The sequence below is a fragment of the Danio rerio genome, chromosome 15 (genome assembly GCF_049306965.1).
Source record: "Danio rerio strain Tuebingen ecotype United States chromosome 15, GRCz12tu, whole genome shotgun sequence".
Classification (NCBI taxonomy): domain Eukaryota; kingdom Metazoa; phylum Chordata; class Actinopteri; order Cypriniformes; family Danionidae; genus Danio; species Danio rerio.
The window spans coordinates 32220250-32361582 of NC_133190.1; the positions used below are offsets into that span (position 1 = coordinate 32220250).

General features: G+C 34.3%; 1 protein-coding gene, 2 long non-coding RNA genes and 3 other non-coding genes across 14 annotated transcripts; 4 read left to right on the forward strand and 2 right to left on the reverse strand.

Annotated features, from left to right (window-relative positions):
- Positions 1–12542: 12542 nt before the first annotated feature.
- On the forward strand, positions 12543–93920 carry zgc:153372. Of its 9 annotated transcripts, XR_012390579.1 has the most exons (14): positions 12543–12852; positions 15091–15221; positions 15283–15433; positions 15751–15887; positions 15967–16036; positions 16145–16226; positions 16796–16927; positions 17054–17196; positions 17276–17398; positions 17953–18031; positions 21400–21458; positions 24808–25170; positions 93484–93524; positions 93624–93920. XR_012390579.1 is itself a non-coding variant. In XM_073923283.1 (12 exons), exons 1-10 carry the CDS (start codon positions 12742–12744, stop codon positions 18028–18030), a joined length of 1158 nt encoding a protein of 385 aa, XP_073779384.1. In that variant the 5' UTR covers positions 12543–12741; the 3' UTR covers position 18031; positions 93484–93524; positions 93624–93920.
- LOC108179323 (uncharacterized) lies at positions 58682–60303 on the reverse strand. Its single transcript, XR_001795895.4, has 2 exons — positions 60088–60303; positions 58682–59746 (listed from the first exon to the last, which is right to left on the reverse strand). It is a non-coding gene; the product is annotated as an uncharacterized lncRNA (long non-coding RNA).
- Positions 79788–79871, forward strand: dre-mir-99-1 (microRNA 99-1). The gene has a single exon (NR_030050.1). It is a non-coding gene; the product is annotated as a microRNA 99-1 (primary transcript).
- Positions 80028–80134, forward strand: mirlet7c-1 (microRNA let7c-1). Its single transcript, NR_029983.1, has one exon. It is a non-coding gene; the product is annotated as a microRNA let7c-1 (primary transcript).
- On the forward strand, positions 85172–85256 carry mir125c (microRNA 125c). Its single transcript, NR_030070.1, has one exon. It is a non-coding gene; the product is annotated as a microRNA 125c (primary transcript).
- LOC141377864 (uncharacterized) lies at positions 92839–105218 on the reverse strand. Its single transcript, XR_012390909.1, has 3 exons — positions 105090–105218; positions 95124–96307; positions 92839–94417 (listed from the first exon to the last, which is right to left on the reverse strand). It is a non-coding gene; the product is annotated as an uncharacterized lncRNA (long non-coding RNA).
- Between the last annotated feature and the right edge of the window lie 36115 nt (positions 105219–141333).

Here is a 141333-nt window from a genome sequence, read left to right on the forward strand (position 1 = left end):
AATAAAAGTTGCACATTTACATGACGACGTTCTCAAAATAATTTGTTTACACTTCTATGAAAATGTGCAAAATACATATGCTAGGCCAGTATTTGGCAATGTCAGCTTATTTGTAAACAGTCCCTTTAGGCGATGGCTATGTGCTGTTGGTGCATCGCTGGTATGTAGATGTGTCTCCTGTGTTTGTTGTCATGTGAAGTAAATCCACACTTTGCTGATGAAGCATTAGCAAACACTTGAACAAATGCTCTGCTATTGTTTGTTTGTTAATGCTTAAATCTACATTATCTATCTAAAAGTATTGTCACCTATACAAGTTTTAGGAGCAACGAATAACTTGTTTTCTAGTTGATCATTTGCTATCAGAAGGGGCTTATTTGAAAGGCAAAGGCCTCTAGATTGCGTTTATTTTACCAAAATAAAATATGATCATGCCTTGATTTTTAATTATTTAATTAGGGCAGTAAGGTCTGACTTTGCTTAGACAAAAGTCTTGTCACCTAACAGAAATAATGTACAGTATAGAATATAAAAACATGGTGCAGTGGGAAAATATTTAATATTGTGTATGACTCCCATGAGCTTGGACAACTGCATCCATACATCTCTGCAATGACTCAAATAACTTATTAATAAAGTCATCTGGAATGGCAAAGAAAGCGTTCTTGCAGGACTTCGAGAGATCATCAAGGTACTTTGGATTCATCTTCAACGCATACCTGTTAACCCTCCCGTTTTTCCCGGGATTCTCCTGTATTTTACAGTCCTAGCCCTCTATCACCCCGTAATGTTTTTTTCCCGTATTTCTCCCATATTTTCAGTCTTTCTCTGAAGAGTGGCTATAAACATTAAAGAGCTGATCCTCCCTATGCGCAACCCATACCACCAAACCACCAGGGGCCGCCTCTTGCTTTTAAATGCGAGCCTGTTCTGTGCTTTTGTTTTATTTAGGCATAAAAACACTTTAAAATGAATATAAAAATGGCGGGATTCACTTTCCTTTTCATTACAGGTGCTGTTGGCCCTCTATGCAATCCTTAAAAATGTAGCAGTGCATGACTGTCAGATGCCGATATAATAAGGATATCCCTTTTTATGGAGGGTATGCCGTATTTTTATATCCTAATGTTGACAGGTATGCTTCAATGCCTCCTCCTTCATCTAACTCCAGACATCCTCAATAATGTTCATGTCTGGTAACTGGGCTAGCCAATCCTGGAACACCTTGACCTTCTTTGCTTTCAGAAACTTTGATGTGGAGGCTGAAGTAAGAGGAGCGCTATCCTGCTGAAGAATTTGCCCTCTCCTGTGGTTTGTATTGTAATGGGCAGCACAAATGTCTTGATACCTCATGCTGTTGATGTTGCCGTCGACTCTGCCGATCTCTCGCACACCCCTAAATTGAATGTAACCCAAACCATGATTTTTCCTTTACCAAATTTGAGAATGAGAATCTATGAGAATCTTGGGTCCATGTGGGTTCCAATCATAGACTGTAAAATATATGGACGTAGTATCCTTGACGTCACCCATAGGTTTCTGAAGAGCGCAAAAGAAGCCACAAGTAGGCGCGGCCAACCGTCGCCATTTTGGTCACGCGTCATCACACCCACGGCGGGATACCAAACAAGGGCAAAGAGGCGGAGAGTGAGCGGAGCTACAGACACCTGCTAGCATTTAGCTTGGACCTGGTTCAGACACACTTTACTTTGGGAGAAACGCTTAATACTTTATCACTTGTGACTCGTTTGTATTCTGACCACTTGTGCTTGGTTGTACACTATATCAATAAAGTGTTTAGACTTTTAAAAACACTGCTGTAATACATTGAGCCACTAAACATTGTTCTTATGACGTTTTTCAACAGGAGGAAAACGCGAATTACTGCCAAACACTTCAGATATAGTCTGTGTTAGTTACTGTAAGACTATTGATAAAATCCAGCATAACACTGTATGACAACGCTTCAGATGACTGATCTAGAGCCTACAGCTAATCAATCTGACAGATTCTGGAGTGCATTACAGCTCTAAATATAAATATAAACGATAAATGATCTTAAATAAAACAAATACATGTACAGAGATGGTATATAAGTATATAACTTTACTCACATGGGAAACAGAGGCCACGTGAATGGTTTGTGAGCACAGTTAAGTGCACTCAGCATGCCATGCCATCTAATAATTGTAGGAAACAAGTCCAAAAGGCAGTTGACTGTGTAAAGCCACATAAAACAACACAGAAATACGATAAATATGCCGAGTTCAGTGGCTAATCTGCAGAGGTGACGTGACGGCGACCAGCGAGACCTAACTGTCACTTAAGTGGCCACTCCCTTAATTATGCAAACTTAATATAACTTAATATAAAGGAAACGGATGAGTTATAAAAAAATTCACCCCCCTCACAGTTGTCATGAAGGGTAATATTACCTGTATTAACCAAAATCTTTTTTTGTACCAGGCTGTAAACACCCTTTTTTCTGCTGTAAAGTTGGCCATTCTAACAGTGGGCTCAATTGAAATTTGCTCTGTTTTGGAGCCAGGAGCGGCCAGGACTAGCGGAATTTCGGATGAATTGCAGTTTTAGTTACTTCCGTATTGGCTTCCTGAGGGAGAGCGGGAGGTTGCCGCTTGGTTCCAATAGGTCTTCTGCAGTATTTGTGATGATTGGTATGCAGTTCAACAGATGATTTTATTATTAAGAAAAATCTATCTTCTTTTCCAAACGATCAACTAGAACTCAAGTTATTATTTGTTGCTCTTACAACTGGGATCAACAACAGGACTTTTGTACGGGTATTGTGCACATGCATAATGTCACCTTTTTTCCAAGACTCGTTTTTGGGTGTTAACATCGACACAGTAATAGTAGCGTTTTAAAAACGTATACTTTGTTGTCGTGTAAACGCACGTAAAAAATGCATTAAAAATGGAAGGTTTTTGCTCAAAATGTTGTTGTGTAAATGGCTGCTTAAACTTTGTTGTCTGAAATTGTAAGTTGGATTTTGAAAAACTAAAAAATCCACACTCCAGAGATAGTCAAAAATGCATTTGAGCAGATTGTTTGGTAGTTTAGATGTTCATGTGGTCATATGCAATGCCATATATTTTGTCTCTTTTTACATTTAAACAGCCACAAAAGATACCAGCCTACTGACCTAATTCTTGAACATTACATTTACATTTACATTTTACATTTAGTCATTTAGCAGACGCTTTTATCCAAAGCGACTTACAAATGAGGACAAGGAAGCAATTTACACAACCAAGAGCAACAATGAATAAGTGCTATAGGCAAGTTTCAGGTCTGTAAAGTCTAAGAAGGGAAGTATTAGTAGTATTAGTATATTTTTTTTTTTACGAGATGTGTTGTAGAAGCACACTTGCAAAATGGTAATTACATATTGCCTTACAGAAGTAGCTTTGTGTCTGTAAGAGCAAAACATCAAAACTGCCCCTCTTTATATTTGTTCTCATTCACATCGAAAATGGTCAAGCTTACATTGCATTATTACATTGAAAGATCACAAAAAAAGCTCATACATACCCCTGACCATAGACCGTCCACTCAAACAAATAAGGATAGTGAGCCTATTTAAAGTATGAGGTATACAGAAATGTGTCTCTCTCATCTATTTATGATCCAATCAACCAAATTGCATCTATATGGATAGAATTTCTTTCTTCCGTTGAACACAAAAGAAGATATTCTGAAGATTGTTGGGAGACATCCAAGCAGGCAGTAGAAACAAAGAAAAAAATACAATGAAAGTCAATAGCTATGATGCCATCTACCTATTTTTATGCATGTTTTGAAATATTTTTATCTGATTAAAAAAAGCTTAAATTAGGATAGAAACACATCCACTGAAATTCTAGCAGACTATAGTTCTTGATTTTGTTCTAACAGATCATGTCTAACAAAAAGGCGTGTGATGGGACATTAATGTACAAACCAGCTGGCATTTAAATGTGTCTTTTTAATGTCTGTTTAATATGGGACTTATTTGAAAAACTTTTTATGCTTAATTATTCAATTGATAATTTGATCCATCATTTTATTTTTAAGTGGTGCTCCTGGTCCTCCATAATATGTAAAATATATTTCGAAATACAGCAAAATTGACATATTCATGTCAACCATTGCAATGACATATGCACTTGCCGATAAAGGTTTTGTTTGTTTTAGCCTGCATATTACATGATTACCTTCTCAGAGAGCAGACCATCATTGAATTATCATTGAATCAACAGTGGAAAGTTTTCATCCGGTTTGCATCCTCAAATAATTCCTTTTCAGTGATAGAAACAGTTTCCAGAACTAAGAAGAAGTGATGAACTTAATTAATGAGTGTTAACATTTTTTATGAAAAGCTACTGCTTTTAGGGTGTCATGGTAGAGCAGTGGGTATCAGCTATTGCCTCACAGCAAGAAGGTTGCTGGTTCAAGCCCTGGCTGGGTCAGCTGGCAATTCTGTGTGGAGTTTGCACATTCTCCTCATGTTTATGTGGGTTTCCTCCAGGTGCTCCGATTTCCCCCACAATCCAAAGACATGCGCTATAGGTGAATTGAATAAGCTAAATTGACCGTAGTGTATGTATGTGTGTGAATGCAAGTGTGTATGAGTGTTTCCCAGTGTTGGGCTGCGGCTGGAAGGGCATCTGCTGTGTAAACCATATGCTGTATAAGTTGGCGGTTCATTCCGCTGTGGTGAACCCTGATTAATAAAGGGACTAAGCCAAAAATAAAATGAATGAACAACTGCTTTTAACAAGCAGAATCACTGAAGGAACTCAAAGCCACAGCTGATTTCAGTCTTAGCTTTAGATGAAATAAAACATTCAATCTATCTCAGCGAAACATCCTTAAACATTAAACAACATAACTTTCTAAGCTACTTCAGACTATCTTCTTTTGTGTTCAGCAGAAGAAAGAAACTTAAACAAAGTGGACAGTGGGTAATTGACGACAGAATTTTTATTTTGGTGTGAACTGTCCCTTTAACACCATCTGTAAACAGGGCCAAAAAAGCTTTTGGAGTATCAGGGTATGCAAACAGAATCATCTACAGTGCTTTGAATGTTAAGAAGTGCAATAAATGGCATCGTTTTGCTTGTAAAGGAAGGGATGATAAACCTCGGAACAACTGGAAAGTGCTGTCGGGAGGCTCGGTAAAGCAGCGGCGCCACTGATTAACTGGAGGACACTCTTCACATTCCTGCTGAGTTTCTTTTACAGATCCTCTCCCTCGTAATTGGACAAGAGCTTGCGTGCATTTTTGATGGATCAAAGAAAGTTGCACAGTTGGCATGAATCCGCTGATGTGGAACAATACATAAAAAGTGCGCTCTGCTTGAATGACGAGGGCTAATGTCTCTTGTGCTTAAGCAGGACGATTCTAAATCATACCTGTAATTTATGGCCCTCTGAAATCCTCACGTGGAAGTATATGACTTCTTGGCTTCTTTACAGCCCACACATGCCCTCCTGTTCCCAAAGTGTCCACTTTAGCAGGCCCTGTAACCTAAAGCACAGGATTTCACAGTATGTGTCTACAGGCGCCTCCATCTTAACTATTTCTTCAAATTTAGCAATGAAAAATATCTAATTTCCTCATCGAGTCTTTTATTATGTGACTTATTTTGTATTTCATGATGGGTGTGTGTGTGTGTGTGTGTGTGTGTGTGTGTGTGTGTGTGTGTGTGTGTGTGTGTGTGTGTGTGTGTGTGTGTGTGTGTGTGTGTGTGTGTGAGTGTGTGTGTGTGTGTGTGTGTGAATGAGATCATGCATATTCCATGTTTGATCAAGCAGAGAAGTCATAAAAGAGATTTCATGTGACCCAGTTATGCCTATGAAATACATATATATGACATAAATATATATATTTCCTATTAGATATGCCAGATTATAGAATGAGAGCGATAGTGAGTGCTGTCAAAATGTAGATGTAAGAAACTTTAATCTTAAGAATCTTTTTTTAGATGTATTGCAGATTCTCTAATAAATTGAAAGCATTTAGCTGAACTTTCTTCCTTTTTTTTTTTTTTGTTCATACACATTTTTACAACTAAAATTCCATGATTTTTTCCCCCAGACTTTCAAGTAAATTTTCAGGACCTAATGTTTCATGCAGTCTACATATGTATGGTAAAAGCAAAAAACTACACGTTGAAAATTGATTACAGCAATATGGTAAAATATGCAGCAATCTATATATTCATTCATTGATTTTCTTGTGGGCTTAGTCCCTTTATTAATCTGGAGTCGCCACAGCTGAATAAACCACCAACTTATCCAGCACATTTTTACGCAGCGAATCCCCTTTCAGCCGCAATCCATCTCTGGGAAACATCCACACACACTCATTTACACAGAAATCGGAGCACACGGAGGAAACCCACGCGAACGAAGGGAGAACATGCAAACTCCACACAGAAACGCAGACTAAGCCGAGGCTCAAACCAGCGACCTAGCGACCACTGCGTCGCCGCAATCTATTTAGTTTCAATTTATATCTATGTAAAACTGATTTAGATCAGGGGTTCCCAAACTTTTCAGCCCACAACCCCCAAAATAACATTGTCAGTGACTCGCGACCCCCATTTTTCAAGGTGGTTATACTGTATACAAACGTTGCACACACAACTGTAGACATATATAAACATGAGCATATTAACAACACAAAAATCCATAAGTCTATTAACCATATCAAGTTTTTATTGTCATTTATTAATTGAATTACATTTAAATATAAAAATTTAAGGCTGATGGCTGATTTTTATTTGCATGTTGTATGTTGTTGTTGTTGTTTCTTTAACGTAACTATTAGCTATCTTCTGTGGGTTATAAATAAAATATGGTAATTCAAATAGTTTAATAAAACCCCTACTTTGAGAACCACTGATTTAGATAATGCTTACACTGCACTAATAATGTGAGAGTATGTGATTGGCCAAGGAAAGAAGAGAAGTAAATAACCTATATTCAAGTATACAGATCTGTTGTCCATGACTTTTCCAAAACTTTGTGTGTTTTTCTGTTTTTCCAAAACTTTTCCAGGCCTGGAAAATGCCATGTCAAAATTCCATGACTTTTCCAGGTTTTCCATGACCGTATGAACACTGTGTCTAATACAAAATACTGTAATATATGTGAAAAACAGTGTTGGGCATATTCCTTTAAAAGAGTAATTAATTATAGTTACAAGTTACGTCTCAAAAATAGTAACTGAGTTACATAATTATAAAAGTAACTAATTACCAAGGAAAGTAACTTTTGCGTTATTTAAAAAAATGAATCTATTTGTCAAATGACAATAAAATAAATATAAAACATAGTACACTAATCTACACTATTTTTGTTGGGCAATGAGAGAGACAACGGCAGCATGTCCTCAACTATATACAGTATATCTATATTATTTTGTTTATTTTGTCTGAGTAATAACAGTTTGAGGAGAAAAGTTACTTTTTATTTGCTTTGATGTCGTGGCTTTGTCTCCTCCTTTGGTAGCAGAGCTCACATTATCTCCTGCGTAGCCACTAATTTTGCTGCGGCACGTAATGACGTGAGATGCTTTATTAGATCAGAATTGCTGGTCAGTGACGCAGTGAGTCTCTTTTTTTCCTGAACATAAACACCATAAACATTCTTGCCTTTCACCTCAACAATGGAAAGGTAGTGCTTATATTTCCAGTTTGCAAACTCTACCTTTGAACTGATTTGCCATCGTTCTGACTCCTAGTTGTTGGTTGCTAGATCAATTGAGATGTAGCTCTGCATGTCTATATTATTATACATATCTTTAATGTTATTCTAACAAAAAAACAACATAAAATTAAAATGATTTTGAAAATGTAAACATTAGCAGAAATACCTATCCAAGCTTTGTTAAATAAATAATCTCATTTTCATTTAGTGTCACCTAGAATAATAAAGTAATGTAAGTAATAATCTATTTGAAGATACGGTACATCATAGTTCATAATCATTTTCTTTATTTTTACACACATTAAAACTTTTATTTATTTAATAACATATTAATATTATTAAATTTACTTTATAATTTTTTTTAACTTGTCAAAGAAATACTTCTCATTTACTGTAACTTAAAATTATTATTTAGTTTAAAAGCTAGACTTGACCTAAAAAGAAATTTAATACAAACAAAAAATACTTAATATTATTATATACATATAGTTTGCTCTAACCGTCTTTCGAATGAGATGTTAAACTGAAGTCCTGACTTTCTGTGGTCGTAAAAATTCTAGAATGTTCTTCAAAAAAGAGTAAGGGTTTAACCCCGGCATCCTGGCCAAATTTGCCCACTGGCCTCTGGGCGACACGGTGGCGCAGTGGGTAGCAATGTCGCTTACAGCAAGAAGGTCGCTGGTCCCTAGCCTCAGCTGGGTCAGTTGGCATTTCAGAGTGGAGTTTGCATGTTCTCCCAATGTTGGCGTGGGTGTTTCCCAGGACTGGGTTGTGGCTGGAAGGGTATCCGAAGTGTAAAACCCTGTCATTGGCGACCCCTGATTAATAAAGGGCCTAAGCTAAAAAGAAAATGAAATGAGTTTCGTTAAAATAATCATTATAAGTTATTTATCATTTTCATATATTAAGAACTCTACAAATATTTTATACAAATGTAAAGCCCTCTTCCTATTTTATGGGAAGGGCCCTGAATTCTTATTAATTAGATCACTCTAAATTGTATTTTAACCCCGAAAAGAAACAAATGTATACAATCAAAAGAAATAAAGGAAGCTTTTTGTTTTCCTTTTTTTTAAATCTCAAATAAACCTCAAAATCAAGTTCATTTAGTAAATAGAAATAATTTTATAAATACATTTTTTTTAATAAAATAATGCTATCTACCTATTTATTGTAAAATAGATATAAGTATGTATTTGATGTATGTTTTTATTTTATATGTTGCATTTTTATCTTTCTTCAAACAAGTTTTTTTTACAGTAACTGAACTTGATAGAACATATATGTTTGGTCTGATCTAAAGTTTTGTTTATGTTCAGGTCATGGCCACCACATTTTTACGACCCATCTGACCCTCCACGGTGATTCAACACAGCAGGATCTGATGTTCTCCGGTATACATTGTTCTTGTAGTTAAAGGGGAAATAACTAACCTTGAATGTGTCGCAACGGCTTGCATTAACTAGACGGTCCGAGTGGTTCAAAAGGTTAAAAGAGACCTCGCGGCCCATCCGTGTATGTGCGTAAGACACACAAAAAAGTAGAACAGTAGGGTTTTGTTTGCGAAGGAAAAGGCCGACTGTGTGACACTGAACACATTCCCCTCCTCTGACTTCCACTTTATTTGATCTTCCAAAGATTACCCTTTCCTTCAACTTCTCATAACCTTTAGTCTGGCACTGAACCCTTCCCAGCATAGATGTTTGTCAGGCTTGAACTGACAATAACCTCTTGCTTGCCTTGACTACAGAAAAAGGAACAGAAATTAAACAAATAAGTCTGGGACTATGAGCGAGGTCAAGTTTTGGAGCTTGACAACTCTTGGTTTGTCAGAGAACACAGAGGGGGGTGGAAATGAACACTGGCTTTGATGTCTCGGTCTGCGGTACAGTGGTCATGGACTTACAATACAGTACAAAGGGTCACAGATTAAACACAAAAAAAGAGGAGAGAGAGCTTTGATAAACAGTCAGGTTAAAAAGAGGTTGTGCGTGTGAAACAGTCCCTTTAAAAGGCCTGGAATAATTGGAATTTATGAATAATGTTTTGTGTTTCGTAGTATTATTTCATAGTAATGTTATTTAGTAGTGCTCAGCATAATTAAGTACACCCCATTTGAAAATGAATGTTTTGATCCATTTCTCAGTGAATATGGGCAATGTATTTAGGTGCAACAGATTTATTAAACAGCTATATTTATTAAAATAATATTTAGTCAACCAAACATATTTAGAAATAGAAAGATAATAGAATTAAATTCAAGCAAAACATTGCAAAAAAGGGCAACACAGTGGCGCAGTAGGTAGTGCTGTCGCCTCACAGCAAGAAGGTTGCTGGTTTGAGCCTTGGCTGGGTCTGTTGGCGTTTCTGTGTGGAGTTTGCATGTTCTCCCTATGTTCGCCTATTCCTCCGGGTGCTCCAGTTTCCCCCACAGTCCAAAGACATGTGGTACAGGTGAATTGGGTACGTTAGATTGTCTAGTGTATGAGTGTGTATGGGTTTCCCAGTCATGGGTTGCAGCTGGAAGGGCATCCGCTGCGTAAAACATATTCTGGATAAGTTGGCGTTTCATTCCACTGTGGCGACCCCAGATTAATAAAGGGACTAAGCCGAAAAGAAAATGGATGAATGGTTTTTGGATCATTATAGTCAGTTATTTTGTTAAATAAGCTCCAGATTTGGCTTCAGTACTGACTAATTTAATGTGCACAAAACCTAATACTGTATAGCTTTCTATTAAAAATATTAATTTAAAAGATAGATTTGTGAGGGGTGTTCTTATATATGCTGAGCACTGTGTGTGTGTGTGTGTGTGTGTGTGTGTGTGTGTGTGTGTGTGTGTGTGTGTGTGTGTGTGTGTGTGTGTGTGTGTGTGTGTGTGTGTGTGTGTGTGTGTGTGTATGTCTTGTTTTTAGACATTCCAACACAACGACTTACAAATTTGGTCCAACAAACCTTCACACCACAATCGACAACAAAACATTCAATATACAGACAATCTATACAGAATTATAGTGATCATAGATTAATACAATGAAAAAAGAATAATAAAAATAATAAAATAAATACAACAATAATAATAAATAAATAAAAATAATAAATAAAATAATAATCTTCTCTTTTTATCTAAATGAGTCTGATCCTTTTCAACTTTAGAATTTATGTTTTTTTAAACAATCCATGAAAGTTTGCCAGATTTGATAGAATTTGCCTTCTTTCTTTTTCAGGAAAAATCTGATTTTCTCTAATTCCAAATATTTCATTAAATCCCTTGATTTTAATGTTTAGATTAGATTAAATGTAGGAACAACTTAATGTTTTTAGTTAAATAATATTAACCTTCTTGCTAACAGACAGACAAATGGAACTGTTTTTTGTTCTGTACTTCTGTACTTTAGAAATCAGTGATGCCTAGAACTGTGATCTGGATCTATCGGCTTTTGACCTATTTTTGAAAATGTCAGAAAAATATTTTCCCTGTAAGATGCTTATTTTGGGCAGCTCCAAAACATATTGCCAGTAATGCCGGTTCGAGCCCACACCGATTACATGCAGGGTACACTTCTACTGTATATCTGAGTAAATATCGCAATGTATATTAATCATTTAAACCTGGTTTTGTTTAAAATTTTCAGTTTTCTTTTTTTTCATTTTCATTCATCATGAATCATTGGGTTGTGTTTTGTAATTTTTATGAGCTTTTTAGTCTTAAAAATATGTTTATATATTTGTATTTAATTCGATTTTTAAAATTTGATTTGCATTTTATTTGTAATTTTTTTTTGTTTTATTACAAACTAAATGATATATATAATTTTTAATGTCTATTTTTATATTATTATTGTGAGTAAAGTTTTTGTAATTTGATTGTGATTTTCGAGATAGATAACAACCCTTAAAATGGTTGAGATATATAACATAAAAATAAGTACAAAATAAGAAAAAAGTTTAAAATATTTGTTATTAGGCCTACTTTTGTATGAAAAAATGGGAAATATAGGTATTTTTATTATTATGATTATTAGAAACACTTTTTATTAACATAATTATAATGTATTATTATTAATCATTTTAAAAGCATAAAGTTTATAAAACAATTACAACTAATTAAAACTTAATTAAACAACTTAATTAAAACTTTTGTTTTATTATTATTTTTAAAGACGAGGCACTATTAAAGCCTAAACCAGCCATCATTGAAATGAATCACAGGCTCATCTCTCTCCTACAGCAAATGTCTTGTCTTTGATAACAAAGGCCTTTCAGACTCGTCCCACAGATATTTGCTTACAAGGGGGTGAAACCAGACATACTTGGACCAGCCTTCAATCAAAGTACAAGCTGTTGTTTGGTGAGAGACTCAGGACTCGGAGGGCAGAGGAAGGTCACAGCTGACTGACTCTGCTTAATGTCAAGCAGGACACTGTGGAACGACTTTTCCAGTCCCATGAACACACACACACATACACGCACACACACCGCAGAAGAATAACAATGTGTGTATTCATCACAGCATGTCAGGCCTCTTTTTCACACCACTATCTTTTAAACTGTGCCAAAATATCAAACTACCACATATACAGAAATACAGATGCTTGATTTGGATATTATATTTCACACATCATCAACTTGTTTTGAGTATGATTAAATATTCCACATCTGATCTAGAAGACACTAAAATGGAGCTCTTGATGTATTCACATACCTATTTCTATTAGTTTATAAACATAACTAGTGAATATACCACTAGTTATGGATGATCATTGCTGAAAGCCGTGGATCATAGACTGTTAGAAAATATATATGGACGCGTGGCGGCCTCTGGTGGTTGAGTGGATAGAAGTAAGCTGTCGTTGATTATACGCAGCAGGAATAATAATTCAGCAAGAACTTTGCCCCAAGAACGTTGCAAACGATGTAAAGTTAACTCGTGTTACTGTATTCAAAACATACTAAACCACTAGAATTTGCGTTAAATTTCACTAACAGCTCGAACCTCGTGGGCGTTGACAAAACTACAACTTCATGGTTTGTTTTGTATTGATGAAGTACGCTAGCGCATTTCTCCGGTCTCTGGCTGTTCAGCGTAAAGAACAAACCCTAAAAATGTCTTCTGCTGTTCACGAGAATGTGAAGGTAAGCTGCTAAAACGTGTTGTTACCCTTTAATATTGCTAAACATGGGACGCGACCAACGACATGACAACATATTTTCGGTGCAACTTCATCAGTTACAGCTGTGTTTGTAGCCTACTTTTGACTTTAAGAGATCTGCATAGAGGTGTTGGTGTGTTTTGTGCAGAGTTTTGCCCGTTTAAAAAGTTTATAGTGTTTTGTCGTGAAGGTGTAAATCACTTGACCACAGCAGTTTTACTATAGTTTATTTGAAAAAATTTTTATTGGTAGACCATTTCACCTGGGGTCCTATTCTTGGGTCAGTAATAAGATTGAATACTGTCAGTAACAAAAATTAAAGTGAAAAAAATTATTTAATAATTACAGCATTAAATGTGCTGTATGGAAGTTTTTGACTCATTTAAAGCATAATACCATAATATGTTTGCAGATATTTAAGAAACGTGCCAAGTGAACATATTTTAACACACTTTATCAGATTATACTTTATCTGAAAAAACAATGCCGAGGTCAGATATTCTGCTTTGAAACTGTCTTTGTTTTGGTAATTTTAACCTGCCCAATGTCAGTTTGTAGCAGACTCTGAAATAAGATGCAGATTCAGAGTTCCACCTGCAGTGGCGCCCCAGAAAATTTTCTTAGGGGTTGCCAAAAGCAGCTGTATCAAATGTTGGGGTGGCACAAAAAAAAAAAAAAAAAAAGAATTCTGTGCATACCTTTTAACATTGGGATGTGAAAATAAGGGAAATGCCCACCATAAATAGGGATTCCCCCAAACCCCCCACCTGCGCTTATATATACACACTTACTATACAGACACTAATAATATCATTTGGCCATACTTGTTTTTAAGCCACAATATTATTAATACAGGTTCTTCAATTAATCTACCTTAAGGTAAATATTAAATTGCCCTTGCTGTGCATTAAAGGTGTGTGCGTGCTGTCAATGACGATAAGGAAGGGGGAGGATCAGTGAATCAGCAACATCAGTGGCACCAGACAGTTAACAAAAATTTAGTAGCTGCTATTTATTTATTTATTCATTGAAATATTATATAACAATATGGCCGCCGATATTGTGCATCTCTAGTTAGAACAAAAACTTCTTTTAATATGGAAAATATTTCTTCTACCGGTTGCCATTCCTTTTATTTAGAACACGGTTTAAATCACTTGCTCCAGTCCTCAATCTGGCAACCTGCTCTTGCGTTTGTTTTGACTCCGGAGTGCAATACCTAGTTCAACCATTGGGTGTCAAACTTTCACTGTACCTTTAAGAACACCTCATTTTCATTCTTGTTAAGAAATGTATTCATTCTTATTCATGAATGAGTAATGTATTCATTAATGTATTCATTCTTATTCTTATTATCTTATTCGTATTCATTAACAAGAATTCATTCTTGTTAAGAAATGTAAAGTGATTGTATTGTATTGTATAAGAAAACTGTACATGCTTGTTCTTGTTAATAAAAAAAAAAACACCTCACTGTATGTTCAGCTCCATCCAGAGTTATCTATTGATCTTTTTATTTGTTATTATTTATTTATTTATTTATTTAAAATATATATATATATATAAACTAAATGACCCCGGATTAATAAGGGACTAAGCCGACAAGAAAATGAATGAATGAATGAATATATATATATATATATATATATATATATATATATATATATATATATATATATATATATATATATATATATATATATATATACACAAATATTATTCAATAATACATATATTTTTCATAAACATCTCCTGTTCATTAAAATGTTTCAACAACAAAAAACTACTACAATTCTTTTTAAGCATAGGACCCCCATTATGAAATGTTTGATTGTGTTAATTTTATGGTGCGTATGGAAAATATGTATTTTCAGTAAAGTTAATTAACATTTTATATTTTATTAAAATAAGTTTTAGCATGATTTGCTAATTTATTTTTATATTATTTTATCATAATTATTTTATTATTTGTAACTATCATTTTTTTTTCATAGTAATTTTTAAATGAATTTTTAAGTTCTTTTTTATATTCTCTATTTTAATAAATAAATAAATATTAATTATATAATATACCTGTATACTATAATATACTACTGCCTTGTGTACACTTAAAGCATGCAACGTCTCTTCATTGGATTTGTCATGTTCATGCCTCGGCTTTTAAATAGGGCTTAGCATTTCTCTACTGGACTACCACAACATTGCTTTATATTACTTACAGAATTATTATGGCTCTCGGCTGGAGACTTCAGATGACTTGCAGACCAACGCTGCGTGTGTTCTGCCCTCCAAACCCCTGGCCAAGACCGCATGTGAAGCCCTCAAACAAGTTCACCCGGATGTTTGCAAGAGGTACAGCATCCCTGAGCAACACTAAATTGTAAATTTAAAAATTAATTATATAAATCTGCAGGTATTTTGGCTGCGGTCTGGTGATTCCAGAGAAGCTGGAAGGATGTAAAGTGCTTGATTTGGGCAGTGGATCGGGCAGAGACTGCTTCGTCCTCAGCAAACTAGTGGGAGAGAGGGGTCAAGTCATTGGACTGGATATGACAGACGAAATGGTAATTTGCAGATTTTAACCTATGAGATACTTATGGCTTTGGTTTTATCATATCAGTTTAACTCGAAGTCAGATTCTGACAATGCAAATTATCAAGCAGATTAACTACAACAAACCTTTTATTAACTCTCTCCCAACACACACTCTTTTGTTAGAGACTGTGTGCTTTGTAACTTTGAAGATGTGCAATACAACTCAATCTAAAGATGCATTTTTATCCCATATCTTCATTAATCATATATACAAGTAGCTTAACTGAAAAGTGTGATAATATGAAAGAAAGTGCAAATTTACCCTTTTTGTGTGCTCCATAATTAGATATCCGCCTCACAAAAATATGTCCAGTACCATCAGGAGAAGTTCGGATACTCAAAACCAAACACTGTGTTTGTAAAAGGATACATGGAGAAGCTCAGTGACGCAGCAATACAAAACAAATCATTGGATGTACTTGTGTATGCACATAAATATTATTACATTTGTAGACTATTAATCTGCCTGAGCAAAAGTTGCAAAAATGCCTTTTTATTCTAGGTCGAACTGTGTTATATGTCTGTGTCCAGATAAAAGAACTGTTTTAAGTGAAGCTTTCAAAGTTCTTAAGGTGAGATCAAATCTATCACATACCAACTGCTCATGTTTTTTCTATTATTCTTGCATTTATGAATCTGAAATATTTACAAGCTTGTTGCATTTGTAAATGATCTTCTAGGAAGGTGGAGAGTTGTACTATAGTGACATGTATGCAAGCAAAGCAGTTCCAGACTCTTTCAAGGAAGATCCAGTTCTGTGGGGTAAACTTTGATTGTTATTGGTTGTTTTTATTTGGACCATGCTTTATCGCGATACTGTATAACAGTAGGGCTGTTGTATATTTGTTTCGGATTGATTGATGAAAATTGAATGAAGAAAAAACATCTGGTTATAATTTTGGAAACAACAGATTTTTTGCATGACTATAGCCGTTGAAGCTGACATGGTGTTAAAAAAACCTGAAAGTTACTTTTTTATTAGCTGTAAAACATAGAGCAGACAAAGCAAAAAGGGGTTTTAAGTGATATTTCACACAAAAAAAATGTCATAATTTACTCATCCTTTATTTGATCCTCCATTTGAGTTTTTTTTTTTCCTCTGTTGAACACAAATGAATATATACTAAAGAATGTTGGGGGAAAAAAGCCAATGAATTCCATAGTATTATACTATGGATGTCAATAGCTGCTTTTTTCAAAGATTCTACACAATATCTTGTTTAACAGAAGAAATACATTCATAAGTTTTAACCACTTGAGTGTAAGTAAATAAAGAGCGAAATGTAATTTTTGGGTGAACCATCCCTTTATAAAGTGTTTGATTTCATCAGGAGAGGGAATGGCTGGCGCCCTCTACTGGCGAGATCTCATCACTCTGGTGAAAGACATCGGTTTCAGCACTCCACACCTGGTTGCAGGAAGTCACATTGTGGTTCACAACTCAGAACTTCAAAGAAAGATTGGTAATCTGTTTATTTGGGGTTTGGTTACAGCTTCATAGCTATTTTTGAAAGTTATTTGTTACTTGAGGGAAGCAGATGCTTTACAGTTCAACCAGTGTTATTTTGACCTCCAATTGGTCACTGCAGGTGATGTCAAATATGCATCTGGAACTTATCGGATCTTTAAACTTCCTCAAAACTCCACCAAAAGCAAAGCTCTGGTCACATATAAAGGCAGCGTGCCTGACTGTGCCGACTGTTTTGAATTTGATTCTTCTCATTCTTTCAAGGTAAACATTTATGCATATTGACAGTTTTTACAAATTAATACGACTTATTCTGTGGTAAGTCCTGCTGATTCTTTTCCAGACAAATGTCCAAGTGCAGGTGGATGCAGAGATGGCTGCCATCCTCCAAAACACACGCTTCTCCACAGACTTTGACATTACCATTTCAGAAACTCTAGATCCAAACGAGAACGCTACTCCACAGGTAAATGAGCATCTTATTCATTATCTTATGTTGCATATACAGTTGTGTCAAAATAATTAGCCCTCCTGTGAATTTTTTTCTTTTTCAAATAATTCCCAAATTATGTTTAACAGAGCAAGACGTTTTTCACAGAATGTCCTATACTATTTTTTCTTCTGGAGAAAGTCTTATACAGTATGTTTTATTTTGGCTAGAATAAAAGCAGTTTAAATTTTTTTCAAAACCATTTTAAGGTCAATATTATTAGCCATCTTAGGCAATATTTATTTTGATTGTCTACAGCACAAACCACTGTTATAAAATGATTTGCCTAACTACCCTAACTTGCCTAATTACCCTAATTAAGACTTTAAATGTCACTTTAAGCTGAAAACTAGTGTCTTGAAAAATATCTAGTAAAATATTATGTACTGTCATCATAGCAAAGATAAAACAAATCAGTTTTTATACATAAAATAATAATAATAATTCCGGATTCCTGCATTTTGTATAGCTTTATAGAAAGAGCTCACTGAAGAAGGAAATATTTGTAATCATTGTTTTGTTTTTGTCAGGTTTGCCACCTTAGCCCGTTCCTTCTTGCTGATAAACTGGGCTCTTCAGTCAAGCAGTGCTCAAAGACAGGACACTGAGGTAAATGTGAAGAGTCTGGTGGTGGATCATGTGATGTCTGGCATGGGAAGTGAAACTATATGGTGTCTGTAGTGCTCAAGTCAATTAGTTTTGTTTTAACTTATGGAAAATTTTTGTCATGCAAATTGCTAAATTACTTATTAAAACAATAATTACTGCATAGTTAAGGGAAAAAGTGCTAATAAATAGAATCCACTTTTTATTCAAGATGGAGCTAACACCAAGCGCTAAATCATGCATTTGTTTTCATTTAAAACATATTATTATATTCTTTATTTTAACAAGATTCTCTTTTTATTTTTTTGTGCTGTGGTTGTATCTGTAAACAGCAAATCGTATTCTTTATAAGATAGTAAACTATAAGCACTTTATTAGTATTTAATTCTGATATCAATATGGATACACAATCTGTCATTCATTTTATTAAGGGCGTGCTCACACTAGGTACACCTGCCTTTAACCATGCCGAACTGCGATTGTCCCCGTACCCTTTCCCCCGACGGCCTACACACATACTGCCATTTGCCGTCCGAATCTGAGTTTACTTACGTCATCGATGATGCGACTGTTCAGTTTAACAGAAGAGAAACACTCTTGCTCTGAATAGTGGAGATTGCTTTATTAAATCATTTTAATTGTTTGGGATGCAGTGACACACAGTCAAATATTTGGCCAAACAGATCAGTCACTTTTGACGCTCATAAATAATCATAAAAGTCCTCATGCTGCATGTATTAGAAGGCTTGCTGACGTGTAGCGAGAAGTATGCGTCTTTAATAAACTATGACAGTTTGCACTCATTGAACAGTAAGAATGATTAATAAATCCATATGAAACAGTCCCTTAAAAGTGACGTTGTGTCTTCAGCTTTGGGTTCAGGTGTGCTTTGCACTCACACTTCAAGCGTACCGCACCAAAGCCCTACTCAACCGCGCTCTGGCACACCTCTTGCAACTGGGCCAGGGCTGGCCAACTGAACCGTGCCTGAGCCCAATTTGGAGCACTCAAACTTGTCAAACAAACGAGAAACGTGCCTGGGCATGTTTCAGATAGCATAGTGTGAGTATGCCCTAAAATTTCAACAGCACAAATAATTTTTGCAATTTATATGATTTTCACTACCTAGATGCCTTCAGTAATTTGTTTGCCAATTTTTTTAATTTAACAAATTTTCTCAACGCAGTAATTTTTTATGTGTGTTTATTTCTGCTTTGTTATTTCAAAGTACTTTTTTACCCTTAAACAAACAATGAGAATGACTTTAGTGTACTTGTTAATCAAGGAATTAATTGTGACTATTAATAAGACTTGTTATTTGTAAAAAAATGTCTGTAAATGTCACTTGTGTACCATACATATTTGTTATGTACCATTTCAAGCTGTATTTTGTCAACAAATGCAAAATGTGTTAAAAATATGATCAAATCTTGTGTATTTAGGGAGCATACTAAATTTAAAGTTAGCTTTAGCATACAAAGATTCTGGATATTTTATAAAAAAAAAAAAAAAAATCAACAACAATAAAATTTAATTTCACAAAGAATAATCAATGTTCTCCGGTGCTCCATTTTCCCCCACAAGTCCAAAGACATGTGCTATAGGTGAATTGGGTAAGCTAAATTATCTGTAGTGTATGTGTGTGAATGGAATCGTATAGGTGTTTCCCAGTGATGGGCTGCAGCTGGAAGGGCATCTGCTGCATAAATCATATGCTGGATAAGTTGCCAGTTCATTCCGTTGTGGCGACCTCAAATAATAAAGGGACTAAGCTGAAAAGAAAATTAATGAATAAATGAATGATCAATGACGAATTATTTACTAATTAAGTGTCATGACATTGATTCCGAGAAGTGATAGAAGTTAACTTCAGTATTTGATTTCCTTTATTTCTAAAAATCATGTGATATTTTAATAGCAGGATGTAGACAGATGTCACTTTCCTTGTAAGCCTCTTGTGAAAGGCATCATTGCCAGTAAATGGACTTTCATCATAGTGTTTCTTGATGATGGCCATGTTACAGCATTTAACCTAAAAATCTACTGAAATTTGATTGAAAGACTGAACGTTTGTTTAGTTTCATTCTCGTTTCATTATAATATAACCTTTGAATTTGTAATATTTTGGTTTAACATTTGAAAAATCCTGTTGTAAAAATGTAATTGGACTATAGGTGGAGCCAAAAACCAGATTGTCAACACAATAGCTGTCAATACTATACTCGCTGTTTTATGATTCTGCAGAATGCAGTGCAGAACCAATATGATTAGACAATGATAGCGACATAAAGCAGTCATAATTCAATGATTCGAAGAGACAAATTACCTCCAAAAACAGTTCATCCCAAGCAATCAATGAGCATTTTCAGAATCTCATTTAAAGTAATTTACTTAGAGACTTAATTTGCTCATAAAAGCCTACGAGAACAAAGAGAAATGGTCCTCATGGTACAAAGTCCTCCTCTGGATCTCCTCTGATCTGTGTATTATCAAACAGGCCAGACTTAAAATACTGAATATGGCAAACTGTGTATGTATGAATAGACTTATTTCTGTAGTTTTGTATGTTATGCTAATGATTTAGCTCATTTAAAAAAAGAAAATACTTTGCTTAAATTATTCTCCCTGAGGCCATGCAAGAGGTTGGTATATTTTTCCTTTTTAATTCAGCAGAGCAAAGGATTTTTAAAGGAGTAGTTGACTCAAAAAAAAGAAAATTTTCTCAATATTTGCTCAACACGAAAGAAGATATTTTGAAAAATGCTGAAAACATGTAAACACTGACTTCCATAGTACTTAATACGGAAGTCAATAGTTCATCATGACAGAATTTTTAATTCTAAAGAACTGTTGCTTTAACTGAAACTGGTCATTGGTCGTTTATAAAATGCAAGTCGATGACATTTTGAGTCAAAATTAAAAATGGGAATACCTTTTTTGGTTTTTACACTATTCTGACTTTTACCTCACTATTATTAAGATATGAACTGTTACTTCTAAAGTTTGATGTTGTTCTACATCCCCAATCCTACCCAACACCTAGACTGCCACCTCATAATTATTAAACAGTTATTTAGTAGTTTTGGTTAATTATTTGTTAATGAATGTGAATTGTGCATTACAATAACGTGTGATTTAAAAAATACAGCAAAACAAAATTAAAGGGATAGTTCATTCAGGAACATTTACCCACTATCTAAGCTCATTTGCTTCTAAACATTTGAGTGTCTTTTTTCCAGCTGAACCTATGTAAAAAAAATGTGCTGAAGAAAGATGCTATCCATATAGAAAATTGCTATCTATTGGATATCCATATTGGAAATTGCTAACCATATAGGAAAAATTAATACAAAGGAATTCAATGGTTGCAGGTTTCCAGCGAAGAATCTTCTTTTAGGTTCAGCAGAAGAAAGAAACTGAAAAGTGAAGGGTAAGTAAATGACAGAATTTTCAGGTTTGGGTGAACTCTTCCTTTCGTACTTCTGGCTTCTAATAATAAATTTGTGTTATGAAGTGAAACAATTGGAATGTAAACATTATTCACAACATTATCACAACCTGATGATAGTCTGGTAGGACTTTTTATAGGATTTTGTTTCGACACATTTCTAAAAATAATAGTTTTAATAACTCATTTCTAATAACTGATTTATTATATCTTTGCCATGATGACAGTCAATAATATTAACTAGATATTTTTCAAGACACTTCTATACAGCTTAAAGTGACTTAACTAGGTTTATTAGGTTAACTAAGCAGGTTAAGGTAATTAGGCAAGTTATTGTATAACGATGGTATGTTCTGTAGACTAACGAAAAAATATATAGCTTAAAGGGGCTAATAATTTTGACCTTAAAATGGCTTTTAATAAATTAAAAACTACTTTTATTCTAGCCAAAATAAAACAAATAAGACTTTCTCCAGAAGAAACAAATATTATCAGACATACTGTTGAAATTTCCTTGCTCTGGTAAACATCATTTGGGAAATATTTAAAAGGAAAAAAATTCAAAAGGGGGCTAATAATTCTGACTTCAACTGTATTAAAGTTGTTTTGCCTGTATATGTTTTTTTTTTTTTTTTTTTGGCTGTTAACTGTTAAATTGCATTTTTTAATCACCAAGAACCACAATTATAATTTATACTGTACAGTCTCCTAAAATGCTGCATAAATCTACATCATTGATGACATGAGGGTAAATTAACAGCAAATTCTTGTTTTTTGGTTGAACTGTCCCTTTAGGTCCAAGTCATAAATCTTTAAAAAATGTTTTAGTTGGAATATCCTTTTAGAAATAGTCTGAATAAACTCTGTGACTTCTCCTCGGCCTCTGATGTTGAAAGCGGTGTGGAGGAAGCAGGTGTGGTGTAAATGTAAACACAGCAGTGAGGAACGGCTCTCATTGTCCTGGTTTCACCTCTCCTAAAGTGCTGGGCTTCTAGCGCGTGCCCAGAATGTATCCCATTACTCTCAGCCACTTAATGCTTGACGATATCCAGAGCTAAAAAGCCTCTGCTGTCAAGAGACACTGTGAATGGTAGAGTAAAGCTTCAGTGTATAAGACCACACACTGATTCCTGCTTCATGCTCATCTCCTGAATTTGTTCATGGATTAGATTTCAATGACGTAAGTCAGAGTATTGTAGTAGACCAGCATTGATAAATAGGAACTGTGCCAGATTTGTATTTCAATGTGAAACTTATTTTGATGTATGTATAGCTAAGCTCCCTTTACAGTACATTTCATAACTATTATTTGAGGTTTGTGGATTGTCCTAATAATATTATTGTTCCAAATTTTGGGGTTGGTAATTTTTTTAGATGCTCAACAAGGATGCTATTTCTGCATATTTTCCAGTATTCTGTCATAAATAGAAAGTTTAAAACTAAAAGAGTTTTAAATAAAAATGTTTTAATGTTATTAATGTCACTATCAGTAATTTCTTCAGACCGATGCTATGATAATACGTTATTGTGCATATTGTTTAAATATTTAATATATTAAATATCTATCTTTAAGTGATATAAATCATATCTAAAATTTTTCTTAGTTTATTTTAGCATTACTGATATACTGTAGCTTTTATTAGTAGATCAGTTTTAAGATATTTCGTTTTTTTATGTAGTCCAGTTCCCTTTACATTTATAACTATGATTTGAGGTTTGTGAATACTAGTCTTACTAGTATTGCTGCATACTTACAGTTGAAGTCAGAATTATTAGACCCCCTTTGAATTTTTTTTTCTTTTGTAAATATTTCTTTTATAAATATATTTTTTTCTTCTGAAGAAAGTCTTATTTGTTTTATTTTGCCTAGAATGAAAGCAGTTATTATTTTTTAAACATCATTTTAAGGACAAAATTATTAGCCAATTTAAGCTAGTTTTTTTTCCGATAGTCTACAAAACAAACCATCATAATACAATCACTTGCCTAATTACCCTAACCTGCCTAGTTAACCTAATTAAACTAGTCAAGCCTTTAAATGTCCCTTTAGACCAGGGGTGGGCAAACTCGGTCCTGGAGGGCCGGTGGCCTGCACAGTTTAGCTGCAACTCTAATCAAACACACCTGCTTATAGATTTCTAGTGATCTTGAAGACACTGATTGGCATGTTCAGGTATTTTTGAGTTGGAGCTAAACTATGCAGGACACCGGCCCTCCAGGACCGAGTTTGCCCACCCCTGCTTTAAGCTGTATAGAAGTGTCTTGAAAAATATCTAGTCAAATATTATTTACTGTCATCAAGGCAAAGATAAAATAAATCAGTTATTAGAAATGAGTTATTAAAACTATTATGTTTAGAAATGTGTTGAAAAATATATATTTTCTCCGGTAAACAGATATTGGGGAAAAAAATAAACAAGGGGTCTAATAATTTAGGGGGGTTAATAATTCTGACTTCAACTGTATATAAAAATATGGAGTTGGTAAGATTTTTAAAAAATGTTCAGCAAGGCTGAATTAATTTTTATAAGTCAATATAACCAATACAACCAATTAAAGTGAATTATTTATATACAGTTGAAGTCAGAATGATTAGCCCTCCTTTGAATTTGTTTTCTTTTTTATATATATTTTCCAAATTATGTTTAACATAGCAAGAAAATTTTCACAGTATGTCTGATAATATTTTTTCTTCTGGAGAAAGTCTTATTTTTTATTTCGGCTACAATAAAAGCAGATATTCATTTCATAAAAAACATGTTAAGGTCAAAATTATTAGCCCCTTTAAGCTATATTTTTTTTCAATAGTCTACAGAACAAATCATGTACAATAACTTGCATAATTACCCTATACTGCCTAGATAACCTAATTAATCTAGTTAAGCCTTTACATGTCACTTTAAGCTGTATAGAAGTGTCTTGAAAAATATCCAGTCAAATATTATTTACTGTCATCATGGCAAAGATCAAATAAATCAGTTATTAGTAATGAGTTGAGAAATGTGTTGAAAAAAAACTTCTCTCTGTTAAACAGAAATTGGATAAAACGTAAACAGGGGATCTAATATTTCAGGGGGCTAACAATTCTGACTTTATAAACAAATATTTCTTTAAATATTTCTAATTAGAGAAATTATCCCAGTTATTTCATTTAAATTACCAAAATGATTTTCTGATTAAAATTTTTTTTGTTTTCATATTTAGTAAACTACAGTAATCTTGTTTACAGTTTTTGATCCATCCAGATGCTTGTTTGAATGAGACCTCTTAAACCTCTCCATTCGACAAACAATAGCAAATGAGAAAATTGCTTTTATCTGGTCATTTACAGAGCTCATCCACATGCACTACACTGACCAGCTTACTCCAGATCCATAAATTCATACTGGAGCAAACGACTAACCGGACCCATCTGAGGCAGCACTTGAGGCTGCAGGAGCTCTGGCGGGTCAGAATGGGAGTGGAGACTCGCTGAAGAGGAAAAATAGAGCGGTGTTCTTGACCTGCCCTCAGCCTCGCTCCCTCAGAGCCTGACCTGCAGGAGAGGCTGGCGGATATCTTACCCCTGCTGCTTGACTAGCCAACCGAGATCAAACGCGCCCGCGCCTCCCTCCCCTCCTGTCCCGGCCAGAGCTGATTGAAGCGATTCATGACCAGGTCATGACCCCTGCGTGCCAGGAACGGCTGAGGACAGGCAAGCAGCTTTCCTAAGCAGGTTTCGTAGACTCACACTGAAACAGCACCACGTCTTTATCGCAGCAGCTCACCTTTCCTGCCTATAAATCACACTGTTTCCTTTTTCATTCACCTGCTTTTCCGTTTTTTTTCAATTGGGTTTCAAAAGTTCAGTTGTGTGGCGAATTCAATCTCAGTCCTGAATTCAACACTCATTCATTTATTCGTTTTCCTTCGGCTTAGTCCCCTTATTTATAAGGGGGTCAACACAGTGCGATGAATCGGAAACTATTCTGACATATGTGGTGGATGCCCTTCCAGCCACATCCCAGCACTTGGAAACACCCATACACTGTCACATTTACACACACACTCATACACTAACCGTTCATTCAAAGGGGCTTGAGCGTCAATGCTTAACTGAGGGCGTGTCTGAAGTTGGGGCTGACGCGATCGTCATAGCAGCGATCAAAATTAGTCTGCAATCGGCTACTGTCTGAGCTAGGGTATCTGCATGAAGCAACCTAATTGGCTGACGCTTCCGTTGCTGCTAGAAAAGTTGAGAATTTCTCAACTTCTGCAGCGAGCAACGCCACTGAAGCAGCACAAACGGATCCACAATGCAGTTCAGCAAAGCCTGACGTCATCCATACAAAGTAAATGGAAAGCGTTGACGCTAATGCCCTGTGTGAATGGGGTATGAGGCCAATTTTGATTAACCAATTCACTCTTAGCGCATCTCTTTAGACTGTGGGGGCAACTGGAGGAAACTCCACACAGAAATGCCAACTAGCCCAGCCAAGACTCGAACCAGCGACCTTCTTGCTGTCAGGCACAGTATTAACCACTGAGCCATCTTTCCACCCAAGCAACATAGAGATTACATGATTTCTATTGTCGGTTATTATGATGACAGTCACTGTGTCAGATTATGCGATTTTTGTCTAAACTAAATCTTCATGTGTTGTGGATCTAAATAATGCCAGACTACATGTTCATTGCATGGCACCTACAGTCCACATTCTGTCATCAAGAAGCCACATATACTGTAAATGTCTCTGTAATGTTCTGATTCGTTAGTTTACATGGCAGTTCTAGTACCCAATCAACAGGCTTCAGAAGCACCCCGGTTTATCTTTGTCAACAACTATCCTTGTATTTTGTAATGGTAGTTCAGTGATGAAACGTCATACAAGTGTATTCTCCATGACTTTCTTGCACTCCATAACTTTCTTGCATTTAACGGAAGCAGTCATCCTCTCTCTTACATTTTACAGTTTCAGACATTACCTCACAATCAGGACTCGACTATGTACTGCATACAGTTGAAGTCAAAATTATAAGACTTGTTTTTTTTTCTGTTTAACAGAGAGAAGTTTTTTTCAACACATTTCTAAACATAATAGGACTAATTTCTTATCTTTGCCATGATGACAGTAAATACTATTGACTAGATATTTTTCAAAACACTTACAGCTTAAAGTGACATTTAAAGGCTTAACTAGGTTTGTTAGATTAACTAGGCAGGAAAGGGTAATTAGGCAAGTTATTGTATAATGATGGTTTGTTCTGTGGACTATCAAAATATATATATATATATATATATATATATATATATATATATATATATATATATATATATATATATATATATATATATATATATATAGCTTAAAGGAGTTAATAATATTGACCTTCAAATAGTTTTTAAATAATTAAAAACTGCTTTTATTCTAGTTGAAATATAACAAATAAGACTTTCTCCAGAAGAAAAAAATATTAAATTCCCTTGCTCTGTTAAACATTATTTTTTATATATAAATTCATAGGGGGGCTAACAATTCTGACTTCAACTATCTATATCTATATATATATCTATATATATATATCTATATATATATATATATATTTTATATATATATATATATATATATATATATATATATATATATATATATATATATATATATATATATATATATATATATATATGGCTTCACACAGCAACACGTGTGGCATGACATCACAGAGACGCTATTGGTTAAATGCCGGCAATGTAAAACACGGAAGCAGCTTGAAGTGGAAAGCACAAGTATGTGCTATACAATTGATGGTGACAAAATTACCATTGCCAACATTGTGAGAAATAAAAACTTGGCATTGCAAGAGGTGCTAAGGAAACATTTAACATAACAAATCTGATAAGACACCTCAAAAACAAACGTAAAACCTTCATTTAAAATGCCGTCTCTTTACTATTTCACAGAAAAAAACTCTGCCAGCCCTTTATTAGACAATTTCTGACAAACTACTTGTCCTGTTATAAGATGTACCCCATGTTCGTTCACCACAGACATATGGCGTTCGCCCGTAGCATGCCTCTACTAAACCTTTATGTATTATCGAAGTATCGGATCGGGTTTCGGTATTGGTAGATACTCTAAATTAAATGACTCGGACTCAGATTTGAGGGCAAAAACATGATCAGGACATCCCTAGTAAATATGTGTAGTGCTTTGCAGAACATGTCTTTGCGGCATGTAAGTGTTTCTCTTTAACAGTTCAAATCAAATCCATTATAAAAAGTGTGTTTAATGGGTAAATCATGGTGTAATTTTCATTTTTCTATGGGTCTCATGCTTAAATTAAAAATCTTGTTTTTTATATAAAAAGATAATAAAATTAGGCACTATTTTACCAACACTAATTTTGTTGTAGTTAATGATCGTTTCATTTTAGCATATAATATAAATAAATACATTTAAAAAATGTGTTAGTCAATGTTGAAATTAATTTGAGCTAATGATTAAATGTACTTCTAAAGTACTTAAAAAAAAACCTTAGCTGGTGCAAAATAAATTCAAAAAGTCTTTTTTGGTATTCCATTAACATTCAATTTACAAAAGTGCAAATCACCTTCAACATTTTAAATTACTTTTATGAAAATAAAATGTCAAAACATGGATTAAATAACTTTACGGATAAATGTAAAAAAGTAACAACATTCTTATTCCGATCTGTAATCTGACCTGTAATCATTATATTGTTACTTTATGTTGAATGATTGTCTTCTTCCTGATAAATGGGTAAAACCTGTAGTGTTTGAAGCATAGTGGTAAAATATAAAGATTTAAATTGACAGTTAAATAAGTATTTTGAGACTTCACTATAATCCTTAAGTCTATTGATATTGCTGACAAGATACATGGTGTATAAACTACTGTTGCGCTGAATATCATTTTTGTGTGTGTCTTCTGAAAATCATTAAAAAAGTGAAAAATATTTGATAGGAATCCTTTTTTGCTCAGTCGAATTTAAATAAATAAACAAACACATTCTAATATACCTTAAGGAGGAGGGGATCAATAATTTTAATGCACTGTAAAACCCAGCAATTAACTTTATCAAATGAAATGAGTGTAGTTAACTTAATATTTATTGAAAGTTAATTCTACTCATTTGAAAAGAGTTTTGAACTCAGTGTTGAAGGTAATGAGTTAATTAAATACCACTTTACTTCAACGGAAATGGAGTAAGTTCACAGTACTCATATAGATTTGTTTTTGAACTCAAATGGTTTTTAGCAATCGGTTTCTTCAAACTGTTTGAGTTGCCTTAACTTATTGGGTTTTACAGTACTCAGTTGGTTTGAGTTCTCTTCATTTATTGGGTTTAACTGGGCTTAAATTGGGTGACGCGATGGTGCAGTGGGTAGTGCTGTCACCTCACAGCAAGAAGGTAGCTGGTTCGAGCCTCGGCTGAGTCAGTCGTCATTCCTGTGTTGAGTTTGCATGTTCTCCCCACATTTGCGTTGGTTTCCTTCAGTTTCTCCGGTTTCCCCCACAGTCCAAAGAAATGCGGTACAGGTGAATTGAACAGGCTAAAATCTCCGTAGTTTATGTGTGTGAATGAGTGTGTGTGTATGGATATTTCCCAGAGATGGGTTGCAGCTGGAAGGGTATCCGCTGTGTAAAACATGCTGGATATGTTGGCGGTTCATTCCGCTGTGGTGACCCCAGATCAATAAAGGGACTAAGCCGAAAAGAAAATGAATGTGCTCAAATTGCTTCATTTACTCAAATGGATTAGGTTCACAGTACTCATTAATATTAGTTTTTGAACTTAAATGGTTTGTTGCAATCGGTTTCCTGAAATGGTTTAAGTTACCTTAACTTTGTGGGTTTTACAGTGCTCAGTTGGTTTGAGTTCTCTTCATTTGTTGGGTTTTACAGTGTAGTATTCTTTGTATAGTATTATTTGACTGATTTTATGTTGTCTTCAAATTTAGCCAGCTTTGAATTTTATTACGTTTGAAATTTGTTTATAAAGTCAGCTTCTTAAAAAACAAAACAGAAACTAATGGTTTATTTTAGGTTTATTTTGTATAGCGCTTTTCACAATGATTATACATTCAGAAAATTTAAGGTTATTAGTTACCATAGCTGTATTAGTTACTAATAACTTTAACTGATCAACTAGTAACTAATAGCTTTTAACAGTTAAAGATATTATATATAAACATAGATAACCTGCAGGTATAGCATATATGTGCTGTCCATGTTTTATGAAGTGTATTTGTGTATTAAGCGTATGTGTTTTCCTATTATTTGCCCGCTCTAAGTCTCTATAACTATCATTACAAAGCTTTCACATCGATAAACACTTTGATGCATTGATTTAGCTTTAATCCATCTGGATCCTTTGATAAGCAAATATTTTTTTGTTCCTCACTATCTGCCTTTTGTGACATTGTTCACTTCACAGGGGCCTCTTTCTCTCTCTCTTTTTTGTTTCTCCAACGTCCTTTCGTAAAGTCTGTGAGTATATGTATTGATTCTCCTTCTACTTCCCAGTGTGCTCCAGCTTAGTCCTTGTTCAATGTCGCTTTCTGTTTTAATTAAAAGGTTATTAATACGGTATCAGGCGAGGAGATTAGCCGCGTGGTTATTGAAGGAAAGCTTTGTGGCATCACAATGTCCATTCTCTTGGGCCCTGTCAAATTTATCAGGTTCAAGGGCAACAATAGGCACTAGAATATCAGCTAACAGATCCTTGGAAGCTTTTGTCTTGGCCGGCGAGAGATCTAAATTGCCCTGTGTTGTTAAGCTAAAAGCTTATTCAGAGGAATGCTAAAACCCTCCTCTTTGATCTCTCAAGCAAAAAACGGATGAAGGAGAAATGGAGGAGAAACAACAATAGTGTTTGGTTTGGAGGATCTCATTATTCCAATGCAATTTTTGGTCACTTGATGGAATATCTGGATGTGTAGCTCTGCATGTTTTATTTCGTATCAGTGCAAGAGTCTGTTAATAAGGGAAATCCCATGTTTGTAAGAGAAGCTGAGGGTGGGAAAAAATGGGGTTTTCCTGTTCCTTTTGTGACCTTTTTTGTTGTTTGGATGGTCAACAGCCAAGGTTAAACATGACTGCTTCCAAATACAACCATGTCAGTGCTTAAATCACCAAATAACCTTTTATTGTTCCACTGTCTAGACGTTTGGTGATTACAAGATCATTTAATATCTAACTCTAGATCCAATAGTACTAATCTCTTTACCTTTATTTCAACAACCTCAGAGTGACTTTATTATTTTATTCATTTATGTGGAAGGAAATAAGTTGACTTTGTTATTATAGGAGTGTCAAAGAAAAGTTGCCCTCCGTCATCCTGCTTGTAGCTTTATCAGAAAACTGCACCTTTCAATTTGCCCACATTTTGTTTTCATCCACAGGCTGTCAGAAAAACAGCCAACAGTGTGATAGGTTTGACAGCCGATGAGATATTATGGTCAATGAGATACCCATAAATGTGTCATACACAAATTATTTTTGTTTAGTTTTAAAGTTTTGTATTCTTTCATAATGTGACCATTTGCAGAGCTTGGCAGTTTTATTAGCAGTCTCAGGCAAAAGTTATGCTTGTCAAATGATTGAAGACAGTTGTGCTCACTTATTTTCACATATTAATATCTATCTATCCATCCATCCATCCATCCATCTTTGTTTATTTCTGTAATTGGCATTTGAAATGAGGATTACTATTTGTGTTGTTATTTGTATTTTTTTTTTTTATAAAAAAAGTTTTTATAATTTGTAATTTTTATTGCAAGCAATTTCTTACGACAGCTAGTTTTGTTTCTATTGTGAAGTCTGCTGAGAATAACTCTGTCACTGACATTAAAAATAAGGATTACTATTGTTACTAACTGTTTAAACTTGTTTCAACTATAAACGCACTCAAAAAGTGATGGTTGTTGTTTGTTTAAACTACATGATTGAAAAGAGCTGAAACAACACAATTCCTGAGTTTTTTGTTTTTGGGAAACCTAATTATTTTATGTTCATTCCACCTAAATTTGTAAATACTAATAGATTAACTTAAATCCTTTTGGTTGTCGCAACACAGGTCGATTGTGTGGAACCCAACATTTTTTACAAACTCTCAGAAATAAAGGTACAATAGCTGTCACTGGGGTAGTACATATTTGTGGCTGAAAGGCCATTATTGGTACCTCAAAGGTACATAAGGTGCATTTGGGTACTAATATTGAGGTACTACAGCGGACTAGATATCTTTTAAAAGGTACTGCCCCAGTGACAGCTCTCATACCTTTGTTTCTAAGAGTGCAGTGTAGTTAGTTGAAGGAAAATAAATATGTTGTAATTTTTTTGTAGTCTGCCGAGTAGACAAGATCTGTTAGAAATTATGTTGTTTTTACCTTTACAGAAAAAATAAATCTAATAAATCCAAAAACAATTATTTCCACATCTTTGATTTAAAAGTGCATCATCTAAATTTGTTTTTGTGTAGTTTTATTTTTCTTGTGATTGATTTTACAGTGAACTGGCAGCAGATAGTGCACCTGATGACATATAATCCCACTGCTCATGTAAATGGAAAAAGCTAAAAACCAATCCCATCTATAGCTGTAAATTGCTGTACAATACCGCAAAATTGGTCCATTGTGTCATTATAGTATTAAGATTGTACTGTACCAAAAATCTAAAAAGAAAAATAGTCTATTTTTTAAAGTTTAACACCCATTGGATGTATTGATCAAACAGTATTCTGTGGCTTCATTTTTTTTTTCAGAAAGTACAAACTAAAGGACTACATTATTTATATTTCAGCTCTTTTTTACATAAACATCTCAAGGCTGACATGCAGGCTAAGAACATCCCTCTTCTCTGTAGATTCTGTTATAGAGTTGGAGAATATTTCTTAAATTGACTTTTTCATAACTATAAATTATATCATGATAATTATATTAGCATTCTCTCCAATGCAGAGTAATATTGTTCAGTTTATTATAATAGAGCATCAGGTTTGTTGTCTGCCCCTTTAATGAATAGGTCACCTAAAAATATAAGTTCTGTAGTCATTTACTCATCCTCCACTTGTTCCAAACCTGTTGAGTTTCTTTCTTCTGTTGAACACAGAAGACATTTTGAAGAATGATAGAAACCAGCAGCCATAGTGGGAACAAAAATACTATAGACATCAATGGCACAGAAAAAAAAGTCAAGTGGACGGTGAGTAACGGATGACAGAATTTTTATTTTTGGATGAACTATCACTTTATATTCTGAAGCTCTTTAAAGTAGAATTGGCTTTAAGTGTTTTTGTCATGAAGTGATTCAAACAATATTTAAGATACAGTACTTTGTGAACATAAAAAGGCTTTCTTTTTAATGCCATATAAGAACATTTTGGTTCCCAAAAGAACCTTTTAGGTTTTAATTATCTAAACAATCTGTATTCACTGTAAAGAACCTTTTGTGGATTAAAAAGTTTTGGGAATGTTAGAGAATCTTCATTAAACCATCAATCCAGAATAAAGAACCTTTATATTTAAGAGTGCAGTTCCATTTACTTGCACTGATAAGACCATAATCCCTTGAATCCCTAAAATGAAGCTTTTTGTTTGTCCGATTACTCTAAGCATTTGTCTAGATTTGTCTTCACTTTCTGGAGTTTTAAACATGCTACGCTGCTTTGCTTTAAACAAAGGCAGCAGATCAAAGCTCCAGTTCTTCTGTAAAGCTTGTCAGAGCGAGAAACAGAAACCAAGAGGAGGAGGAGCAAAAGCAGAGGTCATTTGGTTCACAGCTGAACAAATCCAGCTGCTCGTAAGGTGTTTATTCACTGTTTATTTACTAGTCTGTTAACTCGTTTGACTTCATCTATAATATTTATTTAAAAAAAAAAAAAAGAAACTTTTCAGTCATGATGATGGTCAAGTCTGTCATAATGAAGAAGGGTCTCTTGGGTGGCTTGATAAAATGATCCATTATACTATAATGTATCTGTTAATAGTGCTGTCAAAATTATGAATTTTGGCTGATGATTAATTGTCAAAGAATTAATGGAGCGGAGAAACTATGAAGTCAATTTGTATGGAAAAACCTGTAAGTGAGCATTTCCGGTTCCCTCGTACCAAAGTCAATAGGTTTTTTGAAAGGGATTTTTAAATAACTTAAATAAGGTTTGTGGCTAACACAAACTCAAGATACTTTCACGTTTTATTATACAACATAAAACACATCAGTTACATCACACTCTTACATTTTTTAAAATTGGTTACGCTTCTTTAAACAGACGGTTGCTATCAAGTTGCCAAATGGGACTACAGGCGCTGTCGGAGACATTATACATCATTGAGCTGAACCGGTCTGGAACGCAGCTCGCTTGCGTTGAGCATTTGGGTTATGTGTTTTAATTGTCGGTTTTGGTGCTTTTTACATTTGAGCTTTTGTCATGCCTTTTAATGATTGAAGAATTGTTAAAAATGATTGAGATTAATTGACTGTTTTGTAATTTATCACTTTGTACCTTTAAATATTTAAGATATTGAGCCCTATCATACACCCGGAGCAATGTGGCGCAAGGCGTGGCGCAATACTTGTTTGCTAGTTTCAGCTTGGCGCAAGAGTCGTTTTGAGGCGTTGCGCTACGCTGTTTAAATAGCAAATGCATTAGCGCTTAATTGTGCGCCCATAGGCGTTCTGGTCTAAAAAGGAAGGCGTTCTGAGGCGCACGGCTGGCGCGTTGCTATTTTGAGAAACTAAAATAGACTTTTCATTAAACCAAAACAAACCCAGTCTAAACTCCGGCGCAGAGTTGCGCCTCGCTTACACACTGCTTAATACGCACAAGAGAGCAATAGGCAAATATCTTTACATATGAAAAAATTTAAATATTAAGGATATATATAGGATATAATAAGAATAGTTATAGGATATAAATATAAAGGATTAAAATATTACAAAACATATTATTTTCTAGCCAACATAAATATGAAAAATCACTGCTTTTATGTCTTCTTCATCTCGGGAGGCTTTTTTAGTTCATATATATTGTATAATGTTATTATTATTAGCAGTATTATTTATTATGTCCATATTTATATTTGTTTTACTAAAAACAAGCTTAGATTTGCCCACCTGCCAGGTTTTAGACTATATGGGGCACTGCATGTGTTTTAGGATATAACTCAGGTTTTTGAACACAAAAACCTTATCGTTATTGTTGTTCATTTATTCGTTTGCTGGAAATTAGAACTAAATTTAGAAACAGTTTTGAAACAAATATTTGCGCTGAACAAACGCAATTATTTATTTATAGACTAATTGATGTCTGTGCGTAAAGGTTTCCCTATCCAAGAGCGAAAGTGAAAGTGATCCATTATCTGTTTGCTGTTAACTGTTTGCTAGTGAAATGCTCAGTTTTTCCACTTAGACTTACTTTACGTCCTGTAAATAGTGAATGCTCTTAAAGGGAATGGGAGATGAGACTCTAATTAGTTTATTCTCAAAACACACCTATAACTCATTAATAAAATAAACTCAACTCTTTTAGACCATGCGCCACGGCGCAAAGCGGATTTTCCCGTCTGTAAATTAGCAAAAATGCGTTCTGACACGCCCTGAAAGTGTTTGCGCCCTGCGTTTTGCGCTCTGTGTCAAAATTGAGCCCATTAATTGTATTTTGGAGTCATAACATACAAGCAAAAAACACAAAATGACATGCAGAAGCTACATGTGGCACAGACAAACAACATGCCAATAACTTATTGCACAGAAAATGGCCATAGTGTTTCAACTAGTTTTTAACAGAGAGACGCTGTACAAATGCCATTTAAACAAACAGTCTCTTGCTCTCGCAAATCTGAAAGTGAAAGTAAAATGCATGCGAGTTTGGAAGGTAGCACTGCATTTTGGTTTCCCTCATTATTTATTAAAGGAGGTGCAGCAATCGCTGATGTCTGAAACAACCAACATAAGCTCATTGGAAATATGTGCCTCAGCCTACATTTTGTATGGTATTGTACTTGTGAAGCCGAGACCTCATGTTTGAGTCCAGTGAAGCACAGTTCCACAAAAACGATAAAAGCAATACAAAATCAAGGTAAAATTGCATTGCTGTGATGGACTTTGTTTTTATATGTGCTTTTGACAACACTGTTTGGTTTGGGGAAGGGTATGACAATCAATGGTTTATTGTGGACGTGGACAAAAAAGAGGAGACTCACACATATAGCAAAATGTAGCCTAAGTCACATTTATATTTGCAAAAAATGTAGAAAGCTGTTTTATCTTTTGAAAAGTGCAACAGAACGTACCCAGAGGATCATATTTTATGTTTTACAAAAATGTAGGCTGTGGTACGTGTTTTCAATGAGCCTGGGTTTGAAAACAACCGCAGATCGATTAAATAACTGCAATTAGATTATTTCATCACTGTGACAGGCCAAATAGTTAGTGAAATGGCATACTTCTAGGTGCTAATGTGAAAATGTTGGGTTAATATAACAGAAAATACATTTCAGATTTTACCAAGGAAACAGTGATGTCATATTGTTGGCTAAATCCAGCTCTTTCCAGCTGCTAGTAAGGTGTTTATTCACTGTTTGTTTACTTGTCTGTTAACTCTTTGACTTTTTTTTTTTTTTTTTTTTAAAGAGTTTCAGACATGAGGTCAGTCAGTTCTGTCATAATGAAAAAGGGCCTCTCGGGTGGAGCAAACACTTAGTCCACTTGTCATATGTGTGCTGTGTTGGCTTGAGTCCAAATGGTCGTCTAATAGACCCTATTCTAGGCCTTCAATGCTGTTGTCTGGATCCCCAGGGCCTGATTAGTCTCAAGAATAATTCTGGAAAAGGGCACAGCGAAGACAAGGTTGATTCTAATTTGAGTTGCGAGCTGCCCCGGAAAGAGTGTGTGGTCTGGAGCAGTCGATTGTGCTTGAAAACCCACGCAGTTCTGTGCACACTATCAATATTTTAAAGTATGGGATCAGGAAGGTTTTTTTTTTTTTTTTTTTTTTAACGTTTTAAGAAAAAATGCATTTATTTAATGAAATTTTTTTTTACAAATGTTGTTCTTTGTTTAAATATTATTAAAACAATTAAAAAAAACTTTTGAAATAGTATGTGTAGTTTGATGCTTTATTTATTGCTATGATTTAAAGCTGAATTTTTAACATCATTACTCCAGTCCTTTAGTGTCACATGACACATTTAGGCATTATTCTAATAAGCTGATTTGATTTTTTCCAGTATTTAATCATTTATAATGATTTTTTAAAATTGATCAGTGTTGAATATATATTAAATATAGAATGTTAGGATTCTTTGAAACCTCAAGACAATAAAACAATATTTCTTGATAATAATGAATGTTTCCTGAGCAGCAGAAGTAATGACATTGAAAATTCAGCTTTAAATCACGGCAATGTAAAAATATTAAACTACATTCAATAAGAAAACATTGTAATAATATTATAGGTTTTACTGTATTTTTGATCAAATAAATGCAGCCTTGGTGAGCAAACCCTTTTGAATGGTATAGCGCGTTTCCCACTTTTTACTCAAAGTGAAAGTATTAGTTGAAGTGGCATTGCTAGAAACAGTTTTTCTTTGGTTAAAAAAAAATCTGTCTGGAAGGGATGTTTGTGTCTTGTGATTGCCTTAAGACAGTGAAAGGAAGGCAAAGGCCAGAAGAAAACATATCCTGATCATATGAGCTTAAAGTTTGTGTTTATGGTGAAACACTGATCTGTTCTGTTCACTGAGCGAGCGTGAAACCGAATGGAAAACTCTGCACGGGTTCATAACCCACCTCCAGGCTAGGTAACTTATTTTCACTGCTTAACAGCTGGACGTGGAAAATGATCCTCGTCTTGTTTGACATCCAAAATATACTTTTAAGTGAAAGGATATGTATGGAGGAAAGCCATGTGCTGCAAGTCAGATTAATGGTAATAGATGCTTATTAAAATAAAGACAAGAGTTTCCTGTGAAAGATTGTTTCTGCCAGAAAAAATGCGTATTTTTAACATAGAACTGTACTTTTATGTAGGGTAGTCTTCTCAGAGTTTTATCTTACGATACAAATCACGATATAAAACATTTATAATAAGTAAAGAAATGTTTCTTGAGCACCAAATCAGGATATTATAAGGATCTGAAGGATCATGTGATGCTGAAGATTGGAGTAATGATTCTAAAAATGTATCTTTGCCATCACAGCAATAAATGACATTTTATAATTTTAATAACGTTATTAAAATGTTATTTCTTCATAAAAACAAAAGATAATGCTTTAAAAAAATGTGTCACTACCATTACAGCCAAAAATAAAGTGAAATTAATTATGTAATAAAATTATTATAAACAAGCACCGTTCACCTTCATCCGTTTGGAACTCTGCATTATCCAATTCAGTATGCTTCAATCAGATGACTCCTAAACTACTATAAATACCCTGGGTTTCATTCCACTGCTATCTTCGTTTTGAAGAGTCCCCCCTTCCACCCTTACTCCTCCTTCTTCCTAGATGGGTGACACGGTGGCCCAGTGCGTAGCACTGTTACCTCACAGCAAGAATGTCTCTGGTTCCAGGCTTTACCAAACTAGCAGACATTTCTGTGTGGAGTTTGCACTTTCTCCCCGTGCTCACGTGGGTTTCCCCCGGGTTCCCCGGTTTCCTCCCACTGTCCAAAAACATGCAAATTAAGTTAATTTACTAATCTAAATCGGCACCATAGACATGCTTCTATGTAGTTATCTCCAAGAGCAATCACTTACTGTTCATTGGTTACTACAGCAGGCGAGTTCTCGAGATCTACCTGAGCTCAAACTCCCCTCCCGCCTTGCAACGGGAGGGAACCTTGGGCTCGAGAATCTCATAAGCTCAGGGCTCTCTCCCGGGACAGCATGCCAAACAAGCTTTTATAATCAATCATCAGCTAAGTGTGAACTCTTGAAGCATACAGTTATAACTCAAAAATCTAAACACTGAAAGAAGTCAGGTTCACAATTAATTTTTCATTTTTTTGACACTTTAGAGTCAAAAGTTTTTAACTTGGGATTTTGAGTATCCCGTTCATTTTTTTATTCATTCCTTTTCTTTTCAGCTTTGTCCCTTTATTAATCTGGGGTCGCCACAGCGGAATGAACCGCCAACTTATCCAGCACGTTTTTACGCAGTGGATGCCCTACCAGCTGCAACCATCTCTGGAAAACATCCACACACACACTCATTTACAATTATTTACTATGGACAATTTAGCCTACCCAATTCACCTGTACTGGTCTTTGGACTGTAGGGGAAACCGGAGCACCCGGAGGAAACCCACGTGAACGCAGGGAGAACATGCAAACTCCACACAGAAATGCTCGAACCAGCGACCTTCTTTCTGTGAGGCGACAGCACTGCTTACTGCGCCACTGCGTTGCCCTGTGTATATTTATATAGCGATAAATTGACACACTGTTAAAAGGAATTAGTTACTTTACTTAAAATAGTAAGTGCCCTGTCTGTCAACTTGGAACCGTTAAATTGACTTAATTTTTTCAATTATGCATAGTTCATTTACTAAATTTTAAGATAACACGTTTCTGAACTTTTTTAAGTCAAGTAAGTTAATCGATTTAAAAACAATGTGTTTACACATGTTTTTAATTAAAGCCAACTAATCGGTTTAAAATCGACTGGTTTATTCACATTTTTAAAAGGTAGTCAGCTAATCAGTTTAAAAGCAACAGGTTCACTCACTTTTAAGAAAGTCAACTGATCACTTTAAAAGCAACTGGTTTACTCACTTAAAGTAAAGTCAACTAATCACTTTAAAAGCAACAGGTTTATTTTTTTAACTCAACTTATCACTTTAAAAGCAACAGGTTTACACACTTTTTAAAGTAAAGTTAACTAATCTCTTTAAAAGCAACTGTTTTACTCACAAGTTTAAAAGGTAAAGTAAGCTAATCAGTTTAAAAACAGCAGGTTAACACATCATTTTAGAGTAAAGTAAACTAATCGCTTTAAAAGGAACAGGTTCACTCACTTTCAAGAACGTCAACTAATCGCTTTAAAAGCAACTGGCCACTCATTTATTTTTTAAAAAGTAAAGTAATTTAATCAGTTCAGAAGCAACAGGTTTACTCGTCTCTTCAAAGTAAAGTCAACGAATCGATTTAAAAACAACATGTTTACTCACTTTTTAAATAAGTGAACTGATCGCTTTAAAAGCAACTGGTTTATTCATTTTTTAAGTAAAGGCAACAAATCAGTTTAAAAGCAACAGGTTAACTCATCTTTTTAAAGTAAAGTCAACTAATCACTTTAAAAGCAAAAGGTTCACTTGCTTGAAGTAAGACTTTAAAAGCAACTGGTTTACTTGCTTGTTTTAAAATTAAAGCCAACTAATCAGTTTGAAAGCGACAAGTTTAATCACTTTTTTAAGTGAAGTATACTAATCAGTTTGAAAGCAATAGGTTTACTCACTTTTTTTAAGTAAAGTCAACTAATCAGTTTGAAAGCAATAGATTCACTCAATTAAAAAAAATCCACCAATCGCTTAAAGCAACTGTTTTACTCATTTATTTTTTAAAAAGTAAAGTCAACTTATCATTTTAAAAGCAAAAGGTTTACTCACTTTTAAGAAAGCCATCTGATCACTTTAAAAGCAACTGATTTACCTGCTTGTTTAAAAAAGTAAAGGCAACTCAGTTTGAAAGCAACAGGTTTACTCACTTTTTAAAGTAAAGTTATCTAATGGCTTTTTACAGGTGCATGAAAAAAAGTGTCTGCAGTGTCTCACCCAGAATCATTTTAAAATGTGTAAAATCTCTCAGCTGAACTGCACAAACACACACGTGTTAGTGTTAATCTGGAGGTCAGGGAGTGAGCGAGTGACTGGGGCTCGTCTGACGGGGCCTCTTGAAGCCTGGCCTCTGCATTCCAGCGCTCGGAAAGGGCCAGCAGCTCCAGAGAGCGAGCGTGAGGGAGGAAGTTTCAGCAGGGAACGGATTATGCACAGTTTCCTCCCCCTCCCATTCGCTCGCTCTCTCTCTCTTTCTCTGCTTTTTTTCTGCATAAACTATGTCGGAAAAGCACAGAAAACTCAAAACTCCTCTGGTACACGACCCTGCAGACGGGATTAAGCTCTCTATCTTTTTCAGCTCTTCACTAGGTTTTTTTTTTTGCTTGGAGTCATGTGATAAAGAAAGAGGCAATCTGATTGGAGAAACGTTACAGCTGCACAAAAGCCGAAGCCGGTTTTCTGCCTGACAGGCACTTAAAGCGATTCCTCTCATGGATGAGGTTGAGGGAGGGGGGCTGAAGGATCGCCTCGCGGGAAGGGGGAAGGTCGATTCCTGTCTTTAGCTTCAAGTTTTCTGCATGGTCTAGACCGCAGTTATTTTTACACCTTACATGGAATAGACTGATAAAAAAGGATGCTTTACTGCTTTTGTGATCCTAAAGCTTGGTAAGTGTGCGCTACTGCCTTTTGTTTGGATGTGAAAAGAGAGTAAAGTGTATTGTCTGAATTGACATGAACTTAGGGAGTCTGGGGTATTTTATGTTGTTTATTTATTTATTTATTAATGTTTTGTCTATGCTCTTGTGTTGACTCTTCAAACAGTACATGTGTGCTTTATCCGAAACTGAGAATTGAGGCAAAAAGCCTTTGTGTTTGAATTCTAGACAAGTTCATCTTAGCTCGGTCTTAACTTTTAAAAATTATCATTATTATTCAGTAATCAAATACTTGGAAACAAGCAAAAATGTGAGACGCTGAATGTACTTTCCACAGTTTCTTGCTTCCTTATTGACTTTTTGTCTTGTTTAATGTATAAAGTAACTTCTGTGTTTAGAAAATAACTATTAAAACTAGATGTTTTGCTATCATTGTTTGTGGGAGATAAATGTCATTTTGTGAAATTGTATATACATAGAAACCTCATGAAATGCAAGTAGCTGCTTTAATTTTGTATATAATTTATATTGTTTTATCAGCATTTTCGAACTCATAACTCCAGCCTTATACTATTACCTCTGCATGAAAAAAGAATCGTTGAGTATTTTTGTCTTCTTTTCCAGAACAAATATCAATCTAACTGATATGAATCTACTTGAGGTGCAAAATAAAGATAGTTCTGTTTATATTTCATATCAAGTATGTTTATATTTCACTTTTTAAAATCTTAATTTTGATACATTTCTCAAAAACAATTCCCATCAAATTTAACCTCTTGCATTTATGTTAATTTTTACTGAAAAACTTGGGGGTTGTGGAATAACATCATGTTTCTACAGTGTGATCAAAATGTACAGTAAAAGTTATTTTATATTAATATTATTTTTAGTATGTATTTTATTAAATTATTTATATTTGTAAAAAGTTATTAGCTTTAAGTTTATTAAATGTAAACCTTTAAATTATAAACATAAAAATGTTCCCCCCTTTAATCTATTCCTTAAATTTTTTTAACTGTTCTTCAAATAGTAAAATAAATAAATAACTTTCATTAAACTTGCAGAAATGCTATTAATTATAAAATATGAAAACTGATTTCTTAAATTAATAAATACTTTTAAATCCTTCTCAAGGACCATATTTTACAGCCATGTGATGAACAAAAAGAGTTAAATGTGCACTGTTATTCACTTAATACAAATCTAATTCAAAAAGATTTATATAAAATGTGTATATTGCTGAAAAGACAATCCTGGTTTATTTTAGCATATTGTACATAATTCAAGTAAAGATCTGAATATGAAACATTTATGATGCTTTTTTTGTACTTTACTTTTTTCCTGCTTTATAATATTTTGTTGTGAAAATCAGTATGTTCCATCGTCATTCAGAATAATTTATATTTAAACAAAAGTTAAAGAACACCTTTTTTTCTGACTTGTACATATTTAAATATATCAAATAATAAGAGATCATAAACAATTTATTATATCCTAAAAGAGTAAAAACTTTTTACTGACAAAAGAGTTTATCCCAATGATTTAAAGACAAGATATAAAAATAAAAGTAGTATTTTGGGCTGCACTGTAGATACTTAAAACATGTTTTTAAAAAAAAACAAAGTTAAACATTTGGATTCAGATTTAAAACACTAAAAGGTATTTTGACAGGTCTTCACATGATATTTAGCTCTAAATAAGCCTGGCTTAATTTTGTTTTTATTTTTTATATTTAAAGTGATGTGGGCATCTTTTATAAATCATATTTTTTGTTCTTTTCCCCCCTCAAAAAATAAAATGAAACAGCACACAATTATAAACACAATTGCAATGTTCACAATTTAAAGGTGTTTACTTTTCTTTTGTTTTGATGCCTAAAAACCCCCTTTCAACTTTGACCATACAGTACATCTTTTAGATTTAATACATAAATTAAAAAAATATTTAAAAATTAAATAAATACAATTTAACAAAAAAATAAAATAAATTGATAGTACTAGACCTTAATACATAAATCGAATGCCATTTCAGTATTTAAGCTCTTTACTAAGTTTCTCCTGCTCAATCCCTCCTCTTTTTTCCTGGTCGTTTCAAGTACGCTTTCAGCAGTACATGTCTCTGATTCAGTTTCTCTGTGGTGACAGCAAACAGTAACCAGCAGCCTTTCAAGGACATTCTGGGAAGAGCTCTCAGTATTTACCTGGATGTGCTGTTCATGGCTGCATGAAGTTCTGTGTGTTGTTTGTTTGTACAGTTTTATGTCAGTGTGAAAGCGGAAAAAGAATTAGCTTATATGCTCTCCTATTAGCTCTTCCAGTGGACAGGTTTTCCCTCCAGTCGGACATGTTTTGAAGTCGTTAACCATTACACAGATACAGTTACGTTATGCTGATGCTGACTGACATCGCCGTGGATGTGGAAAAGCTGTTTTTCCAATGAGGTTTTTTTGTTCGTCGAGTTGGTAAAATGGCCCAATTAACTAAGTTAAGGTCGTGGGTCTTGACATGTCAGGCATTTGAGTAGTAGGTCAAGTGTAGATCAAGGAAATTGTAATTGGAGTTCAGAGGGGATTAAGACAGATTAGATCCATCTTGTTGAAATTCCGCTGGTCAAGGTGGAATTTCTTGCATGGCAGTTTGATGTTGTGCGGATGAACGTATTTGTAGTTTCTCCAAGAGTCTTTTGGGAGGCATTTAAAGAGGGGGAAAAGTAATTGCTCAAATGTTTGGCAAATGAACGTTGGATTATTTATGAGTTTCAGTATGTATTCTGTAAGCATTTCAGTTGTGTAACTGACTACTCAGGAGCTTAAAGAAAAAAAAAAGCTTGTTTATGAGAAAAACTTCTCTGTAGTTGATTTAATTTATTTTCTTTTCGGCTTAGTCCCTTTGTTAATCTGGGAATGCCACAGCAGAATGAACTGCCAACTTATCTAGCATATGTTTTACACAGCGGATGCCCCTTTAGCTGCAACCCATTCATCTTACCCAATTCACCTATAGCACATGTATTTGGAGTTGTGGGGGAACTATGATGTAGTGACATTTTGTTTCATGCTCACTTTGGATTGGATGATTTGGAAGAAGTGTTTAATACAATGCAAATAGCATTTATAATAATATAAAATGTATAAATATTGTACAAATGAATGCCTGGACCATATAATAATATCATTGTAGCATAGTTTATATTCTATTATATAATATATTTGCATTTTTAAACTCATAACCCCAGCACTATTATCTGCATGAACAAATTTTAAGTTTTGTTTCACAATATTTTTGTCTTGTTTTCCAGTACAAAAATGAATCTAACTAATATGAATCTATGCTGTAAAATAATTGACTCAACTTAACATTTTAAGGCAACCAGCTTCAGGATATTTTTTGAGAGGATTTAACTTAAATCAAGTCAAGTGCTGTACTTGGGTTGAAAGTTGAGTCAACTCAAAAAAGCTCTGCAGCAAGTTGCCTTACAATTTTGAGTTGAGTCAGCGTGTTTTTTTCAGTGTACTTGAGATGCAAAATAAATATATAGTTGAATTTAGAATTATTAGCCCCCCTTTGAATTTTTCCTCTTTCATTTCTTAAATGATGTTTAATAGAGCAAGGAAATTTTCACAGTATGTCTGATAATATTTTTTCTTCCGGAGAAAGTCTTGTTTGCTTTATTTCGGTTAGAATAAAAGCAGTTTTTAATTTTATACACACCATTTTGAGGTCAAATCATAAGCTTTGAGTTAAAAAATTTTTCCGATAGTCTACAGAACAAACCATCATTATACAATAACTTGCCTAATTACTCTAACCTGCCTAGTTAATCTAATTAACCTAGTTAAGGCTTCAAATGTCACTTTAAGCTGTATAGAAGTGTCTTGAAAAATATCTAGTCATATTATTTACTGTCATCATGGCAAAGATAAAATAAATCAGTTATTAGAAATGAGTTATAAAACTATTATGTTTAGAAATGTGTTGAAAATGTTTTCTCTCTTTTCTCAGGGGGGCTAATAATTCTAATTCTCCAACTGTAGTTCTGTTCATATTTCATGCCAAATATGTTTATATTTCACTTTTTAAAAGTCTTAATTTCACTTAATTTTGATACATTTCTCAAAAAACTATTCTAATCAAATGTAACTTTTTGCATTAATATAATTTTTTACTGAAAAACTGGGAGGATAACATCATGTTTGTACAGTGTAATCAAAATGTACAGTAAAGGTTATTTCTTATTCAAGTTAATTAGTATGCATTTATTAAAATGTTTATACTTGTTTATACTTTAACTTCATTATTCTATAAATGTTTACTGGTCTTCAAAAAGTTAATTAAAAAACTTCATTAAACTTGCAAAAATGCTGATACTCATGAAAGATGAAAACTGATTTGATAAATAATTACATGACTGTAAAAATCGAATGAATTTAATTAAAAATGTATATTTCAGTTAGTTAAAAGACAAACATGCAAAAAAAAATTTTAACATTGTGTATAATTTAAGTAAAAATCGAAATATGAAACACGAGTTGTAAGCATCCATTTATGATACATTTTTTCTTGTACTTTGTACAAGTGAAGATCTTATTGTCCTCAGTTTTCTTAAACCTCTGTTAGATTCATTTATTAATAAAATTTGTATATCTAAGTAAATTGTCAGATAATATGCCCTGAAAAAAAAAATTTCTGGGTTCCACACATTTGATTTGTGGTAAGACAACATGAAGTTATGAAACTTATTTATTAGTTTTTACTAATTTAAGTGGATTGAGCGTAAAACAATTACATTGTCCCACAAAAGAACTCAAGAATTGTGCCGCTTCAGCTTGTTTTAAATACAGTTGAAGTCAGAATTATTAGCCCCCCTTTTTACTTTTTCCCCAATTTCTGTTTAACGGAGAAAAGATTTTATCAGCCCTTTTCTAAACATAATAGTTTCAATAATTCATTTCTAATAACTGATTAATTTTATCTTTGCCTTGATGACAGTAAATAATATTTTACCAGATATTTTTAGAGACACTTCTATACAGCTTAAAGTGACATTTAAAGGCTTAACTAGGTTAATTAGGTTAACTAGGCAGGTTAGCCTAATTAGGCACGTTATTGTATAACGATGGTTTGTTCTATCAAAAAAATATATAGTTTAAAGGGGCTAATAAATTTGTCCCTAAAATGTTGTTTAAAAAATTAAAAACCTATTTTATTCTAGTCAAAATAAAACAATTAAGACTTTCTCCATAAGAAAAAATATTATGAGACATACTGTGAAAATGGCCTTGCTCTATTAAACATAATATGGGAAATATTTAAAAAAGAAAAACAAATTCAAAGAGGGGCTAATAATTCTGACTTTAACTGTAAGTAGTTTGAGCAAACAGCAAATTTATTTTTTTGAGTGTGTACTGTATGATATATTTATAATTTTAACCAATCAGTCAATTCATTAAAATAGATTTTAGTATTATCAGGACATCCTGTTTAAAAAAAGAGGCCTTCGTTTAAAAATTAGAAATACATTTTTTTTTGTTTGCATATTTTTAAATGACACAGAAACACTCACATTTCCCAGAGATGGGTTGCGGCTGGAAGGGCATCTGCTACGTAAAAACGTGCTGGATAAGTTTGCGGTTCATTCCGCTGTGGCAACCCCAGATTAATAAAGGGACTAAGCCAACAAGAAGAAGAAACACTCACATATACCTCTTCTCAACATGTTGCTTTATTTCTTGTACATCTTGTTGGCCAATATCCCAGTTAAACTGAAACAAGCTTTTTACTTGGAATTGTCTGAACATGCTTCTGCTAATGTTATTGACTCCTTTACAAGTAATCGAATACAAAAACCAGTTAGGAATACACAAGAAGAATAACATGTCCAAACAGTTTTTTTTTTCCACCCCAAAAAAAATTCACAGGACAGTTGTTTGGGGAAATGACAAGACAAAAGCAGCATTTGTGCAGAATGATCACTGATCTCCGCAGGAAATGTGTAGCAGAGACTGGAGTTCAGCAAACAGAAAGCATTGTCAGACCTGTCATCATTAGTGCGGTTTTGTGATGTAGAAAAACAACTCGCTCTCACTCTTTTAAAAATATAAATACATAAACAATTTAACATTGTTTTGAAATCTAGTATTCTGCCTGAAAAACAACCATTTATTTCTAAGAGACAACTTTGGAAAAAGGAATTTCTTGTAAATTTCAACAGAACCACCGAGGCTTTCATGTCATTTTACTTGTACAAAAACCTTAAAATTATAGTATGTTATCGATTTAAGTTATTACATTTAAATAAAACTTTAATTAAAAAGTACAATTAAATGTATGTTCAATTCTGTGTAGATTACTGCCAAACTGTAATCTGTACCAAATTCCAAATGACATCATGAACAGTCGAATGAGTAATGTATCCTTACCTTTTAAAAATTACATCTAGATTACTTTCTTTTGTAATTAATTACAAACTTTTTCATGAAAGTTGTAATCTGTAACTTATTCTACAACCCTTTAGGTAATGTATACTGACTTTTTTTGTAAGTAATAACAAATTATATCCTCTATGTAAAGTTTCACAAACAAATTTTGAGAGGAACATCAAACATCAGCCCCCCCCCCCCCCCCCCCCCCCCCCCCCCCCTTACAAGGGGGAGCTATCAAGAATTACCTGATCTTATACCCCCATACCCCCTTACAATTATCTCCGAGCTCAGGGTTCTCTCCCAGGACAGCATGCCAAACCTGCTATTATTATCATGTAATATCTAAGTGTGAACTTTTGGAATGTCTTGTAATCTGAATGTCATCATGTACTTATCCTTCACTTGTTTCAAACCTTGGAATCACTTGAGGGAGAGTAAATAGAGTAAGTTTTCATTTTTGGGTGAACTGCCCCTTTACGTAATGTATTCCTACTACTATATACTTTCTATAACTTGATTATTTGTAATCTGTAATCTCATTACTTGTGCTTTATTCGTACTGCTTTTGGATTACTTTTAGATTACTTTTGCCCTTTTTAATGTAATATTTATTTACAAAATTGTCCAAAAATTCAAAAGCATAGATCACAAATAAATGTCTATGACATTTACAGTTTGTGGACATTCTATAATGTTAATATTAAAAGCTAAATTATTTTATACACCACAATAGCATTTATATAGTATAGTATAAATATATTACTATTATAAATATTATATTTGCTGTTGTATGCTTATTGTGGACTAAGTTTACACCCTAGATTTAAAGGCTTAAATTGTTGTTTCCTGTTTTTTTTTTTTTTCCTGTCTCAGTGTTTATGTCATTTTTATAGTATTTGGGTGTGAGGCTCATGTGACATTATCAAACAGACACACAGTCTCTTTTGTATTCCGAAGTGGCGCCTAAGGGTTAAAAAGCTCCATTATGAAATATGATGTACTCCTCATGCCAACAACTTTAGACTGGCTACAAACTTCCAGAAGTGCTGGGTAGTGTAAAGCGATAGGGTTTGAGTGAAATAAGCCTTCTCCTCCAGGCAGGGGCTCATTTCTCCACTGTAATCCTTCAATGGATCTGCTGAATGACAAAGACCTGATGTCATGCTCTCGTTGTGTGTGTGTCGAGCTGGCAGAAAAACACTCGGCTCACAGCGAGATCTGTCCAGAACACATCCATGTCCACAAAGAGACAGCTCAATCAGGAGTGGAAGAGTATGAAGAACAGATGTACAGAAGCGCAAGGCAGAAAAATAGATGACACTTTATACGTTATGATTTTTTTGTGTTCTGACATTCCTGTGAGATGGGGATTTATGGAATTAAAGGGATAGTTCACCCAAAAATGAAAACCTCATTTTTTAGTTGTTTCAAACCATTTTGAGGTTTTTTTTTCTGTTAAACACGAGATATTTTGAAGAATGTTGTAAACCTGTGACTATCGACTTCCACTGTATTTAATCACTGACATCCATAGTCTGTGAGAAAATTAAAGGTTTTCAACATTCTTCAAAATATCTTCTTTTGTGTTCAACAGAACAAAACACCAGCAAACAAACTAAGAAATGGTTTGTAGCAAGTCAAGGGTGCGTAATGATAATATCATTTTCTTTGTTAGGAGAACTATCTCTTTAATCAAAACATCTATCTACACAATAATTGTATAGGTTTTAATTTATAAATATTCAGTATACAAGGGGTGTCACAGTGGCACGATCACAGCAAGAAGGTCGCTGGTTCATGCCTCGGCTGGGACAGTTGGCATTTCTTTTTGGAGCAGAACATGCGCTATAGGTGAATTGGTCAGCTAAATTGTTTGTATAGTGTATGTGTGTAATGTATGTTGTGTGGGGGTTTCCCAGTAATGGGTTGCAGCTGGAAGGCTTCCGCTGCTTAGATTATATGCTGGATAAGTTGGCAGTTCATTCCACTGTGGCCTCCCCAGATTAATAAAGGCACTAAGTCAAAAAGAAAATGAATGAATAAATGAATATTCTATAATTTAGTGTATGAATACACAGAGGAAAATTGTGTAAGATTCAAATGTGAGTAAATTTAACGAATAGTAAAGAATTCGAAAATAACACTTTGAATTTAATTTTAAAATTCTGAAATTCATTCATTCATTCATGCATTCATTTTCTTGTCGGCTTAGTCCTTTTATTAATCTGAGGTCACTACAGTGGAATGAACCGCTAACTTATCCAGCAAGTTTTTACGCAGCAGATGCCATACCAGCCGCAACCCATCTCTGGGAAACATCCACACACACATTCACACACACACTCATACACTACAGAAAATTTAACCTACCCAATTCACCTGTACCGCATGTCAAGCCGAGGCTAGACCCAGCGACCTTCTTGCTGTGAGGCGACAGCATTACCTACTTCGCCACTGCTTCACCCAAAATTCTAAAATAAAGATGTTAAATATCTTTAAATACATTTTATTTCCTTAAAAAATGTGATTTACAGAAAATATACCTGGAAAAAGCGCACAAATGGTGTGCATGATGATTTTATTTCAGCTATTTTATCATCCAGCTACACAATTATATCGAATTTGAATTATTTAAATGTTTGGTATAAAATATAGCATACGAAATTACAAATAAACAGAAGAAAAGGTTGTAAATTTAATTTAATGATGTCACAGTGGCGTAGTGGAAAGCACAATCGCCTCACAGCAAAAAGGTCGCTGGTTCAAGCCTCGGCTGTGTCAGTTGGCATTTCTGTGTGGAGTTTGCATGTTCTTCCTGTGTTTGTTTGGGTTTCCTTCGGGTGCTCTGGTTTCCCCCACAGTCCAAAGACATGTGGTGTAGGTGAATTGGGTAGGCTAAATTGTCCAGAGTGTATGTGTGTGAATGCGAGTGTATGGGTGTTTCCCAGTGGGTTGCAGCTGGTAGAACTGCTGCGTAAAAACATATGCTGGATAAGTTACTAATTCATTCCGCTGTGGCGACCCCTGATTAATGAAGGGACTAAGCAGAAAAGAAAATAAATTAATAATTTAATTTAATTTAATTTGACGACTTCACAAAAATAAATATTTAAAAAATTACACATTTAATTAAATTTAAAAAGTAAATAAAGATTTTTGTTTCATTTACTTATAAAAAGTGTTTTTACAGTGAATATACACAGAGAGAGTGTATTAAATAAACAAAAGTATCTTAGTTCATGCAAGAAATGTTATGCATGATCTTTTTTTTTTATTACGTTTGGTTCTGGATATGACCCATTTTGTGAAATGTCACTGGTACAGAAACAAAAGTGAGAGAGAGCTAAAGAAACAGTAAGAGCAGGTTGATTGGAGGAGCTTTTCTCTCGGCCAATTACTGACCACCTTCCCCTTGTGATCCTTCTCACTCTCTCATCATTGGCCAGTGAAGCTGCCTATCATTTTCAGTCATGGTGTGCGTCAGTGTGATGTTGAGGCTGATCAGTGTGTGTGTGTGTCAGTGCAGGACGAGGGCAATCAGGGCCGTTTGGTACAATAGATGGGGCATCGGAGGGCATGGGAAAGTGTGCCGGGGTCACTGGACACGTGTGTTGAGCCAAAACAAAAGTCAATCGTCTGACCGCCCCTTCAAGATGCATCCTGAGCCCAGTCCAGAAGACCCAAATTGAGAACGTTATTTTCACAAAATTGGGACTAGGATCTCTGCATTGACAAGTTTTGATGTTGACAATTTGACTTTAATTGACATTTATAGTACTTTGATAATGCTATATTTTCTGGTTTGGTTAGGTAAATTGCGCATTAAAAATTGGTTGCCAGTCATTTTTCTGTTATTACACCTTTTTATTTCTATTTATAAAGATGAGAGAAAAAGTCCACATGAACATTGTCAGGTTTTTGAGATTTATTGGAACTCTTATGCTTAGGTAATTGAGTGAAAAATTGTTTTATTTAGATCTGATATTTCTGAGATTTTTAGCAAATATAATAACTACTTTTTTTTATAACTTATTTATATCTTGCTTTAAACTTGGAAAAAAAAAAGTCAATCAAATAATGTTTTATGGTTAACATTTAAAGTTGTCAAAACAGAGATCAAAGTCCCAAAATGCTATTTGTAAGCGTCGCATAATATGCAAATCTGTTAAATTTACAGAGCATGTTTGTGTTATTCCTTACTAAATTTCCAAAAGAAAACTTATGACTTTGATGTATAAGTTCATGTGTAAGAACTTCTGCGGTAACCACTCTACCCAACAAAACTCGAAACTTAATATGGCTATTACTCAAATCTATTGATTATTCAGGCATGCTATTTTCATTCAGCCATTAATCTAAATATACAGTTTGCACTGGTGTTTCGTTCACAGGTGGTTTTGCTAAATTAATCGGAGTCAATAGTAATGAAATATGCTCACAATGGCTTTAACCAGCACACACTGGCACCAAAAGAACAGAAAAATGCTGCCATTTAAACCTCCTAGACCTAAAATTAAGACTTATATTGCTGAAAGAATTGCAGCCAAAACCACTCCTGGTCTATTCCTATAGACCCAGCTTATAGTATCAGTTTTTATGGCTTTTTAAAAATAATATTTAAGTGATAATTTTATCTAGCCCTTCAAGATAAATCCCGCTCCCAAGGCATAACAATGATTTTGAAGACAGTGTTCTTCAAGTAAAAATGCAGTTTTATTGCAGACTAGAATTCAGAATTATTAGCCCCTTGAATTATTACCCCGTTTATTTTTTTTTCCACAATTTCTGTTTAATGGACAAAAGACTTTTTTTTTTAAAACACATTTCTAAACATAATAGTTTTAATAACTCATTTCTAATAACTGATTTATTTTATCTTTGCCATAATGACAGTAAATAATATTTGACTAGATATTTTTCAAGACACTTCTATACAGCTTAAAGTGACATTTAAAGGCTTAACTAGGTTAATTAGGCAGGATAGGGTAATTAGGCAAGTTATACTATAATGATGGTTTGTTCTGTAGACTACCCACAAAAGATCTAGCTTAAAAGGTCTAATAGTTTTGACCTTAAAATGGCTTTAAAGAATAAAAACAGCTTTTACTCTAGCGAAATAAAACAAATAAGACTTTGTCTAGAAGAAAAAATATTATCAGACATACTGTGAAAATGTCCTTGCTCTGTTAAACATCATTTTGGAAACATTTAAAAAAGAAAAAAAATCAAAGGGCAGCTAATAATTCTAACTACAACTGCATGACAATGTATAAACCTTTGTAATTGCTATAAAGCTTTTACGGATTACAGAGATTTGACACCAGATCGTTCCTCTTTATTACAGTATAAGCATACTGCAGTTTTTTTGTTACCTGCCTCTTTAAATGCTTGCACTCTTGAATGATTCTGATTGGCTGTCTGTGTTCAGCAGCTCAGAATAATTCAGTGTTGTTCATGATATCTTCCTCATATTATTTCTATTATATAAGGGAAAGGAGATTTTCAAGCATAACAAAGAGGGCATGATAGAGCTTTATTATTTTCCTACATTAAAAAATGTTTGGATCATATGACTATAATGTATTTTACCATAGTTTACAAGGTAAGTTTATGTACCAAAAAATCTTGTCAGGACTTTTTTTTTTTGTATACTTTAAAAACAGTAAAGAATTGCTGCCAAGCAACAAAATTGTCATTTTAAATAATATCCTTCAAGCTTGTTTTTTTAAGGAATGTGTAATGTGAAAATATAATAACATTTATTGTGATCACATTGTATTTGTTTTAATAAGATCGGAGCAGAATACATATCTTGTTTTATCTTTACGTAAGTATATCTGCTAAATAACAATGCAACATTATTTCACCCTCATTTTGACAATTTACTCAAAAGTTAGAAAGAATTAAATTAGTCACTTTTCCAAAAAGTGCATTACATTTATATATTTCATTTCATGCAAACACCAAAATCGAACAATATTTGGAAAAATATTTCTAAGATAAGTTTATGAAGTAACTGCTTTCATGTTTATTTTATCTTATGTAAATTTGAAAATAAATATGTTCTACATTTTCAATTTTACAGTTTTCAGACCTAGTTTTAACCTAACAAAAGTGACATTCAAAATATCTACTCTCAAATCCTCTAATCAGTCAGATGCATACTTCCATTCGGCCATTAATCTAAACATCCCATTCCCCCCGGTGTTTGGCGAAGGAGAAGTTCACAGGTGGTTTTAGCTAAAGAAAACGTTGTCAATAATGATGACATATGTTCACGACCGGACCGTTTCCACACCCGAGCAACAGAAGGGATGAGGCCGTTTTTTTTTTTTACCCAAGGTTGCTTTGCTTGACTTCCCTGGCCGGACTGATCTCCCCCTCAACAGGACTGCTATTTTATTAACAATTCATATGGAAATGAGGGCCAAGGAAAGAGCAGATTCTCACATAAACTTGATGTGGCCATGAATGTGTCTCTGTGTTTGCCGTGACCCTGCTGTGGCATAAGACACTGCCTGCGAGGGCCTGAGGGGCAAAACACAAAGACCGAAATGAAAAGCAAGCACATTCCTGCACGACACAAAGACAGCAGGAGAAAAGGAGAGAGAGAGGGAGAGAGACGACAGAATGAAGTCCTGCTCCCTTTTTTTTCCTCCCTCAGTGTGATTCTAGTCGTTTCTCCAAGTCACTGTGGCTTCAGGTCATCCTCGATTCAAACTCTATCTGCACTTTTTAACATTCATCTGTGATCAGTTATCATAGATCAAGCTTCAGACGTCTGGATGCATGTTTCAAAAATAGTATTTTATTTTATTATTTAGGTTTTGAAATCAAATATTTTTAGCAATCTTATGAGAAAGATTTTGACTGAAATCATTGAAATTTACTGAATAATTCAATCAAACTTGTGACTGATGATTTGACCCCTTTGAACCTTTGTTATATAGATGTTAAATTAAACTGATTCATTGTGATTACATTCTAATAAATGTTATATTAAACACAGTTATACTAAAGAAATATTTTCTATGTTCTAATAGAATTTTAAATGAATCTTTGTGAAGCACTGCACTGCAAAAATTATATATATTTTATGTTAGATTAAATCTTTAATATCTGTGCATAATTTCTTTATATATTTTGTGCTTTTTTATAACTAAATATAAACAAAATTAATCAAATAAAAAAATACTTTCTGAAAAAATTAATGATCGTAAAAACTCTTTTTATATAACAGCTCATATACATTTAGTACATATATATTTATATTTTACACACATTTTATTGTACTTTCTGTTTACATATGTTGTTTCTAATACATTGACACTGCTGTTGTAGCATCATAATGTATACACTGAAGTGTGTGTGTGTGTGTGTGTGTGTGTGTGTGTGTGTGTGTGTGTGTGTGTGTGTGTGTGTGTGTGTGGCAGGATAGATCCTAAATCCCTGTTAACCTGTTCAAAAAGCAATTAATCTTGTGTCAGTGTGTGTGTGTGTGTGCGTGTGTGTGTGTGTATGTTTGCTTGTTTCGGTGTGTGTCATTCATGAGCCGGACTCTGCCTTTGGGGGGTGCAGGGGCGGTGGTGACCGGCCGTCATCTTTTGTCTATCGGCTCGTTTATGTCACACTTCACAACAAGCTGCATCTTGTCATGTAAATAGAGGCTATTTAACAGTTCTCAGGCAATTAAACAGATAATGCTGTTTGTTAGCTCAGGGAATCTTTTTGTGTTGCTTCCTCAAAGGAGGACAGAAACTGTTATCTCTTGTTTATTTAAGGACTTCTTGATGTACAATACACAAAAAAGTGGATGCTTTTCCACCCCTGTAATTTATTTTTTATTTTAAATGCTGAATTATGAAGAAAGCATTGGTAAATTAGTTGAATTAGTAAAATAATTGTATGAATTATATATATATATGTATATATCAAGTTTGTTTTTATTGATTTAATTATATTACAAAGCCCAGCAAACAATAAAGCATGTTAACTTATATAATATTTCAGAATGTACTTTCCCAGCCCAACACTTGTTAAACAAAAATAACATTTAAAATAAATTATAAAAATAAAATACAAAACAATAAAATCATATATATTGACCAGTGTGTGTGGGCGTATATATTTAATAATACAAAACAAACATTATTACATTTAATTTTAAATTAAAGTCCTCGTTCCAAAGACATCTATTTTCATCTGTCCAATTATAAAGTGACCAGAAGGAGACCACACTTCTTCAAAAGTCTCTGCTTTACCTCTAATTACATGTTAATTTTTCAAGAGCAAGATTATCAAACGTTTCCTTTTTCCACTGTACAAGAACAGTTTTTTTGCTTTCTAAAACCTGTCAATTTTTATACTAACTAATTAAATAAAACATAAATAAATAAATAAATAAATAAATAAACAAACAAACAAACAAGTAAATCTTCCAGTGGGATTCGCTTAAATATACTGGGCTGTCCACACAGATTGTGTTTTTGTGTTGAAAAACAAGAAATGCAGGCAATAAAATGAGAAAAACGCAAGGTTATGAGATACAAACTGAACTTTATTCAGTGCATGTTTAATTAAAACAAGGAAAATGTGGCATAGTGAAATAAAAACAAACAACTAAAAACTATTACTATATGCTGAATATTTCATTGTTGCATGACAGGGTGAAAAGTGCTGTTATTTTAATTTTATATTATTATTAACATTATTGTTTTGTAATTTGTTTTAAACAAAATATTTCCTCTCAACCTACTGTTGGCATTATATTCTTTGTCATTTTAAGAGTATCAAATCTATTTTTATATTATTTCTAAAAAGCATTTTTGAATTTTAATACATTTAATTCGATATTTTATCTTAAGCATAATATACTGTAATCCACCATTTAAAATAATTATCAAAACAATATACATATATAGCGGTGTGAAATAAACAGACTGATTAAAACTCAATTCTTAAAAGGCATGAGGCCAAAGCAGTGGGATTATTGGTGGACATTTGCGGTTATCATTTGTTAGCACTGACCAGAACGTGAATGGGCTGGAGACAATGTCATGCGCGAGGGTCAAGCTTTCAGCCTAATCTTCTGATGTGACTATAAATAATGCATAGAGCGAGATCAACAGAAAAATCACAGCTGGTCTTGGCCTTATTGTCTATTGTGAGTCTCACGTTCGGGTGAGGCGAACGAACATATTGAACTGCTGTCTCAAAGTCAGAACACTGACATATACATAGCTAACAACACTTCTGAACCGGGCTGTTCAATGCATACCACAAGTCACATAATTGCATTATAGTGAAGCTCGCTGGCTGGATCACATTGACTGATGAGCAGATCTAGTGTTTATCTCTATGTAGTTTGTTAATTTGTTATTTTCGTGCATAGAAGACTACTTTAAATAATCAAAATGTTGTCTTATAATGATTTTGACTGAGTATATAATTGTGCCTTTTTATTTAAAAGAAAAAGAAAAACACTTTTTAATAGATTCTGAGTGCAGATTTAAAATAAAATGTAGATTTGGTTGATTTGGCTTGAAAATATTTATACATCTGTATTTGTGTTGTCATAAATTGTTTATTAATATACAAAATACATTAACACAAATGATTATTTATTTGAAATTGCTATTTAGTATGTTTTTTATAATACCATAGATATCAATTTTAAATCATATACTTCCATATATACTGACTTTAATATTAAACTCATTCCGACACTGTAAATGAATCATAAAATAAATGTATTATTTTAAATCATTAATTCTACAGATAACTGATTGATGATTTGAATGCATTCATACATTTGGTCTGTAAGAAGACTGAGGACTGAAGATTCCTTATTGGCATTGGTTGTTCCATAAAGAACCTTTAACATTTTCAAAATGATTATTAAAAATGGAAAGCAAAACGATCTTAAATGAAAGGCTATTTAGATAACAAAAATTGCCTATTTATTGCATCACTTTTAACGAAATATTTTTGAAACCTTAATTGAATAAGATTAAGAGTTTTTAATGTAAAACATTTAAGAACATAATAAGTGAAATATATGTTCAAAAGGCTCGTAATTACAACACAAAATAAATGTGTTTAAAATAGAGAACAAAAATGCTCTGTCTTCTGAGCAGCTGTTCAAAATGCACGGACTGGAAATAGATGACCAATTACTTTTAATGTTTGTGCATTTAAATGGGACAAGGCCTGTATTTTTATGACAATAGTCAGTAAGTGGAATCAGACAGTGGGTAATTTCCAGACTGAACTCAGACCTTGAGCTTCCATTTTCTGTGACCTCACTGTCAGCTACTGACATGGCGCGTGTGGTTCACTGCGTGAGGCTCCATCCAATCACAGTTCTCCAAAAAAAATCCCCACTTCTGCACCCTTAAACACCCAGTCTGGTGCATTCTCAATCCTTCACCGAAAATTAATTGAGCAGGAAAAAAGGGGCGAAAGGACATTAAAAACGTTGATACGATAAATAAAAGAGTTTGTATGAAATTTCTTGGACCATAATGCTATAATTCAAATAAATTAATATTTAGGAAATATGTGATGATTTAAAAATTAAGAATATCATAGTTTTTCATTTAAATGCTTTTTATTTTTATTATGCAATTTCACTGACATTTTATTGCCCTTTAAAGTATTGTGTATTGGAATATACGTTCAAATATTACAGAATATATTGGGAATATGTGATATCTTAGGAACCAAGGAGCAAGATTATATCATTGCTAATTTGTTTCATTAAAAATGTTTTTTTTTAATATTTCTTATAAACTCTTTTTAAGGTGTTTTTTTTTTTATAAGATTTCATTACAACTTAAACAAAGGCTAATAATACAGTCTTATTCTTTTAAAATAATATTGCACCATAATAATAATATTTTGATTCATTTTAATATTTGCAAAAATTTTCATTATTTTCAAGAATTTAACAATTCTATTCATTTCTATGCCACTAACAATAAAAAAAATGATCAATATTGATATGCTGTTTTCTCTATATAGTGGCTTTAATAAATAAATATGTTCATCACAGTAAATTAATCATAAAATAAATTAATTATCTTCAATTAATTTAATAATAATCTTTTAAATGTTTCACTTAATGTTTTTTTTCTTTTGTAACAGTCACTTCCTTCAGAAACAGCCTAAAAAATCTAATCGAAATAAATGTTCTTGCATTAATATTTAGGAAGTCTAATACAATGTTGTTTGACATACTGTAAGTGAAAATGTATTACTTCTTACATCTCAAATCTCCTCGCAAAATGAACAGTTTAAGCCGAATAATCCCACAATAATTGCAGCACGTCACAGTGCCAAAAGACATGTTTAAGTTCAAAGACTTGCAGCTTTAATGTCAGAAAACTCAACATAAATATTTCAGTTAGAGCACATATATCAGGAAACAGGAGAAAAGAGATTTGATTTTTCTTTTTTAATTGAATCTTTTACACTAACTGTTTATTTCAGATCTAATACATAAGAACGTAATTATACTCACCTTATGAGACACACCAGTATTTTCACATAAAAATTGTTACATTTTTTTTAGTTTTTAAGAAAAAAACATGATGAATTAAAAGCAAAGCAGCAGCCAGTTTTTGGTATAAATAGTCTGAAACGTCCCTCTATTTGATCCCAGTTGAAATCGAAAAGCAAACAGAGAAAGCAGCATGCAAAATCCACAGATTAAAAAAAAGAGACACTGATCAGAAGCATCGCAACATGCCAAACGTCCAAGATAATCAAAACACAGAAAGTGCCAAAACGCAGAAAGTGAGAGAGAAATGGAGAAAGAAAGGAAGAAAAAAGAGAGAGGAGAGAGGGAGGGTTCGAGAGCGGGAGAGAAAAACGAGAGAGTTGGCCCACAACGCAAGCTTGATTAGAAAAAATGCTTACTAAGCTATCCGTTTCACACATGCACAGACAGAGGGTTCGATATTCAGCCGATCGATGAGGGAAAAGGCACAAAGGCAAAATCGGACAGGGCTCCTTTTCAAATTCGCATCTCCGATGGTCCCCCCCTGCAGTCTGTGCCGGTGCGACGGGCGGGGAGCAAGGGTTACCTCAAGACTGCTCCACGGACCATGCAAACAAGTCTAGACCGGTGACCTGCTCAATCGCTCCCTTTGAGGGCCAGGCAAGTTCGGTCAGGAAGAAGAAAGCGAGGCGTGCCCTCCTTTTCAATGAGGGAGCAAGGAGGTAAGGAGGGCAAAGTGAGTAGGCATCTGCTTCCATGGTTACTGGCCAAGTATGAGGATCCTGCTATTGAAAAGGCTCCGTTCTCATGCTCTCAGCCAGCCAATGTCATGCGTTTGGAGGGAAGGCAGCGCAGGAGGAGACCCGCGGCACCAGGCGCGCTGCTTTCAGCACTCTAATGATACGTGCATTGGCTGCTCGCAGGAGAAAGCCGAAATGATGGAGGATAGAAAGGAGACTGTATGTCACATGACTGCGTAACATAGCTGTGTTATTATTTATTAATTTTTTTTTTAGCAAAGCATTTTTGGGGGGTTTTGGTTTTGAGTTAAAATAAGTCAGGGGTATGGATCTGTTGCAGATGGTATGTTTGATTTGAATGTATTTAGTTTCAGTTATGGATTTTTTTTTCTTAGGAAAACTTTAGAAAATTTCTGTCCCTGGATGAATTTTGTGCTATTAATTAGTCAGTTTTTGAATGATGAAGTAGACTGTTGCTTGATAATGGTGAATCTAGAAAAAAAGATGTGCTTACCTTTGTCAATTTCGCTGTCTTGGTCTGCCTGGAAAACCATAGGTTTCTGTTAAAGAAAGACGGAGAGAAAGAATTTAGCATTCCAGCATTTTTAGTAACGCAGTCTTCATTTGTGGAGCAAAATATTTGTATTTGTGGCTAAATGTTGTGGTGAGATGTGTTTGGGAATGCTGGACTTGTCCCCGCAGCTGACATTCGCTCCAGCAGACGCGCTCTGAAAAACAGACAGATGGCTGGGACAGAGGAAAGGGGCAGAGCAAAGACAGATTTACTGAGGGATCGTGGGAAAGTCTTGAGCTCGGTTCACCTGCTTAGAGGGAAGCAAGAGCGAGAATATATTTTCTGACCAGTGACCCGTGATTAAAGGGAAGGCGAAAATGCGCCCTATCATTTCAAGCATGCGGAAATCTGTCATTTCATTATAAACGTAAAAAAAAATGTTTTAATGATAGAGCATTTGTAATTTCACACAGGTTTAAATTAGCGATCGAATATGAAGAACTTTTTTTTTTTTCATCGTGAGGGGAAAAAAGGCATTTTGAACGTTTAATTTGAATTTGTTTTAGAGGTTGCATGGATGGTTTTCATTTATTTGTGGCTCTGATTTTCCAGGTAGTGTTTCTATTCCTGAGAAAGTGAAGTTTATTAAATATCATCATTAATATTTAATCTAGGCAGCGTTTAATCCATTTTTGTTGTTGTCTCTGTGGACCTGGTTCCCCACAGCATTAATATGCATCTTTTTTGTTCGATGATGCTGAATACAGGTTTATACTTGGTCTGAAAGATCTTGTGCTCGTCTAATACCAGACTACTTTTGTAGTGTAGACTCTTATGTGGTCAAATGTGTATGAGCAGACACAAAAGATCACTCGCTCTCTGTCTACTAATTTCTACTGACTCTTGTTGTTGAAGCATTAAGACAGATTTAAACTCATCTAAAATTATATTTTCCATGGTTTTACAACTATCAGTGCAGAAATGAAAGCTGCCACTCTGTTTCGTTGTCTGGTAAAAAAATATTAGAAAGTCTCCTACATTAAATTATGTTTTTAATGACGTTATCTGTGGAAAAAAGTTTTGGCAAGGTGTATTAGGCATGGGCCTGTATAAGGTTCTGACGGTATGATAACCTTGGATAAAATATTGTATCCACTTTTTTTCATTTTTGAACACAGTTTATTTAATTTTGAGTAACATTTAAAATATATTCGAACAGTAAACGTCAGGCTAAATGAATTATTGACTTCTGCTGTCTTCATTTGTTTCAAAAACAGATTATTATAATTTTTTCTTTTTTTTTTTTTTTTTACAATTTAAACCGGCATCTTTGGATATCTTTTCTGACGGAAACACTGTTGTCCTAAAAAAGTAAAACCAAAAAAGTAAATAAAAAATCGTACACATACACACATACCTTCGGTATTGCAGAAAATTTTGGTGGTTTTAAAACCTTGACTTTTAGAGTCAATAAATTGTGAATTATTCATATCAAGATTTATATTTATCAGCCTATTGGTTGTTGGCGTACAAATAAAAAGAGTTATCAGTATCAACCCAAATTTCCATATTGGTGCATTCCTAGGAAATATGTTAAAAAGATGTGATGAAAATTCTAGCCAGCCTGTATTTTCAAAATATTTCAAGTTGTTGTTTTTTTTCTGTGTCCCTGTTTTCATAAATTAATAAGATGTGCTTTTATTTATCTGATCACATCTAGATGACTTCAACCATGTTTAAAGAGGTAGATGGTTGGCAAAAAAAAGTTGATGAACACATTCAATAGGATGTAGATGCTCATGTAGTTGCCTTTTATCAGCCACTAAAGTCGACAGGAGCCTTTAAAGACACTTTAAACATTTAAAAGTTTGGTTTGCAGTCAAAAATAAATGTAAAAAACACATTTTTTTTTACCAGTCATAATTCAAACACAAACTCGCAGTGTTTGATGTAGTTTTGGGACAATAAAAACTAAAAACTTTCTGTGTAATGTTTTAATAAACTCCTTTTACATTCATTGTGAGGTAGAAAAGCTTATTTGACAATACTAGATCAAAAATGCCCATATATACACCTGCACACTCAGACAAATTGACCAGAAGTGGGCAAAGGAGAAAATGTCTTCTTGTAATCCAGTCAATCAAAATTCAAACCTATACCCTGAAATAAACCCAAACAACCCTCATAAATTTACATTTAAAAGATGCCATGTGGTTGCACCAATTCCATGCACTTGGTGTCAGTCCAACCAGTTTCCTAATGTTAAACAGGAAAGAGAGAGAGAGGTGGGGGGGGATCAATCACTTTAGGCACTTGCCCTACCAGTGCAAAGAAAGTGAGAAGACTATGGGGGAAGTTAGGAAGTGCTGCTGGTGTCTTATCCTCTTTACGTCTGTTGTTCTTAACAAAGACCCATCACAATAACCCCTGGGGTGGATGGCACTCCACTGAATAGCCACTTTGGTGGGATTTAACGGGTTAACCCTACACAAAAGGGGTTGAGGCCGTGTAACACAGCAGGGGTAGAACGCTGGAAACACCAGGAATCTACATGCACCACTTCCCTAACATTTGGCCTTAATTTAACTCTGGCGTTTGCATATTTTCCATACATTTCACATTCTTTTTCCCTAATATTTTATAGATGTTGCAACTTTGGCTCAATGTATGATGCAAAGCTCAAGTTATATAAAAAAAAATCCCTAATGCTGAGCTCTCAAGTAGCGTACTTGACCTGGAAAATGATTTAGACAAGGTTTGCTTTTCTGGTGCACTCTGATTAGGGTTCGGCAAATATTTATTATTGTAGTCTTGCTCTTTGTTCTACTGGCTCGGGCTTTGATTGCGAGTTTCTTTGGTTTGGTTCCCATAAAACTGGATCATAACCATTTATTCCCTGTCTCCCAGGAGTGATTTCAGTTTTGGAGTCTGGAGGGAGAGAATGGAGCTGAAGCCTGGGGTTGATTTCATTTCAGACAGTTTGTTGCAATAGAAACGAGTTAGTTAGAAACTCATTTATTCACTGTTGAGCGTCATTAAAGCCTGATGTAAATTATTAAGCAAGTTATTAATTAGTGTATTGTTTATGTGTATTGCTTCTGTCTAATTAACGTAATCAAATCCAATTTTATTTTGCATGTGTCAGTCGTTTGAGCAGAATATTTCGATTCCTGCTTCCCATATAATTCTTGATCTGAGCGCACTGTAATTTCAGAATCGTCTTTGTTTGTAACGAGCATTGATCACATTATATCATATGAAGAAAATGTACTCCCTTCTCAACGTGTTACCGTAATTATGAATATTATAGTAGCACTGAGTGGTATCACACAATCGAATTGTGCAGCAGTGAAATCTGAGTCTCAGTTTCATGCGGCTCCATGTTTTGATTCCACCCCTGAGGAATCGTTCCCCTCGTTTGACCCGGGCTTTCATTATGATGCATTTCTACTCTGTTTCCATTAGCTGTATTGTTGAGGGAAACCACTTTGCATTGCCTTTGCCTGCCACAGAGACTGCGGTGTGCACACATTCTGACATGCTAAGCTATGCAACTGTGAGTTTTTACAAAGTCAGCAAACAATAAATTTGCTCATAAATAAAAACCAGTGTAGATTACAAGATATTTCATGCAGTACAATACAGGACACCCCGTCAACATACAGCTACATTTACAAAGCCTTTGAAACTTCTAAAATTTAAAAGCACAATGTTTAATGTTAAAACATTCTGTTTTCTTTCATATGTTTAATTCTAAGTTGCAACATAATTATATCCATATTTTACAAAATATTTAATACAATTAGCATCTTTCTAGACACCTATTGAAAGTGACTTACAGATGAGCAGTCAGGGTTTCAGTCAAATTCAAGACTTTTTGAGACCATCAAGAATGAATACTGATTCGGATAAGCAAATGAGCAGTCAGGGTTTCTGGAGGTTTCACCAAGTCAAATTCAAGACTTTTTAAGACCTTTTAAAGACCATCAAGAATGAAACTTTAGACTTGTATAGAACTTAGCACTAACTAAGGTTTTTTTCCAGCAATAAAAAAAATTACTTGCCCCATCAATTATAATTAGTTATTTCTTAGCAACATATTTTAATTACTTTTAAAAATTACTTAAAATAATTACTTATTATTTTAAAAGGTCTGCTTGTGTTTTTTTTAACATAACGGAAATTAAAACTGATAAACTAAATATGCACAACAGACTGTATCTTAGTTATAAGTAGAGTTTTGCTAAAAGCTTTTGTTTTAAGACCTACAAGATAATATTTTAATGAATTTAAGACTATTTAAGGACTGAAATTCAGTTTTTGGTATTTAAGCCTTTTTATGACTTTTTAAAACCCCACAGACACACTGGCAGTATGAAAAACCATTAACCATTAACAAACCATTAACAGCAAAGAGAAAGAGTGAGCATTACTATAGATAATGATTGTCAATTAGTTGTTGATACTGTCTTCACCAAATGATGGTTAAAAAAAAAAAAGATTTCCCCCTAAATGTTTTCCATGCTCTATGTCGAGAAATTAAAGGAAAAGTATTTGAAATATGCAATTGATACAGCAGAATTGAATAAAAAAAAGTTAAAATATATATTTTTAAATAGAGTTAATTAACAAGTGCCTTGTTTAATATTTAATCCTTTGTTTTTGCCAACTGATGTTTAAAATAAATAATCAAAATAAAAAAATAGCATCATTTATTAAGAAAAACTTACTTATTATTGACCTATTATTGACTTTACTTATGACTTATTATTGTTTACATTTTTAATTTCTATTCTATGCAATTTAATTCTGATATTATTTTCCAACCACTCTCACAACAGCAGCTGTTGTCGTTCAAGTCAATGCATGGCAGGTTAGATCCTATTTTTCATTTATTTTTTAAATCCCATTCTCATGACCTTCTGAATGGCATTTGAGTTCCACGCTTTACTAATGCCACAAGACATTTTTGTCTCACCCCTTGTGGTGCACTGGTAAATGCTTTCATAGACCTGAGAATTAATGTGCATACTTCAGTATATAGTGTCTGTGTTCATGGTTCAAAATATGAGCCTGAGTTTCCTGAATGCATTTCCAGTTTGCACTGATGTCCTGAACTCAATGAGCTTTCAGCGGTTTTGAAAATGGGGTTCACCATTTTATTTCTGTCCTCATTTTTGCTCGCCAGGGCTGTTACGATGGTGCCACCAGCACATTTGGTAATGTGGTCGTTATTCTTTATTGCCGTCTCACACTAAGGTGCTCTTTAGTGAGAACAGCCTGCGGTAATAAGAGCAGCGCTGCTCAGAATCTGAATGAATGGACATTTTCATCTGCCGTGATCTTGAATGGATCTAGAGGCCAAGGCGTAATGGTGTTCCTGAGTCATTCCACTTTTTAGAAAGCAAGCAGATATAGGCTGTGTTAATGCTCAAAATAAAGGTGGATCTGCAGGTTCAAGTCCTATTTGAATCAGTTCATTTAGCTGACGCATTTATCCACAGTGATGTAGAAATGAGGAACATGAGAAAAGCTATATGTTTTAAAAATTGTGACACTGAAACACAAAACCAATGTTGTTGGGATATTGCACAGATACATTGTATAGGTCCAAATTAACATTTGTTCTTTAAATCCAATAATCCATAAGATTTTAATTTACAATCATGTTCCATAAACTTTGTTTTGCACATTTCCTTCTGTCCATACAGTTGAAGTCTTTAAAAAAAAATCCCAAATGATGTTTAACAGAGCAAGGAAATTTTCACAGTATGTCTGATAATATTTTTTCTATTGGAAAAAGTCTTATTTGTTTTATTTTAGCTAGAATAAAATCAGTTTTTAATTTTTAAAAAAGCATTTTATGGACAATATTATTAGCCCCTTTAAGCTATATTTTCTTTCGATAGTCTACAAAACAAACCATTGTTAAATAACTTGCCTAATTACCCTAACCTAGTTAACCTAATAAACCTAGCCTTTAAATATTACTTTAAGCTTTATAGAAGTATCCTAAAACAATTATAGTCAAATATTATTTACTGTCATTATAGCAAAGAAAAAATGAATAAGTTATTAGAAATGAGTTATTAAAACTATTATGTTTAGAAATGTGTTGAAAAAAATCTCTCTGTTAAACAGAAATTGGAGGACAAATTAAACAGGGGGGCTAATAATTCAGACTTCAACTGTTTATCAGTCAGTATTTGATTAGTAATGTGCACTTAATTTAGAGAACTTTAAAGATGATTTTCCCAATAGTATCTGGATGCAGACTTGGATTTGCAAGCTGAAACTGCATATCTCAGGTCAGACACAATGCATTAAATGGAGCTAGTAACATCACTGACTTTGTTTACATGGACATCATCAAATTATTTGCCCTGATCTGAATAAGACATAAATATGATTAAGGTGTTTACATGAGTTGCTTTATGAATGTTCCTTTTATGATCTCGTTTTTTGTTATAACACATAGTACAATTCAAGTCGTTGTCACCACACTATCCACGTTTACTCTGAAGTTTTATGTAATTTCGGGTGTTTTATTATTTATTTTTCAACTTTAACTGCAGTCCGGCAGTTTCACTTTCATTCAGGAACAATTTATTCATGCCCCTGTGTGACAAACTGAGGTATTGGATGCCTGTATGAAGTAAGGACTGCTGGAAGAATGTTGTTTTAATGGAATTTGATTCCACACTTCTAATGGAGAGAAAAAAAAAAAACTCAGCATTTTGCGACGTGTGTTTGTGGTCCTTCACTGATTTGGTATAGGTGCAGCTTTATAATGTTGGGTCACACAGCCATGTGTGTATAAACTATCCTGTCGAAAAATGCAGCGACAAGTCCTACATGATGGTAATAGTTTGAATAACTTGTTTGCATGTCTGTACTGCACTTTACTAATGCAACTAAAATCGGCACACTCCACATGTTTTAAATCAATTTCTGTTTAGTTTGATTATGACCTTAATCAAATTAAATTAATAAAAAAATTGCCGTTTACATGGTAGACTCTTAATCAGAGTATTGTCTTAATTGTATTAAAATAGTATTATTGGTGTTCATGTAAACATACTCACTGTGAAAGATTGGGTTAGGGGCGGGGTTAGGTGTGTGCATTAAAAGCATTGCATGCAGCTCACCTTGCAACTGCACCAGGTCTGCATCCAGACCTCTCTTGATTTACTCAGTATTTACTTTTTTTAAAACCTTAGATTTCAGGTTTTGCATTTTAGACCAAATATTGTTTTTGCTTAAAGTATACATCAATGGAAGCTTACTGTATAGATTTCATAAAAAAGAGACTCATGACTGATTTTGGATTCCATTGTCACAATCGATTAGAATAGTAGAACAAGAGAAAGCACAGATTAGTTCATTTGAGTGTGCTCATGGAGATCAGTTTTCAGCTGATTCTCAAATATTGAATAGGTTTTCTTAACCAGATCATGCTTAATAAGCCAACAATCCTGGTGGTAATTTCTTTTTTTGTTTTTTTTCATAAAGAAAGCCAGATTTCACACCCTTACAACAAATATTATGGGATATACAGTTGAAATCAGAATTATTAAATCCCTTTAGAATTGTTTTTCTTTTTTTAAATATTCCCCAAATGATGTTTAACAGAGCAAGTTTTGTTTTATTTCAGCTAGAATAAAAAGTTTTTAATTTTTTAAAAAGCCATTTTAAGGTCAAATTATCAGCTCCTTTAAGCTATATATATATTTGATAGTCTACAAAACAAACCATTGTTATACAATAACTTGCCAAAACCTTCAAATGTCACTTTAAGCTGTATAGAAGTGTCTTGAAAAATATCTAGTAAAATATTATTTGCTGTCACCATGGAAAAGATAAAATAACTATTAGCATAACTATTAGCAATGACTTATTAAAACTATTATGTTTAGAAATGTTAAAAAAAAATTCTCAGGGGGGCTAACAATTCAGGGGGTTTAATAATTCTGACTTCCACTGTACACTGGTTTGACCTTTTATTATTATGATGTGTTTTGGTCGATCAAAGTAGTTGACACATTTCTGTTTATATACCTGGTCTCTTAATTTCTCTCTTTTGTACACTTTCTATTACTTTACTGGTTTCTTTGAGGGCAGGGACTATAGGCAGGAGTAACATTTGCTGATCTTTTTATGTAATATTGTAAAATAAGCTGAAAATTTATGAATGTAAAAGGAGATGATAAGGATGCATAAGACCTTTAACATATATTGAATGTTTCCATTGCATAAGAAGAATTCAATTGCAAGTCAAAAAATGATGCTTGCTGTTTGTTCAAACTACTTATATTTAATAAGCTAAAACAGCACCATTTTGATGGGTTTCTTTTGGGACAACGTAATTGTTTTTAATCAATCCACTTAAATTTGCAAAAACTAATAAGTTCACTTAATCCCTTCATGTTCTCCCAACACATATCTGTTGTGTGGAACCCAGCATTTTTTAAAGTTTATGTCAAAACCATTTGACAGCCATGTCAAATTTTATTTCTCAGGCTCTGGCATGTAGGTTCAGTAATTTCACTTTTATTGAAATGAATATGTTCTTTTCATTGCCTTTAAAGTGAATAACTGAATGACTGAACATAAATATAGAAGGCTGGGAAAAGAGTTCATTTAAAAAGATAATTTCAGCTTATAAAAAAAAGCTTAAGAACTGATCACTCACACTAAAGGTTCATTGGGGAAACAAAAATGGTTCTTGTATCTGTTTAGACTGATAATAATAATAATAATAATACATTGTATTTTTATATTATTACTTTAGTGTTGTAAAATACCAGTTATGAACCAAAAAGCTGAGGATCACTGATATTTAAAGAACAATATTATTTTTCATATTAGACAAGCAAACACATATTTGTAAAAGCAACAATAGCAGCTTGGATGTTGGATTAGAAAATTCTTGTTTGTTCAGCTGTGGTTCAGCCTAGTCTGTTTGATATAGTTTGATACTGAGTCATCTGTACTGGATCATGTGACACCGTCTAGCTCCCGGAATAAAGATTGCATATAGTAATCATATGAAATGGAGGGAATTTTTATTCTTGCACGCCAACTGTTGAAACGGAGTTATAAGCTTTAGTCTTGCTCCAGCTTACACGGACAGATGAAATTTCCAGACTTTTGCAACTTGAAATATTTAGAAACAAAGTGTCAGTTTTTTAAATTAAATTTATATCATTTCAAGATGAAGAGCAACACTGCTTTACTCCAGAACTGAAAGACTTTAAGAAGGAGAGAGCGAGAGAGAAGACCTCTATTTTAACACAGATTGCAGTTGGTATCCTGTTAGTTCATTTACATTTTCCCATCCTAATCGTAGTGGGATTCTGCCTCTAATGGATAACATACACACACTTATGGTAAGCAATTAATGCTAAGCATAGTTGATCCGCAGACAAGGCAAGTAATTAACAAAGCGAGTAATTAAACTGAAATGCTGTTTGATTTTTTTGAAGGGAATTCTAATGAATGCTTTCACAAGCTTTTTGCTTGCATTGATCCTCAAATAATGCTTTATTTAGCTACATTGATGCGTATGTTTATTTTCAAGCCTAGATCATTTGAAATTCATAAGCTATTGATGTTTTTCATAATTGCCAGATGTAGTGCTCGCAAGTAGTTTTAATATAGTGAGAAATTATCAATATATACTTCCATCACAATGCCCTCAAAATGACTTTTCTGATTTGTTTCCAATAAAAATGAAGGACTAAGCTTATAGCTAAGTATAACTCTTATAATGATTTCTGTGATATTTTGAACGATCAATGGAAACTAAATGCCTTTATTATTTAGTCAAAAGGGCTTACTGGTCAAATATGATGATTGTATGTACACTACCTGACAAAAGTCTTGTCACCTATCCAAGTTTTAAGAACAACAATTTATTACTTCACTTCTAGTTGATCTTTTGCTATCAGATGTGGCTTGTATGAAAGGCAAGCGTTCTTGAAGGACTCCTAGAGTTCATCAAGATTCTTTGAATTCATCTTCGATGCCTTTTCCTTCATTTTACCACAAAGATACTCAATAATGTTCATTACTGGTGACTAGGCTGGCCAATCCTGGAGCACCTTAGCCTTCTTTGCTTGCAGAAACTTTGAAGTGGAGGCTTAAGTATGAGAAGGAGTGCTATTCTGTGGAAGAATTTGCCCTCTTCTGTGGTTTTTAATGTAATGGGCAGCACAAATGTCTTGAAACCTCTGGCTGTTGATGTTGCCATCCACTCTTCAGATCTCTCGCACACCCCCAAACTGAATGTACCCCAAACCATGAATTTTCCTTTACCAGACCTGGCTGATTTCTGTGAGAATCTTGGGTCCATGTTGATTCCAGTAGGTCATTAGCAGTATTTGTGACGCAGTTCAACAGATGAGTGATTGGAAAAATCTACCTTCTGCCACTTTTCCAAATGATCGACTAGAAGTCAAGTTATTATTTGTTGCACTTTCAATTGGGATCGACAACAAGACTTTGTCATTGTCATTGTTATCACTCATTCAACTTCCTTTGTCAGATTTATATATTTATACAATGATACTCTGATAGAAAAAAACGTGAACAAGTCAAAACTGTTAATCTTTGTGTAATTAACATCTACATTTTCAAACATGACATAACACCTTAAACAAACGATATAAATGCAGAAATCTGTCAGCGATGACCAGAATTTGTAAATTGGAGGTCAAAAGCAACTTTTCCAGACTTTCTACTATTTTGTAGTCGCATATCTGCGGACTGTGAAGCGAGTGTGTGTTTACTGCTGCTTCGTCTAACTCTCCCCAAATAGGACCCCAGTTTTCCCCTCAATCATCCTGCAACCGCCGCCAACATGTCCCGTTAAAATACTGACCGTGTTTAGTCTGGCACTGTGTGAGGAGATTGATTGGCAGCCGGGTCAAGCAAAGTCATTTTCTTGGCGCCTCTCCCAGCAAATCTCTACTTGATTTGAACTAGTGCTATCAGGTCCCTTTCCACCGGGCCTGACAAAAGACCTTTTCCTGCACGCCTCAGGCTCCGATCCCTAGCTCATCCAACCATCCATCAAAGCAATAATTGCTTACAATTGACACAAATGGATGAGTGAGTGAAGGGTAGTGAGACAAGAAACACAGGTGTTGAGCTTACCTTTAAGTATGTTTTGAACTATATCTAAGTGCATTAGTCAAAAATTGTTTGGACCTTTTTGAAACAAGGCACTGGAAACATTCCTTAAAGATTTTGATTCAAATTAATACACAGTTGCTCCAAACTGTGCAAACCTTGTGTTCCAGGACATCCTCTACTGGATTGAGTGTGGAGCAATTTAACTAATATGAACGCATTGACATGTTTAAGAGGTTTGAGATGATTTGAGCTTAATGACATGGGGTGTAATACAGAAAAGGGTGTATCTTTTTCATGCTTATTTCGGTAAAGACCATATTTTTAGGACAAAAGTTAGGTCTTTTGAAATTCATTCTAAAACTAAAATGCCAATAATTGCACTGTCAATCGATGGCATTCCATTAATTGATGATTGAACATGAAGAATAAGGATGTTTATTTCATGATATTACAGTTTGCACAGGACGAAGTGTCAATGGAGCATTGCTTTAGCATTGTTTTAGATCAATTAACTTGATTATACAATTTAAGATGTCCTAAACTAAAGATAGATACAATGTTGTTAGATAAGATAAGAATCTCATCTGTAAGTTGCAGCAGAAATTGAGTTGCAGCAGAAATTGAGACTCAGATCAGGCAACCTTTTTCTAATTGTCTATTGTTTGATTTTGGTAAATCTGTGTAAACTGTATCTTCACTTTCCTGTTCTTAGCTGACAGGAGTGCCATCAATTTGCTCATCTGCTGCTGTAGCTCATCTGTTTTAAGTTTTGATGTGTTGTGCATTTAAAGAGGTTCTTCTGCAGACCTTGGTTGTAAAAAAACTAGCAATTTAAGCTAATGTTGTCAAACTTGTCTGGCATTATCAAGGCATTTAAACATAAAAAAAACTGCCACTCACGATGTAATGTTTCAGATGATTCTCTGAACTTTCAGAGATGGTTGTGTGAGAAAATCCCAGTAGATCAGCAGTTTCTGAAATACTTATATCAGACCATCTCTCACCACCAACCTTCAAAGTTGCTAAATAACCTTTCTTTCTGATTTTGATGCTGGATTTGAACTTCAGCAGATCATCTTGTCCACTTCTACATTTGTAAATGTATGAAGTGGATATGGGCAAATGTGTCCATCTTAAGAAAATGGATCTATAGGTCCGTTATTCAAAGATGTAATTTAGATAATATGCATATTGTGTACTTGTACTTGGAGAGAGTAAAACTTTTGTACATGCTCTGCATTTCAATTGTTTCAGTTGTGATTATGCAAGCCGCTATTCGGGAGAGTGTCTTCTAATAAATAAAAGAAGAGAACCAATGAAATATTGATATTTGATTATACTGTAATCACCACATAACTTATTTTTCTGTGAATGTGTTATTTTTCTATGCATTTTAAACAAATATTCTAAGATATACTCTGTTTTATTTATTTTTTTATTTTGCCAAATAAGTTTGAATTACAATACCTCAAGCAGGTATAGTATTTCCTTTTCACGTATTTTTGATATTTAGAGTTTTGTTGACTATTTGTTTTTGCCTTTATTATAATATAACAGTGAAAGCAAAGTTGGAGAGACACAGGAGATGAGATAGTAAAAGGTTCATAAGTAGGGACTCAAACTTGAGATGCCCGAAGCACAGTGGCACTACATTTCGATGCACTGCCCACTAGGCTATCAGTGCTGGCATCATATTACGAGGTTTAAGTTCTATAAGGCTTATTTTATACACGTTATATTCAGACGTCACTTTTGGCCACAGGGGTGGAAAATTAAAGGATTGATTGTTTGTCTGTTTCCAATTCCTATAAGTGATTTGATAGCAGTTCTATAAACAATTATTTTAAGCATAGTTTCTTTAGGCTTCTCATAAGATAATAAGTAATTTATTCAATCATTGCAAAAGAATCTTGTTCAGATTTTTATTCAACATTTTTATAAATTGTATTAGCTATTTGGAATACAGTGAAGTAAGAGTAAAAGTTTCTAAAAATTACACACTGTGAGAACTTAAAACGTACTTGAAAATGTAGTAGAAACTACCGTTTAAAGTCAGAGGATTGTAATTGCACTGTATACTTTAAGCAGTATGTCAAAGTAAAAGTATGTTGAAGATAGCTTATGTGCTTCCTTTTGCTATCCATGGAGTCTGGGTAAAGATTTGACTATTTATCAAGCAAGAGAGGGATTTGCTCTCTGACATGCAACATCTGGAAAAGTGCACAGTTTGTCAGTGATCTTAGCGCTCCACGAGCCACAACTTCCTCCAGGACAACCACACACAGGTGCATAACCCTGTTAAAACTGCCTATGAATTATTGCAGAGGCACTGCCCATAACCAAACTCCAATTTGTTTTAAATTAGAATTGGTTGCCTTGACATGCTTGGCTAAATTCCAAACTAGTATAGTATGTCATTTAATGTTTTATGGCCTTATATTATAATCCATTTCATTAGTTCATCATCACGTTTTGATCAATTATTTAAAAGCTGGCATTCATATTCAATAAAACAATTTTTTGATGAGACAAGCAAAGACTAACTAGAAACTGACCACTGGGGTTCATCTGTAACCTACAGAACGGAGCTTTCATTAAATAATTGAAAGAACCAGCTTTTTCCTGTTTTCGGTTAAAATATTTCCCCCAAACAGCTGGAGAATAAAATCAAATTATGGCAAGGGCTCTCGATGTGAACCTTTTTAGGTCAGGTCTGGAGAGTTGCACATGAAGTGTGGTGGATCTGTCAGAGTTTTCTCTGTGACTTTAATAAGATTCAGACCAGAGTCTTGTTTTCACTCAGCAAAATGCGGTGCAGTGTGTGAGTCATGAGTCCTGTCATATGTTTGAGTAATTGCTATGAACCGAGTGACTCCTCAACGCATGTAACACTGCCTTGTAGCCAAATGGCACGTGAGGGGCCCCACTCAGCTGCTGCTCGCATTTGCTTGTTTAAGACTAATGGCACCGTTGAGTTCACTTCACGTGTGCACAAACAGCCAGCCTGTAGCCAAAAATATCTGGCTTTTTCAGATAAACTGCCACAGCAATCCCTATCTAGCCTTGCTTTCATTACGTTTGTTAATGCTCGGAATAAAACAAATCGATCAGTCTAGGGTTCCATTCTCGCACCATTATGAAGTACAACAAGGGATGGAATTTATGACACATGGAAATATTCCTCATAAACAAACCAGGATTTGTTATATTTTAGACTAATCTTTATGCTTACAAAGTAATGTAACTGGCGAGGTAGGATAAACTCTTTGGAGGGCACTGATTTATGGATATTTTATGCAGGGGAGAAGTCTGCTTATTGTTATTAGATATGCTTTTATAAGATTATTAAAAGATTCACCAACAATTAAATTCTGAAATCATTCTCATGTAATATGCGATTATGAGGAACACAAAAGAAGCTGTTTAGTATAATGTTCACGCTACTTTTTTTCTTTGCATGTAATAAATGTAAACCGTGACAAAGTGCTGTCAGGATCTAGAAAATGCAAAAAAGGACCATACTAGATCCATTTTATGGTGCTTTTGTCAACTTTTGAGCTCAATAGTTTTATTCTGGGTTCTAGGTCCCTAAAACTGTATGCTCTATTAATACATATATATTTTTTATTTTTGTAATAAAAAGTAATATTGCAAATAAAGTAGGTCAAGAATACACCATTTCAGTCTTTCTACCAGTATAGATTCTGTTGAAAAAAAGTGGTTCAGAAAAATAATTAATGTTAAATAAAGTTTACATCGAAACTTAATGCAACAGCAGGAGCTCGAAGCTCATATCTCACTGGGGTGCGTTTTCAAACAATGACGTAACCTGCGGCTGAACTATCATAGTATGATGCATCATTTGGAAAAAGAACGATGCAGTGACGAGTGTTTTCCAAAACTATAGTTTCTCTGTCGCAGATCCATCATTTGAACCACGTTAGTTATATAGTAAAACATCCATAATGATGCTCTAAATGGGGTGGTAACAACTTCTTTATAGAAGAAGCCCATAATTTATTTGTGCAAATTATCTTGTTTAACACGCACACGCATTAAAAATTAATAATTATTAAAATATGTGTAAACGACACATATAGGGCCTATGTTTTCCTTTACACATATAATTGAGAACATTCCACATTCTTTTCTAAAATACAAAATCACTTACAAAAGCTAACAAGTATTCTAATATTATATATCAATCATATAAATAAAGAAATAATGAGGCTATTTATTAAGAAATACTAATATTATTGATGATGATGGGTAATAATAATAATAATAATAATAAGTAGGATATTGTTTATTTATTTATTTTGTCTTTTTTTTTTTTTTTTTTACAATTTGACACATGCAAACCACTGCATAAATGTTCTAACCAACAGGCCCATGTGATATACAGTACAGATACTTAATAAATAATCTACTATAAATTAAAAGCATTAACGTATGCGATGTTTTTGTTTTTTACAAGCTTTGGAGAAGTAACATGAATTCTGCTTTTAAATAATCGGTTTCCTATTGCTTTCGTCATGAGCCATGGCTGTGTTCAAAATAGCATAAATGTTTTCAAAGCGCACTATGAAGGCAACACAATTGTGAACATGAAGATCACTAAAACTGAACTGTAAAAATAATTGAAAGCAAATTACACCTATAAGTGATAACTTTAATGCTTTTTTAAAAATCATTCCAAGTGTAAATGTTACAATGTTCAAAAGGAATGGGGCAAAACTGGGAATAAAACACAGCCAGGAACTATGTTTCTAACTACAGCTCCAGAGATGTAGTTGCAAGCATACAAATTTGCGACGCAGTTTGCAAATGTTCGTTGGAACGATGGATTTGGAAAATAGCGAATCAACGAACTATGTTTGCAACGACGAAACTGGCGACCTAAATGGCTAACAATGGTTTTTGGAAACGCACCCCTGGATGGCTTATTTTAATGCATGGTGATAAGAAAAAAAGCACAAACCTGTCTAAAAAAATCCTTGTTTTGTCATGCTGCAATTGATTACACCTGGTACGAATAGCTCAATAGGGCTCTATTGTGGCCATTCAAGAGCTTTGAAGTGTACATTTGTGCCAATTAATCGTATTTGCTGCAAAAGTTCCTTAGGATTAAAAAAATGCTTTAGAAGTTTTGATGTGAAGTAATGGAGTTAACTACACTTCACAAATGGAACCACATTGCAAAGTGTTGCCAGTCGGTAAGTTGATTATCTTAAAAAAATTCAGCAGAATATCTTTAGGGGACAATCACAGAAAAGCTCTAGCATGTTCTTCTCACAAAACTTAAAAAAAAAAATTGTCTTTTTTTTTGGAGCGAGCCAACCCCGTCACAATCGAAATATCAGAAATCACCTATACTACTCGAGTAGGTACTACATTTGAATTTGAATTAACTACATGACCGTTAGAAAAGTGCGTTCTATACAGTGTGAATGTGAGTAGTACGAATGGAACTCGTACATCTGCCATGTGTTATGATCAAGTGATCTACCCGTGTCAGTTGCCTTGATTCACTCCCATTCATGAAATCTCTTATGGTGCATTATGGGAAAGCGTAGCGTTCATTGTATGCACTAGGGTTGGGCAATGTTGACATTTTGGCATCGTACGACGTCTAATGTGAAACATCGCAATGGATGCCATCGTCGTCATAGGCGGGGTGGTTGTTAAGTAACAATTAATTCATAACAAACTAATCAATTGTAGTTTAGTTGGAGTACACTGTAGTGCATACATTCTCATTGTTTTCACGGCAAAATCCTCACCGCGTGCATGGATTTAGTAGACATTTATGCAGAATGCATCTTTGCACCTAAAAATGCCAACGCAGCACTCACGAACAGATTAAAACAGTTGTTATGTATGTGAACTTGCTGAAGTAAAAAATCCCGCAATGCTTGCCCTGCCTATGTGCTCTTCTTATTGGCTCACTGCTTTAGAACTGAACGCGAATGATTGGTTAATATTAGCTGTCAATCACTCAGTCAATGCCATCTGCCTTCAGATGACAGGAACTACAACCGCGAAAATGTGAAGTGCTGAAGGTGAGAGAATGAAAACAACACTGACAGATTTACCTACAGTTACTAATAATGGCACATCTTATTAGTGATCATGTGCTGAATGTTAATCCACCATTTACACTTTTCCAAGAGTGGGTAAAAGACTTCCAGTGTTTCAAGTCCGCTATGAAAATGACTAAAAGGGGTTTGCAGGTAACAGCGTTTGCCACCAAATCTACACATTTTAAAAGTGAGAGGTTCTGTATAATCCTTCATTTAACCCTCACGATGCTGTCAGCTGTGCAAGCGGCAGCTATATGTAGCATTTAACACAGCTCATGAAAAGATTGTTATTGCTATTAAGATGACATGCAAATAATAAGTTATTTATCAATATAAATGTGTGGTGGGGTGATATATTGCGATGCCAGCTCAGCATCGTGATGTTTGTCGGCCATCGGCGATGGCATCGTCTATCGGCACAATCCTAGTATGCGCACTACAGATTTTTCGCCAGAAGTAATAGGTCATTTGGGTACTTCTCGGTTTTTTGAATACTATAAATTTGGACATACAACTCGGATAATCGCATACTGTTTTAATGTACTATACATTATGGAAGTATGTGATTTTTGGATGCAGCCTTAGTGTTTGTTTAGCAAAGATAATAGTAAGTTATGGTAAAAATTGAAGAATAACATCAGGATTAGAATGTGGTCAGACTTTACGTGTACAAGTGAACAATTCCTTTACTGTCAAAACGTTAAAATACTAAATATCTACAAAAAGATCAATTGTAGATATAGTCATGTTGATTATTAAAGTTTTTTATGTCTGTTTTATTTTGACATGTCTAGAGTCTTTTTTTGCAGCCTCGTAACTTGATTTCTATTGACCATGCTCCATTTAAATTTTACGGGTAACGTGAACCAGCTTATGGCTAAGGTTAAACTTGGAAGCTGACCACAAATTCAAAGAGCCATGTTTGACCATACATGGCGGTTTCAATGGGGGATGTTTTGGTTGACGTTTTGTTATGAAAGACAGTAAAGAGCTCAGATGGCGGTTGTAAATATCTCTACCACTGTGAGCTCATACAATGTTGGCTCAAAACCTGTCATTCAAGCAAGAGGTCAAAAGGTAATGATACTGATACTGTACTTAGGCTGTCGTTACGTTGCTGTTTGGTGTTTGGGATTAGTATAATGTGGTTTAGTTAGGGTTACTGAAAGACACAGCTTTGCTCCCAGCTTAGAAAAAGAGATCAACTCTTTTCCTCAGAGAACTAAGTTTGACAGCCCAGGGCGTGCCGGTATTTGAATTTTTGGCATCAATTTAAAAAAAGCAAGATTACCTCAATGACTCATAAGTGGGAAAGGCTGTTGAGGTTTTGGAGTAGGCAAGAGATCTGTGTTATCAATCATTAAACTCAAGAAAGATTTTAATGGGGGATTGTTTATGTGACCTGTTGATGAGCTACCTACTTACTCTTTTTTTTTGGTGAAGCCATTTCTGGGAACAAAGCTAAGCTATTGCAACAAACTTCCCAAACATCTTAAGTGCTTTAGAGTTATTTCTGTTTATCAGCAATCTGTTTTATTATTCAATTTTGTGTTAATGCTTGCAATTAATTCAAAATTCTTAACTCGTTAAAATAATAGCGGAAATAATCCAAATAAATTAAGCATGCAAAATAGTCCAATTAACGCAATTTATGCCATGCATATCAGAGCATCTGCAACAGCACAAGCACTTGTTACCAAATTGACAGAAATTTCTATTCTAACCTTAACCCAATTTCACTTCACTATTTGCAACCAGGTCAGTTTATGCCACTACACAACAGTAATGTTTTCCATCCAATTATCTGTTAAGCTAATGCATTCGAAATCAGTCCAAAACAGCACTAATGTATGTAGTAATTGTACATTGTATACAGATTTGTCACTGCGGAGATGTGTGGATGCAAGCTTGTGTACAATATTAATTCTTTTTCCACTGCAACATTTATTTACATTCTATACTGTACATTGTTTCTGTTAAGTAACAAGACTTTTGTCAAAGCAAAGTCAGACCTTACTGTCCTAACTAAATAATTAAAAATCAAGGCATGATTATATTTTACTTTGTTAAAATAAGCATAATATAGGTATTTGCCTTTTATATAAGTACCTTCTTATACCAAATGATCAACTAGAAGTCAAGTTGTTACTTGTTTTTCCTAAAACTTGAATGGGCAACAAAACTTTTGTCAGGTAGTGTAAACAGGAATGCTTGAGTCCAATTGCATCAGTTTAATTTATTCTTGTTCTCAAATGCATATAGAATTTGTATAGGGGGAAAATCATTTTACATTTGGATTAAACGGATAGCTATGCCAATGCACATTTCTCTATCTGCAACAAGCCTAATTAAAAGAAAGAATGCAATGCACATCTTTGTGAAGGTCATACGCTGATGTACCAGAAGATATTATCATCAGTCATTATGTCTCTAGAGCAGGAAAATCCCTGCCTTTTTTTCAAGTCCATGATCAAATGAGCAGCCACTTGTCATTAACCCGTAGATCCGATCTTGTGATAAGTTTGATGGCACAAGCTCGATTCTATGGGTCTCTGTCTCTGTGGTAGATAATCGACCAACATGTAGAGCCAGCCTGCTTTTTTTTTAATTTTATTATTTTTTCCCTTTGCTTGTCAGGCACTGAAGTTGCTCAGACTTGTCCACAGTAATTTTACAATCGATTGACATTTATGTAAACTTCTTCAAAAGGGATTACAGCAACTGAGAGTGTGTGCATCCAGGCTGAGGTAGTAGGTTGTATGGTTTAGAATTTTGCCCTGGGAGTTAACTGTACAACCTTCTAGCTTTCCTTGGAGCTCACAAGCCAGCAGTCAGCATACGGTTATCAAAACTAAACTGAAATGCTACTATTGAAACTCAGTCTGCTTTTGTAAATATCCTAAGGCAAATGAACTAATGTGATGAAATACTTTTTATGAGGAACAAGTATTGGAATCAACTGAGCGTATGTCAGAGAACTTTTATATATATTTTACTTGCATCAAAGGATATAGATTCAAGAATAACCTTATCAGTCAGTCAGCATCCAATCACAGCCGAAACTAATAAAAGAATTCAGAAATATATATGCACACCGACACTATTTGTTGGCACTTATCACCAACACATAATGCCTCGTGACTAAACAAAAGTTAATGTGAGCGTGCAGAAGTGAAAAAGTTTGTGATAAATAAGAAAAAGCACGAGGCTGATTTTGTCTCTTGTATGTAACAAGCGAGTGTCAGAAGTGTAAAGTGGTGTATTTCTGTTTTCATTAACCACCATCTCAGGTCAGGGAGTGATTTTGTATATTCACTCTGCAGAAAAACAACTTGAAAAACACTGAAAATAAGCTCAAGCAAAACTCTTTCTAGTGTGCATGAGGCTTTTAATTAGTACTTGATATACTGTATAAGTATTTTTTACTGTTCATTTCATTCATCAATATTTAGCGTAGTGGTTCCTAAAGTGGGGACCCCCTTGAGGGTCACGGGATAATGACAGGGGGTCGCTTGGTGATTTAAAAGTCTAATCAATTTTATTAAACGATTAGAATTACAATATTTTAACCATAAAAATAGTGTTTTAAATAGTAAAAAAACAACATGGAAATGAAAAGCCATCAGCCTTTAAATTATTTAAAGGTAATATATTGAGAATGATCTCTGATTGGCGGTCTCCAAAATTAAACCAAGACTAAACTTTGCTTTGTCTTTTTAGTTGAGGTTAATATTGAATTGAACCAATTTATAAATGACTATAAAAATTTTATGGTTGTTAGGCTTTTGCACTTTTTTGTGTTGTCAATATGCTTGTGTGTGTATATATGTGTGTGTATATATAGGCCTATTGTTGTACGTTTGCATATTAATAACAACCAAGAAGAATTAGGTGGTCGCGAGTCACTGGTATTGTTGTTTTAGGGGTTGCACACTGAAAAATTTGGGAACCCTTGCTTTAGCAAATGCTTAACTAGAATTAGACTCATGTCTTAAACCCAGGGTGAACACATTCTGTATTTGTCAACCTTTCTTGTCTATCTCAGTCCATTTGTGTTGTAAGACTACAGGGTAGCAATTGACCTTCTCTCATAATTCCATAATTCCCTCCCAACAAGAGGATTTTTTTTACTCATCTGTTCACCCTTTAGCTTTCATGAGATTTAGATTTTTCTCTGAAGATCTAATATGAATTTTGCTTAGCTCTGCCATCCCTGACAGGCAAGTGATAAAGCTTGCTTGTGCTTCATGTCCAGTAAATAACCATAATGTGTACGTGGTGGACTGAGGTGTCATCGATTTGTCTGGAGCTGGTCCTTTCGGTGCTGTCAAAGAGCCTCATGGATCAATGGTGGCTCGCCCTTTGACCCCTAAGAGAAATCAATAGCATTGAACGCAAGGGGCATGGGCAGCATCGATAGAGTTGGCTGTCATTCGACGTGACAGGACATGATAGTTATTAATGTTTGCACACTCCACACTGTCAGCTACTACAGTCAATCCCAGCTCAGAAAAAAATTTTACTAGACAGATTTTATGTGGCCGAAGATATATTTAGCAGAGCTGAAATGTTAGTAGAGTGAAGGATTGTGCACTATTTAAGTAGATGGAGGATGACTTTTAAATGTGAATTGAGGTAGCGAAAAGTAGACCGCATTTGGAATTTGAATATTGGTTTAACAAAGTCTTTAAATACTTGACAGAGACATACAGTTTCATTAGAACTAACTCTGGTGCAATCACTATGTTAGTGCTGTTCATTTGAATGCTCCCAAACCTCTGTGCAAGCAAAAATGCGGAAACAAGATCTCTGAAAATGTTTTACTGAAATACGAATGCAATAAGGACAAGACATCTAAATGACCAAAAAATAGGACATTAAATAAAACCATCTCCTTGCAATAGATCTTTGTGCAGTGGTGGAAAGCGTACTGAAAAATCATACTTAAGTAAAAGTATGATTACTTGCCTTAAAATGTAGTGCAATAGAGTAAGAGCATCTGTTGTAAATATTAATCAAAGTATGTGTAAAAAGTAGACCTTTCAAAAGTACTCAAGAGTAGTGAGTATTATGCTTTAAACAGCTGATGCATTTACATGTAATTTGTGGATGTGTGTAAACGTAACATTCTGTAGTGAATTTAGTTATTGCTCAGCAAGCACACAATGTCATCTGACATTAATGTCTAGCCAGCGTCTAAGACCAATGTTATTTTGATGCCTAATAACGACGTGAAATGATGTTGATTGATTTTAGGTTGAGTTAGAAAGTGACCAAAATCCAACGTCGAGCCAACATCTTAAACCAACGTCATATAAACGTCAAATACTGATATTTATTTGTCAGGTATGGCAACCAATATCCAACGTCTGATAGACGACATAGTGGTAATGTCCACACAACGTCAAGCTGTAACATCATTAGACGTTGGCTGACTTTAGGTTGGATGTTTTCTAATCCCCATAGACAAGAAAGAATAAAGTAGTGACTACAGGTTTAAGGAAAGTAGTGGAGTAAATGTACCAATTTAGCACTGAAAATGTACTTAAGGGAAGTCAAGGTATACATTTTTTAAACTACTTAGTAAAGTACAATTCCTACCAAAAAAAAAAAAAACTTAATTAAAGTAGTTTGAGTACTTGTAGTTGGTTACTTTACACCATTGTCCTTGTGTGACAGTGAATTTTCTGATTTGACCACTACACATTTTACTCATCATGAGATCTTGGCTGATAAAAATACCCCTATAAAGTGATTAGATATATGATAAAAAAAAAAAAAAAAAAAAAAAAAAAATAAATAAATATATATATATATATATATATATATATATATATATATATATATATATATATATATATTAATTAGTTTTGTATTTGTCCTATAGAGTAAAATATAACACTAAACCGCACAAGGACTAATAACCTTTGTAAAGCTGGAAATGAATTCACCGCATCCTTAACGTCTAAAGGTGAAGGCGGGGGTCAGCAGTGTCCAGACACTGAGGCAAAGGCTGTAACAGAGTTGATTGATTACAGGCACTAGTTTAGGGCCAGCATTGATTTCATTTGCTTTAAAAGTCCCCCGGCCCTGTAGAGTCTCCAATGTCTGCAGTCTGGAGTCTAAGCGGACTTGGACTTGAATTATGTGTTGCTGTAGAAATCGCTGTGTTCCTAGTGGTGCAGTGGAGATTATATACTGACATTCAGAGCGCTGCGCTCCTCTGAGGATGCCTGCATAGGGCAGGAGTGTTAATGAAACGGGGAATGAACTTATCCACAGGATAGGTTGTTCTGCAAGTCATTATATCGTTACACGCACCCTCTCAGCCTTTCTCAGTGTTTGTGCTATAATGTTAGACGTGCTTAATGATGAATTAGTCATTAGGCATAGACGTATTCATAACATGCTATCAGCACTGGTGTAAATGATTGCCTAACAGTTCATTTCTCAAAGAATATGTCAGCAAATGACCCGGACCAACCGCAGAACAGTTCGTGCGAAAGGTTTATTGCACTCCTCAGTCAATTAAGGTTAGCATCCCCTGAGACGAAATGGGGGTCAGAAGACATTGAGTTCGTTTTTCTTTGGATCTTCAGCTTCACTTTTCTGCCACCAGCCATTTGCCTTGTTCCTGAAGAGAAACGCTCGCCTCACTCATGCGCCGCAGCCTCCTGCCACTGCGGGACAGGGTGATGGATGTCTCCCGCAAGCCAATGGCAGCGAACGTCGGGGCGGGAATAACCTGCGCCTTCCAGTCAGCCCCCCGCCCCCCTCCTAAGACCAGTCTGCGTCTGATTCAGCACCCGGCTCCTCTTCTTCACCTCCAAATCTGATGTTTTTTCTTCTCCTTCAGAGATGGATGGTGGCAGCGATGGCGACTCGTTTGTTCGGAAAGCCAAAGGTAAATTGTGAATGCCGATAATAATCTGCTCATTCCCAAGAGCATCACCTCGGTCCGTTCCCCCCTCGTCCACCTCAAGGGAGGACAGGGGCCAAAGGTATGGGGGGCGGGAGTAGACTGGGGGAGGAGCCGGCAGAGGTGAAGGGAATAACATCACTCTTGTTTTGGCTGGGGTGAGCGACTGATTTGCCACCACAGATGGGAGAGATTTCATTAAGCGCACTGAATAGTGGCAGCAGAGGTAAAAGTGGGGGGTGGGGTTTGCCGTTCGGATGTTTTCCACATCTGTATGTAGTTGCCAACTAGTCGCATGTCCAAAAAACTGAGTGACAGCTTTGTCTTGAGGCGGTTTAGTGTGAGCCCGCAATTGCGTCTGAGTGTCCGATACAGGCTATTTTAAAAAGAACAGACTTCCGATGGGGATTTTTCTGTCTTTTATATTGTCTGATATTTATAACCGCAGTGCAAGGTTACTTTGTCCTACCTGTGTTGTGGACGATACACCTTGCGTCTCTGCTTGGTATCTGCGGGTCTGCCATGACTAAGAGAAGACAACAAAGAGGAAGGACTGACCGTCTGGTTTTGAGATGGAGGTGGGGGGGTGTTTCCTCTCCTTACACAAAGACTGCAGAGCAGAGGGCATTTGTCTATCAAAGTCCAATTCAAAAAAGAGGAAACAAGTTTCACAAGTTGTCATTCAGCTTTTAGTCGTTCCACTACATCATCCTATTGCTTTACTTTCCATCTCGAGCATCTCTTCGTATTTTACTTGCAACATTTTCAGGCTTGCGCAATTAGTAATGACAGACAAAATGTCCTTTCTAATGCTTTATCTCAGGACCGGTGATGCTGAAGGACACAAAGCAGACATGATGCAGCCAGACACAAACTTTTGGCAGTGTAGCAGATGCTGAGTTCAGCTGTGATGGAAGAGAAGCGATAGGCTCAGTTGGTTATGGCTGCTCTCCTCCTGTTCCCTGAGACCCTAACTCGTGAGGTCTTTTTCCAAAATCACGGGTCAGGAGCTTGGGAGACAGGTGGAGGGCTTCAGCAGCTTTGATCAAAAAATATTCAATGAGATTGTTTGACAGTCTGTTTGCCCACTTTATAATTGTATTGTGTTATATATGGGCTTTTCCCACTGTGAATAACCCTGGGTTAGCTTTTAAATCTCAGGTTAATGCTACTTTTAACACTGGGTAAAGCTTTTCACGTATCAATTTTAAAAATCGAGTTCCATTCAGTTTTAGTTCAAAAACAGTATAACAGTATCCTGTGTAAAAATGGACTTCATGAAATGTTGGAATTTTTTGCTTTTTGCCAATATAAATGGCCTCATTGTTTAATTTAATAAACACTCGTGACCTTTAAACTTGCTTTAAGCTTTAAAACACACACACACACACACACACCCAAAAATACAAGCATATACTGTGCTCATCATATATAAGTACACCCCTCACAAATCTCTCATTTTTATTAATAGTTTCTATAGGAAGTTTAATATTATAATATTCGTACATATACATTGGAGTAGTCAGTACTGAAGACAAATTTGGAGCTAATCTAACAAAATAACTTACGATAACAGTCCAAATTTTGTATACCCAAATTTATATATTAGGGGAAAATATTAAATGAAATTTAAAAAAAGAGCAAAATTCAAGAGAAACAAAAACTAAAAGTTGTTCTGTGGCCTAAAGATTATTTTATTAAATATTTATGTTTAATCTGTTTTGTTTAAATACACCAAAATATATTACCCAAATTCACTGAGGAATGGATACAAATATTGGTTTTCAAAATGGGGTGTACTCCATTATGCTGAGCACTATATTATTTAAAAAGAGACCACTTCAAATTTCTCAGATTCTCTGGATTTACTAAGCATGGGATTTAGTTCAATTTGTTTATGTTTTTATTTTATAAAGGTCTTATGTCTTCTAAACTTGCCAACAAAACACTGTCACTTGGAGCATTTCCCCAGAAGATAAAAACAATAAACAACAAAAATATTAATTTTGTTTTCGTTAAAACTTTTAGTGGCTCGGTGGTTAGACCTGTCGCCTCAAAGCAAGAAGTGGTTCTAGTCCCGGCTGGGCCAGATGGCATTTCTGTGTGGAGTTTGTATGTTCTCCCTGTGTTCTTCATTCGGTTTCCCCCACATTCCAAAGACATGCGCTATAGATGAACTGGGAAAGCAAAATTGGCTGTAGTGTGTGAATGCAATGTGTATGGTGTTTCCCAGTAATGGGTTGAATCTGGAAGGCCATCCACTGCGTAAAACATATGCTGGAATAGTTGGTGGTTCATTCTGCTGTGTCAACCCCTGACTAAGCCGAATGACTAAGACTAAGAATGAGTGAATAAATAATTTTAAATAAATAATGTTAAATGCTTTAATTTTTTATAAAAATCAGGGTTATTTCACCAAATATTGATTTCTTATATCTTCTTAAGTATGTGTTCTGAAAAAAAAGGTTTGCTTTTGGTTATTTTATTCAACAACATAACAAAAAGCTCTGAATCAAACCTAGAGTCAAGTTACTAAGCGTAAGGCTAACCTGATATTAAATTAACCTAGTGTTAGAAATGACATGTGAAAAGCCCACAGGCCTTTTCAAGACCTGTATTTAATCTCTGAACTTGATTAGACATAACTTAATTTCACAAACTTCAATCAGCTGGTTTGCAAATTCGGAAATGGCCACTTACACACTTGGCAGCTTAGGTGTCTGGTTATGAAAAAAAAGTTCTCACATACTGTATTATTGCAGTACTACAGTAAAAGTATAATTAAATGCAGCCAAATGTACATGTCCAGTATGTGTAGTTTCGGTAAACCGAGATGTATCTTGTGGCTCTTTCACAAGCACAACTAATGCATTAAAAGGCGTATCAAAAGGAGAATTTACTGGGAATTTAATATGTAGGTAATGCATTTGGTTTGCTTCCTGCTGGGCATATGGTTACTATTACAGTATATTGGCAGAGACAGAGATTGTCGAAAGTGTAGGGAGGGCAAATGCTGTTTTCAATAATTTTTTCGAAGAAGTTCTCTGGCAGATTAATTAAAAGCAGATTGGCTCCTTTATTATGGAATTATCATGGAGGCAAGATGTACAATGGAAATAAAAGGTGGAAAAGGTCAGTATATTCCATTACTGTCTGTGAACAATGAAGAAGGATAAGAAATCTTTTTCTTTTTAATCCGAGAAGCGGGTGGGATTTATTACCATCACTCAAATATTTTCTCGTCGTTATGAGTTTCCAATCAGACTCCAGGATAATTGCTTTGCTTCGAGATGTCATTTCTGGGTTTATGACAGCTGTAAGCGAGTCTTCAAACCATTTATGGATTAATAGCATAATTCTGCAGGCATTTCTAATGCCATTTGGTATGCTTGCCTGCTTCATATTAAATTCATATTAATAATTCTCGATCCCACTACCTGGTTTTCCATTTGCATCAGCCTACATGGATGTGTAATTATAAAGCCACTGACTTAGTAAGATTTTTCTATTAATGAAAGAAAAAAAAAACACACTTCTAGATATATTGTAAGTAATATTTTTCATTACCTCACTCAGACTGACTCGTGCCCCAATTTTGTCATTATTTCAAATCCCTGACTCTCAAACGAGAAAATAGGAGCATCGAAAAATGCAACCTCGACAAAATTGATTGTCCTCTGACGCTAACCATCCAATTAGGTGCAGTATGGCTTTTATATATTTATAAAACTTCACTCCAAGCCGTGGCAGTTTTCCAGCTAATAGGTTGCTCCACTAAGCCCCCAGCAACAGTAGCGTGATAGTCGTCCACCATGAATACAAAACAGCCAGGCATGGCACAGTAAGCCTGAAGCCACTGGACTAGCGGATGCACATCCTCACTAAAAACCGGCTACAGCATGTCTGTCTCTAATCTGGCCAAATGACACATCAAAAAGAGAAGTTGTGTACTTTTTGAGTGGAAACACCTTAGCTGATGGTTTATAGCTGGCTATATTATAAAAACAAGAGTTCTTTTTCTATATAGCGCACAATCTGCAAATCAACATGTACAGTAGAAGAAATTGACAGTAAATTATTATCTTCTCTCAAGATTCTAAAAATTAAGGTACTACGATGTTGGAAAAAAACTGATATGGTAATATTCATTTTTTTTCTGTAATATATATTCTGAAAAAAAAAAAGTTTAAGTTGATAGAGCATTATATCTAAAACCTTTCCCCTCCAAATCTAAAACTCTGTGATAACCGGAGAAACTAAATGGCTCTATTTGTAAATACTTCATTATTTTAAAATGATTGGGAAGATTATGCAAATCATTGCGAAATATAATAAACAAAGTACAAGCATCGATATACACTAAATGGCCATTTCATTAGGTACACCTTACTAGTACAGGGTTGGACCACCTTTTGCCTTCAGAACTGCCTTAATCCTTCGTGGCATAGATTCAACAAGGTACAGGAAATATTCCTCAGAGATTTTGGTCCATATTGACATGATAGCATCACACAATTGCAGCAGATTTGTCAGCTGCACATTTATCTCCCGTTCCACCACATCCCATATGTGCTCTGTTGGATTGAGATCTGGGACTGTGGAGGCCATTTGAGTAGAGTGAACTCATTTTCATGTTTAAGAAACCAGTCTGAGATAATTTGCACTTGAACCGTTGATACAAGGCAGGATGGATCTATGATTTCATGTTGTTAGTGCCAAATTCTGACCCTACCATCCGATTATCGCAGCAAAAATCAAGACTCATCAGATCAGGCAACATTTTTCCAATCTTCTATCTTCCAATTTTAGTGAGCCTGTGAGAACTGTAGCCTCAGTTTGCTGTTCTTAGCTGATAGGCACCTGGTGTGATCTTCTGCTGCTGTAGCCCATCTACTTTAAGGATGGACGTGTTGTGCATTCAGACATGCTCTTCTGCATACCTCGGTTGTAACGAGTGGTTATTTGAGTTAATGATGAATTTCTGCAGTTGGTCAGGTTTACCTAATAAAGTGGCTGGTGAGTGTATACAACAGAACAAAAAATACTTTAAGTCAATTATGGGTAAACTTTGCAATTAATCTAAAAGTCACGTGGTCAACTCTGATCCCCACTTGACAGTGCACATACTGTGATTTAATTCACCAGCATGGACCATGGCACTTTGAGCTAGACTTTATGATAGGGATGGTAAGAGAACAGTGGGATGAAGGGGAAGGTAAGTAAAAGGATAAATAGTAAACAGGTAGGTAGGTTGATCAGGCATCCTACAATGATGCCTAGAGACTTGGAGTGGAGGTACCGTCTCTGTAATATTTTGGTAGAGTGGTTGGACCCTCCGGTTTAACCTAGGAGGGAAGAGAGGGTTATAAAGATTGTTAATGGAAAGCAAGGAAATAGAGGGAGGGAGGGTGGGTTTGATAGAACGAGAAGAACAGTGCTAGAGGGCTGGTCTCCATTAAGTAAGTTTTAGGGAGTAGGTGATTGGTTAAGGAGACAAAGTGAGGTGTGGTTTCACTGCTGAACCTTGGTTAACAAGTTAACTCCATGTAAAATAATTGATGTTTAAAGTCTTAAACAATATCTACAAACTGAATCACCATTGTTAATGGTTTACATTGATTTACCACCCAAAATAGTAATTATATGAGTCATGAATTGAGTGTAATTTCTATAGTGCATAGCTGGCATGATCTTCAGCCAATTGAAGTGATGGACTAAATATGTACTGTACACCCACTGAGGTCAAGGAAGGCCTCGTAGCGACAGATATTGCTTGAGGGCGAAGCTATTGTCTCCATTTGCTAAATGAGAGTCAAATAAGGACACGGCAACTGCTTGCGCTTTTCCATCCAACTTTTCCCTTTTCCTCCATCACACTCACGCGTATTTGCAAGCACACACGTGGGGGGGTAATCAGACTTGGCTGATGTCTGGCTTTTTCAGACACTGCGGCAGGCGTCCAGACAGTCACCTGAAAAAATAAAAAAACGCACTCCATCTTTGAAAGCGCTGCCTTTCGCCATTGCTTTCAGTACTCTGCATATAGATTACAACATTTTCATTTCATTTTCTCATTTCAATTTCTCGAAATGAGGGGCAAATCAATATTTTATGATTTTTTCTCCCCCTCATTTTAACCATGCACTCTCAGTCAGCCATTAGCGCCTGTGTGTTACTCACTTTTAGTGTCGTCATTCGGATAGAGTCTGTAAATGATGCAAATGATATTCCGGCTTCAGGTCTGCTATTGTCCCCCTTCAGCTTTCTCCTTGGCGCCCTCTACTGCATTGCTTTGTAGGGGTTGCCATGGCGACCCAATCCCTGCGCACCCATATTTCAGTACGCAAGCGACGACGAGGTGCACCGTGGAGTTATTTGTATCACCACCAACCAAGGTGACTTTCTCTCAGCACTCTGTTCCCTCGAAAGTCTGCAACCCTCATGCTGGTCAGGCCAGCTTGAGATACTGAGCAGACAGGATATGCACAACCAATATGTGATTTGAATGCATGATATACTGTTATTAAGTTTGTCTGCACTTTCTCAGCGCCTAGAATACATTTTGCTATTATTTTTCGAGTGGAACATATTAAGGGTTTCAATCACAAAAGATATATAGAGGACTTTACAGAACATTAGCTCAAAGTCATATTTGATGTTTTATTTGAAGGATAATGTCATTTTTCTATATGGTAACCGGCTGATTAATCTACAGACATTTACCAGCATTATTATGTGCCTGATTAACATAAGTAATCATTTTAAAGTTAATAATGAGCTTTTTTGCATCTGTATGGACACTACCGTTTGTAATTTGAATGCTTAAAATCCTTTTATTTAGTTTGTCTGGACTTTCTTAGCCACCAGGACACCTTATGGTGTTATTTTTTTGTTCAATTGTTCATATTTTAATGAAATAGAGCCTATAGATTTATAGATATGGACCTATATAGATATAAGACCTATAGATATGGATTTTACAAGACATTAGCACAAGGCTGTATTTGCTGTTTAAGCTGAAGCATGACGTCAGTGCAAAACATGCTTTATATATCATCCGGTCTAGTTAATTATCACAAGTAGGCATGAGTCAATAACCGGTTTCAAGATTTACCACAATTTGGAAAAGTTAAGGTTTTAAAATAGCAAAAAAATTTCTGTTATACCGTTCCTAAGTTATATGTAAGGTTTTTTAAATGTGTTTTTGAAGTTTTGTAAACAAATCTGTGCTTTTGAAACTAATGATGATAGCAGATGTCATTTATTTATTTTAATTATTTAGTTGGACAAGTTTACTTTTCTAAAATATTGTAAATGTTTTCAAAAATCAAATATATTGTGTCTGTTCAATGGGGAAAAATGTTGTTTTTATAAAAAAAAAAAAACTTATTTTAGATAAGTAATCACAACACTGTGATACTGTAAAACCGTGATAGTTTTTATCCAAGGTTATCATACCATCAGAAACTTATACATAATGATGTCTAATCACAAGACATAGTAAATAAAGGATTTTACAGGATATTAGCTCAAAATATGTAAAATATGCTTCATATATCGACCAGGCTGGTTAATCTACAGACAATTAAAAATTTACCAGCATTATTCTGTGCCTGATTAACAGAAGTGATCATTTTAAAAGTTAATAATGAGCTTTTTTGCACAGACACAATGTTTATTGACACTGTTTGTGATTTGAATGCTTGATATCCTATTCTCAGCCACCAGGACACCTTTCGGTGTTATTGTTTTAACTGTTTTTTTGTTCAATTGTATGTATTTAGGATTTCAAATAGAGCCTATAGAGGATTTTACAAGACATTAGCAAGAGGCTGTATTTGCTGTTTTAGCTAAAGCATGACGTCATGTCAGTGTAAAATATGCTTTATATATCATCCAACCCAGGTAATCTACAAGGTTTTTTTAATCATACTAAATAGAGGATTTTACAAGACATTAGCGCAAAGTTGTAGTTGCTGTTTTAGTTGAAGGACTATGTCATATCAGTGTAAAATATGCTTTATATATTAATCAGTCTACAGACATTTAAAAATTTATATATTTAATATATTAATATATATATAATTAACAGAAGTGATTATTTTAAAGTTAATAATGAGGATTTTTAGGACTTTCTCAGCCACCAGGACACATTTTGCTGTTATGGTTTTCCAGTATTTTTGTTCAGTTGTACATATTTAGAATATGTAGCTAAGGCTGTATTTGCTGTTTTGGGTGAAGCATAATGTCATATTAGTGTAAAATAAGCTTTATATATATGGCTGCACGATTAATCAAAAAAGATTTTCTACAATTCAGCCAATTACATTTTCAAAGTCAGAAGAGAAGCGTAAAGGCGGTCTTCACATTGTTTTATATACACTGCTCAGCAATGTGGACACTTCCAAATGGTGTTAAAAGTGTCACATACTGTATTTAAATATAAAGAATAGTTCATTTAAAAATGTCATTTCTGTCTGAATGTAATGGCGTATTCATGGCCATAAAATCACACGTGAGCTGACTGTTTGTTTACTGAGAGGACGTGCCCATGACCGCTGTCTACTTTAGAAAACAGAGTCTGCATAGGCTATGAATAATCAGGATAAACAGGAAGTATGATTTGCATGTATGTTTTTTTTTCTTAAAGTTACGGCAGTTGGCAGCCATGACGTGAGCGCACATCATTTAAAAGATCATTCCGCATTTTAGAGTTATGATCACGACAAGCGCTTGATATGTTTTTTCTTTCATATCGAACACAAAGTGTTGTGCATGAAAATGAACGTTTACTGCATCAGTATATGTACTCTAGTTTAATATAATTGATAAGGGAATCTGATAATGACAAATGTCCGATTTTACCAGTGAAAAAAATGGTTTAATAATGTTATCAATGACAAATTTTTAGAATTTTTAGAATTTACTATTATCATGTGCCTGATTAACAGAAGGGGTCATTATGCAATTTTGTATTTTAAAAGTAATTGCCAACACAATGTGCATGGACGCTATGTGATTTGAAGGTATGATATCCTATTATTAACTTTGTCTGCCTTTTCTAAGCCACCAGGGCACATTTTGCAGACATGTTTTTTTTTTACAATTCAGGAAAACCTCACTATCAAGCTTTAACTTCACAGTAATTGTAGGGGTAATTTCATGGAATGTTTAGCATCATTTTTTTTAAACGGCACATACTGTGCCTCATATGGAAATGTAACCGTTATTTATGGCCGATATGTTGGTTTACCGCAGATGATCCCGAGTGCCAAACTCTAAAACCTTCCCATAAGATGGTAAATGTGTGGTTTCAGCTCAAATTGAAATATGTCTGTTTTTGAAATGATGTATATGTGTGATTGTTCCTGAAACTGTGCTGTGTGTTTCATTTGCAGGCAACCTGGCGGTGTTTAAGTGAAGCTCCTCAGATTTAGCACATCGTCACACAGATGAGCTGAGAGGTCAATGAGTTCCTGGGCTGCCAGAGAGACTGCCAAGTACATCCAGACACACTCTATTAAATGCATTATAAAACTGTTGAAACTCTCCCTGTCTCTTTTCTCCCTCTTCTTCTCTCGCTTTCACTGTTGCATAAAGCTAAATACAAAAGAAATGCACTTTTGTTTCAAGATTCTTTTTGTTTTTTTTACTTTAACCAGTCTTTCATCAATAAAAGAATAAAACAAACGGGATTAACTTTGTTCTCCTGCTCATTTTTTCAAAGAAATTAACTGAGACCTTTCTACACAAATGAGACTGGGAGATTTTAACAAAGTTGTGCTTGCTGTTTTAGTAGGAGGATGATTTTGATTTATTTCAGTAGAAATAGTGAGCCTAAAAAATAAGCAGATTTTTTTCTGGAACTGAGATTTTATTTAAACTTTGACAAATGTTGTTTTCGAACAACCCCATCACATAGACAAAGGTTTAATCCAAATGATTCTCCATTTTGTTTAGTGCAAAGTTGAAGCAGGTGTATTTTTTGCATTGTATTTGGAATTGTATATATATATTACAGGCTATTGGGTAAAGATTTGTAAGAGATTAAGCCTTATATTTAATACAAGATGTGACTTCGACTCTCTTGATTTTTTGTTAGGTGTTGCTGATAATACAACAATAACAAACAGGAAGTTGTTTAACTTTCTTACCTATGCTGCCCGCAAAAGTATATTTCTTAAATGGATATCTGATAAACCACTGACAGTATCAGAATGGCATAAAGTAATATTTGGTCTTACAGTCCTCAGCGTAAGTGAGTACACCCCATTTTGAAAATTAACATTTTTTATCCATTTCTCAGTGATAGGCAATTTGGTGCATTTAAACAAGACAGATAGTATCTTACACACACACACATACATATATATATATATATATATATATATATATATATATATATATATATATATATATATATATATATATATATATATATATATAAATAAATAAATAAATAAATAAATAAATAAATAAATAAATAAATAAATATATATATATATATATATATATATATTTATTTATTTATTTATTTTTATATATATATATATATATATATATATATATATTTATTTATATATATATATATATATATATATATATATATATATATATATATATATATATATATATATATATATATATATATATATGTATGTATGTGTGTGTGTGTGTGTGTGTGTGTGTGTGTACTGCAAATGGCATTTGTGTGAGACTCATCATTTCAGAAAAACTTAAATAAAATCCACCACTAATTTGTGAAATAAACTTCTAATGATGACTAATAAGCTGTATTTCAGCTTCATCTGAGTCTGTCTCTTTCACTATTGCTTACCTAACATAATGCATGATGAGAAGCAGACATGCATAGGCATGGGCCGGTATAAGATTTTGACGGTATGATAACCTTGGATAAAAATATCACGGTTTCACAGTTTCATGGTATTGTGATTACTGCTCTAAAATATATTCATTTTTAATGTCTGAGTAATAAACTACAACTTTTCTCACTTTTAAACACAATATATTTTATTTTAAGAAACATTTATAATATTTTGGAACAGTACAAATGTCGGGCTGAATAATGAAATTGAACTATTGATTTTATTTTTTATTTTAATTTATTTCAAAAACAGATTTAAATTTTAAAACAGTGGTATACCTTGAAAATTGTTATTGTCCCATGGCTAGACATGCACGTGGGAATGATGAGCAGGAAGAAGCAGTTCATTTGGATTTAAAGCCACAGGCTACAAAAACAGCTACAATGTATTCAGACACCAAAATGGGTATAACTGTATAGAGACTATAATAAATTATCTGATGGGTATTTAGAGCTGAAACTTTACAGACACATTCTTGAGACACCGAAGTCTTATCTTACATCCTGTAATAAGGGCAAAATATGTGCCCTTTAAGTTGATAGATATTATTTACATCTTATAAAACAAACTAGATAGATAGATGGATGGATAGATAGATAGATAGATAGATAGATAGACAGACAGACAGACAGACAGACAGACAGACAGACAGACAGACAGACAGACAGACAGACAGACAGACAGACAGACAGACAGACAGACAGACAGACAGATAGATAGATAGATAGATAGATAGATAGATAGATAGATAGATAGATAGATAGATACTTTAAATTATTTTAATTCAAGAATTCACTGAAAAAATGGTTCTTTGGATTTACAAATTTTTTAAAGGTAAACATTTTTAAGGGCTGAATTTAAACAAACAAATGAAGTTGAACATTACTACATTTTATCTGTTTGTTTAAATTCAGGCCATATACATTATTTGTAATCACTTACCTTAAAAAAATATAAGTATATTGTACACTGCCCTGTTCTTTAAACATTAACATCTACAAGCAAATTTATAAATAAATAAATAAATAAAAATCTTATGAACACTGAAAAACAAATCACCCTGTCAGCTGTACCTGCTTGGAATCACAGATGTAAAGATGAGCAAGGACTCCAGATAAACTCATTCATCTGTCCTCTAGCAGTGAGCTGAGGCAGCAAATGAGAGCTGCATCCTAATGGGATGAACTGGGCCACTGCTGTAGGGGTGAAACAGAGCGCCGTGAGCATCCAGACAGAAAGCCAGACACAGACAAAAGCCCTGTGCTTCCTCCAAGTTACCTGCCACAAACACTACCTGCTACACAACCTGACCTTCTCTGCACAAACCCGCCTCTATTGTTCCCCTGTCAAGGGCAACGAAAAGAATAGCTCCATTTTTTCCCGTAAGAGCTTTTTCCACAAGCCCCACTTTGAGCATTAGTGCTTTATTGAGACATCGGCTGAAAATGAATGAGGCAGATTAAAACGAGGAATCGCTTCTTTTGCTCCAGATTTGGCTTAGTAACTGCCACAGGTCTCCAGCATGCTTTATCATATTATCTCGAGTCTCAAATGTCAATTCATTAGTCCGTTTTATTCGTCTGCTTCAGCTACATGCGTCAGATTTACGTCAGGCACAAACCAGACAACTGTGAGATTTAAGCATATGCGGAAGGACATGAGACGGCCAAGTCAAACATTCTTTGAAGTCCAGCATTTGCTGAGATATTAAGCAATCTAAAACACAAGTATAGCTCTGTGTGCTCTGCTCAGCAGCACATAGCAAAGAGAAGTCACACATTTACTCTTTAGCAATGTATGGGACTGAAGAGATACATTATCTGTATTCCCATTGAAAGTAGTCATTGTGACATACTATACAAAATATTGAGATATTGGGTAACAGGTTTATTGTCAATGATAATATTTCAATTGTTGATTTAACAATGTGCAAGCTTACGCTATTGAGTATGTCACTCACTTGGCCAAAAACAAATTCAATACCTTTATAAAGCTTTGAGGCAGTTCATTCCACTGTGGCGACCCCAGATTAATAAATGGACTAAGCCTAAAATAAAATGAATGAATGAATGAAGTTTTTGTATTGTTTACAAATTTGTATAGATAATGGTTGGATCTGAAATTGCCCCCATACCCTTTCAGGAACAGTCCACTGTTTATTGGAAATGGGCTCGTTTTACACATCACCTACAGTTAAACACTTGAGTTTTACCATTTTTTAATCCATTTATCTGATCTCAGTCTGGCGGGAGCACTTTTAGCTTAGCTTAGCTTAGCATAAATCATTGAATCGAATAAGACCATTAGCATTTCCTGTAATAATCCTGTCGCAGGTCATGAGAGTAAATTAACTCTAGTGCTGGGAAACACCCGCATACCATTAGCATGGTCTAATCTGGGTGTTCCTTTAAAAAGCGGGGTGTAACTTTAAAAAGTGCACTATTTGAGGGAACAGCCTTTTGTAGAGGTGTTTGAAACCCATAGTGGATGTTCTGAAGTGCATTCAATCAATCCCAAAAAATGCACCTCAATAACAAGTGTGCAATCGATGTACACTCAACAGCTGCACTCAATGAGAGAATACCCATAAAGCTCTGTAAGAGTTCATGCACCAAATGAATTTCTGCATCTGACCACAAGATGGCATAAACAGCTGAATTCTATCAGTGTAAGTTTCTAAATAAATGATTTAATTAAATTAACATTTGACAGAAATGTTCAAAATCTTTGTTTCATTATTAATAGACAACTTTACATATCACCGGTTTGAAAAGTTGAAAATCTTATCTGTATGAGGGTTTTATTAACCAGTAAAGCACAAACAAAACAGCATCCCTTCAAGTGCACTCAGATCTCAAATTTAAAATGTTTTCATTCATCCTTTAAGTGGACTAAATTCGTGGACTAATGTAAGGACTAATAGTGAATGAGTGTATAGGGGGCTATTTTAGATACACCCAGTCACTGCTTTAAAGGAATCACTGAGAATCACTTATTTAGACAGAAACTTGTCACCAACTTATGATGGGTTTAATGTCAAATACTATTTATCCGTGACAGGCCTAAATCGGCCAAGGTACAAGCTTGAAAAACACAGTAAAAGAAAAATTGTAAATATATACTGTAAAAATGCATATTTTTTTAGTTATATAGAGTTAAAGTCAGAATTATTAGTCCCCTGAATTATTCGCCCTGTTTATTTTTTATTTTTTTTTATATATATGTATGTATGCATTAATACACACACACACACACACACACAAACATATATATACATATATATATATATATATATATATATATATATATATATATATATATATATATATATATATATATATATATATATATATATATATAATGCATTAAATGCAGTAAAACTTTTAAATATTTGACATTTCTTAACCCAAAATGTAATGCAGATGTTGATGCATCATGAAGGTTAAGATTTCAAACACGTTTCCATTTTTCATGCGATATCCCAAAATGAGCATAAATATATGGAGGATGTAAAACATCTTCTGATATTGCTCAAATGTTCATGTTGTTCCTCACCTAATATGTTTTATTTTAGCATCTTTTGACAAACTGAGGTCAGATACCTAAATAAATAAATGTGGAATGTACCAGCTGTACTGCATATTGGAAGGAGTTATGAATGTTTTGAAGCTGGTAGCCTGAGGGCTGGAGAGATGCCTACCTCTCTCCCTTCACAGGCCCCTGTCTAATTATACATTCCACTGAGAGATCTCCACTCAAACCACCCCGATCTGTACATGCACAAATTCATATTTCTCTCCTCTAACTGTAAACCAGCCCAGAAAGAGCTCAATGAGGGGCGGAAAAACGATCAATTAAAATAAGTAAAGCATTAATTCGGCTACAAAACTAAAAGAAATAAATATCAGAAATCATATTTTTTAAACCACTAAAGTATTGAAAATCAAGCTAATGCTCAGAGAATATAAGCGCTATAAAATATAAGCCACAAAGTTGCCAAAACCACATGAGCCGAGGTCCAAACCTCCTCTCCGGGTCCTCAAAGAGAACTTGGCTTTGTACTGTAGGAGGGGAAGCAAACACTGTGTTCCTACCTTCATCAAAAAGCGCTGACGTCGGTGCTGTCACTAAGTGTTTAACACAAAAGACAGCGCATTCACCTCCCGTCTATTTAAAATATCACAGGAAAGCTGAATTAGGCTCATACTGAAGCATTTTCCCCAGAATATACAATGAAATACAATTGAAGTCAGAATTATTTGCCCCCCTGAATTATTAGACCCCTGCCCCCCCCCCCTTTTTTTTATTTGTTCATAAGTTTCTGTTTAACGGAGAGAAGATTTTTTTCAACACATTTCTAAACATAATAGTTTTAATAAATCATTTCTAATAACTTTTCTAATATTTTTTTTATCTTTGCCATGATGACAGTAAATTATATTTGACAAGACATTTTTCAAGACAATTCTATACAGCTTAAAGTGACATTTAAAGGCTTAACTAGGTTAATTAGCCTAACTAGGCAGGTTAGTGTAAATCAGTTATTGTAACCAGAAAAAAATATAGCTTAAAGGGGCTAATAATTTTGACCTTAAAATGGCAGTTAAAAATTAAAAACTGATTTTATTCTAGCCAAAATACAACAAATAAGATTTTCTCCAGAAGAAAAAATATTATCATACATACTGTGAAAATTTCTTTGCTCTGTTAAACATCATTTGGGAAATATTTAAAAAAAAAGAAAAAAAAATCAAAGGGGGGCTAATAATTAGGGCTGTAAATCGATCTAAATATTTAAAAATTAATTGCATGATGGCCATCAGTTAACTAATGATTAATCGCACATTTTATTTGTTCTTACTATAATGTAGCATTTTGGAATTGCATAACTATAAGGGACTTAAGTGCACACCATGCAATGAAATGAAAGTAATTAGTTTCATTCAATTAGTAGGGGGTTTCCACATTTCCACATATATTTTGCTTATTTTTCATACATAGCAATTTAATATTTAAATTTAATATTCAAAATATAACAATTTTTATGAAATTATATGATCAATAAGTCATGAGCACATGTGTTTTGGTATACTTATTAAAACAAGTTAACCATGTAGTTTTTAGGTTATAAGATTCAATTGCTGTTTTAAAGGGATAGTTCACTGTTTACTTGCCCTTAGATTGGTTCCAAACCTTTATAAGTTTTGTATAAGTTAAACACAAAATAAGATTTTTAGGAGAAAACATGTAACCATTGACTTCATTGTAGGTAAGGCAAATAGTACTATGGGTCAATTTTTATTTTTTTTCTTCAAAATATCATCTTTTGTGTTTAACAGAATAAAGAAACTCATAAAGGCTTGATGTGAAGGGTAGGTAGAGGATGACAGATTTTTACATTTTTGGGTGAACTGTCTCTTTAAGTCAGTTTAATTGATTTGAATATTACTATTGATATTATATCACCATTGGGTGTGAAAAAAAAAACACTTTTACAGTAAAATGATCTATGATTTATCTATTAATCAAATGATTTTCATCTAAAAGTGAATGTTAATGCAAGTAAAATAAATGTATTGAGTTTGACAGTTTTTCAGAGTAATATTTGTTGTTTTGTTAGAAATAAACATTTAGATTTCCTAAATTAAGGGTTAATTGTATTAAATTAGATTATTTATTCCTACATAATTTACACAATGATATATTTAAAATGTCTGTACTGAAAATTATAAATTTATTTAGGTGTGGTTCATGTATAATTTGATGTTTCAAAGAGTTTCTTGATTTTTTTTAATGAACAAAACAAACCAAATGCAGCAATGGTAAAACAGTATGGTAAAAACATTCAAACTTTTCAAAAATTTGATATGTTTTTACATTCATTCAGATATAGATGGTAAAGTTTATAAATAAATCATTTATTCATTCATTTTCTTGTCGGCTTAGTCCCTTTATTAGGCCGGAGTCGCCACAGCTGAATGAACCGCCAACTTATCCAGCACGTTTTTACATGCATTACCAGGAACATTCATTAAAATGTTGAATATCACACACACACACACACACACACACACACACACACACACACACACACACACACACAAACAAACACAAACTGAAAGATGGACTGCAGTATTGCTGACAACTCGTCTCTGAGCGTCACAAATACAACTGTCTCAGTTTGGGGGTTTATGCTTTTTCCTCATTCCTCTTTCTGAATGAATAGACTGATGTTGAAAAACAGAAGAAAAGAAGAAACGCAGAAGGGTGCACAAAAGTCTAACTATGTTGTCAGTGTATTTATATATTTATACCAAACTGAAATCATTCATTCATTCATTTTCTTGTCGGTTTAGTCCCTTTATTAATCCGGGGTCGCCACAGCGAGATGAACCGCCAACTTATCCAGCACATTTTTACGCAGCGGATGCCCTTCCAGCCTCAACCCATCCAAACTGAAATCATTAAATAATAATAAGGAAACATATAGATGAAAACATAAAGATGCTAGACAATCTAAAATAACTACTTGAAATTTACTTCCCAACATGCTAAAATATTCAAATAAATCAGATTTCCTCAAATCCTATGTGACATAAACAGCTGAAATGCTTTTTTTATTGCCATATTTTCTGTATATGACGAGGAGCTAATGTAAAGTTATATGCTGCCATCTAGTGGTTGAAGTTTGCCAGGCTCTTGATTTTTTTACGTCAAAGCAGACTTGGATGCTGGAAATCATCTTTTACACCCTTAATTAACTTTGATTTACAAAATAATGGCTGACATTATAAATACAGTTTAGTATTTCTATTTAATTAAATATTTTGTTTATTATTATCATACAGTACTAAATATCATTCAACTATACTGTATTATATTACATTTAAATGAGTGGTTTTTAAGGATTTAACGGACTCAGTATAGGTTGAAAAATGATAAAATTATGTCAACATAACTTAAAAGCACACGTTTCAATGAATAATAGTAACTTAAAATTAGGCATGGGACGATAACCGTTTTCAAGGTATACTGCGGTTTGGAAAAATCAAGGTTTTAATACTGCCAAAATATACCGTCCCTAAGGCATGGGCAATGCTAGGCCTATTTTAGGGCTTTAGCCCTGTTATATTTCAACTCAGCCCCCCTAAAACATTTGCATATAGCTCATAAACTATATACTAAATCATTGCCTCACTTCTCTTTAAATTTGATATTAAAACAGTGGCAGAATTCGGCTCCTCCCCATCTTTTGTTTTCATTTGATCAGCAAACCACAGATATTATATTAATAAAATATCTGCTTATTTGCAGTTCTTTGATATAGATAACCTTGTATCACCTGTATCTCAATGTCATGGAGGAGCAGTCAGGTTTTCTCTGCTTTCACCTCATCACCACAGCTGTTTCCTCCAGCGAAAAATGTAACTCTTAAAGAACAATTCGCTATTATTTCAAAATGAACTACCAATATTAAACACTTTACCGTTTGTGTGGCATTTATTATACCATACAGTAGAAAACAAAACAAAAAAAAACTGCGGTCACACTTTATTTTGATGGTCCGGTTGTTAAATTTAAGTTATATTGCATCTACTTGCCAACTAATTCTCATTAGATTATAAGTAGACTGTAAGGTTGTGGTTAGGGTTAGTGTAATTTGACATGTACTTGCAAAGTTTTTTATAGTCAGTTAAATGTCTATTGAATGTCTGTCTCAACAGACATTAAGCAGATAGTCTACTAATACTCAAATAGACCATCAAAATAAAGTGTTACCAAAAATACACTTGAATATAGAAAGTGCTTTTCACTACAGTAAGCAGGTGGGTTAAGTCTATTTGGCTTAGTCAGAACACAAATGGCTATGCCTGTCTATGTAATACAGTGGAATATTAGTATACAACCCTACCATATTAAACAAACATTCATTCATTCGTTTTCTTGTCGGCTTAGTCCCTTTATTAATCCAGGGTCACCACAGTGGAATGAACCGCCAACTTATCCAGCACGTTTTCACAGTGGATGCCCTTCTAGCCGCAACCCATCTCTGGGAAACATCCACACACACACACTTTAGCCTACTATCCAATTCACCTGTACTGCATGTCTTTGGACTATGGGGGAAACCGGAGCACCCAGAGAAAACCCACGCGAATGCAGGGAGAACATGCTAACTCCACACAGAAACGCCAACTGAGCCAAGGTTTGAACCAGCGACCCAGCAACCTTCTCACCGAGAGGCAGCAGCACTACCTACTGCGCCACTGTGTCGCCATTAAACAAACATTTTAAGTGTAAAATGTTAAATATTCGGCTTAATATATATATATATATATATATATATATATATATATATATATATATATATATATATATATATATATATATATATATACACTGCCCTAAGGTATGTGTAAGATTTTTGTTCACTTTTTTTTTTTTTAGAACAGTTTCTCCAGCAGTAAAAAATATCCAAAGATGCTGTTTTAAATTGTAAAATAAATTGTGTTTTTTGAAACTAATGAAGACAGCAGAAGTCAATGATTCATTGTAATTATATAGCCTGACATGTTTACTGCTCCAAAATATAAATCTTTCAAATTTTTTAAAATCATAAATCTTTCAAATAGAACATATTGTTTTCAAAGAGTAAAAGTTTTTGTTTTTTACCCAGACATTTAAAAAGGATATATTTTAGAGCAGTGAGCACAATACAGTGAAAGCGTGATATTTTTATCCAAGGTTATCATACCGTCAGAAACTTACACTGGCCTATGCCAACTTTAAATACTGTTTACAGGTTTGTAAAACTACAAGTTGATAATTGATAAATCTGAGTTGATGTTACTTGAAAATGTAAATTGAGAACAAGTCTAATAGGACAAACAAAAATAAAATGAGTTTGAAATACTCAAAAGGCTCATGCAGGTAGCTCAATTTAGCAAAACATACACAGTATTTTTAACAGTGTCATTATAACAACAAATACAAATGTACTGTTTTATTTTATTGAATTTGGACTATTATAATAAAACAGAAATTATTTTCTTCTTAGACTGTGGTTAGTTCCCTGTGTGACCGTTACTAACAGACCAATATTGACCCTAAATATATTTATTTCTCAGTCCTCAAGGGTCACTCATTTGAACCCAATCTATACTATGTAGGGTCTTTTGTTTTCAATCATTTAGTGGTTAAGGTGAAGGACAGTGAGTACCAGTGAGGGTTTAAATCCCAATGGTGGATGGTGGATCTATTGAAATTAGCATATTTAAATTCCATCTTGTTTGCTTGAAGGGTTTGTAATTGAGGTCAAAGCAACTGTGCTGCAGGCCCTCGCATGTGCACATTTCCAGGCAGTATGTTGGCTGACATGGCTGTACAGGAATATCCCAAGCTCACAAGTATATAATTAAGTTATTTGAGATAAACATATTCATATTTCAGCCTCCAAGCTCACTGGAAAAAGTTTTAAGAAACGGCAAAGCACTAGTGGTCGGCAAAAAACGAATGATGCTTCATACAGGGACCTTCACGAAAGCTAATTTCAAGCTAAAATACAAAAAAAAAAAAAAAAAAAAAAAAAACATTTTAGCCATAAATAAAACATTTAGCACATACATTTTAATCCATCAAGTCTACACACACACACACGCACACACACGCACACACAACCCAAGGTTTTAGAACAGTGAGGTTGTCAATGTATCTTTGCAATGATTTTACTATAGTATCTACAGCACAACTTTTCGTTATAAATATCATATTCTATTTAATAGAAACTCAATAACACCGATTTAATCACGATAATAACCAGGTAGGCCTGGCTAAATATTCTAAACGCTTCACCAAATTTACCTTATGTAAATAAGTACGCGAAGTAACACAATACAGCGTTCTTGAGTAACGTTGAATGGAAACTGCCTGAGGGGGGATTTTAAGTTTCAGATTTAAAACAAATATTTTGCTGCTTACCTGTAGTGACGTTATAAGTCTGCAAGATTTAAGTATCCATTTTTATCGCATTTCTGTAAATTAGCTGTAAAGAATCAAGTGGCAGAATTTTTTTGTTGGTCTTCTCTTCTTGAGCACCGCTGTAGCCCCCTGCAGGTAAAGTCTGTAACTACAGAATTATTAATATATAATATAATATAATATAATATAATATAATATAATATAATATAATATAATATAATATAATATAATACAATACACTATAATATAATATAATATAATATAATATAATATAATATAATATAATATAATATAATATAATATAATATTTGGGTTGCAGGTGGAAAGGCATCCACTGCATAAAACATATGCTGGATAAATTGGCGGTTCATTCCGCTGTGGTGACCCCAGATTAATAAAGGGATTAAGCCGAAAAGAAAATGAATGAATAATATAATATAATATAATATAATATAATATAATATAATATACAGTTTATTTATTTGTTCAGTTTTATCATCATCATTTTGTTTCAATTTTGAAGCTGTTTTATGGGATATCAGTAACAAAGAATTATTACTATATATTACAATTTAAATTGCAAACTATTTAATGTTTTATTGCATTAAATTATCCTAATGTGATATATATTTAGCTGTTGTCCATACTATATTCAATGTTATGAACAAATGTATTGCAGGTAAAAAAAAATGAACAAATGGTTGTTGCATTAATATACTATTGACAAAAACTTCACTTCATAATTTGAATGCAAAATATAACCACAACTGTCCATTTTTAGTAATTAGCTCACATTAATTATCAAAACATCTTAAGTAAAAAAAAAGATATTAGCGAGAAAAAACACCATTACTACTACTGCGACTACAAGTAATATTATAAATTGTGATAAATACATAGAGTAAATGTTTGTAATCATGTGTGCATGTATTATAGACAGACGGGCAGGCAGGCAGACAGACAGACATATAGATATTGTATTTTTATGGCATGTGTTTTTTTTTGTTTTGTTTTTTTTTGCCTAACTATTATTAATTTCATGGTGTTATTATTATTGAGACATTAAACAAACAAACAAACAAATAAATAAATAAATAAATTTAAACTTAAAAATATTTTTTTTTATTTAGAAAAGAAGAAATGTACAAAATACACTAGGAAGTACGACTGGAGTACAAGTACATACAATTATAAAGTAATAAGAAATAAATAAAGCAAGCTAGCCTACTTGTGCGACGAATTTTCCGGCGCCAGACGCTGGTTGTTTACGTCATCGTCTGAATCCGAATGGGATTTTGTTCAAAGAGGAAAGCAGTGCTACAGTACCTGCATTTTGACCTGTGTTTCCTGACAAATATTTTCAAAACTCTATGCGCACATTAAGCAAATATTGTATCCTGCACGTCCAAGAAGTCCTGCGCCAAATAAACAGCAGCAGCCGCCGAGGTGAATGTGAATGAAAACAGACAGCTGCCTGCAGCCTACAGGTATTTACTGTAACAGACTAAACTTTTGCAGTCTCACATATACAGCGTTTTTCATACAGACAGATAACTATTACATTGGTGTCCACACGATGGTAGTGTTGCTCATATTATAGACAACGTGCTCTTTGTAGAAAGCTTGTTAATAATATACACTATCTCACTTGCATGAAGTGTCACTTTCAGTGCTCCAATACAAACTCAAATATATTTTGATACTCACATTTGCCTATTTGACAAATAGCCCAATATCTACACAATTAGTCCAAATTTCATTAATCTCCAGTGCTCTCTCAAATATTGAGACTGTCTATGGCAGTGGTTCTCAAACTGTGGTACGCGTACCATTAGTGGTACGCGGGCTTCCTCCTAGTGGTACGCGGAGGAACCGCTGAATAATGAAAGAAACAATTAACACTTAATCCTTTAATGCGTAATATAACATTGATGTGATCAGCATTGGCTGTTTAGTGAAGCGTACGATCACAACGCTGTGCTTAGAATGTTTATTTTAGTGTATGGAACAAAATCAATGCCTAAAGTCTTGAAATAAAAAGCTTGTTGAATATCACAAACTGAAAAAAATAATACACCGTATTAACAAGTTCTTGCATTTTAATGACTTGAATTCCAGGGTTTGTATTTTTAGGTCCTGAAATTTAACATATCTGTTTATTTAAGCTGTGAATATTTTAACGAAAAAATATTTCAAACACGTTTTCATACTTAAAAATTCAATAATTCATATTCAATTTTCAGATTTCACTTACAAAATATTCAATACCCTTTAAAAATACGATGTATAATATTCAAAAGGTCATTTTCAGTTCATTTTATTTCAGTTCTAATATTCGCTTCCATAAATTCAGTGGATCAAATTCGACTGATAAAATTCAACATTACATCCGGGAACTGCAGGAGAAGCAATAGATTGCAGAGTGAAGATCGCCAGCTGCTCTAGCTTTCACCAGCAGGTGGAGATGGAATAATGTAAGATTTTTAAACCAGTAAACAGGCGAGAAAAAGGCTAATAAAGGCACAAAAGTAGCATTCAATTTTAATATCAATGCCTTGGACATTATAAATAATAAAAAAGTATGAGTAAATGAGGGTTTAGTCATTTATATTTGCCCTTATGTAACGGAAGCCAGCTGGTGATCGCGTAAAGCTCACCCCTCGGATCCAGTGACAGACAATGTTCTGCAATCTTATCGGAGCTTGTCTCCCATGCCGGCTCGTTACCTGCTCGGACCGGTGCGGTTACTTGCACATAAACCGTCTTTTGATGAATATGATGTTACACATTGTCTATCTATTGACTCTTTCTTCCATAGACGCGAAGTATTATATTGACAGCTAAAGAATATAAACGTAAGAGAAACAGGAGAGGAAATATTATAATAATACAAACTAGATAAACATTGACAGGGCTAAGAACAATTACGAACAAAGATTTTCAAAACCAGAGAGATTTTATGAGAATGTCACAAAACAGTTTACTTGGAAATGTTAAACAGAGAGTTCAGGTACACTGTAAAAAATTGCTGTTAAAAAACGGTCAGATTCTACGGTAAAATAATGTTTTTTCACTAAAACAGTAATATTCTGTTAAAAACAATGCTTTCTGGGTAACATTTTTGTTTTCGAGAAAGTAACCAACTGCAGAAAACTGTGAGCTAACAGAGTTCAGATTCGATGTTTTGAAGTCTGTGTTTGAAATCACACTTTGTGTCCTTGTTCACTATTTCATACACTAGTTAACTAATATAGTTCACCTGACAGTTTTAATGAACACTAATAAGTGAATTCAGACACTGATGAACACCTGCTGTTAATAATTACAATTACTGAAGAAAATAAACAAGAAACACAAACAGTGACTTGAGTTACAACATTAAATAAAATCAAATAAAATAAAACAGCTTCAGTCTCAGCAGAGGATCATTAAACAACTCCACAAACAACAGCAGACACACTTATTACTGACTGATTTGACTTCCATACTATTCACATTGAGATCCAACAGAAATTAAGGTGTTTTTTGTGTCACCGTAATGGAGTGAGGGGCTGGTTTAGTTGGGCTCTTCACCCTTGAACTGATTAATTCAAACTCTCCAATCACGATAATAAAGAGTTAACAAAATGCTTGTATTATAGCAGTCAAGTTGGAAAGTCAATAAATAGAGAAATATATTTGTCTGAAATTAGTTCTGATAAATGTTTTGGTATAAATCTGGAAGAAGGGCCTCATGCAATAGATTTTATGTTTAGTTGCAGGTATTAATTAAATTAATGAGAAGTGAAAACAGAAAGATACCTCAGTAATTACTTAACAGTTAAGAAATAACATACAAAACAGTTCAGTTATGACAAATACACACTCAGACCTCATGAATCTGACCTTGTATCTCAACAATGGTAACATCTCAAATGTTTCATGCTGCAATGCATGCTGGGAGTGGCACGGTACAAATATCCCAGCATGCATTGCGGTATAAATAAATGTTGTATAATGGTCTAACGGTTTTCTTTATTTGTGTTTGATTCTGCTGTTGTTTATGTTTAGACTTTCAGTTGCCTGTTTGTGAGTTAAACTGTTAATTTTGTTAGTCGTCACCATTATTGAGGTTCATCCACTGATTATTGATGTCTCTTTGAGTGCGATATACAACATAGAGCAGTGTTATTGTCCAAGATATTCTTAAAAACTTCCAGAAATCGTTGCCATATATATACATAATGTAAAACAATAGATTTAACATTGAATGGGAGCAGTAATTTTTATTATACTAAATGAGAACAGACTCTGCCGTTTAATAGCAACTTGAACATCACCAGATCTTATTTTTTCAGATTTAGGTTTTTGGCTGGCTTGCCACAACAAAGGAGCTTTTTAAACAAAGTTCTTAACAATTGCAGCAGCCAAGATATATAAATGTTAAAAATGACAAGGCTAAGAGCCCAACTAAAGCAAACTCTGTTCTCCATGATGGTGACGTAAAACTTTACCTTTTTCTCAAGAAGAACTTTAGTAAATGTTATACAAAAATACATGTATTAAGTAATAAGTGTAGCTGGTGATGATGTTTGTAGAGTTGTTTAATCATCCGCTGATCATTTAAATGATTTAATCATTTTTTGTTCTTCAGGTTATTTCATTATAAAGCTGTGACTAAAGTTTTGTATGTTCTGTTCTTGTTTTTTCCCTTCAGTATTTCTTCATTTGTTCATTGTTAATCCTCAATTATCATTTAATTAGTCAGTTAATTAATGAAGTTACTTCAGCTTTGCTCCATGTTTCTTGAACACTCAGTAGTGTGGACACTTCAATAAAAACTGAAGTATATGCTCTGGGGTTTAAAGGGTTAAAGGTGTGAGAGGTAAAAACACAGTGTAAAAATGTATTTTAACAGTAATATACTTTTAATTTACACAACGGAAGTAGACTGTTAAAAAACAGTATATTGCTGGCAACCACAGCTGCCAGTAGATTACTGTTAAATCAAGGAAAAAACAGTATTTTACTGTAAAACCTGAAGCTAATTTCTTCTGTATGTCACCGTTGTGGAGGAGAGTAGAGCCAGTGTATGAGTTAAAGATGAACAATGAGCTGCTGATGTTATTCTGCATGTTTCTCCATTTAAAGACAGCGGCTGTTTAGTGGCTGATGCAGTCAGAATCTCTCTGGTGATTCCAGATTTACATGTATGTGTGCTGTTGTGAAAAAAAGACATTAGAGTTAAACCGAACTTTTTTAATTAACTAAAATAAGTTATCATTATAAGTATGCTTCTAAGCATATATAGCACATTACTTCATAAACTCATTCAGCAGTTGACCAAGTTGAGGCAGTTGCTTTCAGTGAGCAAAATGAGTTCACTTGAGTATTGTGTAAATCAATGTAGTCCATGTATTTTTACAGCAACATACTGTAAAATAACAGTACATTGCTGGCAACTGCAGCTGCCAGTATTTTCCTGTTTTTTAACGGGACAATTTTTAACAGTGTATGATTTAAGGTTGGTTATGGACGGGGCGTCTGATTTAAAATAATTTAACATGTGAATGCATTAAAGGAGCGTCTTCAGTTATTCACACAGAACCGTCTAATATGGCATAACTATAAGGAGCAATGTTTGCGCTGTTTAAACGCAGCTATGTCAGGATTGGGATAGGTTATAATTTAATTATTTAAATTATGATTGTTATTATTATTTTATGACATGTATTGGGCTATTGCGCTTAAATAAGTCATCCGTGATTCTAAATTAATATTTCTATTTATCCTTTTTAGCTATCACTTTGCTATCGTCTTTCTCTTCTTTTTTTCTAGTTTTTGGGGTTCTGCCATGGTTAAATGTTTGCAAAATGTCTTTAGTTTGTCCAGATTATTGCTTTTCCTCTAAAATAGAGACGAAGCAGAAGGAAAATGAATGAATTGATGAATGAATGAAGTGATTGACGTTTTTATGCATGTGCGGTGCGGCTTGCTCACGACAAAGTCGAACGGGCCGCGAGCTCCAGTGGCCAGTCAGAGCCAGCGCCCCACAGCAAACTGATTAAGAGATGCTGGTTGGCTGCCAATATATGATAGGAATTCTTCCAAAGTTTCAGATGACATCTGGGCGTGTGCATAATAATGTAAAATGAAAGTGAAAGTCATGACATTTGGCCAAGCATAAGAATAGCCTACAAGAGTGTTTCGATTATTATATTAATCATGACATATGTCATGCTTGGGCTTATATGAATAACACCTCGCTGTTTACCATTTCCGAAAGTGGAGCTGACGTCGGCGCGAAATTGCTTGTATAATTGTAAAAAGAGTGATGAATATTAATGGATTTCTTATATCTGTCATTTCTGATAATATAATTGATTAGTGTGAGCTTATGAGTTTTCAACACAGCAAAAATGCATCCAGAATCCTAAACTAATAACTTTGTCAAGCAAAAATTATGATTTTATAAGCTACTGATTTTTAAAAAAAAAAAACAAGAAAAAAGAAACTATTAGCTACCCTAGCAATTGTTTATTTAAATATGATCATCTCAAAATATAAAATAAAAACATAATGGTTTGACTTTGTGAAATCATAAACCACACTTGCAGAAAAGAGTTAATAGAATAAATGAGCAAATACATTCTCTCCAGTAGATGGCGATTAAAGCTCAGTAATACCCCATGAGGATGAATTGAGCTGCTTTGCAGGAACCCAACCACGCATGTCAAACCACGCATTATAAACATTAATCTTATGAAACTAGCTCAAGTGACAACTATATTAAGTTTAAACCAGTTTAAATAAGTTTATGTTTAATAACTGCAAAAAAGATCAACATTGCTAATCATAAAATACAAACGGTCGCTGAAAAGTTATAAATAACGGTTTTCTCGTTTAATAAAAGCAAAGTCAGTTATAACTGCCTATTATCAAACGACAGGCGACTCATTTTATTACTTATCATTGGCTGCGACATTGCCACTTTTGCGTTATTAGCCTATCTTTTTCTCGCCTATAGGCTACATAACAATAAAACAATAATCTGGACAAACTAAGACATTTTGCAAACGTTTAACCATGGCAGAACCCCAAAAATTTGAAAAAAATGTCATACAATAATAATATTAACAATCATAATAATAATTTAAATGATGAAAATGTATAACCTATCCCAATCCTGACATAGCTGCGTTTAAACAGCGCAAACATTGCTCCTTATAGTTATGCCATATTAGACGGTTCTGTGTGAATAACTGAAGACGCTCCTTTAATGCATTCGCATGTTAAATTATTTTAAATCAGACGCCCCGTCCATAACCAACCTTAAATCATACCTGAACTCTCTGTTTAACATTTCCAAGTAAACTGTTTTGTGACATTCTCATAAAATCTCTCTGGTTTTGAAAATCTTTGTTCGTAATTGTTCTTAGCCCTGTCAATGTTTATCTAGTTTGTATTATTATAATATTTCCTCTCCTGTTTCTCTTACGTTTATATTCTTTAGCTGTCAATATAATACTTCGCGTCTATGGAAGAAAGAGTCAATAGATAGACAATGTGTAACATTATATTCATCAAAAGACGGTTTATGTGCAAGTAACCGCACCGGTCCGAGCAGGTAACGAGCCGGCATGGGAGACAAGCTCCGATAAGATTGCAGAACAACGTCTGTCACTGGATCCGAGGGGTGAGCTTTACGCGATCACCAGCTGGCTTCCGTTACATAAGGGCAAATATAAATGACTAAACCCTCATTTACTTATACTTTTTATTATTTATAATGTCCAAGGCATTGATATTAAAATTGAATGCTACTTTTGTGCCTTTATTAGCCTTTTTCTCGCCTGTTTACTGGTTTAAAAATCTTACATTATTCCATCTCCACCTGCTGGTGAAAGCTAGAGCAGCTGGCGATCTTCACTCTGCAATCTATTGCTTCTCCTGCAGTTCCCGGATGTAATGTTGAATTTTATCAGTCGAATTTGATCCACTGAATTTATGGAAGCGAATATTAGAACTGAAATAAAATGAACTGAAAATGACCTTTTGAATATTATAAATCGTATTTTTAAAGGGTATTGAATATTTTGTAAGTGAAATCTGAAAATTGAATATGAATTATTGAATTTTTAAGTATGAAAACATGTTTGAAATATTTTTCGTTGAAATATTCACAGCTTAAATAAACAGATATGTTAAATTTCAGGACCTAAAAATACAAACCCTGGAATTCAAGTCATTAAAATGCAAGAACTTGTTAATACGGTGTATTATTTTTTTCAGTTTGTGATATTCAACAAGCTTTTTATTTCAAGACTTTAGGCATTGATTTTGTTCCATATTAGTGCATTGTGTCATAAGCTGCTGAAAATCAGTTTCCAAAGTTTAAGAATTGATTCTGAAGCGTGATTTGACTGACATGAAAAGTAGCCAATCACAGTCGACCTTGTCTAGTTGCGTGAAACGTAAGGGCGGGACAAATGCTTTCTGTGTTGCAGAGACAGAAAAAACAACTTAAAAACAAATGTTTTGTTGGAATAATGCTTCTCGGATGTTTTCACTGTAGATATGTTCAACAGAGTAATTAAACCGCGGACATATGTCCTGCCTTTTTGATGATCTACATACACGTTTCGCTCTCCGACAGCCAGTCTGACCTGTCACTCCTCCAAACACATTCTGAATGGCGGCGCGGGAATTGAGGTATTGCGCAATTATTCATTTCTGCAAATGCGGCGAGTGCTTTATTTTTTCACGAGAGCGCATTCATGTACGCAAATCGCTAAAACAGATATGCGAGCTCTTAAATATGCTTTTTTCAAATGAACTGCAAGACCTCTCATGATCGCCTGTGTGCTCAGATTGAATACAATCGCGATCTCTCCACTATTAAAGCAAACGTTATTTATCTTTGCTCCTTGACTAAATTTAGTCAAAAGTATTAAAAGTTATCAAATATTTAGAATTAGATTGATGCATGATCGATGACAATGCTAATGGTCTTCTTATTTGGCTGTGTTGTGAAGTGAAACTTACTTTTAGCAAAGGTGAAATTTTTTTTATTTCTTTACGACAAAAGAATTATGCTGGAAATGTTTCTGGATGAGGTATTTGTGTGATTTACACATTTAGCTGTATTCTGATCTGTCCTAAAGCATTACAGGTCAAAGCAATTCTTTGTTTCTTATTGTTTATTTATCAAAATTAACAATAAGGCTCTGAGGCTTAAAGCACTGTTTTGATAAATGTATTGTTGTCATATTTCAAATACCTCAAGTAAAATGAAGCCATTTGTTTTATTTTTTTACTGACAGTGTACTTGTATTTTTTTAAAGTTCTATTTTAGATTAAGATCAAGTGTAAAATAAAATCTACATGTGATGTACAGCTATTTAAGAAACAAATTTGTCATATTGTAAAGAAAAATAGTGTAAAATATGTAAATAAAAGGCCAAATTAAATCTTTTTACCATATACTTTAATTTAACCTTTCAAAGCTTGAAAATATCGTTTATAAAAATGGGCAAAAAGTGTCTCTATGGCCTTAAAGATTATGTGGTAGTTTTACCAGTGCTATTGAAAAAGATTAATTGTCATGAAAGGAAAAATCGACCATACTTCCTTTGTTAGTACAAATTCCTATACATGTAGCTTTGGATTTAAGCAATTAAACCATTCAATCAGGTTTAAACTTAAAAAAAGTGATTTCATAATGAAAATCTGATTTTTTTTTTTTCAAAAGTAACCAACTAGTACTTTTTAAAAGAGTACTTTGTACTTTTACCTAATATTAGTATTATTTACTAACATTTTTGTTATTTTAGCAGTGTAATAGTACTTGAGAAAGATTTCACAAGCATTTAATGCAGGTTTATTATATTATTAATATATGATTCATAAATATTATTATTAAGTGTTTTTATTTGTATCTATTCATATGCAATGTTTTATGGGTTGCTGAGAATACATTTCAGGTCTTCAGTACATAGCATGTCAGTCTTGAAAAAAAAAATAGGTGCTGGAAAAAGTGCTTAAAATTCCTTGATTTTCATAAGGCTGTGCCTGTATGAACCCTGTCATATGTACATTGACCATATATTTCAAGATTTGTCTGAAAGTGTAGGAATATGACATATAGCCTATATTCATAAGGTCCAAGCAACATGTCCAGCTTTTGATGAATAGGCTACTATGAATACTTTAGATTTAAGTACAGCAGTTTTCCTTTTCCTTTTTATCTTTTTACTTTTTTTCATTTTTAATGAACTTTTAAAAGCATATTTTAACTAAAACTTTTTTTTTTATCTGCAAGCACAGTTAATGTTCAGACTATTTCAAATGTTTAAAGTGATTGACAATAATACATATTCTTAATAATAGGAATTAATTTGCATCATTTTTAAACTGTGCACACCTGTAGCTGCTTAATTAGGCCTACGACGCTATTTTTTAATACTGGTTAAAAAATAGCATCGTAAGGTGGTACTTGGAGAGACAATTTTTTTCTAAGGTGGTACTTGGTGGAAAAAAGTTTGAGAACCACTGGTCTATGGTGTGCATGATTTGTGTGTGGGAGAGAGAAACATCTAAGAATAAAAGCTGGCACTAATGATGCCCACTCACGCAGAGAAAAATCAATTAAAATTGAAAACAACGGCACAATAATCATAATAACTCATCTCCTGCATGCAGTCTTGCATTTGTATATCGCACAAATATTTACACAAATGACAATAATTCATGCAGTAATTTCATGCCTCATAGTTTCCAATTTTAATGAAGGCAGACGGAGGGAAAAAAAATGACTCCGGAACCAACAAAAGTAGTCATACAAATACTTTCACTCTGTGTGATCAAACAAAGGGGTATCGTGTTATATTATAATTAACTCTAATGAATCTTTTCGCTTTGCCTTATGCCATCAATTCACTCTCGTAGAGCAATATTATTGCTTGCAGTCTGTTTACACAAGCCTGTTCAACAAAGCATCTGCCACACAAATACACCAAGATACTGTCAAGTGCTTCTTGTACGCTGACACTTCCATGTCCTTGCAAGGCTGAACTGTGTTATAATAAGATTCAGGGTTACACTGTGGCACGGTGCTGTCAAACCCCTTCAGATTTCCACCTTAAAGACCTCGTGGTGTTCTGCTCTCCTGCAGATTTGATCAAACTAGTGCTACAAATAGAGAGCCAGGGCCCTACAGCAGAAAGTGCACATGCTGTATCTGTATCTGGCTATACATATAGGTGCGGTTTGTTTTATATCACAATCAAAGCATAAGGGGCAAAACTATTCAGTTGTTTTGCATGCGTGTATGCTTCATTTCCTTTTATATGTCCTTAAATCCGTGTCCATTTGCAGATTTGTTTAAAGGGGTCATTTTTTAAAGTGCAAATTGACATAGCAAATCATTTGGCAAGGCAATATCAAGCATTCTCTCTACTTTCCTCCTGTCATCTATGCAATATTAAATTTGAATTCTGCACTGCCTTTCTTAGTCTATCTCTGACAAGTCTTTGTAAATCTGCCTGAGAGCAATAGCCTGCTCGCACTTTTTGCTGAAGATGCAGATGATGAAGAGTAAATGGCTTTTTAATCTGTCATCATTCATTGCCGCTATTCAGCCATATCTACTCTAGAAGTGTGCATTATAAATAATTCTGTGCTATTGTGGATTTTTCAGGTGTATAATGTAGCACTTGACTTTATGGATTATGTGCTTTCCAATAAGATTGTTGTTTTAATGGTATCTCCAGAACTGGTTGAAATATGCTGAAGTGGCACTTTAAAAAGAACTCCATTTGACCTATGATCTTATCATGCCTGAACATGATATTACATTGTATTTGGGCTTATTGGAAAGCTAGAGTTATGTGCTTTCCAATGATATCTTCAGTGTGTTTAATATCTTCACTGTTAAAGTTTGGCTGTGTTTAAAGTGTCAAAGCCTTAAGCTTTTTTATTTTCTTTATCTCGACAATTCAGCCCCTTTATTTGATTTTTTTTTTTAAAGGTTATTTGTTGCAAAATCTTGATAGTCTTTGAATGTTCCTTGGACTTTTCTGTCTTAATTATGTATTTGTTTCTCATATATTTATTTTTTTCTCTGTATATTTTCCATTATTTGCAGGCCTGTGTTAACTACAAGTTAAATATGGATTGACTTTACATATTGTGTATTGGTTAACAGGAATTTTTAATGTTTTTTTTTTTTCATTGTGAAAGTTTATTTCTCTATTTTTACCTTTTAAATACATTTTAAGGGACATTAAATGTGAATTAAAAGCATGAAAGATTTAATAAACCTGTAAACTGTATTTTTTTTATCTAAAATAAATGTCTAATTACCATGCTGTATTTTGCATTATGGTGTGATATTTGACATTTGATTTTAGTTTTTCTATGTTTATTTTGACTTATTATTCTTATCATAATTATCATTATTATTTAAGAATGCGTGAGTAATGTTGAGGTTTTTAAAGTAAGAGTGTTTAAAAAGTATACATTTCTCTTCATAAATAATGCATTAAATTGGTCAAAAGTGGAGATATTTAAAATGCTACTAAAAATGTAAAAATTGATTCAATACAATGAGTAATAAAAAGCTGTAGCATGATTTTTTTATATATATAATAGCAAGGCTATATGCGATTTTAAGCACCAAATAAGCATATTGAAATAGAAACTAAAGATTTAAGTAACAACTGCTAAAAGATTTGTCTGGTCAGTGTTTATAATAAAGATAATAATAATGAAAAAATAACAATAATAAAATAAGAATTACTCTATGATTATATTGAGCTGTTTACAGACATTTATAAAGCTTTCTAAAATGTTTAAGAATGAGATCTGAGATTCTCAGCAGCACTATTAGTTTATACACTGCATAGTTTTTTCTGTAATTGGTAACATATTGGAGACTGTAAGGGGCTGTATGTGTTCATATATATTGCATTTATTTATTTTATTTAATCGCAGAAATGACCGTAGGAACTCTGAAATCTGCAGTTATAATCAAATCATGTTCATAAAAAAAAATCACAAAAATGAGCGCACTTACACATTAAAGAATAAGGTCAATAAAGCACGTAAGAAGTGCTTCTTATATGAAACGTGAAAGACACGTACAGCTTTACTTTGACATTTCCTCGAGCGAGAAAGATGTCGACTGAAACTTTCTGTGGTAACCTATGCCCATCAAAAGGGTACCCTTGTTATCCTTTAGGCAGTGGAAACGCAAACCTGATAAAGGTGACATGTACCAACCCATACCGTGCTGTACCAGTTAGTGGAAACTGGCCATTAGTACCAACTGAGCTTTGTGTCAACACCACAGCCTACCTGAGTATTGTTGCTGACATATCCATCCCTTTAACCACAGTGTACCCATCTTCTGATGGCTACTTCCAGCAGGATAACGCGCCATGTCATTAAGTGCAAACCATCCTAGAGACTGGTTTCTTGATCATGACAATGAGTTCAGTGTTCTCAAATGGCCTCCACAGTCATCGGAACTCAATCCAATAGATCACCTTTGGGATGTAGTGGAATGGGAGATTCGCATCATGGATGTGTGCAGCCAACAAATCTGCAGCAACTGCATTATGCTATCATGTCAATATGGATCAAAATCTCTGAGGAATATTCACAGTACTTTGTTGAATCTATGCCACGAAGGATCAAGGCAGTTCTAAAAGCAAAAGGGGGTCCAACTACTAGTAAGGTGTACCTAATATAAAGTGGCCGGGAAGTGTATACTATCAGTATTTATTACATTAGGATCATTAGCATAGCACTGTTTTTAACATATGCAATGGTAAAGTACATGATCTCTTACTTGTGTCCCTCCAGTGAACAGTATTCCCTAGCTGTTCATGTATTTTTCGGACAGAAACCCCAACAGTTGACAAGGGATGCTTTAAATAATTTATATTTCTAGCGAGAGCTGGGAGTGTTATTGCCTTTTCCTGTGATATAGGGATGTTTTTTTGTCTTGTTTGTCAAATCTTCCCACACAACAGATATTGTACACTGTATAGATATACAGACTGTATATTTGACACCAGATAGCTAGCATCTAGTTTTCTGGGCTGTTTTTATATAAGTTGTGTGTGGAGATCTTTTTTAATGTGAATCACGTCTTTGACTGAATTTGCTCATGAATGTGATCAATGAGCTTGATCAATGCTCCATGACACCGCTGGCTAGTTTGCTAAACATGTGACTGTTTTACGTTTGTATTTAGCTATTATTGATACTTTGAAGGTTAGACATGTTTTTTCTTCACTCATAAATATATTTTGAAATATTTTATTGAACAAAGCAGAAGAAATTTGATAAATATTTTGCCAAGAAAAGTATGATAGTGATGAAACAATGCAGATGATGCACATAGAATCTGCTCTCTTCTTGTATTGTTCCAAAGCCGACAAACAGTGGCTTTTTTGATGGACGGGGGATCCAGCAGTGTTTGCCCAGCTTCCAGTGAATATTGGCAAAATTGGATTCAGAGTGACAATTGAAGAGGGAGCTGGGGGCCGGCGGTTGGGTCATTAATGACCTCCCCATAGCAGGTGTCTCGCCTATCTGACAGATAGGAGGAGGAGAAGGTACTGAATGTATTTACAGGTCTGCAGTGGAGAAACCACAGAGCGCTTCTCAGGAGATGACACTGTCAGTCAATGTCATCCAAACTCATTTACTGTGTCATTTGCTGTTGTCTTCAGGAGAGCCCAGACCGAGCTCCGAGTTGCGGTCAGGCTGGAAGATATCCTCAAGCTGATAAGATGTGTCAGGATGATGTTTTATTTTGGGGTTTTAAGCACAGTGTGAAACCATGTCCATGTTGTCAAGGACAGAACTTTTCTGAAGTTTGGATAAAGCAGACTGTTTTCAGCTTTAGTTGACAACTGATGTGGACGCAATTAGGGATGCATGGGGTTTTTGGTTACTGGGCAATTTTTTATTATTTTTTATTTACAATTAGACATTTTGGTCTCTGTATTAAGTAAAGTTTACAAAAGCATATATGCAGAAACTTTGGATATACAGAATGCCAAGTCATGCAAGTAAAGTGGTCTACTTTCATGTGTCAAATAGTAAAATGTAATAAAAAAAATTATATGTGGGCAGTGCGGTGGCACAGTGGGTAGCACAATCACCTTATAGCAAGAAGGTCGCTGGTTCGATCCTAAGCTTGGTCATTTGGCATTTCTGTTTGTATGTTCTCCCTGTGTTTGCGTGGGTTTCCTCCAGGTGCTCCGGTTTCCTCCACAAGTCCAAAAACATGCGATACTGTTGAATTGGGTAAGCTAAATTGTCACGTCAGAGCGTGTTCACATTTAGAACGCACTTTCCGGAAAGTTTCCTTTTGCGTTCGCACAGCGCATATTCAGGTAAATTAACTTCTTTTTACAGAAAATTGCCGGAACTAATTTACCGATGTTTTCAAAAAGTGGCTGTTCACATGATCTCTTTCTGAAAAATTGGCAGTCATTTTCCGGAAAAGTCTGTATGTGTGAAAGGGGCTAATGTTCTCGTCCTGACTTGTTTTTACTTGTAGCATTTAAGGAATTTTTTTTTTAAGTTATGCAATTTATTTTTATTTTAAACTGTCTTTTTGTAAGTAGTTTTAGGTTGTCTCCCATAATTGTCTTTATATTTCATATTGATGCATTCCTGACAATTTACTGGAATGTCACTGGAAACCCATATCACACTCAAGTGGAAGACATCTTTGATCCATTACACAAAATATCAACCACAAGCCTGGACAAGAATCTGTGTTAATATTTTATATCTAGGAAAATGGATTTCTTTTCAGATAATTACTGTCAGCTAATGTAATGCGTCGCATGTCATTGCTTGTACTCTAAACAATTTCAGTCCTGTTCTTTACCCTGCTGCTGTAGTGAATGTATTTATGAGTCAATGATCAGAAATGAAACGAAAGTAAATGGATGTTTTAGCATACCAGGCTGTTTCTCTGTAAATGCAGCCATTGTTCTTTAAAATGAACCAAACGGAGATGGATGCTTTTCAGTGGTAATGCAGTGCTGATACTGGCTGAATTAGAAGCATTTGATAGATGATGAAAGCCGTACTAGCATGCAGCCCTGAATTTGGACGGCCTCAGTGAATGCTTTTAAAAATGACTACGGTGGAGAAAGCAATCACTTCAGCCCTGCTCATGACAACCAACACTGTAATTACACAATAGAGCACAAATGCACACAACACAATGAGCATTATTCACAACTGTCCAATCCCAGCACTTCATCTTGCTCATAGTATGAAGCCATTTAACATGCCATCTCAACCATTTTAATAAACATCAAATAAAAATGTATATCCATCCATCTTTCTGGCCTTCTATCTGTTGTTCTTTCTATCTGTGGTTCTGTTTATCATTCAGTTAATCCATTGTTCTGTAATTCTGGCTGTCGTTCTTTATGTTGTTCTATCTGCTTGTTGTTCTTTTTTCTCAGTTCATTGCTTGTCTGTCTGTCTGTTTGTATTGTCCATCTATTGTTCTGTCCATTGATTTGTTTATCCATTGTTGGGCTTTTCCATCTTTCTATTTGTCAGTGATTTTTGTTATCTTTTTACTGTTATACATTCCATACATCAATCCATCTCTCATGTTACTCAAATAGCTTACTGTATGCTCTGTTGTTCTTTGTCTTTTCCATCCATCTATCATCCTTCCAATGTTCTATCATTCTGTATATAGTTTCATCCATCTATCTGTTATAGTTATTATTCCATCCATCCATCCATTCATCCATCCATCTGTTGTAGATCTGTTATTCCATCCATCCATCCATCCATCGTCCATCCATCCATTCATCCATCCATCCATCTATCCATCCATCTATCTATCCGTTGTTCTTTCATCCTGTCTATAGTTCCATCCATCCATCCATTGTAGTTATGTTTGTTCCATCCATCCATCCACCATTCTTTTATTCTGTTGTAGTTTGGTTATTCCATCCATTGATTCATTGTAGTTATGTTATACAATTCATCCTTCCATGCATCCACCATTCTTTCATTCTGTCTATAGTTCTGTTCTTCCTTGCATCCATCTCTTGTTCTATCATTCTGTGTATAGTTCCATCCATCCATCCATCTGTTGGTTGTAGTTCTGTTATTTTGTCCATCCATCCATCCATCCATCCATCCATCTGTTATTCTTTCATTCTGTCTATGGTTCCATCCATCTATCTCTCTGTTGTAGTTCTGCTATTCCATCCATCCTTCTGTCTGTTGTTCTTTCATTCTGTCTAGTTCCATCCATCCATTCATCCATACATCTGTTGTAGTTCTGTTACTCCATCCATCCATCCATCCATCCATCCATCCATCCATCCATCCATCCATCCATCCATCCATCCATCCATCCATCCATCCATCCATCCATCCATCCATCCATCCATCCATCCATCCATCCATCCATCCATCCATCCATCCATCCATCCATCCATCCAGATAGATAGATAGATAGATAGATAGATAGATAGATAGATAGATAGATAGATAGATAGATAGATAGATAGATAGATAGATAGATAGATAGATAGATAGATAGATAGAAATAGCTTTCTCCACACAAGGATGTAGACATGCTTCTGTAATGTTTAGATAACCTATTTAAAAATATAAATACCATTCGGTGGCTCAGAAATTATAAAACTGCATCTCTAAGTAATAAAATTGCTTTAAGATATCCAAAACTGAAGCATTCACTCAGCCTCTCTCAAGCAGTAGAGTTGTTTATGCACATCATAATGAAGAGGTCCTTCAAAACATGTCTAAGAATAGTGCTAGAGCTGCCTTTTATCTGGAAAACTTGCATTGCTGATTAGAACACACTGGCCTTTTTTCCTCATTGATTGAGTTTTTTAAAAAGCCCTGGATTTGTAAAAGGACTGTGTTCTTTAGAAGATTAAAGCATGGATTTGCAGACTTCCCTGAAATACTGAGCCTAAATTAAAGCTAAGCCATTAAAAGCACCTGTTTGTGAGCAAAAAGTTTTTTTTGAAAAGCCACTAAGAAATCTGAAAGAACTGGCCCAGTTTACACAGCTCGACTGAATTTGGTATTATAATGTTGAAAGAGTAAACAGTCAAAGTTTGTGGCAGACATTAATAATTGAATTTAAAAGTATGAACTGAAATTGTGTTCAGCTTCCGATTATGATTATTTACATATTTAAAGCAGACAATTAAAATAAAAAAAATAAAAAATCAATAGAGTTGATCAATAGTTAAGGGCCATGAAACCCGGTGTCTAAGCAGGCTGTTTTCACACCTCTAGATTTAAAAAAGTCAGAAAAATGGTCCAGCCTTGTTTAGGTGGGAGTGTCGAGTTGCAGAAGAGGAGAGTGTTTGCATGAAAAGGGGAGTTTCATTACGTGCTCAACAGCTAATTTCACAACAGCAACACAAACACAGATGCAGGGGAGATAGACAATGATATTGTATTTGTACTTGCTGATTTGTACATATTATTGTAGTGATATTACTGTAAACTTAGTAACTATATAATTTTGACTAAGCTATGTCTTTAAAAACTGAAAGAGTACTGCTGACGATACTAACTAACTTTGCTATCTGAATAAGCATAAACAAAGAACACTGATCACACACTTACCAAATCTCAGTCAGGACAATCAACACGAACAGGTACTGTTTTTTTTTTTTTTTTTTAAAGAAGACAAGTGGAAAATCTGGATTTCACCATTTCCATATTCGAAAAAGCTCTCGGGTAAAAAATGTTCCTTACAAACATATTTGTGTTAGCAGACCACTGCTAATCCACACACATGGTTTCACACGCGAGATGTGCTCTCATTTATAAACACAACACTGATGACCCATGTCTCCGAACAATTCTTCTTTTACTACTTGTTTGAATTACAGTTGGCAACACAACGTGGCATCTCTCTGAACACTAACAGGTAAAAATCTTCAAATCTATATCATGCATACTAATGACATTGCTTGTTGTTCACAATAGAGCACGCTGATTGGCTGAGTCTTTTTAATTAATTAATGAACAGATGTTCTGAAAACTCAATGACATTACTTTGTACTGGCCAGTATAGACAGAGAACAGTTCAGGAATTTACAAGATGATCTCATTGCCGTGACGTTGCTTCAAAATTTCTTTTAAAACCCAAAGAACGAATGGCTCAGAACAACAAAGACAACCAATTTTCCTTTTTTAGCTAAATATATGTCCTAATAGTGTTTTTAGCAATTAAGGATATATATGTGACTGTCAACATCTCAAAAAAATGTGTTTTGGTGTTTTGTAACCCTTTAAAATGTTCTCTAAGACATTCTGTAACCACATATTTCAGGCAGTGATGCTGCATATACTCCTTTTCTATTTTTTTTTTTTTTTCTGTGAGCTGTGCATTTTTTCACTAGTCAAATTAGAATTTTTTACAAAGTTGTGCATCTATGAAGTGTTTGCATTTCTTCTTAAATGTGCTTATGCCAGAGGGTGTTTTCACATCTAGAGTTCATGGTCTGAGACTAACCGCCAAAGCCGAGAAACAGGAGTGCAATTAGCACTTAATTTTTTTTATTTTTATTAGGCCTATAAGGAATGCTAATTATAGAACTCTTGAAGTGGAAATTTCCAAATGAAAATCATTTGCCAGCTTTAAGTGGGTCAATTAGAAGAAAAAGATTGTAAGACTGCTTCAGTCAAGAAATTGCTTTTCAGAGTGAGTCCTGAATTAGCATTGAGAAATAGCTACTGACTGTGTGTGCTATGCATACACAGATCGTAGAGTACCACTCTGACCTTTTCATTCTAGCCAGTCCTGTGAAGAACAATGGAAAAGAGGTGCAATTCAAATGCCATAAATAGCTGAAAACATAAATATTTCAGCTCAACCGCAGTCCTTCTTTCAGTGAAAAATGCATGTGTTTCTGTAAAAACACTTAAATGAAGTTGTATAGCATTTGTGCACACTACTGGTGTAGCTGCATACCTACAAATGCTATATTTTGCATCTCATTTTTCAACACTTACAGTAGTTTCGATTTTCTAATATAAGATTATTTTGTTATATGACTGCAAAATTTCATTGCTTATAATAATCATGCTTTTTAATAATAATCCGTTTTTATTACAGTTGCCTTGTATTGTATTGTATTTATTTATTTATTTTTTTATTGCTTATTTGTGAAAAGTAATTGAACAATATACATGAAATGTTAAGAAAAGTATCCAGATACAGATAGGCTTGTCACAATAATCAATATATTGACTATAACACATGGACATGACCTCAATCATTTTTGGGGATGCAATATATATCGCCCATATATAAAGAAAATAAATAAAAATATTCTAGCAATATTTTAGCTGATTCTGCAACCTCTCTATCTCTACTGGAGATGTCAGTGTCAGTATGGTTAAGAAAAACACTGTAGTATTTACTATAAAAAACTTTAGTATATTTTCATCTGGGTGCCTGACATCTAAAAAAATATACGGTAGCAAATATCACAGCCTCTGTTACTTTTTACCTCATACTTTTTTGTTAACATTTGTAATTATTTATTTAGGATATGCATTTTCACATTTGTATTCAAATGCCTAGTTATTAAATTGTTTAAAATGACTATAATTAAATGAAATATTTTTAAGAATAAAATGTTATGTGTCCTTCGGAAGAGTGCACTTGCATTGTTATGATATTATGTTGTCATTCTGGTATTATATAAAATGGTCTTAAAATGACAGCTTGTTTTCTTTTCAGCTTAGACCCTTTAATAATCAGGGGTTGCCACAGAGGAATGAACCGCCACCTTATCCAGCATATATTTTACGCAGAGAATGCCCTTCTAGCCACAACCTAACACTGGGAAACACCTTTACACTCTTGCATTCACACATGTACATTACGGACACTTAAGCCCAATCAATTCACCTATATGCATGTGTTTGGACTGTGAGGGAAACCGTAACACCCAGAGGAAATCCATGCCAACATGGGCAGAACATCCAAACTCCAGACAGAAACGCCATTGACACAGCCGAGGCTCGAACCAGCGACCTTCTAGCTGTGAAGCGATCATGCTACCCACTGTACCTCCGTGATGCCCTGTGCAATATATCGTACAACAAAATCTAGAAATCGTGACAGGCCTAGATATACATGACTGATAATATCGATGAACAATATGATATAGGAAAATGAAAGAGGAAAATAAAGAAATAAAATAATAGTAATTATAACAAATGAATACAATTGCGAAGAAAAATTAATATTTAATATAATAATACATTGATTGATTGATTTATTTTAATGGATAAATGTACCTAATTAATTTGTTATTTATTTGCATTAGAGACTTTTGAATAATTTTTTTAAATAAAGTAATTACAACTTGGTATGCATTTCGCTAATTTTGTTGATGCATTGAATATTTATCTATCAAAATGTAAAAGTTAACAACATATTCAATAATTTTTCTTTTGTGTAAATACCGCATACAATATTTTTAGATACGGAGAACTGATTTCGGTGACGCAGTGGCGCCGTAGGTAGTGCTGTCACCTCACAGCAAGAAGGTCACTGGTTCGAGCCTCGGCTGGGTCAGTTGGCATTTCTGTGTGGAGTTTGCATGTTCTCCCTGTGTTCGCGTGGGTTTCCTCTGGGTGCTCCGGTTTCCCCCACAGTCTAAAGACATATGGTACAGGTGTATTGGGTGGGCTAAATTGTCCGTGGTGAGTGAGTGTGTGTGGATGTTTCCCGGGGATGGGTTGCCGCTGGAAGGGCATCCGCTGTGTGGAAACGTGCTGGATGGGTTGGCGGTTCATTCCGCTGTGGCGACCCCGGATTGATAAGGGGACTAAGCCGAAACGAAAATGAATGAATGATTTTTTTTCATATAGGATCATGGGTAATGTAGTTTATCTGTGAAAACTCCACTATAACTGTTGCTGTTGTTTTAATGCCTTTAACTGAAAAGCATTGTGTCCAAAATTAATAAAGTAATATTTAAAAAAAACAAAATAGCTACATATTTTTTTCAATCAGATCACTAACCCAACTTGTATCAGTCCAGGGTGTGAAATAATCATTAGTGAACTAAATTCCACTTGATTTAACTTGTTTTTAAAACAAGTCAGTTTGTTGCATGGTGGAAACAATACATAATGAAAAGGAAAAATTAAAGGAATGCAAAGTGCATTCCTAAAAGAAAAGCATAACCCTTCCTCTCCCTTTTCTCTTACAGACAACACTCCACTTTTTTTTTTTTTTAGTCCTTCAGAAGAAATGGTACTCAGCAGCAATACACAGAAAAGAGCTACTTATTGTCTGCCTTCTTTATATTCGTAACCACACTTCGTTTTTCCAATGAAGATCAAGCTCCACAATAATTTATCCATCATTGCTACGGGAAAACAAACAACTATAGCCTATAAACTGGAGTTGAAAAGTGTGGCGCTAAAATAAGATAGGATTTCCTATCTCTGGGGGATGTATACATGTGCTTTAATATTCATGAGTGCATATTTATGTCTGTTTAAATGACGCAGAGCCTCCAGCCCCATCCTGCATGCATCTGCCACTAGCCAGGGTCCTTCCCCTTGTTTTATCATTTTGTTTACTTCTATGATTTTTGAATAATTCATAAAGTTGAAAAGCTGGGGGCAATGACATGGGAATGCAGAGAGTATAGACAGCAAAAATGTCAGCCATGGGAAGCTGAAGTATTGAAAAGGGCTTTCCTGAAGAATGACACTTATTCAGTTGTAAATTCAGCAGACTATTAAGGTTTTATGTTGCTAATTTCCACTCGTATACAAACAGCTCACTCATCATCTGACTCATACACACTACACATCACACCTATACAATATTTACACGTTAATGCCGTTCATATACAGATATGATGCAGGCCTGTAGATATGAGTTTATTAGAAGACTTTCGTTTCATGGAAATTTATAATTATTTTGTTTTTTTTAGGTTAAAGGGAACCTATTATGCAAAAATCAGTTTTATAAGGGTTTAAACACAGTTGTGTGAGAACAGTCTGTGAATATAACCAGCTTCTAATGGTAAAAATGTATTATTTTTATTTTTTTGTAATTACACTTGATAAAAACTTTGTACATGGCATCAGAGCGGGAAAACCCCGCCCATTAGGGATAATCTCTCCCTCCCTTGCATAGGGCATCAGTCTTGTTTATTGTTTTTTACCACTATGCTGACACATGGGCATTTGTAGCTCCACCCTCTTTTGAAAATGTATTTTATTTGAATTTTATGCAACACTTACTAAAATGGCAATGATCAGAATGACAATTAGAATCAAAGCTTAAAATTTTCAGTTTCAAAAAGTTCTAAAACATTATTTATTTGGTATCTTGAGTTAAAACATCACATACACACTTTAGAGAAATCAGAGACTTATTTTACATCTTGCATAAAAATACCATAATATGTTTGCAGATGTTTAAAAAACATGCTAAGTGAACATCCTTTTTTTGTGTTTATCTGAAAAATGCTGAAGTCAGATATCCTGCTTTGAAAATGTGCGTTATGAGCCGGAATGCTGTTTTTATTTTGATTCTTTTAACCTGCCTAAAGCCACTTTAGCCAATTATTATTCAGCACCATGGTTTGCCTTGTTGGAAAACCACATATTGCATTCAGAAAAGCTCTCAAAGCATGCGTTTGTGACTAATATGTGCTCCCCGGTGGACAGTAGCAAACTCTGAAATGAGACGCAGATTAAGACTTCCACATGAGGTTAATAATTAGCAAATAATATAAATATTACAAATGTAAACATTAGCTGAGCAGGTTACATTGTAATCCCATCTCCTAACAATGTGCTATCAGCTATGTGATGAGATTTGCAGTGATGAGCAATTTGGCTGTTTGCACCAAGCGCAACATGACAGAAATATACCTATACCTAGTTATATTTATATAAATATAGCTATATCAATATCAAGTTCAACCACTGGGTGTAAAACTTACATACTGTAACCCTTAAGTCACACTACAAATTCTATCTTACATATATACAAATCAATTCAAGTTTATTTGTATAGTGCTTTCCACAATAATTATCATTCCATAGCAGCTTTACAAAAAGGTGCACATTATTGCTACATTATAGTCCAAATAATAAATTTAAAAAACTTTAGATAAACTTTAGATCTTAGATAAACAGAATGTTAAATTGTAAAACAGTGTGTATGGCTTGTTTTTTTCTACGGCAAGCTGAATGGATGTAATAAAGCATTTCATACAGAAATATTGGCACAAGGATTTGGGGAGAGTTATTAAAACCTATTAGACACGTTCTTCACACTATTTCTGTTGTTGTCAAAACTGACAGTTGAAACGGTGTGATTAAATTTGTTGGCCACACTTATTCCTAAAATATACATAATCTGACAATTTACCTGAAAGAAAAAAAAAAAAAAAACAGCACAAAAGGATTGTGAGCTATCAAAATTAAATGGTTAGTTTTGACTTCTTGGGAACTTTAACCTGCAGTTATACAGTACTGTATATATTGTCCTTCCTATTTAACTAATGAGCTACAATTGCAACAATAACCACTTAATTAAAATCAAACCCAACTTCATTATATATTAAGTAATAACATTGCATCTAAATGTATTTGCTATTAATCTGTAAAACTGACGTTAATAGAAAGGGACATTTTTCCAGTGTTCTCTAAAAGTAATTAATTCGATTTTTTTTAATGAATGGCCATGCATAGTGGCTTCATGAATCACATTCAGTTACGCTGATGAAATTGATGAATTTATGAAGCTGGAAAACTTGTGGCCCTGAGTGATTTATACTACATAGTGCTTAAGTAATTTATTAGATGGCCTGTCAGGAGAGAAAACCAAATTAACCAGTCGAAAAACATTAAAGATTGTTGTATATCAGGTAAATAAACAAAAATGGCAAAATCTTTATTCATGCTCATGTTTTAAACCAAGCAGATAATTGTAACAGGTTATTTAAAATAAAGTGTGTTGCTGTTTTCCTTGTAAAAAATTTTATTTAAAAACAAATTATTGACATATTTAATCTTAAATATTTCTAACAATGCTTGTAAATGTGTATTACTAGAGATGTTTGTGCATTCCTCAAATGTACAGTTAATTTAGACAGAAATAAAAAAGGCATCTGCTTAATGGAGTAAATACCACAATGACTAAAGAGCTAACACATACCGGCGGATAAGCAGAAATAAAAAAATACAAGCTTTAGAAATCAACAGTATTTTTTGCGTCAGATGTAGTGGTCTAATTACATTTTTTTTCCAAATACTTACACAATTTCAAAGAAGTGTTACCTTTTTAAAAAACTCTACACACAATTCTCAAAACTGCACACACAAAATGCCTCACATCTTCTTTAAAATGTAACACTGCATTCAAAATGTCATAAACACATGTCAGAATGAAGCATTCACAGCAAATTGCGAAACACAACTATCATAACAGTAAATGTTTGGATATACCATGTTTTACAGTGATTGGTTAGTGATCGGTTAAGAATTTGGTGTTTGCACATTTGAGGAATGTGTGTGTGACCTAGTGAATAAGTGTAACATTTTGATTGGGTGTGTTTGGAAAAGGAAAAAGCTATTCGTTTCATGTTAGATTTGAGTGTTTTAGGTAGAGAGTTGTGTGTAGTGTTTTAAAAAAGTGTTTCATGCAATTGAAAACAGTTCAAGGCTGAGAAATAGCTTCTGGTTTTGGAGATTTGCTGTGTAGTTTTGCATTTTGAGTAAGATGTTTCAGAAATCGTGTGACAAGAAAAGATTTTGTGTAAGCATTTGTTAAAAAAAATGTAAAAAGTTTGCTCCATAAAGTAAAACAAAGTGTTAGAGTATTATAAGACAAAGAAAAAATCACTGAAAAAAAATCCCCATGTTAACTTTATAACTCTGTATTCAACTTTACTTGTACTTTGGACTGGAAGAGAAAAGTACCTTCGGCTACATCTGCATTGTTGCAGTATCTCTGACCTTAAAGAGGTGTTCTTTGATAGTCATTCTCTACCTTATCCTCTGACCAAAGATATATGAGAAATCAGATTTGCATTTAAATGTACTTTTTCAAACTCTTCTTTTCTCTTTTCTTGACGCAGGTGACAAAACTCTCCTCTGACACAATACAAGGATCTTTGCGGTCTGGAGACAGAAGAAAGCTCTACCTAAAGCCCTTTAATAAATGGCTGTTGTTGTTCGCTCTGACACCGCAGCACCTTTGTGGCATGAAGCTGCCTGTTCTGGATTTTAAATAAGGTACCATTTTACATTGACTACTATTCCTGCACTGAAGCTTTTTGATGCTCAAAATTAGGCAACACTATCGCTGAACTCTAGTGAATTATATGTACTAAACACACACATACACACACACACACACACACACACACACACATACATATATATATATATATATATATATATATATATATATATATATACACACACACACACACACACACATATATATATATATATATATATATATATATATATATATATATATATATATATATATATATATATATATATATATAGAAATAACCTGATGTGTCAATTATGAGTAGTCACTGAGATATAAAATAATAATAATATAACACGCTAATAATAAAGTTATAATGATTTTAATGCTTGTGTCTCAAATCACCCTGAAAAAATGCATCCAGCTTGATGTGAAGTGCTCACTTTGTCAAGCACTAAAAAGTAGAAATGAGATCCCAAATGAACTTTAATGGCTGATTTTGCCTTTGGGAGCCGAGTCATACGCTATTTCGAGATGGCTTTATTCAAAAGTGAAAGCCAATTATAGCAGCTTTCTATCTTTAAGACCTCGAATGCTAACGCAATTTTAGACTAGTAATTATGCAGAGCCAGCTGAAATGACTGTCCGGTTATTTATACACCTGTATTGCCATAACTCATATAAAGGATGTTAAAGTTATGGCCACCATTTCATGTTCTAAGAAAGAGGAATTATACCATGCACTAAAGCTAATAATAGCAGTCTAATGAAGTCCGCTTGAAAGCAGCGTTTAAAAAAAGGGAAACTCAAGGGTTTTCTGATTAATGGCGCTATCTGCTTTTTTTTCCACGCTTCACTTAAACCACTGAAGTCAATTAATTTGAAATGCATTGAATGCAGTCTGTTGAGTGAAGACTGAGAGTGACATCACTGAGACAGCTGGTCTTGATTGTCTTTTACATAGTGAGTATAAATTTATTTTGGAGTTGGTAATTAATGGGATTGTGCACCAAAGATAACATTCTGTCATTGTTTACTCACCCTCACTTCATTATCATAAAAGTTTTTTTTTAAACTCATTTAAAATGAACGGGGCCTGAAGCTCTTAGACATTACGAAACAATAAAGATAAAAGTGTATGCACAATTTCTAATGTCATATTGATTTGTTTGGGTCACTTTCTCTAAAATAACTACAAAAAAGTAGAATTTAAAGGTGAAATATGCCAGATTGTTAAAACAAAAATCTCCAAAAAGAAAGAAAAAACAAACAACAACGACAACATTTGAATAATATAATGTGTTTTGCTGTCTTATATACTTACATTATTCCACATTATTAGTCATTAAGCCTTTAAAAATAAAACCTTGCTGAAATTCAGCAGGATCCAACACACCACTTACCTTCATATTCCAGGATCCCACGAGACTTTGTATCCTACAGAGAACATTCAGAACATTCAGAAATCCAACAAGAAGCATGTCAAATCCTACAACAAACTTGTAGGAATCCTGCAGGGAACATGCAGGAATGCTATAGGGAACATGCAGGACTTCTGCAAGAATCCTACACGGGAATGTGCAGGAATCCTACAGGGAACATTCAGAACTCCTTTAGAAATCCAACAAAGCGCATGTAAAATTCTACAACCAACATGTAGGAATCCTACAGAGACCATGAAGGATTGCTAGGGAACTTGCAGGACTTCTGCAGAAATCCTACTGGGGAACATGCAGGACTCCTGCAGGGATCCTACAGGGAACATTTAGAACTCCTACAGAATTCCTCCAAGACGCATGTCAAATCCAATAAGGAACATGTAGGAATCCTGCTGGCAATCTTCTATTATAGCCTTTAGCAGGCACCAATCACATTTAAACAAATTTCTTCTTTAATATTCTGATACAAATATCTGATACAAATATATTCTGTTATATAATATCCAAAATTGTAATATATAATATAAAATGTATAAGAAACATTTAGCCAACAACATAACATGCATAACATTCAAGCTCTTGGGAAACCCAAACTGTGCCGAAAACACGCGGTGATACTTCTTCTTCTTGTTTTCGTATGGTGACATCCAAACGCACTACCGCCACCTACTGATATGTGCGAAGTGACTCTCCAGAGTGAGAGTTGTCGATTTGAAGCTTCTCAGTCTCATTGAATCAACATGTTCTGATCAAATTAATTTAATTATTTCTTGATTCAGTTTCAAATAACATGAATTAATCATTTAACATGCGTAAACTTGATTTGTTCTTTTCAATCTGACAAATTTTTATTTTGTAAATCCAATACATGCCTAGTTGATTTTTTGAGTGCAAGGAGCATGTCAAATCCTACAACAAACATGTAGGAATCCTGCAGGGAAATGCAGGAATGCTACAGGGAACATGCAGGACTCCTGCAGGAATCCTACAGGTATCATTCAGAAATCCAACAAGCATGTCAAATCCTACAAAAAACATGTAGGACTCCTGCAGGGAACATGTAGGAATGCTACAGTGAACATGCAGGACTTCTGCAGGAATCCTAAAGTGAACGCCAGGACTGGGATCCTACAAGTAACATAACAGAAATAGAAATCATATCATCCATTTGGCCATCATATTCCATCACGACATTGTTTGAGACAAATAATTAACAAAATAAAATATTAAATATACATATTTTTTTAATTGGCACTATAATTTTAGGAATTTTAATGGGTCTGTATGAAATGGGGTCCCCATTTTTCGAAAGCGCGCACACACACATAAAAACATTTTTTTTTTAGAACATCATAGTCATGTAACCTTACACTGGACTATAGTGCACAAGTCACCACATACTCATACTTGCAGCCTCTATTCATTCTAATTGCATCGATAAGAGTGTTTATTACAGCTTTTGAAATGCCAAAATTTACATGAAGGAAGTAAAACTATATGAGCTTGCAAGTGTCTGTATTATTTATGCCAGAATAAACAACTACAAAAATAAAACCTCTTTCAACAAAAAAAAAAAAAACCTTCATGTGCTGCATTTTAAAGTGTGAAGATCTTACATTATTTTATCGAGGCTGACTTAAACCCCTGCACCTTCTTCATCTCATATTTATTTTGTCTGTCAGTGTGCGAGACTGTGGTCAGGAGATGGATGCACCGAGAGAAATAGCTCACGCTGATGGATCAATGCAAACATCTCTGTTGACAAGGATGAATGTGAAAATAAAACCCACACATTAAAATGAATCACTTCTGATATCTGAGCGGGGCATAGTCTCCCTACTGAGACAGTCTGGTCATTTCAGGGTGATTTTTGTATCAAAACAGATTAGCAAACATTTCAGAAGAGATTAGCTGTGCTCTGCATACTAAAATGTCCCTGGTGATGATAGCAATACTGTGTGCAATGTTGATCGTTGTTGGGATATTTAGCTTATTTCAGCATTTTTGACAGGCATTTAGTTTATTTCAATATTACTGTATGTATACAAACACCTTAGGTACAACTATCTTTTGCGCGTTAAGGTCACTTCAAACGGATAACATCACTAGGTTAAACCATTTTGTCACATGAATGATTTGGTTTAGTGTATTTTGTGTGTTTATGTTGTATTGCCTCCGGTGCCTAGTCTGCAGCTCGAGAAGTTTGGCTAGTGGAGAAATAGTTGTGCCCAACTAAGCCTGGTTTCTCAAGGTTTTTTTTCCCCCCTTCACTTTCGTCAACTGGTTAATTTTGTTCCTCACCACTGTCGCCACTGTCTTGTTTGGTTTGGGACTTGTAGAGCTACACATTGATGGATTTGCTCTTCAGAGTTTTGACTTTCAGCAGTGAAATTTAAACCACACTGAACTGAACTAAATGGAACTTCAAATCTGAAAACTGAACTGACACAGTTTCAATTTTCTAGAACTTCTATGTTAAGCTGCTTTGACACAATCAAAATTGTAAAAGTGCTTTCGGTATACAGAAGAATTGTTTTGAATTAAATTCTAAAACTCTTGCTGGTAAAATCGTTAAAATTTCTCTATAAATTATTTTAAATCTTGCAAAAATGTATTATATTATTATAAAATAACAGTTATCTATACCAATGGTTCCCAAAGTGTGGCTCGGGTCACTCTGGGGGGGTCGCGAAACAATGAGTGGGGGTCGATTAGTGATTTCTAATAATATATATGTTATTAAATTATTAGAATGACCATATTTGATCAATAACCTACAGAAAATAAAAATAGTATTTATTAGTTAGATATTAAAAAAAATAAAAAATCCACTTTTTTCAGTGGATTGGGACCCCTGGGGTTATTACACTAGATTAATGACATAGCAGCAGCGTTAGTTGCTGCAGATTGATTTTACAGCCCAATGTTAAACTCCAAGTGGTGATCTCCAAAACAAACAATAGTCTTGTGCTGTAAACATTGTGTCCACCATTCTCATTGGTAAATTAAACAAATGAATAATGACTATAAAAAATAATATGATTGTTAGACTGTTGCACTTTTTTGTGTTGTCAATAAGCTTGTTTATATAGTTCCTATTGTTCTGTGCACACCATTGTGTGTGATGTTGTATGTTTATAACCACCTCTGAGGATACTGGGGGGCGCGAGTCACTCGAACAGTTATTTTGGGGGTTACAAGCTGAAAAGTTTGGGAACCCCTGGTCTATATATATATATATATATATATATATATATATATATATATATATATATATATATATATATATATATATATATATATATATATATATTGTTTTTTTTTTTTTAATAAATGCAGACTTTATTAAAAAAAACAATAAACATTGATATTACTGTACAAACCAATTTAAAAAAGAAAAAAAAAGAAAATTAAAGAAAAAAAAAAAGAAAAATTAAATAAAATTCTCACCCATCAAATTTTTTGGCACTACAGTTAGAACAATCTGGGAAACACATCGTATTGTCATTTGCAGTATCATTTTAATGTTGTTTAATAAAATAGCAAAAATGAAAACAAAGAAAAATCTAACCCTACTAAACTTTTACTTATTTTCTATTAATATAGAGATATTTAATTTATTCTTTTATTCTTAATTTTTAAATAATAAAGAATAGATAAAGTCAGTAAATATTATTTAATTAGTGATCATTTATTTTTACTTTGGCAGAAAATGAATTCTATTGGTTTACAACTGACTATAAAGCATTTTAATTCACATTATAAATGACTCGGGGCTCTATTTTAACAATCTAGGCCCAAAGTCTAAACCGCATGACGCAAAAGCATTAAGGGCGTGTCCAAATTTACTTTTGCTATTGTAAGGACAAAAAAATATGCTCTGAGCCACGGTGGTCTAAAAGGGTTATGCTTGTTCTCTTAATGAGTTATAGGTGTGTTTTGAGAATAAATCAATCAGAGTCATCTCACATTCCCTTTAAGAGTCAGTTGCGTCTCACCATAGCATTACTATTTACATGACAGACTTTGTAAGTGGAAAAACTGAGCGCTTCACTAGTGTGAAAGCAATTAAACAGACCATCTGCAGCACGAGGATAAAGAATGAACCTTCTCCATTCGGCCACTTTACTTTCTCTTTCTCTCTTTCGGGGATGAGGAAACGGTGTTGTACGTACTCCACTGAAGACATCCATTAGCCTACATAATTAATTTTGTTTGTTAAGCACAAAGATTTTTTTCAAAACTATTTCTAAATTCAGTTCTAATTTCGAGCTAACAAATAAATAAGCAATAACAACAAAGTGTGGTCAAAAAAACTAAGTTATATCCAAACACACGTCCTATGCTTTATATGGTCTAAAACCTGACTGGTAGACAAAACTAAGCTTGTTTTTGATAAAAATAAAAATAAATATACATATAATAAATAATACTGCAAATAATAATAACAAAGCAAGTTGTCATGAATAAACTGAAAAAGCCCCCTGATTTGAAGGCATGGAGGCACAAGTTTTTATATTTATGTAGAAAATAATAATTTTTGTAAAAGGTGCAAAACAGGAAAATTAAGGTTGCACTGGTCTGAAAATAGCAACACATCGTGACAAACACATCTTGCACCTTATTGCACCGGGTGTATGATAGGGCCCTGAAACTCCACATACCTGCAGATATGAATTTCTTGTGTATCATTTACTGTGAACTGAGATAGAGAAAACAGTCATCACATGCTGTTTATATTATAAGATCATGGTGTTGTGCATCAAATTACATATTTATGTAATTACAATGCAATCTGTGTATGATTTCATAATCACACTAAATCATATTTACTTTCAAGCCTTGTTATAATAGCTACTGTATGTGTCTGTCTGTAAAGGAGCTGGTTTGTAAAAGTAATTTGTTCCTGAGTCAGACATTGCCGGCTCGCTGTGTTTGTTGTTGAATGCTAACAGGACGACCACTGTGATGCACGCCAGCCTATTTTTGTAGCATCATTAAGATCATATTTACCTGCCCTTAAGTGTCACATAAAAATGAGCAAACTGTGTTTTGCTCGTTTTATATGTCACTCACACGCCTCCTCAAACTGCATACGAATAGACGGTTCTTGGCCAGAATATGCGCCAAATTCATTGCCAAATGTCTGTCTCGTCCCTGACTAAAAAGAGTGCTGTGAGTTTATGACATGCAGTAATAATTCCCAGTGTTTTAGCATACCGTCAGCTCTACCTGTCTGGCCTCAAACTGACAAAGTCCAACAGGGCACATCACGTCCTCTTTTAGCTGTGAGAAAGTATTTGCACCCAGTGGAGCATTCAATCACATGAGAACAGGCCTACTGACACCAGAGTCGCCATAACTCTCCTCAGAACAAGAGGCTTTTGCTCCGGTCCCGCAGTCACGCAGGTCCAGGACTCCACTAAGATTCAGAGCATGCTCTCCTGCTTCACACAGCGATCAGTCTCTTGGCTAATGAGTCACGGAGCTCTTGCGGCACAACGGAGAAGCTCGGTTCTACCTCTACCCATCCCGCCGAACGATGACCTCTCGCTTCTGCCGGTCTGAAAGACAGCCAAGTCTTTTCATTAGAAAAAGTGGTCTGAGTCTCGGCTCCTAGACCGACTCGCTCAGTCATTTCTGTCCGCCGCAGAGCCATTACGATGATTGAGGTTAATTGTGTAAATATTTCAGGTGGCCCGGCACTGTGCGTTTTGTCATTGCAGCACCAAAATAGAACGTTACATGTCGCTCGGTTGTTCATTCCAGTAATAAAAATAGATTAGTGAAAGATTTGTGCTTTAAAAGGACTAATGGATTAGATGCTTTTTGCATTGTTAGCTTTCTTTAGTGTGTCTAAGTTGAGCATGAAAAAGATCTGCAAAGTTACAAAGTCAATCCAATATCAGTTTGTATCAGTGGAGTTTCACCTCAAACTCCCTCAACCACCTAAACAGTTGCCTTGAATACTTTTGGGGGAGCATACCTAATACTTACATTAGATTTGGGCAGTCGTGGCTTTATGTCCAGAGAGTTGGACTTGTGAAAGATTGCAGGTTCGAATCTCAGCACCTGCAAGAATTGCTGGTGGTGAGAGTAAATAACCAGTGCTCTCAGCCCCCTCAGTACTACAATACTATGGCTGCGAGTCCCTTGAGCAAGGCATCAAGCCCCCAACTGCTCCTCGTGTTTTGCAGCATTGGCTGCTTACTGCTCCTGGTGTGTGTTTACACTGTTGTGTGTGTGCACTTAAATGGGTTAGATCAGGGGTGCTCAAAATTTTGGTATAAAGGGCCAAAAACCAAATATCATTATGAGCTATGGGCCGAAGTTAAATATACTAAACTACATTACATTAAAGTTGCCATGGGTAGTTTCCTGATTTATTTCCTAATATTTCAAAATAAACAGAAAACGTTATTTTAAATTTTATTAACTAATGCAGTATAAATTTTTAAATGATAACTAATTGCAAAAAACAAACAAACATAAACAATCAATTTAAAACACAGTGGAGTTCAATGCTGAATACAATAGTCAAGTAGAATCTGCCTTGGACTTGATTTGCTCACCAAAGTCTCTCCATTGTCACGTAACAGTATTTACATTTAAACAAAATCGGATTAATTTACACCATTAATTAAAGCATTTAATTTCAGTTAGTTTATAACAATAAAACAAACAAAGGGTTACATTAAATTTGAATCAACAATCTTAAAACCGTCCCCATCATTCTTCCTCTCTTCTCAGGGGGATGGTGGGCCAAAAAAAAAGTTAAATTGGCCTACGGGCCCTACTTTGGGCATCACTGGGTTAGAGGCAGAGCACAAATTCCAATTATGGGTCACTATTTTCATTTTCACTTTTAAAACCAGTCCTTATGGTAAATTAAATAAACAATAAGAAATGTATGCATCAGGGGCAGGTTTCTGTTTATGTATAGTTGGTTATGATAGAACAATATTTGGCTATTAAGATATTTAAAAATCTACAATATGGTGCTAAAAAAAATAAAAAATCTAAATATTGTGAAAATTGCCTTTGAAGTTATCTAAATGCAGTGTTTAGCAACTAATATTACTAATGAAAGATTAAGGTTTGATAATTTTACAGTTTTTTTTTACAATATGAAATTTACTGTTATTTACACAAGTAAATTAATTAAAGTAAATTACAAAATGGGGCATCACAGTGGCACAGTGCGTAGCACAATCGCCTCACAGCAAGAAGGTCACTGGTTCAAGCCTCGACTGGGCCAGTTCGCATTTCTGTGTGTAGTTTGCATCATCTGCCCGTGTTCCCGTGGGTTTCCGTTGGGTGCTCTGGTGTCCCCCACAGTCCAAAGACATGCACTATAGATGAATTGGGTACGCTAAATTTTCCATAGTGTATGAGTGTGAATGAGTCTGTACAAATGTTTCCCAGTAATGGAAAAGTTGGCGGTTCATTTCGCTTTGGCAGCCCCAGATTAAAAAAGGGACTAAGCTGAAAAGAAAATGAATGAATGAAATTACAAAATTACTTCATGGAACATTATCTTTATTTAATATTCATACTGTATAAAGAAATATCAAGAATTTGACCCATACAATTGCTAAAAATATATACTTGTGTAACATAAGACTGCTTTTGTGGTCCAGGGTTAGGATTATGTTTGCATTTGTACCTTACTTTTGTGGTTTTATACAGTTTTAATTGGATGGTTGACTTGTTCTGAATGCATAAGAGACTTGTTCAAAAGCCCAAAAATCTCAAACTCTCAAAAATCTCAAAATCTCCAAAAAACACAAACTTTTGAATTTTAGTTTATCTTTAATTACATGCCTGGCAAATCAGATATAGCCTAAAAATCTAAAATATTCTATAAGACAATGTTTTTGACTGGAAAAGGTCCAGCACATAAGTGCTCATTGTTTTGATAAATCAGAGATTACAAATTTCTGTGTTTGTTGTTGTTTCTGGCTTGCTTCATGAATCACATCTAGCAAACAATGACATTCAAACAGTATTGAACTGACCTGAGCATTGTTAAAATAAAAAAACGACATTCTAATGATCCAGACTGATCTCACGAGGAAACATAACTATTTTACGTTTTGTCAGTTAAGAGGCCTTAGAACTCGTACAAGTTCAGTCGTATGGAAATATATGATTTTTAAAAGGAGGCATGGCACTCAACCCTACCCCTAAACCCAACCATCATTGGGGGATGAGCAAATCGTACTAAATTGTATGAATGAGATCGTACAAATTCATATGAATTAGCCACTAAATCAAAAAGTTACGAATTGCCGTGAGATCATGTTGAATGAACTAAACATGCAAGATGCATTGAACTTGTTTCATAATGATGAAACAATGTACATAATTTTAAGCATTGCATGTTCATCCCTGTAAAGCTTCTTTGACCTAATGTGCAGTGTATAAAGCACTTAAGATACAACATTGATTTGACTTGTCGAATACAGGACAGCCATTGTGACTCGCAATTTGAATCTCGATTCAT

Bases quoted from the DNA above. Each gene is read 5' to 3' on its own strand.
- zgc:153372 (XM_073923283.1), top strand. From the start codon at position 12,742: ATGGTTTGTTTTGTATTGATGAAGTACGCTAGCGCATTTCTCCGGTCT. The intron at 12,853-15,090 runs GTAAGCTGCTAA...TATTACTTACAG, and splicing joins CTGTTCACGAGAATGTGAAG to AATTATTATGGCTCTCGGCT. The intron at 16,037-16,144 runs GTGAGATCAAAT...ATGATCTTCTAG, and splicing joins AAGCTTTCAAAGTTCTTAAG to GAAGGTGGAGAGTTGTACTA.